We start from the raw sequence: 111,002 nt of genomic DNA, 5'->3' as shown, positions 1-111,002 counted from the left end.
GGTGAGGCTAAGTTATATGGTACTGATTTGGTAAGGGATGCCTTGGAAAAGGTAAAGTTGATTCAGGAGCGACTTCGTACAGTACAGTCCAGACAAAAGAGTTACGCGGATCAGAAAGCGCGTGATATATCATTTATGGTAGGTGAAAAAGTTCTCTTGAAGGTTTCGCCGATGAAGGGAATTTTGAGATTCGGGAAGAAGGGCAAGTTGAGCCCAAGATTTATAGGCCCATTTGAAGTGTTGAAACGAGTTGGGGAGGTTGCTTATAAGCTTGCATTGCCTCCCAGCCTATCGGGAGTTCATCCGGTTTTTCACGTATCTATGCTCCGGAAGTATCATGTCGACCTATCACATATGTTAGAATTCAGTACAGTTCAGCTAGATAATAGCTTGGGTTATGAAGAGGAGCCAATTACCATTGTTGATAAACAGGTTCGCCAGTTGAGGTCCAAGAGGATTTCTGCAGTAAAAGTCCAGTGGAGGGGCCAACCAGTCGAGGAAGCGACTTGGGAGGCCGAGGAAGATATGCGGAGCAGATATCCACACTTATTCAGCACTCCAAGTACAATTCTAAACCCGTTCGAGGACGAACGTTTGTTTAAGAGGTGGAGAATATAATGACCCAATCGGTCATTTTAACTTTTAGAACCCCGTTCCCTAAAATAAAACTTTTTGTAGGTGCTTGTAATGATTTATGACTTGCGGGGATGGTTGGTTCAGGATTTGGAAGTGTTTGGGGTGAAACCAGAACACTTGGTTTCTTAAGTTGACCTTAAAGTGCTAAGTTTGACTTCGGTCAACATTTTAAAAAAACGACCCCGGAATAGAATTTTGATAATTCCAACAGCTCTGTATGGTGATTTTGGACTTAGGAGCGTGTTCGAAATTTTATTTGGAAGTCCGTAGTTAAATTAGGCATGAAATGGCTAAAAACAAGAACTTAAATTTGGAAGTTTGACCGATGAGTTGACTTTTTGATACCGGAGTCGGAATCCAGTTCTGAAAATTTTCATAGCTCCGTTATGTAATCTATGACTTGTGTGTAAAATTTGAGGTCAATCGGAGTTGATTTGGTAGGTTCCGGCATTGAATGTAGAAGTTGAAAACTCTTAGTTTCATTAAGCTTGAATTGGGATATGATTCATGGTTTTAGCGTTGTTTGATGTGATTTAGAGGTTCGACTAAGTTCGTATGATGTTTTAGGACTTGTTGGTATATTTGGTTGAGGTCCCGAGGGCCTCGGGTGAGTTTCGGATGGTTAACGGATCAAATATTTGAGTTAAAAAGCTGCTGCAAATTTTCCTCTTCTGTTGGACATTCTGGGCTGTGATCGAGCCCAGATATCGAGCCAAATATCGAGCCCAGGGTTGACGAGGTACAGGCTTGAGCTAGTGTATCGAAGCCATGATCGAAGGTCCAGCTCGAGGGCCATGATCGAAGGCAAGGCTCGAGGGCCATGATCGAAGGCAAGGCTCGAGGGCCAGGATCGAGACCCAAGATCGAGGGTCACAATCGAAGGCTCAAGCTCGATGCCATGATTGAGGCTATGATCGAAGGCTCAACCTCGATACCCTGATCAAGGCCATGACCGAGGTCCAGGCTCGAGCCTGTGATCGAAGCCGCGATCGAAGGCAAGGCTCGAGGGCATGATCGAAGGTATGGCTCGAGGCCATGACCGAGGTCCATGCTTTAATAATTTATTTCAGCTTGTGAAGCTAATTAGTAAATTGAAAAATCTTCGGAATTTAATGAATTATTATTCTTGCTTGTTAAGAAATTAATTGTTACTCTTGTAAATGAGATTTAATTGATAAATTAGAATTTATTTGAATTGAAGGAATTTAATTAATATATTGAGAATTGTTACATTTGAAGGAATTTGATTATTTTCGCTGATTAAATAAATTATTGTAAATTCTGTAAATCATGCTGATTTAAATATCCTAATTTTATTTCAATTATTATTGACCTATAGTGAGTGTCAAAGTCGGTCATCTCGTCTCTACCACTTCGAGATTAGGCTTGATACTTACTGGGTACACGTTGTTTACGTACTCATACTACACTTGCTGCACTTTTTGTGCAGGATCTGAGACAGGTACTAGTGGAGGACCTATCATCACATACCCACGTCATCCCGAGGCATAGTGGTGAGCTGTCTTTCTGAGTCGTTCTGCAGCTATCAGTGTCTCTTCTGATATTTATATTCTGTCTATTTTATTTCAGACAGTATTTGGAGTTTTGTATAATCTACTAGATGCTCATGCACTTGTGACACCGGGTCTTGGCATACACATTGGTAGAAATTGGTATTTTATTATCTTCTTGGAATAAAAGTTTAACCAATGTATGTTTGACTTATTAGTTGGCTTGCCTAGCTGTAGTATTGGGCGTCATCACGACCTATAGGTGAAATTGGGTCGTGACACTATTTGGATGTTTTTATGCCCAAAATTGTTAAGTTTAATGGTTGGTATTGGTGGTTTAGGTTGTGTTAGTGGTTGGTATTGTTGGTTTAGACTGTGTTAGTGGTTGGTACTGTTGGTTTAGATTGTGTTAATGGTTGGTATTGTTGGTTTAGATTGTGTTAATAGTTGATTGGTTGTTAGCGTTATTGTATTGTAATAGTTTGACATGTGGTGTAGCTCAAAATTGGGCAGAATGCTGCCCCGTTTTACAGAAAATTCCGACTGATTTCCGACGGAAACAGTCGAACAGCTACCCAAATTTTGCCAAAAATTCCTAGATTTCCGACCGATTCGGTCGGAAATTTTTTAAAAAAATTAATATTTAAAGGTTTTCGACTGATTCCGTCAAAAATTAAATAAAATATATTTTTTAATTATTAATCTCCAACCAATTCGATCGGAAATTATATATTTATATTATTTAATTTTAAATAAATAATTATTTTTATTTATATTATTACGACTGATTCGGTCGGTAAATTTCGACCACTTTGGTCGGAAATTTGAAAATATTTGGTCGTCTGATCTTTTGAACGTTCCGATTACTTTGGTCGGAAATCACCGACGGATTCGGTCGGAAATTATTTTCCGACCGACCAATTTTGATCGGAAAGTAGTCGGAAATTCGTGATTTTCGACCGTTTTGGCAGTCGGAATTCTGCCATTTTCCAGTATTGTACCCTATAAAAAATAAATGTTAAATCCAACCCGTTATTCGTGTAAAGATCCCTAAACTAGACACTCGATTTCTAACACTATTCCATTGTTCGATTGGTGTTGGGTCATTAAATTGGAATAAACATATCTTGTTATAAGTGCTGAAATTAACCAAAGTCTTAAACAAAACTTTAGAAAGAGTATATATCTAATGTTCTTGGACGATCAAGAAAATTTACGAAAAAGACCTTATAGCAACCACTTTGTTTCCTTCTAATTTCCTTTTTTCTTCAAGAGACCTATTGCTAAAAATAAGACGAAAGAAACCTTATAGCAACCACTTATTTTCTTCTTAAAAAACTTTCTTCAAGAATAACTTGCGAAATCGGACAGATAATGAATTTTAGGCGGTTCTGTAGTGCTTTATATTGAAAAAAATCAGTGCACCCATTCATTGAAAATTTTCTTATTTATGAAATGAGTAGACTCCACATGTTCAAATTCTACGAGAAAAACCCAACTCCATTAGGGATCAAGGGCAAAGACGAGACTTTTTCCCAATAGCAGGGGTAATATTATCCCAAAACTCTAATGGATGGCAAAGTCGATCAGTATCGGATATTACAAGAGAAAATTTGACCTTTTTCTCTTGATAAAATACGTAAATCATTTGGATAATACGCAAATCATTTGTTAATTATCTAAATCATCAATATTTAATGGACTAACTATTTTCTAAAAGATAATATCCACGGTACTTGTCAATACAGACATGCATGCATATTTATAACCATCGACATCTTCTTACAAATAGATTCTACGGAATTCTATGCCTATATAAGACAAATGGCATTGCATAACAAACATTACTATGCCTAAGAAGCAAAAAGCTCCCCCCCCCAAATGAGAGAAGAAGAGATTTCACTGATTGAGAGAAGAAAAAGCTACTATTAAATATCAGTAAGTGTCCTATGTTACATGACTGATGCTTTGCAACAAAAAGAATCTAATGTCCAAGTAGCCTAATCCATTTTAGCATTGTTTTCCTGAGGTCATTTGATCAAAAGAAATTTCCAGTCGTTCTCTTGCAGCTAGAAGACAGTGTTGTTATGTTTTCCAGTCATGACTTGTGAGCCATTGTTTAATGGTCCCTTTCTGCTGGACCCTAATTATTTTTCTTTTGAGCAGTAAAAGTCTTGACATACTGTATTGCTGCAGATAATTACACACCTTTAGTTTGCCCTTCAAATTGTTTGCCATGCTCAGCAACTCCAATATTTTACTTGTTCACTTAAAAACCTCACAAAAAACATTCCTTTGGCAGCTGAAGATCAAACCTTCTTGAACCTCACTCACTAATTTTCATTTTAAATTTTAGTGCTTTACCTAGAGAATGAGATACAGATATTTCCGGACTCATCAACACTTTACTTGTTTAGTTTTGTAGATGCAGTGGGCCTGAACCATGTTAACAACTTTACACTAAGGTGAGCACAAAGCAAGACAGAATAAGGAAGTGAATTTTTTTTAAGAAAGATGAATTGCAAAATGTGGGGAGCCACCCCAAGAGCAAGGTGGGGAATTCTTGGAGGGAGGGAGCCGAGGGTCTATCGGAAACAGCCTCTCCACCCCAGGGTAGGGGTAAGGGTAAGGTCTGCGTACACACTACCCTCCCCAGACCCCACTAGTGGGATTATACTGGGTTGTTGTTGTTGAATTGCAAAATGTCAAAATTTATGAAACTTAAATGCAAGTATATCATCTCTATTACTTTAACTTAATTAAGACAAAGATAATACATTTCTAAATGACAGTGGAAGGGAAAGGTATACACAACGACAGTATAAGAACATCTAACATTATTCTGAAAAATATACTACTCACTGTTCGTCATTACTCCATCGTGTGCCTTCAGGTCTGCCTCTTTAGGACTCTCAACCACGGCTAAGTTTTTATCCTCGGCTTCTTTTATTGTCTTCATGATGTCCGCTTTTTTCTGCTGAAGAGCTTCCAGTTTGGCATTGATCTTCTCCAACTTGGATTTCAACTTACCGTTGCTTTTATACTTGTCCTCAAGTTTTCTCGTCTTCTCAGCTTTGTCCTTTTTTGCATCCTTTTGTTTCTCATCTTTACTGTCTTTTCCTTTCTCCTTCCTTTTACCTTTCTCGTCTGCTTCACCGTCCGATATTTTCTTGTCATCCTCAATTTTTATCTCTCTTGTGGCGACTTCAACCTCATTCACCTTGTCTTGCTTGTCTTCTTCATCTGACTCCTCTTTGCTCTTGACTTTCTTTTCTTTATCCTTTTTCTCTTTTTTATCCTTCTTGTTTTTCTTCTCTTTTTCCTTCTTCTGACCCTCTTCATCATCATCCTTCTCTTCCTCCGTTTCTTTCTTATCTTCTTCTTCTGACTCCTCTTTGCTCTTGTATTTCTTTTCTTTATCCTTTGTTTCTTTCTTATCCTTATTGTGTTTCTTTTTTTTATCCTTCTTCTCCCCTTCTTCGTCATCTTTCTCTTCCTCTTCATCCGACACCTCTTTGCTCTTGTCTTTCGTTTCTTTATCCTTTTTCTCTTTCTTATTCTTCTTGCATTTCTTCTCTTTATCCTTCTTCTCTCCTTTTTCATCATCCTTCTCTTCCTCCGTTTCCTCTTTGCTCTTATCTTTCTTTTCGTTGTCCTTTTTCTCTTTCTTTTCCTTGTTTTTCTTCTCCTTATCCTTCTTCACCCCTTTTTCATCATTCTCCTCTTCCTCTGTCTGTCTCTCGTCTTCTTCATCCGATTCCTTGTTTTTCCCTTTTTCATCATCCTTCTCTTCCTCGGTTTCTTCTTCTGATTCCCCTTTGCTCTTGCCTTTCTCTTCCTTGTTCTTTTTCTCCTTCTTGTCTTTCTGCTCTTTATCCTTCTTCTCCCCTTTATCATCATCCTTTTCTTCCTTCGACTCCTCTATGCTCTTGTCTTTCTTCTCTTTTTCCTTTCTGTCTTTCTTTCCCTTCTTGAGTTTCTTCTCTTTATCTTTCTTCTCCCCTTCTCCGTCATCCTTCTCTTCCTCTATTTCTTTGCTGTCTTCTTTTTCTGACTCATGTTTGCTCTTGTCTTTCATCTCTTTATCCTTTTTCTCTTTCATATCTGTCTTATGTTTCTTCTTTTTATCCTTCTTCCCTTTTCCATCATCCTTCTCTTCCTCGGTTTCTTCCTCCGACTCCTCCTCTTTACTCTTGTCTTTCTTTTCTTTATCCTTTTTCTCTTTCTTTTCCTTCTTGTATTTCTTTTCTTTTACATTTTTTGTTGCACCATCTTTCTCGTCCTCTGTTTCCTCCGACTCCTCTTCGCTCCCCGTATTTTTTACTTTATCCTTTTTCTCTTTCTCCTTCAATTCCTTTTCATGCTTTTCTTCCATGTCTATCTTCTTTTCCTTTTCCATCTTTACTTCTCCCCTGGCAACAACAACAGTTTTGCCTTCCTATCTAAAATTGTCCGCACGTCAATGTGCCTTTAATTTCTCCAAGGTATCTGAGAAGGAGATGAAAAAATTAAGAAAACAATTAGTCTATAATTCTCATGTGTAATGAAAGCACTAGGTAGACAAGAAAATAACAATAATGGTAAAAAGACTGGCAAACAACTTAAGATTTTTCTCAAACCAATGAAGGACAAATAATGTTTTCACAGGTTGCAAAGAACAAGGATAACTAAATGACTACGTATTTGGTCGACTGGCACTAGGCAGTTTTTTCTTTCTTTTTTAGACATCCGGTATCTAAACCACGCCCAACTAATCCGGATTAACGTCGAGTAGGCACTAGGCAATTAGAACCTAATGAACCACAAAGTTGTCTCTCACAAGGCAGTTTTGTTCAGCAGATTCATTGGCAGTTTTGTTCTGGTATTACCATATGAATCACATGGTAAGCAACAGAGTCATTATCAGTTGTAACACGATATAAATTAAAAGCTAAATATCAAAGGGAAGTCGACCATATGAAAATATGGTAAAGAGGCAATATGGATTAACTAGCTGTAACTTACACATACCCAGAGAAGAAAAGAACCATCAGTATTATGTAAACCTGATTCCAAAAATATCATTCAAAGAAACATTTTCTTATATCCTTTTCCTGCGCCTCTATATCCCATGCCACATTATTGTTTCAGCTTGTAACTGATTTTCAGCATTTCTTGTTCTTTATAAGCCTCACTTCACTACAGTTTTCTTCTCTTTCGTTCTTTTCGTATCACACTAGAGTGATTCACCACATAATATATCTGTTGACCAATCTAGCTCCTAATTCAGATGCAGAAAACTCATACTATCAACTATAAGGTTCCAAGAGATATCACACTGGTAATTGGAGATAACTGCAGAGTTGTCTCTAATCCAATTTTAATAGAGTCAATCACAACCTAGATTCCCTTATTATTCTAATCAACAGGACCACAACAACAAATTTGGAATGTGTGAGCTTGCTAACATTGCTGGCTGTATAAAGGAAGAGAGTTGCAGTAAGTCGATAGCAAGTGTAAAACTAGTCAATTTATGATAAATACATAATACAACCACAACTATCCAAATTTTCTCACGAAAAGAGAAAAAGGAAGTGGGATTTTATTGTTTTCAAATTTTATGATTGAGGCGCAGTTATTATTGTTATTAGTCAGACATGGTTAACAATACATAATCAAAAGTGAATCACAAACAAGATTGATATAGAGCATACAGAAACTTATTGGATGACCACAATCAATCAAATCGGTAATTCTTGCATGGAAATAGGAAAGTGATACTGATATAAAAATATAAACAATACAGAGATAAAAAGATTTTATGCTTTAATCGCATAGCGGGAGTTCTAGAGGGGTTCCAATAAAACTTATTAACCCCAAATTAACATCACATAAACTATAAAATGAATCCTCAAAATTGATTGATAAAGCAGCCCCAATATATATTTGCATATAGCGATCTCAATACCACATAACTAATCAATAATAAACGAGTTTACGAGAATGAGAGGAATAAGAAAGAAAATCAATTAAAAGAGCAAAAAAGATAAACTTTTGCACAATATTAGCAACACCCAGGTGAGATAATCAGAGGAAATAAAAAATAAGCAAGGAAATATAACTTACCCTTTTCAGTAAGAAACAAAAAACTCCAAGAAAACTCTGTGCTCTATATAAAGTATGAAAAAGAACAAATATGTTGTGGATATTAGAACAAATCCAGAAGTTGGGAATTTATAGCAAGAATTGAAGATAAAGGACAGAATATGTTTATATAACCGCGTGGCGAACGTAACACGGAGAATTGAATATTTGGTTTGTAAAGTGGAGTTGGACGCGTGGCACCCGTGTATCGATTCGAGTTAGAGGGGATTGCGAGCTACCACGAAGCTCCTTTCATTTTGCACTTTTTTTTTTAATCCATTTCATACTAAAATTTTAGTACTAAATTTTGAATTGTCTAAAGCTCATTAAAAGAAAAAATACTTTATCTTAAAAGATGGAAAATTCTCCCTCTCGTCAAGGTAATGTTACTAATAAATATAATATGTAAACATCCATATGATTAAATTTTTACCATCCTGTCACTCTCCTTATTGGTCGTATCATTTTATTTCTTTTATAATTTTTTCTCAAATATATTTTTATTTCTTTTACAAAATCATAAACAACTCATAAAAAAAGAAAGAAACTTATATTACTCCCTCTTTTTTCAAAATAAATGTTATACAAGCAACTAGAATGATAACATTTGATTTATTAAGCTATTATTAAAAATAGGCTTAAAAATACTTTCATGAGATATTCATCCAAAATAATGTGAAAAATCATTCATTTGGCTGGACTAAAAGTATCATGATAGTCTAGCTTTTACTTTACAGAAGGGAGGTTATGACTTATGAGGAACACATACAGTCCTGTTATTAGAAAAGGCATTCCTTTTTCATTGTATACTACACATTATTTATCCGAAAATCAATGGTTTCTAAGGGTGTATTTGGTATTACGGTAATGTATTTCAAATAATAAGTCACTTTTTTGGTATTTGGTTATTAGAAGGGGAGCCTTGGCGTAATGATAAAAGGAAAAATGTCCAAAAATGACCTTGTGGTATTAGAAATGGATCAATTATAACATTCGTTTAAACTTGAATCCAAAAATAACTTTGCTGTTATAGAATGGGTCTAATAATACCCTCGTATTATTCGAAATTGATCAATTATAACCCTTGTTTAAATTTGAGCCCACCAATGAGTCTCTCATTAAAGAATGAGTCTAATACTGCTATTTCTCTCGGTTAGTAATGATTAGGAGTGTAAAATGGATATTTAAAAACCGACAGAACTATGTCAACCAATTTTTAAGTTTCTTTTAATAAACCGTAGGTTTTATATAAATCTATAATCGTACCGATAATTAGGGTAGATTTTTTATTTTATAAAAATAAACCGAAAAAATATCGAATCGTACCGAATAAATTTACATGTGAAACATATATTTATATATTGAGTTTAAAAATAATAATGTATTAAAATTTGTACATTATTTATATTAATACATTATTATTTACAAATATAAATATTAGACTCATTCTTATTCGTCTCATTCTTTATAAATATTAAACCCATTATCATTTTAAAACTTAATATATAAATATCGAACCGTACCGAATAAATTTACATGTGAAACATATATTTATACTGGGTCTAATAATAGGTCCGATATATTTACATGTGAAACATATATTCACATGTAAATTTATTCGGTATGGTATAAATATATTTTTCACATGTAAATTTATTCGGTACGATTCGATATTTTTTCGGTTTATTTTTATAAAATAAAAAATCTACCCTAATTATCGGTACAATTATAGATTTATATAAAAACCTACGATTTTATTAAAAGAAACCTAAAAATTGGTTCGGCACAGTTTTGTCGGTTTTTAAATATCCATTTTACACACCTAATCATTACTAACTGAGAGAAATACCATTATTAGACCCATTTTTTAATGGGAGGGTCATTGGTGGGCCGAGAGAAATACCATTATTAGACCCATTCTTTAATGGGAGGGTCATTAGTGGGCTCAAGTTTAAACAAGGGTTATAATTGATCCATTTCGAATAACACAAGGGCATTATTAGACTAATTCTATAACGGCAATGTCATTTTTGGACTCAAGTTTAAACGGAGGTTATAATTGATCCATTTCTAATACCACAAGGTCATTTTGGGCCTTTTCCCGTGATAAAATTATTGTCATGTGACTAGGAGTTCACAGATTCAAGTTGTGAAAACAGTTTCTTACAGAAAATACAGGGTAAGGTTGCGTACAATAGCCCCTTGTGATCCGACCCTTTTCCAAACACCGCGCATAACGAGAGCTTAGTGCAACCAAATGACTTATTAAAAAATACTTTATGGAGACAGCATTTTTACTAAAAAGGGATAATGACTTTCTTCACTTTGAACGAAAATTAGTTTCTTCGCAATTATCTCTAACCCTTTAAAGACAATTTAGAAAATTTTCTCAAAGAATAGACGGATTTGGTTGGATTGGACATATGGTTATAACTTTTGAAAATTCTAAGGGGTAGTTTGGCAGAGTGTATAAGAATAGTACTGAATATAATGTATTAATAGTTTTGGAATTAATAATGATGTGATTAGTTATGTTGAAATTAAAAATGTTCACGTAATTTATCGATTATTTAGTTCGGTGCATTAAAAATAATATGCATTGCATACTTTTTTTAATAAAAAATTCTTTGTTTATAAAAATAACCTTAAAATTTGTGGAAAAGATTTTGAAAGAGTAATTATATCTTTATACATGCTTATCCATATTTAAAAATATGGCATTGGTAATATCATAGTTTGCTATGTATAAAAATAGTATTTAACAAGGTGTAGGTTGAAAAATACTAAGAGTGCCAAACAAGAGATTAATAGTACTAAAGCTAATACATGTATTATTTCCCCTAATACTTCTTACCAAACGACCCATAAGGGATGTTAATATTTCATCATTCACCTTATGTATTTAAGAGATTGTTTGGTTCGCGATTAAAGCTATGCAATGATTATATAATTTTAGGATTATAATACTAAGCTCCCGTTTGACCATATATTTTGGCTTATTTTTTTAAAAAAAAATTATTTGTTCATGGAATATGATCAGTTTTTTTTAAAAAATGTTGAAATTTTTTTTCAAGTTCCTAAAAACTTATTTAGGGTAGTTTTTTGGTGAAATATTTTCTTCCGCTCACAAAACTTCAATTTTCTTTCAAATAAAATATATGTCCAAACACAATTTCAACTTCTAAAAATTATTAATCTACACAACTTCAAAAACTCTTTTTTCAAATTTAAACCAAATCTATATCCAAACGCTAGCTTAGATTAATAATCCTCTAATTATTTAGTACTAGTGATTTGGTTCATATATAAAAAATTAGATATGCAGTGTATAATCTATACCTTGTATTAGATTGAAGCTAGATAAGTTAGGATAAAGTTTTGTTATCAAATTTTGACCTTATATATGAGTGACTTATAAAAGGTTTGGAGAGTACAGTTATCTTTTTGATACTTTTATACGTGGGACAAATAACACCAAAAATTTGATATAAAATTTATATCGATTTATCTATACAACCCCTGGGTAGAATCCCGGTAACCAAACACCCATAAGACTATTCTAAGAGAAACATCAAACGTAGTGGGCTATTGTTAGCTTTAGCTTTTAAAAGGGGAAAATCTAGCTTTATACCTATTAAGCCCAAATTATTTATCCTTTAATATTCAAGTTCAAAGATTTTACTTTTCTTACCTATACGGTCTAAACTATTTACCCACCTACCCAGTCCCCTTTACCTTTTCAATTTCTTTAAACAAGCGGAGTCCCACACCCCAAACGTTCATTTCCCCTTTCAAAAAACATCCATAATTTAGTCTTTTTAGTAAATGATGAAATTCCATTACGAACCCATCCATTCACCCCTTAAACAATACAATTTTCTATATAAATTCTAAAAGACAAGTTTTCATATTATTGTACATGAGTTTCACTCCAAAATCTTCTTTCTATATTAGTATATTCTTTTTTTGTGTATTTATTTATATTTCTGAACTCATGTGTTGTTGTAGTTATATATTAAGTTTCCCATATCATATTTTTGTGTGTGTGTGAAGACCCACCATTGTTGAGCTTGAAGCTCCTGAATTTGAAATTTTGTTTTGAAGATTTATTGTTTGATTCAATGTGGGTGCTATAAAATATAACTTGCAGTACATTCGAGTAAGCTTCCCGGATCTGAATTTTTACGTGTATTTGAATATCCATCATTGTTGGGCTTGAAGCTGTTGATTTTTTTTTTGAAGATTTTTTGTTTGAGTCAAAGTGGGTGTTATTAAATATTGTATTGTTTAAAGTACTTTATAGAAGCTCATACTTAAATTTGATCGCATTTGGAGCTGATTTGAGGTGATTGAGATATAATTTTTCAGCTGAAAATCGAAGAATGCAGTTACCCAACAGTATATCGCTACGGTATACAATATGTTGTAGGAGTATATAGCTATACTGCAACAATATACTATTATAGTTTGCAATATACTGCAATGGTATATTGTAATAATCGAAGAAGAACACAGTTACCTAATAGTATACCGCTACAGTATACAATATACTATAGGAGTATATAGTTATACTGCAACAGTATACTATTATAGTATACAATATATTGTTATAGTATATACTGTAATAATATGCATATACTGCAACACTATGTTGCAATAGTATACAATATACCGTAAATAGTATACTTCGAATCCTATTTGTTCTAGGTGCTATTGTGCAAAGTTAAAGTCATTGTTATAGTAATATTATATTGTTATAATATACAATATAATATAACAGTATACCGTAATAAATAAATCTTTTAAAAAAAAATATTTTTCAACTAGTTCCTTGCAAATATTTTCTTAAATGAATTTTTTGATGGAGTTCCATGAAAAATAATATTCACTATATACGAAGTAGGTGTCGGAAGACATAAAATATATTTGTTGTTGTTGTTGTTGTTTGGTATACTATTGAGACAAGTATTTTACAATGACATTAAATACTAATATGCCATTTTATTATACTAATACACCATTTTATTATAATGATATATAATTTTGGATCCTATGTGCTAGAAATATTTACACTAATACATACATTTTTAAAAATAAAGAAAAAAAGAATATACATGAAAAAAAGAGAAGAGAAAACAGGTATAGTTCTAATATTTGATTTAAAGAAGAAAAAAAAGAAAAAAAGAAAGACAAATAGTATATTATACTATCAGTTATATTAAGAAGGTGAATAAATGTTTACTATATAAATTATTTTTTATTATTGTATAAAAAAGAAGAATAAAGAAAAGGAGCAAAAAAGTGAATGTAATTAGATTATGTATAAAAAAAAAAGTAAAAGACAAAAAGAGCTAAATTAGTTTAAAGGAAGAAGAAATAAAGAAAATGAACAAAAGGAAAGAAAAAGAGAAAAAATAAAATAAAAGAAAGGAGCCAAAATTGAGTATGGAATCAGATTATTTGAAAATAATAAAATAAAAAATAGTATGATTTAAAAAAAGAACAGAAAGGAGAAAAAAGAAAAGGAAAAAATAGCCAATTACCCACAAAAGATACAATATATAAGAAAAATAATTAGTTTAATGAGCAAAAAAATAAATGAATACATCTTAATTAGTTTGGTAAACTCCCTTTTAAGTTCAAACTTCTAATTTGAAAGTGAGAAACAGAACTATAGAAGTCCTTGTTTGAAGAAAAGAAACGATAGAATTTATTACTACTATTAAAAATAGATACTGTAACAGAAGGTTTGAATTGAAGAAATGAAACCTTCCTTCACGCGCTGTCACTGAATATTCACACGCTGTTGCAACAGCAAAGCACATTCTTTCATATCGCTGTCTCTGTCTCTCTCCCCCCCTCTCTCTCTCTAAAATTCTCAAAGGGGTCGAAAGCAAAACTTATAGAGAAGAAAACTACGGAGGAGAGAGAGACAGAGAGAGAGAGCACCAAAAAGATCTCTCATTCTTCTCCACAATGAACGACCTTTTAAATGTAAGCTTTCTACATTTCCCCCTAACACCCCCTCTTTATTTGTTTTGTATCTACATTTTCTTGATCTATATGGCAGCTGAGAAATTTCAAGAATTGGGAAAAGAATGAAATCTTTTTCGACCCTTATTCGGTTTTCCCATTTTTCACTGCTTTCTTTGGTCAAAGGGTCTATTTTTTTTAGGACGATGCTGACCTCGACTTAGGGTCATATTTTAGTTGCCATGATAGCTACTTTACCATTTGTCTTTTGATCTATATGAGAGCTGAGAAATACAAAGAAATGAGAAAAAGAACAAAACTTGTCCACCCCTTTTGGATTTTTTCATGTTTTACTTCATTTATTGCTCAAAGGGTCAAATTTTAGTTGTCATGATAGCCACTTAACCTTTTTTAAAAAAAATCTGTATGGCAGCTGGGAAATACAAAGAAATAGGAAAAGAACGAAACTTGTTAAATCTTTTTGGTTTTTCCCATGTTTCACTGCTTTCAATTTCTCAAAGGGTTCATGTTTTATTGGTCATTTTTTGTTTATCCTTTTGGCAGCTGAGAATTGGGAAAAGAACAAAACTCGTTGACCTTTTTTTCGTTTTTTTTTGTGGGTATTTCAATGCTTTCATAGCTCAAAGGATCAGATTTTATTTGCCTGTGTACCCAATTTTTCCATTTTCTTAATGACAGCCGAGAATGACAAAGAAATGGAAAAAAGACAAAAACTTGTAGTGAACCTTTATGTGTTTTCCCTTGTTTCGCTTTTCATAGCTTAAATGGTCAAATATTTGTGTGTCATTACTCAACTTACCATGTTCTTCTTCTTGATTTGATTAAGGAAAAAAAGGTGTCTGTAGTAAATAATTGTTTATTATTGTGTATTCTTGACGGCTTCTAGCTGATGAGTAAGTTAGGAATGAAAAAGACAGTACAAAATGACATTTGGATCATGACAATTGTTAAAAAGCTGCATTCTTTGGCACCCAAGGGTATGACCTAGTGGTCAATGCAGTAGGTGAGAACCATGAGGTCTCAGGTTCAAATCCCAGCGGAGGCAAATACTAGGTGATTTCTTTCCATTTGGTGGATAGAGTTACCTGTTGCTGGTGGGAGGTGACAGGTATCCCGTGGAATTAGTCGAGGTGCGCGCAAGCTGGCCCGGACACCACGGTTATCAAAAAAAAAAGCTGCATTCTTTGGCCTTTCTTTGCCACTATGATGAAGTTGGCTTTTAAACTTACTGCTGTAAGGGGTAGAAGAAGTGAAGGAAAACCACTTCTTGGAATTTCCATCGCTTATAAGCATTTTTAATGCAAAATTTTATTATATAAGCTCTTTTATTATGCCGTTACAAAACACTACAGCAAGGAAGACAAGTGATTCTTAGGCTTCGTTGTCAATGGTTATGTCTGAATGTTGTCGTGTCCCTGTTATGGAGGGTGAAAAAGGCTCAAAATCTTCTCCTTCCAGGAGCACTATTCTCAATTGTTTCCCTGTTATGGAGGTGAAAAAAAGTGTCCATATTTTTTCCCTGCACATATTTGAACACATTTTTTTTGGTAAGATTATATATTAGGAGGCAAAGTTTCATGATCCTCTGTAGACTCCTCTCCGGGGCACATTTTCGACCCGAGAATTGTCAAACTATAAGATGTTTTTACACCTTTTAGCAATATTTGGGTTGGCATTTTGTTCTCTAATAAGTGCTCGGTCTAACGTCTTGCTGAAATAAGAAGGAACAAATGCTAATATGGTGTCATTATAACTATCTCAATCTCCATGATAATAGATGAAAGAGTGTCACTACTCACTAATCAGATCCATCTTTGTGCTGTAAGTTTGAATCAAAGAGCTGATAACTGGATATGTGAATTGTAGTTCAAAATTTCGCTCTATAAATTGTATATTCTTCATAACTTTTTGGTCTGATATGCTACTCGGACTCTTCAAAAATGTTGTTGGGTGCGTGTCGGATCCTCCAAACTTAGTACATTTTTGGAGGATCCGACACGGGTGCGGCAGCACTTTTGGAGAGTCCGAGCAACATAGTCTGACAACCTGAAAATCCTTATCCTTCTCAATGTAGCATGTAAAACTCTAATAGCTATGGGTATTGTTTGTCATTGGCCAACTGTCATTGAACCTGGATTTTCTTCATGTAGTATTAGATGTACGTAAAAATAAGGTACCTGGTGCAACAGTGAAGTGTGCAAGCTGGCCCAGATACCACTATTATTAAAAAAGATGTATGTAAATTAATGGCCTTTGTTTTGCCATTTTTACATAAAAAATGATTATCCTAGGACTACTTTTTTGTTTCTTTACTAATGATTTCGGAGGATATTCGATGTCTGTGTCAATAGACTTCTCCAAAAGTTTAGTATATTTAGTGCTATTTTAGTGGTCCTAGTCTTTTAACTTCATTCACTCATGTCGGCTTTGATATAATCCTTGAAGCATGTTGCTGCATGTAATACTCAATATAAAGATCTATATCCTTTTGGTAATGCACTTGTTGAAAAGCATATAATATTTCATTTTTCATATTATAACAGCTTGATTTCTCTTGTAGGATGATTTTGATACTTTGGAGGCCCCTAGGCATCAAAATGATAGAAATGGAGATATTGAAATGGGAACCCAAAGAGCAATGAATTCCGGGGAGCTAGGCCTCGACGATTTCTTTAAAAAGGTTTATAAATAATCTTGTTTCTTTTTTAATGGAAGAATAATAGCATGATTGTCCTATCCCTCTCCTTCCCCTTCTTCAATTACTTTCTCTGCGCATTTTGAAGTTGATCTCATGAAGCTTTCTCACTTCCTCCATTTCTTTCCCCACTTATCTTTGTGTGCTAGGTTCAACAAATTGAAAAACAATATGAAAAACTGAACGGACTACTCCAGAAACTTCAGGTATATGTCTTTCCTTTTTTTTCCTTTCTGAATCTTTTTCTTCAAAAGGTACAATTGCCATTAGAATCATGCAAAGGAGTGGCACCTAATTTCCTCGAAAGTGCATTTGAGTACTTCAAACGTTTTCCATTTTTCTTTTACTTTTCTGTCTCAGAGACATTGCTTCTATCTCTTACAACTTGTTCATTATTTGAGCAGGCTCATGCCTGTATTTCTTTTATTGAGTTTGGTTTCTTGTTGTGTGTTATAAGATATGCGTTCGAGGTCTTTGAAATTCTAATGTAACTTCTTGGTTTAATTGAACATCTTTTTGCTCCAAGGTTCAACTTTTACATACAGTGATTTTGTTTTAAAGTTCGCATTCCTCGATGCGCTAATCAAGCACACAAAGGTGCCACATTCTAAATTTCCTCTGGATTTGGATATTTATACTAAAACCAGTAAAACTCTAATGCGTTATATGATTAACTTCCTTTATATTGACCACCTAATTTATAAGCTTGTGTATCTCAATTTCTTAGTAAAATTACAACGAGCTTCCTTTTCCTTTTCTTTGATAAGTATTCTGACGAGCTTCTACAATTTGCAACAACAACAACAACAACCAAGTATAATCCGGGGTCTGGGGAGGGTAGTGTGTACGCAGACCTTATCCCTACCCTGGGGTAGAGAGGCTGTTTCCGATAGACCCTCGGCTCCCTTCCTCTAAGAATTACCCACCTTGCTCCTGGGGTGACTCGAACTCACAACCTCTTGGTTGGAAGTGGAGGGTGCTCACCACTAGAGCAACCCACTCCAAGGACATAAGCAAATATAAAAAAAAATACTCGTTTAATTTTATATGAGGGTATTGAACACACAGAGTTTAAGATGCTAACAGGAGTTGTTTAAGGAAGAAAATATTAAAGTAGTGGAAATAGTTAGTTTAATACAACAAAAAGTTTAGCGTACGGAGATCAAAAAATGTTGTCAAACTTTAAAACGTTCCAAAATGAAAAAGAAGTCATATAACAGATGAATTGGTGTTCTATTTACGGGCTCCCTCTAGATTAACAAAAACTCAATAGAGCTCCTCTCCTGTAATGTTTCATTATGCTGATCTTCCTTTATCTAGGACAAATAGAACCTCTGTTTAAGGTCGACATGTTCTACATTGCTAAATCAAGTTTAAACATTGTAAATACATTAAAAAAATGGTGTTATATTGCAGTCTCACAATTTTTTTATTTGTAGAGGGATTAGAAAGTAATATAAAATCTGCTCAGCCAGTACATCAGTACAATGTCAGAGGATTTATGTTAACCGACATTATCAAAAGTACATCACTCTAGCATCCCAACTATCCTAAAAGATTCATGAAGCTCCACTGGTTATCCTAAAAGTTATTTTGTTGCAAATTTGTAATAATTACATGTAATTACTCCTTTGGTTGATCAAGAGATAATAATTACACCATCAATAAGAGTTCAAGACTGTTTCCAACAGGGTCCTAAAGTAAATCTGAAATAAATAGGAAAAGTACGCTGATCGTATGGGAAACATGATGGCTTATCAACATAAATGAAGCAGGCTCAGAAATGAGCTTCGTATGGGCATACCATTTTTGCTTGAATAAATATGACCGGGAAGGAAACTAACAAATCGTTCACAGTCATCACTTAAGGCTTTCATCTCTGAAGAAAACCATACAGACCCATCAAGACCCCATCCCATATGAAGAAAACCATACAGACCCATCATTCTTCTACAATTTGAAGAATGAATATTTTGAGTATACATCTTGCCCGAGACGGTTTATTAGATATTAATTGTAATCTTTCGCAACTTCATTTTCCCCTAGTTCATTGATGTTTAGATTTATTAAGAGCACTGTGTCAAAAAGATAATTGGTTGACTGCCATTTTGACCTTTAGCTGTTTTGTAATATAACCTAGCTTCCAGAGACAAATCGTGTTCTTCTACATAACTAGAAGGCTCTTCTATATATCCCCTCTAGAATTAATAATTCTCTCTCAAATTGTAGGTCACTTAGCAGAAGATGTATGAGCTTAGAAGATCCGTGTAATTTCTTTGTTCTTGAAATACTAGGTAGATATGTAAATACTTAAAGATCCTTCCCAATGTTCTTAACAGGATGCTCATGAGGAATCAAAGGCTGTTACAAAAGCTGCTGCTATGAAAGGTAATAATCCATCTTTATGCAGTTGTAATACTTGAGCAAGTCATATAGCCATTGATTTGCATGATTATGGTATTTTGGACTCGTAGTATATATTATATACTCACTCTAACCCATTTTATGGAACTTAGTTTAACTTGATCGGAGTAGGAACTCCTAATGTGTTACCAAAGTTGAATCAAATATTTTCTTGGTATACCATACAATAGAAAGTAGAATGAATTAAGACATAAGATAATTAGACACTCCCTCTATTCCAATTTAGGTGTTTTATCTATAAGTATCTATCCCAATTTATGTAACACATAGACCATATTGTACACTTCTACAAATGATAAACACATTAGAAGTACAGATAAAATATGAGAGCATGCCCTAAAGCAATTTGAGAATGGATTAGTGCTCTGTCCTTAAATTTAGAATGTTGACAAAAAAAATTGAAGCATGTAGGTGCAGTTTATTGAATGTTTTTTTTTTGGTTTTGCAAATGTAGCAAATAAAAATAAAAATTGAAATGGGACTTTTGCACTGAGCAAGATCTTCCCTTTGCTTGGGAAAGTCCATTTTCCTTATGTGTTTGCTGTTGTTTTTAAGTAGGTAGTTGTTAATCGATAAAATTGTAACCTGCAGCAATTAAGCAGCGAATGGAAAAAGATGTCGATGAAGTCGGAAAAATAGCTCGATTAATCAAATTAAAAATTGAGGAACTTGATAAAGAAGTGAGTAACATCAAATTCTTACATGTCTTACTTTTGGTCCTTTTATTTTCTCTCTGTTTCAATCTATTGTTTATTCTCTTGCAGAATCTAGCCAATAGAAACAAGCCGGGATGTGGTAAAGGATCAGCTGTTGACAGATCAAGAACAGCTACAACAGTGTAATTTCGACTACTTTGTCTCCTTTGTTTCTCTGATAGTTATTTCATTGTCACACAGTTGTTATTTTGACATTGTTGAATGGGTATCACAAATTTATTATAAAGAGATGCTCAAATTGGTTGGCTATGACGTATGTAGACACTATGCTGGGGCAAGCAACAACAACTACTACTACGCCTCAGTCCCAAACACTATTGTTTTCACAGTAAATAGAGTTTGAATTCTTGAATTTGTTCTGATCAGGAGAGTAAATAATGGTTGTGCTAGGGGATGTACAGTCTGTTGAACTTGATTGTGGACAGCAGAATATTTTCAGTGTATTTCCTCCTCTTAGTAATTCATTTATTTGATGGGTGGTTCTAATCCCTGTTAAACAGAAACAGTGTGTTTCCTCCTTTTAGTTTGCACACATGTGGAAACACTTCAGCAAGTAGTTTCCAGTTTGTCAGTGCTTAATGCATCGGAAAATTTGTTAAAGTGAAGCCCTCATGGTTTTCCTTAGTCTTTCCCTCTTGCATTATTGCACATTCTCAATACTTATCTTGATATACCTATGGTATGCACTTAACTTGTTATATATGCTTGCAGTTCCTTGAAAAAGAAGTTCAAAGATAAGATGGCCGAGTTTCAGGTATGTAAGACGTTAGTTAAGAATGGCTTTTTCTCTAGGCTTTACTTGCTCTAAGGTTCAGTTGATTTGAAATATTTGCAGACTTTAAGGGAAAACATCCACCATGAATATCGTGAGGTTGTTGAAAGACGAGTATTTACAGGTGCAAAAAACTTCTGAGTTTGAATTTTCTGCATGGATTTTAAATGTTTTAAAACAAATTCTAATTGCTATTTCTTTTTCTTTTTTTGTATCTTTCTCTTTTTGTGGTCGACAGTGACTGGTAATCGAGCTGATGAAGAGGTAAAAGCTTGTAGTTCTTGTGACTCATTGAGAACGTAGATTCTTTTTCGTATATCTTCTTATTTGCCCCCTTTTCTTGTTTTCCCTCTATTTTCACTTCAGACTATTGATAGATTGATAGAGACTGGGGATAGTGAACAAATATTCCAGAAAGCTATTCAGCAACAAGGGCGAGGACAGGTCCTGCTCAATTGTTTTTGCAATCTCTTCCTTTTATTTACTTTGTATTGTTACCTTATGCCCTAGTGTTATTAGCATGTAACCTCTTCACATAGCACTTAGGATCAATATCTGAATGCTTGAAGCTATTATCTCTGGGATTTAGAAGTCCATGCTTTTAAGCAGCTTAAGTTTCTGTTGGCTTTTCCACTGGCTTTGTTAAACATGGAATTGGGCCATCCTATTCCATTTAGTGCTGTTTTATTTATCAATTCTTTAACATGCAATCAATGTTTAGGTATGTTTTTTGGACTCACATAAAGCCCGTGATGCCTTACTCCAGCAACATTCTTTTACCATCTCAGAAGCGGCTTTATTGACGACATTGGAATGATCCATCTTTCAACCCTCTTAAGATTTGATAGGGAGAGTTCATAGATCGTCAAATTCCTAGAAATGGATTGAACGGTAGGAAATGACTATTATGGATGATCTGATGCTAATACTTCAGGCTCCAGATACGGCAGAGGTTCTATGGGGACCATGTTAGGTGATTGTAGTATCTTGTGACCATCATAACATCTTGCAAACAGCTCTTGTTTAATGTTATGTTGTGTTTATTCCTTTATATATTCCCTTTCTGTTAAATGTCAATGCCACATCCCTTCCCCTAAAAACATAAGAGAAGAAAGTCTTAGCTGCTTTCCAACTCGCTGGAAACCACCATAAAGTTATTAACATTCATCTGAATCCTTACCCCCCACCCCACCCCCCAAAAAAAGGAGGGAAGGAGATTCATGATTTGACTTCTGTAGTATATGAAACCAAGTAATCTTATTCTTCCTGTCCTTTTGAAAAATTCCTGAGCTGGATAAGGCCAAGTTGACAAAGATCTTTTTAATCCTCAAGCTGCTAATGATTGATCAGTGGCTTTCCCTTGGAGTAGTGTAGCACTCAAAAAAGTGAATGACGCAACATACTGGAATTATGTTCAAAAGAGGGGAGATAGCAGGGGAACTAGCTCTGGCCGCTTGGTGATAGAGGCAGCAGATAATAGTGGGAAAGGGTTATTATTTTGGTGACTGAAATTGATAAGATTTTCTGGAGTTTTATGTTATTATTTCAGTGCATATCATTTTTTGGCCGCCAATCTTGATCTAATGACCAAGTATGATGAAACATAACAACTAGAGCCCGAAATATACAATGAAAGTTAACCACCCTGATCCATATTCCTTATTCTCTCTTCGTGTTCTATTAAATAAATAATATTACATGCAAACTTTTGGCCTTTTGTGTGATAAAGAAGCTTAGGTACGTTAATAATCTTGCTAGCGAGGCACTTGAAATTTTAGTGATTGGTGATATAATAGTATACTGGTTCTCATTGTTGGCGGCTTGCAGATAATGGGCACTCTAGCTGAAATTCAAGAGCGCCATGATGCAGTCAGAGAATTAGAGAGAAAGCTTCTTGAGTTGCAACAGGTATATACTTTCCTTAGTCACATCTAGTCTGGTGCCAATTTGGAAACATGACAAATTAAGGAATATATATATATATATATATATATATATATATATATATATATATATATATATATATATATATATGGTGCACATGATAAATGAGTAATACATATTGATGTCTGGTTGTCGTATACTGCAACACAGATATTCTTGGACATAGCAGTGTTGGTTGATGCTCAAGGAGACATGCTTGATAATATAGAATCACAGGTACTGAAATTCTTTATCCTTGTATTATCCCTCTTTAAAATAAGTATGGGAACTTTGGTATACTTTTATGTTTCCTCATTTCCAACAACCCGAATTTTCAGGTATCAACTGCTGTAGACCATGTGCAATCAGGGAATACTGCTTTACAAAAGGCAAAGAAACTACAAAGGAATTCCAGAAAATGGATGTGCTTTGCCATCATCCTCCTCCTCATAATTGTTGCAATCATCGTCGTTGGTGTGATTAAACCATGGAGCAGTAACAAGGGTGCTTAACTTATTCATCACCCAGTTAAGCAATGTATACATATATATAATGGATACTATCACTGGATATGCTATTGATATATACCATTTCTTGGTTTTGTACATGTGGACCCTGGGGCTTATCTCTATTTATAGAGTCTGACCTGTGATTGAAATATGTAATCTATTCTTTACAATCTTGATTTTTACCTGGTTGGGATTTGGGAGAATACTACTCTGTAGTCTGTACTGGAAGAATACTATTCATTCAAATTTTATTGAAATCGTGGTGTCTGGGCCAGCTTGCGTGCATTAAACTCCAATGTCTTTTGCGTGAACGAGGTTGTGTAGGAAGATTTTATTAACAAGTTGAATATTAGCTTGCAGATTATTGCAGCTAACCAAAAGAATGAGAATTTTTCTTAAATCCTTTTTGCAGTCTGATTCTGCTCAACTTTAATACTTTCCAAATATAGCATCATTTAATATAACTTAGCTTGAAATCAGCTTCTTTAACTTGTTCAGATTGATCTTAACAATTAATATAACTAAAAATTTTTATATACGTTGGATTAATTCTTCTTTGCTTACTATCTTTGCCATTGTCATTTTGACACAAGTCGTGTTGTAGAATGAACAATAAAATCTTTTTCCCCCAAAAAAATGTCAGAAGCTACTTAAATTCCATCAAAATTTCCAAGCTAAATTCAATTACCTCTTTTTATCTTCTTTTCAAAATCAAGAAACTCGTGGCTAGTTCCTAAAATTTGACAAATTGATCAATCCTAACATTATTGATTCATATTGATTTGAATGAGTGCAATTTTGCCTCCATCAGCCTTTTGCCTGGTCAAAATTATTAACCATAGCTAAACAAAAAGAAATTTATAAACTAGCCGGTAATTTGTCCGTTCCATTTTGTATGACACTATTAGTATTTGAGGAGTCAATAACTTTTTTCTTTGACTACAATTTTTTCAAACATTCTTTGAATACATTTTAATTATGAAAAATTGTATTATGCAATATTTTAATATTTTATTTCTAATTATGCAAATTTTGTTTTAAAAGAATAAAAAATTGATGTCTGAATTGAGACTGAAATTAGAAATTTTGACTTTTTTTTTACATAGAACCCCTTTATTCTTCTTGAAATGATGAGAAAGTACTACTATATATTTGCATAGGTCAGCAAATAACATGAACCTCCATTTTGAAGTTTGAACTATCAAACTCAAATATCTTATTTCAAACATCAGCTTCCATCTCTTTCTTCCTAAATAAATGGCTAAAGATTATGAGCTTCATTTTGCTAGCAGTGCATTTTTTTGTTTCTCAGCTCCCGTAGCTTTCGTCTCTCAGTGTCAGTGTCGGCCCAGCAGAGTGCTTTCGTCGTTGGTGTTCTTTTCGATCTCTACGCATTTCACCGCTCCACCTGAAATTCCTCTTTGATCAGTGATTCACCGGCTACTAGATCGATGAAGAATCTCTCTAAAATCTGCTCTTTGATCAATGATTCACCGGCCACTAGATCCAGGAATCCCACCTTATTCTCAAATCTGGTGGCTCGGTTTATTGGCACGCAACAAAGCCACCTTGCCCCCCACTGCCACTAAATCACCACCCCCAAGTTAAACTGGTACTTGCTGTTGCACCAGGAGTCGTTGCACCAGGTGCTAAAGCATGGCTGTTTTGTATCCATTGAGCAAAAATCTTACTTTAATCTGCGTTGGGGATGGGATTGCGTACCTGTCTAGTTAGCTTGAATGAAAGCGTAAGGCAAGCCCAAGGGCTAGTAGTAAGGCATTGGGGATCATAGACCACTAAGGAGAGAGGCCAGTCTTCCTACTCATCATAGGACTTAGCTGGGAAGAGACTTTTTTCTTCTTTCCCTGTCGATCTGGGAGCAGCCTTATCTTTTCCTTTGTACTATTTATAGTTGATAAAGAATAAGCTCGCCCTCTCAATATTTTGAAGGCTCATAACTCTGGTCGTGACAATAATGTCATTACTTTTGTTTGGAGTAATTAAGAATTCTAGTCCAAGCCGTGGGGTATTGTAATTTGCTTCAACTATTATAATTCACTTAATGAGAAAGCATTAACATGTATTTCTATGTTCAATTTGTTGTTTTTTTGGTGTACGGAAAAAATATCATGGTGCATAGACAATTGGACAAACTTAATAAAAGATTGTGGATGACTTAATTAGAGCCATATAAACACATTATAGATACTGTTATTTTCTCCCAAACCATAGTATTATTATTTAGTTAGATCATCGAATCCGTATTTGCTACTGAAATTTGTCAGATTTCTGAGACAAAAGAAAAAACTATTATCAACTGTTATGGAAGTTAATTTGACACAAAAAATGGTAAACGTACTTCACTTGAAGAATAATAGCCTGTTTGACCAAGCTTTTTTTTTGGTCAAAAGTGATTTTGGCTAAAAATTAATGTGTTTAGCCAAACTTTTAAAAGGAAAAAAATGCTTTGAGGAGAAGCAGAAACAGTTTTGAGAAGCAGAAAAATGTAGTTTCTCTCCAAAAATATTTTTCTCAGAAGCACTATTGAGAAAAATACACTTAGAAACAGTTTTCAAAAGCTTGGCCAAACACTAATTACTGCTCAAAAATATTTTTTAAATTAATTAGTCAAACACAAATCGATTATCACCAAAAATATTTTATTAAAAAATACTTTTAAAAAAAGTACTTCTCAAAATAATTAGATTTTAGAAGCTAGATCAAACAGGCTATAAGTCTCAATCAAAATTCAGGGAGGTTTAAAGTATATATGAGCCATACTTTGAGGGGTTATATGTAATTTTAACTTTTCTTTTAATTTCAAAATTGTAGAAAAGCTCCGAGCTCGCGAGGGTTTAGCAAAAATGGAGACTGCAAAAGACACCATACACCACGACGTCGGTTTGGAGGCCGACGGCGACGACGATACGCCGGCGCTAAGCTCTCATGCACTAGAAGCACTTAAAGAGTTCCTCGACGAACAGAATCGAGCACTAGCGGAAGCTTCGTCAGCTGCGGCGGTGGAGAAACAAGGGGAGGATGCGGTGGCTCTTGTGACGGAGGATTGGCGGCTCAGCCAGTTCTGGTACGATCGCGAAACAGCTGAAACCGTCGCCGCTGAAGTCCTCGCTCTTTGCCAGTCGATTGATTCGCCGGCGGTTGCTTGCATTGCTTGCCCCACGCTTTACGCTTACCTCAAGGTGAGGTATTTTAAGGTTTGATTATTTCAATTCTACTGTTACAGCGTAGAATGTCTTGCTTATAGTTTATTCTCACAGTAAGTGAAACCGATAAAGCACAGTAAATAATCTAAGAATATTGTTAATTTCATCTTTGACAAGAAAATTAGCTTTTGGAAAATTTCCTAAAATGCGAAGAATAATTCTTGGCCCTGGGGCTTTGATTCAATAGCAAAGGTATTCAGAGGCTGGGCCGTGAATTTTAACAAGTTTCTAACGAAGGTGATTTAATTGAACCCACTTCCTTGGTTGTGGCTCCGCCACTGAAGGTAGTACAGCACAATGTGTGGTAGGCGCAACTCACAAGTTCGAATCCTGCTAGTGAACTGGTGTTTAGATGGAGAAGGTAGAAGACAGGCTAATTAGCTGGAAACAACGATAATTCTGTTATAAAAAGAAAAAAGAATAACAACAACAACAAACACACTTTGATCCCATAAATGGGGTATGGGGAGGGTAGTGTGTACGCAGACCTTAACCCTACCTCATAGAGATAGAGAGGCTGTTTCCGATAGACCCTCGGCTCAAGAAACAATAAAAATAAAAAGAAAAAACAATAATACTTGAAATTCTGATTAAGGAACGTTGTTCATTTATCTAGCGGAGTTTACAATTATTTGATAATTGAGTGTATTTTAATTGTCAAACTTGTATAATGTATAACTATTTGTTCTTTTATGTTTAGACATTAAAACAAATTACTTTTTTTTTTTCTTTCAAAAGAGCTAGTAAAAATAGCAATCTTTTTGTCCTTGTAAAGATGATCAAAAATTAGTTATTGAAATAGAAGCACTTATATATGCTTGATTGATTGAATGAAGGAGCAAGTTTAGGAATTTAATAAGATTTAAGACAGATGAGCTGGATTTTCATTGTGAGAAAAATATGTTAACAGGGAATAAACTTGAGGAAAAGAGATTGTTCATTATTAATATATGTAGCATTAGATATATTTTGAAGAACAGGGACAGTTTATTAACATTTGTAGCATCAGAGCTAGTTCATAAGGAGTTAGCATGCAAAGCACCCAAGAGCTTGGCCTAGTAGTCAATGAAGTGGATTGAGAACCATGAGGTCTCAGGTTCAAATCCCAACGGAGGCAAAAAATACTGGGTGATTTCTTCCCATTTGTCCAAACCTTTGTGGATAGAGTTACCTGGTACTTGTTGCTGGGAGGTAGCAGGTCTCCCGTGGAAACACCATGGTTATTAAAAAAAATAAAAAAGTTAGCATGCAAAAGCAATACTCACATGAGAAAAGGAAATTCTTTTCAAAAACTTAAATCGAAGTATTCTGTGTACATTCTTCTATATTCCCTTTCTATTTGTATCTCTCTGACTATTTCATCTTCATATATGTATGTAAATTATTTGCATGCACAATTGCGGATTGTGGAAGAAATTTATAATTTGTGTCATATTGTTTCAACCATATCATTGCACTAGTAAAAGTGCTTGGGAAGCAATTCCCGACGTTTTTCTTACATTTGCCTGTTATTTGATCATTAGTTCTTCATGGTGAACTGATATATTTTCCAACTTCTAATGCTTTGTCTTATTTCTCGGTCTCAGAAAATTGACCCTAATGTGCCAGCACAACTTTTGGAGTATGACAAACGGTTTGAACAATATGGAAGCGAGTTCACATTCTACGACTACAACCAACCAGAAGATCTTCCTTCATCATTGAAACACTCATATCCAATAATTGTTGCAGATCCTCCTTACCTGGTGAGAGCTGATATGTGCTGTATGATGAAGTGGTTCTATGATTATTAAAGAATATATTTTTTTGTACTATATTTCATCTTTACCTATGACTAGTTTGATTTCTGAAATTCCCTGTATACTTAAGAGATATCTATAAATAAATTGTCTTCCTTATAGTCAGAATTGTCGAAGATCATTCATTGCTTAATTATGGGTTTCTCACCTTTGGATGGGATGGTATATAAAAAAGTGCATAGTTTGCATGAAAGTATCCCAAACTTGACTGTTTCATAGTGTGGCATGCAAGTGTTTATGTGAATCTTATTCTTGCCCTTTTCTTTTCTTCTCTAAATTTAGTCACCTTAATATCAAATGTTACTTTGTCTTCTATCAGAAAACTCACCTATTAACCTCATGCTTCTTTTCAGTTTCTACTGGTCTCCATTAATGAGAGAATTCTATGCTGCTTTGATTGTTCATTTTTCTGATTTGTTATTCTTGGGGCAACAGGCATTTATTAATATCTAGTTGGAAAATGCTCATAAACATTATTTATCAAAAATAATTGCTCATAAAACTATTTTTATCTTTGCCTCTGTTTCTTTTGCTTTTTTTATTTTATTTGCATTGTCTTTACTTTTTATTAATCTGCATTTCCAAGGTCCGCATGGATTACCTCTAAGCCTCAAGGTCAGCATGGATTACCTCTCTAAAAATGGGAGGATCCTACTTAAAAAGAACCTGAAGATAGGCTTGCCTGAAAATGACCTTTAGAGCATCTTCAGCTATATTAGAAGGCTGTTTGTAACCTAGAAAAGAATATATACTTCTCGTTCAATTAACCTCTTTTATCTATGTTAGAAAACTAACTGCTTTTATGCACTGTTGTGACGATGCAGATGAATTAATTCCATTATTGACGTTACTTGTCTTGTGCAAAGTACGATGATTCATTCACATTTGTTCTTCTACTTTTCTGAGTAGGGAATGCTATGAAAGTGAATTATTCACATCATTGTCATTAGTTGTGTGCAAGTTTGACATTTATGCAATGGCTTATTCAATAACTGTTTTTTAATTTTCAGAGTCGGGAATGCTTAGAGAAAGTTGCTCAAACAATTTCTTTTCTCATGAGACCAGGAGAACCTTACTTGCTTTTACTCACAGGTACCGAATTTTATGTGGTGTTTTGGGACCTGGCCTCCCGTTGTTCATCTTGTTAATAGGTATTGAATCTTGTTATTTTTTCTTAAGGATCATTAAACATTGAATGTAGTTATTTCTGCCTGTCTTCATTCTTCATGGTTGTCATGAAGCTGCTTACTAATTTTAATAGTAGTAGCAAATATTACAACAACAACAATAACAAAAAACCCAAGTGTAATTTCACAAGTTGGTTAGGGAGGGTAGTGTGTACGCAGAGTCACAGACCTTACCCCCTATCTTTTGTGGAGGTTAGTAGCAAATATTACGTTGATTAAAAAGTCAAAACCATCAAATGGTTTAGAGACAAGGTTTATCGACTTTCATCCGTCTCCAAAGTTTAGTGAGGAGGATTTTTTTTTGGAAGGACAGAGTGAGAATGCTACTGAAGTAAAGCAAAGAGAGAAGAACAAAAAGGAGAAAAGTGAAGAAGGATATCCTGTCTTGAAGATAACCAGTGTATGCCTTGAATGTGCTTTAACCTCTCGTTTCTTTTTTTGGACATGCAGGTGAAGTGCAAATTGATAGGGCTTCGGAGCTCTTGGGTTTACGTCCATGCGTTTTTAGGCCACATCACTCGAGCAAACTAGGCAATGAGTTTCGACTGTTTACAAACTATGACCCAGGGACGAGGCTAGGTGGCTGGGAGCAGGCGTAACAAACGCATGTTCAATCGGAAATCCTCTTCACCAAAAATGTTGTAGGTTGACAGTGGTTCGTGACAGAAGCTTTCTAAATCATATTTCAAGCTAGCAACATCCTTTCATGAAATATTGTTTGTACACCTTCTTCAGTTACCTAAACATACCTAAAAGAACAAAATATTAGAAATAACTATATAGCTCTATTCTGGTTTCACGCTATTTAAGGTGCTTGAAAACCCAGTATCCGTACAACTTGTCAAATTTTGTCGGCGTTTTACCCTCAGTTCTGCCTTATCCATCTTTACCTTGTGTTCATTTATAGGTTTTTTCATGGATTGTACTTTGTTATCTCCAAGTTGTGCCTTGTTACTTTTGTTTGGATATTTCTTTTTCGGCACAGTTAACTCTGACCTTCCTATCACCATGTGGTTTGTTTCGGTACAAATTCATCCACAACCGGGGTCGTTCAATAGTGGGATAGATAAGGATATCTCATGGGCTGAGTTATCCTACGGGATTAGCTATCTCACCTTCTATATGGGATAACTAATACTATCATTTTAATATAAAATTTATACCGATATTAGCTAATATTCATAACTAAATATGGGATAAATACAATCCCAAAATTTTATCCGGGGATTAGTATCTTTATCCCAATAACCAAACAACCCTTTAGTGTTTACACGAAATCGTATTAATTTATCATAATTAAGTTATAAATTAATGCGAAAATTTGTACTAATTAACATTGATTTAGTGATTGAAGTGTAGGTAAAGACATGTCTTATGTATGTATTAAGCTGATGTAAACATCAGGTGTGAGTAAAAAGTTCGAGTGCGAGTAAACTTTTACCGATCTTTACATCAGTACATGGTTGTCGCTTGGAACTCGCTGGCATTGCAATTGCAGAGGATGCAAATTTATTTGACCATACAAATCCTCATAGGAAATTAAATGATGATTGGGTGACACTGCATACTATTTGACCAACCAGTTTGAAGTAACAACAACAATTTCTACTAGTGGTTGATATGTCAGTTGAGATGAATGTTGTTGGCAGACCGTCACAATTCTAACCTTGCATTTACTTTCTTTTTAGTTCTACTCTGATCCCTTTATTCCAATTTGATTATATTACTAAAATTTTAAGTTAAATTGGAAGAAGATTGACTTTATTTTCCCAAAACTAATAAAACTATGTCTTAGAAATACATTATAAATTGTAACATCATACAAACTTTCCTATTTAAACCTCAATAAAAAAAAAAAGAAAAAAAAAAGGAGGAAAAGCGTCAATAATGAAAAACATCTTTGAATTAAAATATTCTAAACACTATATTCAAGCAGTCGTATGGAATAAATAAATAGATAAGAAAAAGAAGAAATTGACACGTCCTCACAGAAAACTTAGTAACGAAGAGATTACTATTCGAGTCCAAGCGGGTTGCTACAAATGGATTGAGCAAAATTCATTTATAGCTATTCGCACCAAACTTATAATATATGTAGCCCAAAATTACAATATACATTTTATAGCCCAAAAGTGATTTTAGTGGCTAGCCACCGAATTATACATCTGACCCACAAGCACAAATATAGGTTCACTGGAGAAATGATTTTCGGCCCAAAATGGTGCCGGAAAACTTCACCAGTCGAATCAGTGGCCGAAAAATTCACGGTCGCCGAAAAAGCTATATACCGGCCAGATCTGCCGAAATCCAAATAGCAATCAAACTATCTTTTAGATCTAGATTTTTATAATATCAAAAGCCCCAAAAACAGTAAATAAAACGAGAAGAAAGAGTCGCCGGATTTAATGGAGGGTCGCTGGTGTTTGAGTTTCAAAAATTCTTCCTCCTATTGTAAGAGGAAGTTGTATTCTCCTATTAGATCTTTTTCTAGATTTTGTAAAAATATACTAGTTGGGTACTTACAGTATCATGTGTTGCCAGAACAGCATATTGGGTAAAAGGGTATGACAGATTGAGGCGACAAAGTCCATTGTTTGTCGAACAAATACTCTTTGCTTTCTTTATGTTGTACATTGTTGATGAAATGTTCACATTCATGAGTAGTACGACACCTTTGGAGTTTTGATTTATGATGCCAATGTTGTACCTATCATCTTCCTCAATTCTGTATGTAGCTTCTATACCTTAACCAATGAGGTTCACATTAATTCAAGGTTGTAGGCAAATCTATTACAACCAACTAGAAACAAAAGAAAGCAAGAGGAATTGTATAGGACTGTCACTATACAATGTATATACAATAGACTGTCACTATATAAAATATATACAAAAATAGACTGTCATTATACAAAAAATATACTAAATAGACCGTCACCATACAAAATATATACAAAATAGACTGTCACTATACAAAATTATACTAAATAGACTGTCACTACACATTTTATATATAATAGACTGTCACTATACAAAATATATACAAAATAGACTGTCACTATACAAAAAATTATACAAAATAGACTGTCACTATACAAAAAATATACAAAATAGACTGTCACTATACAAAAAATATACAAAATAGACATTTCGGGCTATTAGATGTAATATGTTTGGGCCGGAGGGCCATTTCGTGTCAATGGGGAAAAAGTAGAAATGGCGTGGGATATCCACTTTTTAACATGTTATTTAGTTTTTATCCAGTATTTTTAATGATGAGCAAAAATAGCCATTACTCTATTAAAATTAATACGAAAAGATGTTTTTATCCTTTCTTCATGAGTGCTGTGTAAATATTAAGGCTATGGTGTCCTGAACATTTACACAACATTCATGAAGTTAAGGATACTATATCCTTAATATTTACACTGCACATATGAAGTTAAGGACAGGATGTCCTAAAGTTTAACAACGGAAGGTGCAAATACATGACAATTTATCCTTAATATTTACACAACACTCATAAATTTAAGGACACCAATCCTTAATATTTACACAACACTCATAAAGTTAAGGACATTATGTCCTTAACATTTACACTATACACATGAAGTTAAGGATATCATGTTCTTAACATTTACACTGTACATATGAAGTTAATGACATGAGGTCCTAAAGTTTAAAAACAGAAGGTGCAAATACAAGTTAAGGACATTATGTCCTTAATATTTATATTGCACATATGAAGTTAAGGACGCCATGTTCTTAACATTTATACTGCACATATGAAGTTAAGGACCTGATATCCTAAAGTTTAACAACGGAAGGTGCAAATACAAGACACGTTGTCCTTAATATTTACACAACATTCATGAAGTTAAGGACACCATGTCCTTAATATTTACATAGCATCCATGTCTAGCACAGGGATATTTTCGTTTGGGCGGGTAAAAATTTATTAACCATTAGCTAAACAGTAAATACATTTTAAACAGTGGCTAAAGAGTAACATCTCTAATTAGTGGCTAATTGTGCACTTTCCCTGGGAAAAACATGGGGGACCGTAGATGGTCATTTTCTCAAATGGATTCGGATCGGACTTTGAATTGATTCAGATTCATAGCCTGTTTGGCCAAGTTTCTCAAGAGGCCAAAAATATTTTTTTTTTCTCAAAAGTATTTTTTTCCCTAACTTAGGTGTTTGGCCAAGCCTTTTTGGAGGAAAAAAGTATTTTTGGGAAGAAACAAAGCAGTTTCTGAGAAGCAGAAAAAAGTAGCTTCTTCCCAAAAGTAAAATCAGAAACAGTTTTGACTTTCTTCTTGCCAAAAATACCCTTAACAAAATATAGTATATACCAAAATAACTGTTAAACCTAATACTTAGGATATTAATGTATAAATATTTCTTATTATTTTTAGGATAACTTTCTAATAAATAGTGACTTTAGGGGTGAATGTTTTTATATTTGTTGAATGATTTTTAATATATTTAACTTATATTAAAAGAATTAAGTACTTTTAAATTATATTTTCATATTTACTTAAATAAAATAAAAAGATTTAATTATGTCTGTAATAATAAAATTTTAAGATTATTTATTTACTTATAATATTAACTATTAAGTAAATCTATTCATGTCTTTATTCGTAATTTGATACTTAAAATTACTTTCTGAAATGCTTGGTCAAACATAAATTATTGTTCAAAAGTACTTTTCAGAGTGATTAGCAAAACATAAAGTAGATTCTCTCCGAAAGTACTTTTTTAAAAAATACTTTAAAAAAAAACAATTGTTAAAATTGTTGACTGTTGCTTCTCGGCCAATCACACTATCAGACCCGATCCCATACCAGGAGTATATATAAAGAGACGGTCTTGAGTTCTACACTCCACCTGAAAAAACAACGTTCGAATTGGAAATCTCGAAAGAAGAAAAAACTCAGTGAAAATGAGACCAAACATTGTTTCTGAGGTAATTTTCTCATCATTTTCATTTTCGATCTACAAGTTATTCACTTATCCTTTTTGTATGCTAGGGTTCTATTCTTATTGAAGTTAGAAAAGTAGTGGGATTATGAAAATGTAATGAAAATGCTTGATTTTTGAATTCTGAATCTCTGATCAAGTTAGTTATGGAGAATTACAGTAACTTAGGGTTATTTTTTTAGCATTATTGAAAATTATAAGGTATTTTCATAATCATGATGCGGAAGTTAGTTTTCTTTTTTGGTCATGTCATTTATTGAGGGACTATTTATGGGAAATGGGAGTATTTCTGTTGACTGTATGTAACTGTGACATGCACCACATATTTTGATGATACGATTGGAAATTATTGTGATTTTTTATTGAATATATATTAAAATCGAGTAGTGAAAATTTAGTGTAATGGTGGCAAAGCTAATGAGGAATTCACGGGCAATAATGCATTTGCATAAAGTTTTTTTTTTTTTTTTTGTAACCTTGCCTCAGCTAGTGCAGTCGATTTCAGATGTTGTTACTAAAGTTTATATTCAATAACTGTAATGTTCTTTATATTCTTGCAGTGATTATGTCACTGTATGGCTGCAAAGATAATGTGCTTTATATTGCTTTTGAAGAATGATTGTTCCTCTTGAATTCGTTAACATTTAAGCAATTCATTATTATAATGGATTGGCCAGTGATTTTTTTTATTTTAATCAGTTCTTTTCATTCCAAATTATGTGTTATCTTTTTTTTCTTTTTTTTTCAAAAGACTTCTATTAGCTCTTTATTTTTAAGTGTCACTGTGAAGCAAAAAGTGATATTAAGATCATGGACTACCGAGTTATCAGATCCACCATTTTACTCTATTATTCTGCCGATAAGAAGCAACTAGAGATATTATCTTCTTATCTTATCCATTTTATCTCGTGTTCTACATATTCCTACTTCAGACAATTAAAATGGAACATATTTCTTAGTACTGCATTATGATTTATGTCTAGCTTGGAATTGAAAGACGGGTTAGTGGGAATAAATAGCTTTTATGTTGACTCACTTGTTCCATTTGTTTGTAGGCGGGATTGCAGACAAGGATGGGACAGTGGTGGGAAGGAATTCCTGTACTTACATCTTCAGTGGTGGTTGTTTGTGGGGTAATTTACTTGGTTTGCCTTTTGGTTGGATATGACTCCTTTGCTGAAGTATGCTTCTGGCCCTCTGCTGTAATTTCTCGATTTCAAGGTACACGGTCACTTATAGTGCTGCTCATATATCAAAATGTGCCTGTTAAGAAGAAATCCTGTTAAGCTGCACTCAAATTACTCTTTCCATATCTGAAAGATAAATTTGATTTAATCTTTTCAATTGAATTTGAGGATGATTATACGTTGCTATTGTCTAGCATCCATTGATGAGTTTTGGGGGGGGGGGGAGGGGGGGGGCATGAAAGATTAGTGGTTATTTAGCTAGGAATTAGTTTCTGATGATCAATTGTTTTAATCGTTCACTTGCTCAAAAGCTGCTGGCACCCTTACTCTTTCATACTCTTCTCGTTCATTTGCCACACACATACTTAACTTTCAAAAAGATACCACTCGTATTTGTCATTCATTCGCAATGAATCACGCAATTTCAACTTTGATTTGCTTTCTCTACAGTGCATGTATGCCTTTTGTGGAACTATAATTTTGATATCCTTTCTTTCTTTGTCATTTCTAGCATAACTTTGTATCTTATTTATGTTGACAACCATTTTATTTTTGTGTTTCTCTGTCAGTTTACAGGATTTTCACCTCAATTCTGTTTCATGGTTCTCTACTGCACGTTCTGTTTAATATGTTAGCTTTGGTTCCTTTGGGTTCTGAGCTGGAGAGGATTATGGGATCTGTGCGCCTGTTATACATAATTGCTCTGTTGGCCATTAGCAGTGCCTTATTCCATCTTCTTATAGCATTGTTGGTTGCTCATAATCCCTTTCATCCTTCTCCATACTTTATGGACGAATGTGCTATAGGTTTCTCAGGCATCTTATTTTCAATGATTGTGATTGAGACGAGTCTAAGTGGGGCTCAAACTAGAAGGTTTGTTTGTTTCCTGTTTCTGGATACTGTATCTTCTTTTTAAATCAATTAAAGTATGGTTTTTCTTCGTTTCTTTCACAGATAGGTTTGGGAAAAAGACTGTCTGAAATTAGATATGACTGGTCACCTTAGATCAATTTTGAGTTGTTGGAATCATGTGTTTGTTAATGTCAGTTTGCTTCTTTTTGCAGTGTGTTTGGGCTTTTCAACGTGCCTGCTACATGGTAACAGTGTAACTTTCCGATAATTGTACTTTGTTGTACGTTTCACATCATAGAATCTTATGCTATAATATTGATTGTTTTTCCACTAGGTATGCATTGATATTATTGGTGGTGTTTCAGCTTGTTATGACTAATGTCTCCTTACTTGGACATCTGTGTGGTATTTTGTCTGGATTTGCATGTAAGTAACTTTCACCCTGCTGGTCCTTCTTCAAGTTTTCAAAATTCTATTCCCTGTCATTTGTGATATCATGATAATTACGTCCACAATCTTTACATCTTAATTTGTGTTCATATATCTTTTAAAACTTTTTCTTTTTTCCTTCCCTTTTCTTGATGGTACCAGGTACATATGGATTGTTCAATGTTTTGATACCGGGGACTTCTTTCTTCTCGGCTATTGAATCTTCCTCATATCTAGTAAGTTCTCTAAAGAAATGACAGTAAGATACTCCGATATTTCTTAACTTTTAAACCACTTGTGTGCTCAACTTTGAGGTATAAAGTGACATGGAGCATCACCCTTCTGATTGACTTGGCTTGCTTGTTTGCTTCATTTTCCCTTGATACTTAACTTCCCACCTTGGTTTTTTGGCATCTTGTAGATAATAAAACCTTAAATAGGACAAAGAACTATGGCATAAGAATAAGTTAAGCCTATTATCAAAACAAAAAAAAGAATAAGTTAAGCCTATGATCAGGGCATTTGCATGGTAAATTGTCACAGCCAGAGACACTACTAATAGCTGACAGGGGACGGATGATTTAATCCAAAATAGTCCTGTGGTTAACCAACCGAAAAGATAATGTGTTTGCATCTTAATTAGTACAAGACATTGTTGCCTCTCGTTTACTGCTGCCGTGGGTGGTTTGTCCTAGGCGATAACAATGTCGTTAAGTAGATGCTGCTTCAAGTCCTTGTACTGATTCTATATATTCCCTTCTCTGAAATCCCAAAGATAAGTGTTTCAGTAGGCCGTATTATATCTCTGGTTCATTCTTTTCTCAATTGGTAAATGTAAAATTTTACTAGAATGGCAAACTCCAGGGAGTGGACAAGAACCCAAAATTTTGATAAGAGAAGACCCAAAAGATCACAACCTGTGGGGGAAACACTTTTATAGCTGTCGAAAACTATCCAAAATTAAGGCACTCACATCTTTTTCCCTTTTGATTGTCAAACCGGTTAAGTCCCTTTAGGTTTTGTGTATTTAACTTGAACAGGAGAAAAATTGTTTGTTAATTATTGTTATATTGAAAGTTCAGTTCATTGTAACATTTTAGTGGTTGAAGCATGCTTTTTTCTAATGGCACATCTAAGCCCTCGCCCACCTCTCAATTTCGTTTTGGTTGATGCACTTCAATGACAAAGTGAAATTAGCAAAATACTTATATCTATCTTTTGGGCAGTCAACTTGCGTGAGGCGACCAAAGTTTATTATGTGCACTGGTGGTAATGGTGCAGGATACCTGCCCACACATTCAAATCAAACTGTAACCTCCAGGTAGATCCTGTTTTTAATTTCGTATAATCTTACTGATTTAATCTGAGCATGTGCAAAAATAGTGATGTTTCTTCCTTTCAGAAGTGGAGTGCTTTCTGGAAATATTTGGGAGAACCTTTCTTCATGGATGCCACAGAGAGAGAACTCTGCTCAGGTATCTTCCAGATTATCCAGACTGGCTTTTTTCTGAGTACACTAGAAGATAAACATATGGATATTGGATTAATCTGACCTTGCTTCTCTTTAGAAATAGTACATGCATGAAACTATGTTTGGTAGATTTTTTGGGTAAGGAATATATGAATAGCAGTGAGAGAGATGGTAGATAAATGACACAAAGGAACCCTATGTTTGTTTGATTTCAATGCTGGTGATGAGAAGCTTATTAGGGAGAACAACTTCTGTCTTGTTATCTTTGAGACTGTTGACCTTCGTACTCTATAAATTGCATTGCAACCCTGTAACTGTGAGAATAATTGCACAAACCTACCCAAGTTTCCTGTTGTCACATTTAAAGGTAATCACCAAAGTAGTGATTGAAATGAACGTAAGTAGAGACCATATTAGTTGGAATCAGGTAAGAAAAAGAAAATAGAAAACAACATCTCTTTCTTTTTTTATTTGGTTCCTATTAAGTAATTTTTGTATGTTCTTTTAACTCTTTCTGGTTTTGAATAAGATTTAAAACAGCACCACTATATGAAGTGGTATAATTTGTTTGTCAGTGTCTTGTAGAGTAATTTATTTATTTTTTCCTCTTATTCTTTTTCTTCTTTGTTTATTCTTATTTTCTTTTCTTGGGAGTGGGGATCCTAATTTAATTTTGCAAAACTTTAGTGAAGGTTTTCATAAATATGCGAACTACAAGGTTTGTTAAAATAGAATCTTCTCTATTATCTCACAAAAATGGATTTGAGTCCATTTCATAGAGCGAATAAGTTTTCAAAGCACGTGTTACCTCCTCTTAGAATTTTGGAAGAAAAATCACAGAAGTTGGAATGGAGAACTTTTGGTGATTGATAGAAAATATAAACAGTTGAGTGTGCATGAAATAGAGGGGATTTCTCGGACTTAATGTGGTACGAGCCCATATTTCTCTCTCAAATGTCCCATCGACTGATCTAGATTAGAAGGAGTTGAGAGGGTATGGATGTTATTTCCCTATCAAATTAGCTTGAGTGTAGTGTCTATCTTGTCCTCCTTTTCTTGTCAGTAGAAATTTCTTTTAACAAAGTAGGTAAAGCTGTAATTGAGCTTGGTCTGTAGTGGGCTGTGAATGAGAGAAAGTCAATGCCATCCTCTAACCTGTGTATTGATGAGTCTCGCAGATGTACTTATCAACCCTTCTCTTGCAGAATTCTCAACAAACTACACAACTGCTTAATAGTCGCTACTTACATAGCTCTCTTTTGTGTGTGTCCTAATGTATAGATAAGAATAAAAATCTTGAATTGAAGTCTATCAAGTTGTTAACTTGTTGAAAATGCAGCCGGTGGCAGATGATACCAGGTTTCCTGGGAGAGGAAGAACTCTGACTTCTCAAACCTCCACTGGAAATCAGGATTCAACATTACAGGCCAGGCTCCTGAGTGGTAGCGAGAGCCCTGAGCGTATTTCAGCTCCAGCGGCAATAGGTGGAGAGCGGAGCTTAACTGGAAGGTACTAGAAACAGACTGTTGTTACATGCTAAATTGACGGTAATCATATCGATTTTGAATTTATCTTAATCATTGGTTGTTGCACGAAGATCGATCTGTTTTTAATTGCATTTCACATTCTGCTGCCTACTTATACTGCTATCCGATTTAGTGATTAGCTGGCATACAGGTGTTGAAATTGGCATATCCAGTAACCAAGTTTAAGTTATATCACTACAGATAGGAAAAGCTGGTTTCGTTCAATGTGTTCACAAAACTACACTTCGACTTCGTTTACACAGTATAATTTCTTCCGGATTTTCTGATTTCTATCTATATCAAAGTAGAGTTATATCAAATAATCCATATCATAGTAGAGCCTCGAATTTCAATAATTGGCTGGCATTCAACTGCGGATAGAGATTGATAGCTCAACTTTTATTGTTAAAACCTAAGAGCTTGGTATCGTGATTTGCTCTAAACACATAGTTATATTTTGATTCTGTGTGACAACTCAGACAATCGGCAGTAGATACTACGGCCGGAGCTACCAGACCGCTAGGACAGCAGGTATATGATCTAGACGTTGGACCCTTGCTAACTGTTATCCTTACAATTGTCAATGCTAAAAGTATCTCTTTGTATATAGGGCTCTATTCCCTCAGATGAAAAGGTTCAGAAGCTAGTTGCAATGGGTTTTGAGAAGGTACATTTATGGTTCAGATTCGCTTAATGGTGGTGGTTTTAGTTTAAATGCATCATGAATGCGCTAACTTCTGGCTCATGAATGTGCTAACGATCTTGACTTTCTCAGACACAAGTAGAAGTTGCACTGGCAGCAGCTGAAGGGGACTTAAATGTTGCTGTGGAAATTTTAAGCCAGCAGGTACTTCTTTTCGTCTGTTTCTTATCCCCGACATGGGGGGCTAATTATTCTTAACGGTTTCAAACGTCTCATATGCAGGGTTAATAATATGAAATGCAATCATCAGATTAACATCACTACATGATTCAAAATGCCAAGGCTCTGCAAAACCAGTTATCTTACCACTTGCCCTGGGTTCTTCCTCTTTTTTGTATATATTTTCTGACATCAAATTTACCCAATAGGCAATAGTTTCCGGGAGAAAGCCTTTATGTGTGTGATTTACGTCTGACCCACATAAAGCAGATCTTAATTGTATACAGTATCTACTTTTGTGGTTTTAAATGCTGCAATATCAATGAATTATCTTTTCCTGTCTTTCCATCTAATGTGGTAATCAATTCCTTTTTCTTTCTTTTAATTGCAATTCTAACTGCAACTATCTTTCTTTTTCCTCCTTTTTTCCATTAAGTTTCTGGTCTAACACAGGAATTTCGGCTCTGATAGTTGTTATACATGATGAGCAATTTTATCTGTGTTAAAGAATGCATGATGGAACTACATCACGATTTCGAATCCTCCTAGCACACAAAGCTCATTTGCCTCATTTGTTTATTTAATATTATTTAAGATTATGACGTCTGAATCTGAATATATCTGAATGTTGTATTAAGATTTATCTTTATTTAAAAATTAATAAATATAAAATTCAAATAAAATACTATATATATATATATATATATATATATATATATATATATATATATGGTAATTGGTGGTGGTGATGGCTACGGAGGTGCTTGTGAATGCCAACTAGAGACGGTGATGGGTGGTGATTTTGGTTGATGGTGGTAGTTATGGATAGTAGCTTGTGGTGATTGGTATCCATGGCAATTATGGTTAAGGATGGTGGGTGGTGGTAGTTTATAATGGTGGGCGGTGCCGGCTATGATTGTTGATGGTGATGAGATGGTTGGTTGTAGTAGTTGAAGTGGGTGAGTGTGTAATTGTGGTTGGGGGTGATGGGGGTGGGGTGGTGGTAGTGGTGGCGGTTATGATTGAGTATGGTGGTGGTAGTAGTTGATAATAGTAGGTGGTGGCAGCAGTTAGTAATAAATGGGGATGCTAGTATTTTAATGAAATTAAGTCTATTTATAAACTTTAATTATACAGACCTATTCAGTCATCAAGTGGTTGTGATATAAAAACACTTAATGATTAAGATTTAGATTTTAAAAACAAATCCACTTATCTGAGATCTGAATAATTAAAATTCTACAAGTAAACTTGTTGCCAATTATTTAACCTTAATTAGTAGATTACGGACTAAATAAAATTACCAATTTAGGTGTGTTGGAGAAAACTATTGAAGATGTTTCAGAGAATTGAATATCTAAGCTTAATCAACAAGAGAAAGAACTAGTGTTATCTTGAACTCTCTCTCTCTCTAACCGTAGATGTCATTAGTTGATTCTGAAAAATTGACTTGCTATCACAATTAAATTGTTAAAAGATTTTACTGTGAAACATCTCAATCCAGTGATGGGCTAATAAATCATCATTGTCTGTCATCAAGAAAGATGAGGGGGAAAAACGCATCATCAGTTTTAAGCAATAATTGTTTCCACATAAATAACTCGATAAAATAAATGCAGAGAATTAACACTTCTCCCAGTCCAGCGGGCCTTCATTAACAAAAGAAACAAAAATATAGCCGACAAATGAATAATTCACATACTTGAGAGCGCGGTTTTCTCAGTTTCGGCCAAACTAAACCAACAGCAAAAACAAAGACAGAGATATGAAGCAAAGAAACATATATCAATACTATAGGGAGATTTTACAAACCCATCCCTCACAAGTATGACATTACATACATACAACCAAACTGAGGAATGGGAAAATTCTGTAAAATAAAATGCAGATAATGCAAGTCCAGAATGCACCCAACTATATCAACTATACATCCCTTCAACCAAAATCTTATATGCAGAAGATAATGTCAAAAAGACCCAACCCTCAGCAGAGTAATAGCTGAAGGTGAGGGCAGAAACTGCAGCGCACATCCTAACTAAACTAAAGAGCAAAATACAAACCTCCCTTACCCAAACCAAACTAAAAGGAAGAACAATAGCCTGCAGTCTGACCAAATTACCAGGAGGAAAATAATATTCATGCTAATCTCTTCTCTTCATTCTACTTATCATCCTGCCATAGCTCACAACTCTTTTACAAATCCCTTCTAGCTTTTGAGGGGTGTACGCTGTACAACCAAAGCCCCCCGCTGGAGTATCACAGACCCTTTTCAATTGTATATCTTGACTGGCTTTTCAAAGGTGTGGCGGTTCTGCAAAATTCAGAGTGAAATATTAAAGCATAATAAACTAATAGAGGTCCTTTTAACATAAAATGACCACATTATAAGGCAACAAGCCGCTCAAAGGGAAGGTCCAGCACACAAGTAATATTAAACTGATGTTTTTTGGTACTATACATGCAAACCACTAATTGAATTAATATCATTGTGAAAAATGGCAACATCAGTCATATCTAATATCTGACTGCACCCCACAAAAGAGAAGGTCCAGCACAAGAGAAATTAAACCATGTCTGCAACTATTAATTGAATTTATTATTATTATTTTAATAATCGATCTACGACCTGAATACCTTATCACATAGCAAGATCTAGGTCACAATCTAGTCGCTAAAACTACAGTAAAGACAGTAAATCTTAACTTGGCCCTAACAGTTCGTCAAAAGCTAAAAGCATGCAATAATGAAAGTAAATTAATATGAATCAGGTTTTGTAGATTATAAAAGCATAAACCTGTTTCATGTAACTGACACTATGTACTTTTTGGCATTGTTAAGAGTGATTAGTCCCTTTGTATTGACTGATCAAGACAAACTAATTCTTGTCAAAAGTGATTAGTCCCTCTGTACTAATTTTTGTTTTTTCTGAGAAGTCCTTTGTACTGATTTAATAGCCTAATTCGTTCAGTTGTTTATAGCCGAGCTTTCCCTTTGAAAATTTTAAACTACTATATTAGTACATTTTAGATTATTGTAACCCTGACATGACAATTGCCCATTAAAGTCCTCAAACTTTCCATAATTTCAATTACAATTTAAATCCTACTATACCAAGCTCAAACATAAAAACATATCCTTAATCCTAATTGAAATAAGAGTAGAGATCTGAGCATCCACAAAACCTTAAAGCAATCTGTAGAGTGGCTCAGGACATGATAAAATCCATTGGAAACCCTTAAACAACAAATGAGGGAAAAGTATATTTACTAACACCTTCCTGCACGTATAACCTAGTTCTAGGGTTTACACGTTGACTGAAGATAAATTTTTACCCCATTTTTGTTATTTTTGTTTTCTTAAAATAAAGACAGGAGGCTCAATAGTTGCTATAATTGTTTTTCCCACTTCAAAAATCCTCATTCTCTTTTTCTATTGCCATTCCATATTTCCCATATAAATCGGAACGATGAACTTATCCAGAAGAAGAAAAAATCAGAACAAGAAAGGCATGTCAATGATTTCCATTCAGCTTCCTTGCATATATAATTTATTAAATGTGCTACAATGGGAGACTTAAATTGTTTCAACCAGAACATTCACAAAAAAAAAAAAAAAAAAAAAAATGTTTCAACCAGTAACTTTTTACAGGCTATTTTCAAAGAGATTTGTGATATTTGCCAAACTGTATGTGCCTGTTTCATTAGCACCAAGTAAAATATTTGTAAGAGACGGTCGACCGAATTCATGCAGATGGCGTGTACTATAGCACAAAAAATACTCCTCTAAGCATCGAACGCCCTTTGGTTGATATCTATCGGTTAACAGCCCTTTAAGAGGAGCCAAAATTTAGATTGTACAATTGAGTTACTCGCATGTTTAATCCGGTAACCAAAAGGTAACTCCTAGTATCTTGGGGTTATGCAGAAGCCATAAGACCTAGAGAATTTACCTGACTAACATATGGCCTCTTAGATGTATTATCTGCATGCTCCAATCCAAGGTACTGCTCCCAAGCACCATAAACATCTCTCCTCTGCAACAGGAATATAAGCATCTTCAGCATGGACAGAATTTGGAAACAAAGAAAACACAACTAAAGCTGACCCAAACACTTATACGGAAGTTGACAATGAAATTCAAGGGGGGGAAGAAAATACAAGATAACATCAATACACTACCTGAAAGCGGCTGGATACAATGTCCGAATCCTGAAGGTATTCCGGGCGCCCCAATGATAAAAATGCAAATTTCCACTAGCCATCAAAAGAGTACAGAGTCAACCCCCAAGTCAGTCATAGGGCTTTCAAAAATTAAACCACCATGCTATAAGTATGCAAGCATATTCCATCTGCAGCAAAAGCTTTGTGCTCGCGCACTGTACCTTAGAAAACTCCTCATCTGGAACCTGCAATTTCTTTTGAATGCGCACTTTAATCTCCGCTAAAGTTTCCCCTTCATGGATGACCAGAAAGAAAGGTTCTCCAAAATTCTGCACTTGCTGTAGAAAACCAATCCAGTTACTAATTTCAACATCAGATGCAGCAGTGTATCAGTAACATCAATCAAGCCAATATGTAATACCATTTGATTTTGTGGAGTCTCTTTCGTGAAATGGTAAACATGAATTAGACGATCATGGGGACCAAGATTTTTCTCCTCCTCTGGTATCTGCAAAAAAATTAAAATAAAATAGATGCAGTAGTAACTAGTAAGCAAGTAAACAAGACTAACTTATGCCATAAATGTCATCATTAATTGCCCAGATTGAACTGTCTAAAGCAGAGAGGTCAGTGGAACAGAAGGCCTAACAATTAAAGCTGACACAGAAAAGCATATCAAATTAAAACCCAGACCCTAGATTCTCCATTTTGAAAGAGGGTGGGGGAGGAATGAAATATTTATTCAAATCTCTGCTTAAACTTTCAAAACCTCACCAGTTTTTTTTATTTTGTTGTTGAAAAAAAGAGGTAAAAAGACCAACAGGAGATGAGGAAGAGAGAAGAAAGAAGAAACCAGCCAGAAAACACCTAGAGAACTAACCTCCTCTGCCCGCAATGTCCAATACTGGTCATTTATATTCTCAATCTTTTCAGTGAGCGGAAAGATCTGGCAGATTAGCAATAATGAAAGCATGCATTAGATAGACAGACAAAAAGAACATATAAGCTAGCAGTGCAAGTCTTGAAAGGCCATTTAGCTATCAAACTAAAATGTCAGCACAAACATAATAAAAGATAAAAGTACTGAACTTATATTAGGACTACTCACCTTATAAATCTTGTGATAGAAGACTTCGAGTAATCTAAGCTCTGCATTTGGATGGGACAACTCTACCTGTTGCAGCAACCATATGCCAGTTGTTATATTCTCATACCAGAAACAGAAGCCATCATTAAACAGAGACATTAGACATATAATATTGGTTGCAAAATATACATGACAGATCTAAATCTCGTATTGCCAGTCACGCTCCGCGTGATCTTTTCCTTTTTCCTTTGTAGATAGGAGGCAGGGAGAAGACACGGAGGCAAATGTCCTCAAAAAAATGCATGTAGAATGATTTCTTCATAATATACACCGATAAAAAACATTAGGGTGCACATTCACTACAAATCCTTTATTAATGGTTTTAAATAAGATAATCTGATGGAAAAGAGAGTACTCCCCTCGCCTAAAAAAGAAAGATTGCCATCTTCCAAAGTAAAACAAATTCACAAAAAAAATGACAACCCCCACATGTCAAAAATAGTGAACTTTCACATACTCAATTATGGTAACAAATTGAAAAGCAACAGTTGCTAACTTGTACTTCTCATGTCACTTCTAAATCTCTAAATGTTATTTTCAAAAGACAACTTGATCATTGCCAATCTAGCATTAAAAAACTGTCAAACAAGTTGCAGAAAAGGGTATTAACCAAAGTAGCAGAAAAACACACACTGGCGTAGTGTAGGAAATGAATGCAAATACCAACTCTTCAATTATTACTAATACTATGCCTCGATCCCAAACAAGTTGGGGTAGGTTGACTGTTCAACTCTTCAATTATTAAGGTAAATAAATAACACGAGTTAGACAAGACTATCCTTTTCCTACATGTTCTCCACAGAGCCAGAATCCATCAAACGACATTCAGTAATGCATTAAGTACTGTGAGAAGGCACGGGAGAAAATATGTTATTGATATTAGATGAACAATACAATACAAGAGGTCCTTATTTATAGCTATACTATGCAAGGACATACTACTCCTCTACCAATGTGGGACAATACTACACTATATACATGCTGTAAACTAGCACTCCCCCTCAAGCCGGTGCATACAAATCATATGTACCGAGCTTGTTACATATATAACCAATACGAGAACCAGTGAAAGACTTGGTGAAAATATCTGCAGGTTGATCATTCGACCTCACAAACTTTGTAGCAATCTCTCCTGAAAGTATCTTTTCTCTGACGAAATGACAATCAATCTCAATGTGTTTAGTTCTCTCATGGAACACCGGATTTGATGCAATATGAAGGGCAGCTTGATTATCGCACACAAGTTCCATCCGACTGATTTCACCAAATTTCAACTCCTTGAACAATTGTTTGGTCCAGACTAGCTCACATGTTGCCATAGCCATTGCTCGATATTCTGCTTCTGCACTAGACCGAGCAACTACATTCTGTTTCTTACTCTTCCAGGACACCAAATTTCCTCCTACTAAAATACAATATCCAGACGTAGAACGTCTATCAGAAGGTGATCCTGCCCAATCAGCATCTGAGTATCCAATGATCTGCTCATGACCTCGATCCTCAAAGAGTAACCCTTTGCCTGGAGCCGATTTTATATATCGAATAATGCAGACAACTGCATCCCATTGACTATCACAGGGAGAATTCATAAACTGACTTACAATACTCACAGGATAAGAAATGTCGGGTCTAGTCACTGTGAGATAATTTAATTTTCCAACCAGTCGCCTATAGCTTGCAGGATCGCTAAGCGGCTCCCCCTGTCCTGGCATAAGTTTAGAATTCGGATCCATCGGAGTGTCAGCAGGTCTGCAACCTATCATCCCCGTCTCCTCAAGAATGTCTAAAGCATATTTTCTTTGAGAAATAACAATACCTGAGCTAGACTGGGCAACCTCAATACCTAGAAAGTACTTCAATCTGCCTAGATCCTTAGTTTGGAAGTGCTGGAAGAGATGCTGCTTCAGATTGGTAATACCATCCTGATCATTGCCAGTAATAACAATATCATCAACATAGACTACCAGATAAATACAGAGACTTGAAGCAGAGTGCCGATAAAACACAGAGTGATCAGCTTCACTACGAGTCATGCCAAACTCCTGGATAACCGTGCTGAACTTACCAAACCAGGCTCGAGGAGACTGCTTTAGACCATAAAGTGACCGACGCAAGCGACATACAAGGCCACGAGACTCCCCATGAGCAACAAAACCAGGTGGTTGCTCCATATAAACCTCATCCTCAAGATCACCGTGAAGAAAGGCATTTTTAATGTCCAGCTGATAGAGGGGCCAATGACGAACCACAGCCATGGATAGAAAAAGGCGGACTGAAGCCACTTTAGCCACGGGAGAGAAGGTATCACTGTAATCGAGCCCAAATATCTGAGTATATCCTTTGGCAACAAGACGGGCCTTAAGTCGATCAATCTGTCCATCGGGACCAACTTTGACTGCATAAACCCAACGACAACCAATAGTAGATTTACCTGAGGGAATGAAGAGGAACAAGCTCCCAAGTACCACTTGTATGTAAAGCAGACATCTCGTCACTCATAGCCTGTCGCCATCCTGGATGAGACAACGCTTCACCTGTAGACTTAGGGATGGAAACCGAGGACAAAGATGATATAAAAGCATAATGGGGAGATGACAGACGATGATAGCTCAAACCGACATAATGAGGATTAGGGTTAAGTGTGGTCCGTATACCTTTCCGAAGTGCAATCGGTGTACTAGGAGCAGGGTCCGCAGCAGGAGCAGGGTCAAGTGTAGGACGAGAACCAGTTGGGCCTGATGGAGGACGCAAACGACGATGATAAGTCAAGAGTGGTGTTCCTGTGGCTGGGGAACTAGGGGGAACAACACTAGACTCCTCAACAGTTGGTATGGATGAAACCTCTGTGGTCGAAGGTGGAGGAGGAGCTATAGTAAACTCCTCAAAGGTCGGTATAGGTAAGACCTCAGATATATCATGGTGGTCAGCAGAGGTAAAGAAAGGTTTAGACTCAAAAAATGTGACGTCAGCTGACATAAGGTACCTACGAAGATCTGGAGAATAACAACGATATCCCTTTTGAACACGAGAATAACCAAGGAAGATACACTTGAGAGCACGAGGAGCTAACTTATCTTTCTCAGGGGCTAAGTTATGAACAAAACACGTGCTCCCAAAAATACGAGGTGGAAGAGAATATAAGGGTAACTGGGGAAACAATACTGAATGCAGAATCTGATTCTTGATGGGAGATGAAGGCATCCGATTAATCAAATAACAAGCTGTGAGAACTGCATCGCCCAAAAAACGCAACGGAACACGAGATTCAATTAGAAGTGTGCGAGCAATCTCAATAAGGTGCCTATTCTTTCTCTCAGCAACCCCATTTTGCTGAAGGGTATAAGGACAAAATATCTGATGAATAATTCTTTGAGAAGTCATAAACTGCTGAAATTGAGAAAATAAATATTCTAAGGCATTATCACTGCGAAAAATGCGAATAGACACCAAATTGGTTTTTGATTTCAGCACAGAAACTCTGGAATATAGAAAATAACTCAGAACGATCTTTCATTAAGAAAAGCCAAGTACATCTTGAATAATCATCAATGAAACTGACAAAATAACGAAATCCCAAGGATGAACTGACTCTACTAGGACCACATATATCAGAATGAACTAAGGAGAAGACAGACTCTGCATGACTCTCAACACTACGCGAAGAAGAGGCTCGGGTATGTTTCCCAAGTTGACACGACTCGCAATCTAATGTAGACAAACTAGATAAACTAGGCACCATCTTCTAAAGTTTGGATAAACTCGGATGTCCTAAACGTCTGTGGATTAGATCTGGAGGATCTGTAACTAGACATGTTGTGGAAGGACTGAGTGAGTTAAGGTAGTAAAGGCCTTCTGATTCACGTCCTGTACCAATTGTCTGTTCCGTACTGCGGTCCTGCATAATAAAAGAATCGTCAATAAAATATATACCACAATGGAGGGCACGAGTCAAACGACTAACAGATGCAAGACTAAAAGGACAGCCAGGGACATAAAGAACGGAATCTAGGGTGATAGAAGACAAGGGATTAGCTTGTCCAACTCCTTTTGCCTTAGTTTGACATCCATTGGCTAAAGTAACAGTGAGAAGAGACTGTGAATATACAATATTTGACAAAAGTGATATATTACCAGAGATGTGATCAGAAGCGCCGGAGTCCATGACCCATGGGCCAAGAGTGCTAGACTGGGAAACACAAGCAAAAGAATTACCAGTAACAGAAGTATCAGTCTGAGCAACTGAGGCTACTTGTGGAGATGTCTGCTTACTTGCTCGATACTGAAGGAGCTCATTATATTCTTCTTTAGATAAAGAAAATCCTTGGTTACCTAGAGTCTCGGTCTGAGCAATGTAAGCATTTTTGGGTGGACGACAATGCAAGGAATAGCACATTTCACGAGTGTGTCCAAGTTTGTGACAATAAGAACACTTAGGTCTAGATCTTCCAAAACGACCTCTTCCTCGTCTATGATCCATAGTTTGAGATGCCCGAACATCCATTGTCTAGGATGCAAGAACAGAGGAATCAAGTATCTGTGATGAGATCACTGGTGGACTTGGTGCTGCAGCAAGGCGGAGTAGTCGAGAAAATAATTCATCAACTGTCAGGACAGACGGACTAGCCAAAATCTGGTCGCGCACTGAATCAAGATCATTAGGAAGTCCAGCGAGGGTAAGAACGAGAAACATCTTCCGTCGCTGCTCTTGTTGTTTTTACACACTAGCAGAAACTAGCATCAACTTCTCAAATTCTTCCATGACTGCCTGTACTTGACCCAAGTAAGTAGACATATCCAATTCCTGCTTCTTTAAGTTTGTCATCCGCGATATCACATCATAGAAGCGAGATATGTCATTAGTGTATAAGGTGCGTGCCTTTGCCCAAACCAAATAACATGTCTGGAATGGACGAAACAAGGGCATCAACTTGGAATCAATAGATCGCCACAAGATGCTACATAACCGAGCATCGATTTTTGCCCAAAGTGCTATTGCCTTTTCATCTCCATCGCTAGACTGTTTGATTAGATAATCTTGAACACCTTGATCTCTACACCATAACTCGACAGATGAAGCCCAAGCTAAGTAGTTTGAACCTCCCATTAAAGGTTCTGAGGTAATAATAGCACTAGCGCTTCCAGAACTCATGTTTCTAGACCCAAAAGCATCAAATCCCAAAGACATTGTTGCAAATTATTACCAAATAAGAGAAAGAATCAACTGTAATCCACTGAAACAGTGTACGGAAACACAGAAACAGAATACTGAAATACTGTAGCTGCCGGAATCTACTGTAGCTGCCGGAATAGTACTGTAGCTGCCGGAAAATAACTCAAAGTTGTCGAAATGAAAACAGTAGGGGTATGATCGGAATTACCAGGCGACCCAACTGTTCTTAAGGAAGATTTTCAAAAAATGGCCGGAAGTGGTCGTACGCGCCGGCGCGTGAGCTCACGCGCGTGAGCTTCTGGTGGCGCGTGAGGAGACTGCTGCCGGAGCTTTTCACTGGGGTTTGGTCGCCGGACAGTGACGACTCTTGTGGTAGTGTTGGATTTTGCACAACACTGGCAGAAATGAAGCAGATAGAAAACAGTCTTAAAAAATACTGATTTCTCTTTCCCGGAATAGCTGGAATTTATGCACAGCGATAAGTCTCTCACAATTGCTCTGATACCATGTGAGAAAGCACGGGAGAAAATATGTTATTGATATTAGACGAACAATACAATACAAGAGGTCCTTATTTATAGCTATACTATACAAGGACATACTACTCCTCTACCAATGTGGGACAATACTACACTATATACATGCTGTAAACTAACAAGTACCTAAAATACATAATCATCTAGACATAAGAAATCTACCACATTAGGAAACTGTTTTTTTCCTGCTGGGTACAGAAATTGCGTTCTTCCTTTCATAGACTCAATATTGCAATTCAAGTTGCTACACCTATCTATACCTTTGATTTGATTTCATTAAGAACATCCCCCACGGTACTCTGCTTAGGCAATCTTACATTCAAAATTTCAACCTGAAAGCAATGAAAAAAAAATGTAATGAGGAAAAGTAATAATTTGATTTGATTCAAATGATTTTGCCATACTAGACACACCTCATCCTTCGTAGAATGATGAAAAGCAACTTTGAGCGTCTTCAGACATTGTAATTCTGGCAGAGGAATGTCCAGAACTTCGTAATAAAGAATATCAGAAATCTATCACCCACCCAAAAAAATGAGATGTGGTTATTAGTCCATTAGCACATCAGATCCTACCAAAATAGTATACCACTGTCCACAGCTATGATGAGTAAAGCGTTAAACGTCACCATGTGCTCCCAAGATAAAGTCAGTTCATGTTAACAAACCTGATTGTAATGGATTAGCATGTCTACCAAATGATCCACGGACCGATATTTGATGGGGTTAGGCTTGGGTTGCTGAGAGTAGCAGTTGTGTGGAGTAAGCCTAATTTTGGAGGGATCATCCACACCAAGCCGCTGCGCCACTCTCTCCACTACATCATCATATGTATCACTTTTTGCTCTGTAAATTTACAAAACCAAATAGTTATAGATGTAAGCAAATGCTTTGCAATAAATTGAAAGATAAGATACCAAATAAACTTACAACTCCAGACAGAAATCATCCTCCTTTGGTTTCTCCAGTGCTCGAAAGTGGACAATCTGTAAACAACGAACTCAGATTTAAGGAATCAAAAATGGAGAAAGTAAAACATAAAGAGCCAATTGTACGGTGTACGCAAGCATAAAACATAAATTAAGGCGAGAAAGATGTCACATATACAGTAACAACAATGATAGTCAAGGCAAAAACCCAGGGGAGTTTTGAAACTTATTTCCTTTGGCACCACCATAGAGGACCATAAACCCAAAAAATAAAGGATAAGAATTAACATCAACATAAAGAGCATCAACAGCTTAGCGAAAACTGGAGCAGTATCGGGATTCACCTGGCGATTTTTTACATATTCCAGATATGAAGGAACATCCGGAAATCGGACTTGTTCTTCAACTTCAGGAGAAGCTTTCTTTTGAAAGCATATAATGTCACCATCTTCAATCTATTAAAATTAAGTCAGTCAGCAAAGAAAATCTAAATCCGAGAAGATATGAGCTTTCAGCAACTGGGAAGGGAAAACAGAAGACAAAAACCTGGCTAAATCGAAATGAAGCCTTTTTGTCTAGTCTTTCACACATGACAGAAGGTTCAAATTTTATTTCCTGTAAAGGAAAAAGACAAATTCTCATGTCACGTCAATAAGATCGATAACTGTATCAATAACAGAGAGAAGGCAACAGTAACACACCTCAAAAAGGTCAATTTCTTGGTCAGGAGCAAATCCAGCCAATTCATTCAGTTTTGGAAGTATTTCAATTGGCTTACTAGTACTCTTCACAAAAAGCCTACCAACATATCTGGAAATGCAAAAAGGGAATAAATCTTGCTATTAGACCTTGTCACAAAAATCTTCATAAAAAAATAAAAAATAAAAAAGACCTTGTCGCATGCCAATATATTTCTAACATGAGGCTCCTTTAAGAGGAAATGACTTACTGAAGCTCTTCTTTCTCAGGATCATAAAGCTTAAAGAAAAGGAGTATATCATCTTTACTTTTGTCAGGTGGAGGACTAGGAACGAGATCCTGAAATATTCCACGAGTTAAAAGGTAAAGTACAGTAGAATCTAAGGCAAAAAAACACTTGTCAATAAAGGAAAGTAATTCAAGTCAATTTAAAGGTACCAGGCCAAGGTCCACTTCCAAAAATAATTTTAACTCGGCATTGTTGGTCTTGTTAGAAACTTCCCTTAACTGACCAACCTGCACATATAGATGGTTGTCTTCAAACAACAGTATACATCGTTTAAGAAAAGCTAAAAGCGTGGATTATGTAAATTATTATGAAGAGTCATAGAAGCAAAACAAGGCAAAGTCTTTTTGTTGGATAGGCAGAAGAGAATGTATGCAGTAGAACAACATGTAAAGGTACAACAATACAATTCAAGAATCATAAAGCTAAGACATTCAGCTGTTGGCAATCAAAACTTTGTAAAGATGATAAATACATTAGTTAGTGCAAACATTTTAAGAAACCAACATTTGCATGTCCATGATTTCTTAATTAGTTTGACAGGATAAGAGATAACTACACAACAAATGAAATGCCATTGTATAACCTACTAAGTTGCTCGGACACGAGTGCGGGTGTCCGACACGGGTGCGAATTTATGCTGTCCACGCTCCAGTTTGCAGGCCTGGGCGTGAGGGGGGTGTTGAGTTGTCCCACATCGGTGGGATTTGAGGTCCTTGGTCTCCTTATATGATCTTGGGCAATCCTCACCTCATAAGCTAGCTTTTGGGGTTTGAGTTAGGCCCAAGGTCTATTTATCAAAAAATAATTCAAAAAAATAAAAATATGAAAATATCTCTAAATTATGAGAAATTTTGTGAAATACTTACGTAGAACTTGTAAAGTGTAGATTTCTTTTTTATTCTCAAGTTGCAAATAAGTAAAGGATTGATTTCCTAGATAAGATATGTTATTTTCTCCAAATTTACCCTAGTTTTGGTTCTGATTTCGGGAATCAAATTGTATCTCATCTCGAATTGTTTTGTCCGTTGTGGTCAAAGTACTCAAAATTGTTTGACCAGATCTGGTACGGATCCCACACTCATACTAGTGTCGTGTCATCACGGGTGCGGCACCTAAACTACCGTGTCGGAGCAACTTAGATAACCTAAACTAAGAATAATTTTACTTGGATGAATAAACTTGGAAAAACAATATTCCAACACCTACCGTATCAATTCTTCGCAAGGATCAGAAACGAATCAAACAAGAAGCGCTGCGTAGGAAATTTGGAGAAACTGAATACTAAAGCAAGTTGCCTTATGAATCCTCCACCATTTGATTTCCCAGCAATAGAATTGAATATTTCTCCTTCATTTATATTTTTAATAGCGTGAATGGTAGTGGTGTTCTCAGAGGAGGACTCACATGTTTTTCTTTAAGACGATGGAGAATAACGGCCAGTGTTGAATCTTGCTTATAATTTATTCAGTCAGCCCACTCTTCCCCTACTTCTTTACAACGAGGAGAGGGATTACCAAGAAAGAAGAAGCATAAGCTTTCCGTAGTCATTATATGGCCTTAGAATTTGATAACGATCACCATGGTTTAAAATTTGATAACGATCACTATGGCCTTACTTCTAAGCTAACTCTGACAATCAAGTTCGTTTTTTTCTTGGTACACTAGATCTAATTTTCTTCAACCGCAAGATCGAATCCTTTTGTTTCTAGGAAGTTGTGTTATGTTCTTTTTCTAGACCAATTTTTTAAAAAGTTTGAAATTCAAAAACATGAAAACCCTACACCGCCCAAGAAGAGATAATAGATATCCACAAATTTATTCTAATTAACTATCTTTTCCAAAGAATGAAACACAAGACTGCAACAAATTATCATATCCTTACGGTGCACACTGATTCTACAAAAGAAAAAACCCACCTTCTAGCTTAGATGAAGTTAAAAAAAAAAGTTCTCCATGCCCTCAACAGCAGAGGCTTGAATCCAACACTCAGAAATTAAGCACAAACATTACCAATGCAAAAACATGATTGAAACTATGAACATGTATTATTTCCCGGAACAGGTAAATACTGTCATAACAAATTGCAAAAAACTCAGAATGGATATGAGAAAGGTAAAAGGACTCACGGTTTGTAGTTCCTCCTGCGGAGTTAATGGGCGATTGGGCCGATAAGTGTGATTTTGCCGCTTTGCCCAAATCCAGAAACGCTGGAACTGAACTGGGATACCCAATTCTTTTGCAACTTCCTCCTGTAGCAACAGGTAGTTTGGTCAAACACAAGCGAGAATATCCATGAAATAGGACTACCACATAAACATGCCAAAGATATGAACAGGCACAACATATAGAAATTAGTAACTCATTGATTGTATAGACCGGAGAAGGCCAAAAAGGTCATCCTTAAGAAAAATAACTCTGCCTCCTGATTCAATTCCACAGATAATATTTCCATCCTTGTTTTATTGAACAAAGGTTATTAACAAGGATCAAACAACAAAAACAAAGAGGTCCACACGACTAAAGTTATTGGGAAGTGATGTGCTACTTGAGTCCAAACCTATTTTACTGGGATCCTCCAAAGATCTCACCGCACTCGTGTCGAATCGTCAAATATACATAGCTTTTGGAGGATCCAACACACACTAGACGGCATTTTAAAAGTATCGAACAACATAGGTCCAAACTAAGCAACAATACTTAGGGAAAGTGAATAGTACCTTGAAAAGGTTAAAAGGCATCTGTTTCTGAATTCGAAAGCTACGAACTTTGTCATGATCAACAAGATCAAAATATATCTCCTTTCCTATCTGCTCCCTAAGATCCTCATCACGTGCAACCTACATACACGAGTCGATCAACACAACATATTCAAGGAGAGAAAACCTATTATCTTACACATCCATTTGAAAATTACCTTGATAATTGTATAAAGGTGGGCCTGCGCTTTGTATCTTCTCTTGTCCTCCTTCTCTTCTTGTTCTTTCTTCAACCTTATCTGAAATGAAACAAAAAAATAGAATTTATCACAGGCAAACTGAGTAACAGGTGCACAAAATCTATTTCTTGCCTGGAGAATTTTTGAAAACATACCCTTAGGTGTTCCGCAATGTCTTTCTCACCGACATCACAAATTATTTTATCCTTGTCACTCTCACGTATATAAACAAGCATGTACGCGTTGGAGTATTTTGTAAACTTAAAGGGGGTGTTATTGAAGCCAGGATTTGTCTGTGGCAACTGTAAAAGCAAAAGTAAGTCCAAATCAAAGCATGTCACAACAAGACACAATTTAGATCTGCTATTAGCGACATATACCTCCTCCTCTCCACCATATTGTTCCTCTAGAGCCCTCTTCAAGTCTTCTTTTGTCACCCGTTCATCATCAAACTTATACCTACCATAGAACCAAATAATCACATCCAATCAGAGCCCAAATCACAAAGATTAACTTTTCAGTTTATCTGAATGACATAAGATAGATAGATACAGAATTTTTTTGTTACCGCTCTGTGATCCTCCGGGAGAATTATATATGTAGATACAAGCAGCGCCCACCCCCCACCCCCCACCCCCACCCAAAAAAAAGAAAAAGAAAAAGAAAAAACAACAAAGAGAAAGATGACAACAGAGACCTGAACCTGACGTAGAACATTACGAAGAGAATTCCAAAAATTGAAGCTAACAAAATCCAAGTATATTTAGATTCTTTGCCAGTCTCAACATGCTTGAAGTACATGTTTATATACATCACACATACAAGCATGTGTGAACACGACGTGTAGGAGATAGGTACATCAGAGGGTGTTCGGTGTTCGGGTGCGTGTTCGTGAGCATATTGGATTAATAGAAGAAAGAGACAGAGGAAGAAAATATTTTACAGAGACAGTGCGTACCATTGATCTGATAGTGTTGGCCTGATGAAAGCATAATAGTGTCCACCATGCACACCACCACTATGAACCAACACACTGCATTAAGAAAAGGGGAAGGTGATACTCTTAGCATAAAGATAAAAGATAATGCTAAGCATCTAGGTTAGCCAATGGTTCGGAATATCATATCACTAATGAACAAAAAGAAACAGCACACAGAACAGTGACCAATTCATTGTAAAATCTTAAGCAAATACAACATAAGAGAATGAAAGCGAGTATATAAGAGTATAAAACTAAAAAAGTGTGAAAAAAGTCTCAGTAACTACAAAATGTTTTCATGAAAAAAGTCTGAGATTATACTGGGTTGTTGTTGTTGTTGTTGTTGTTGTTGTATGGTACATATGGTTTATAAAGAGCAAAAGAAACACATCAGAAAAAATAGATGTGTATAAAGCATAGTTGAGCTAAGCCGAATACTTCGCACCACAGTCCTAGCCAACTAGATTATGGGAGCAAAGTCATAGTTGGGATTGAGGACTGGGAATTAGCAGTAGTAAGTAAGCTTTGCTCCGTGTAACAAGGGTATTTTGGACCAGGATACCGAGTAGGGGGGAAATGCAGCAGCTTCACAGTAAAGTTTCCTACACCTTGCTTATGTCAAGTAATGGAAGTGAGGTAAGCTATAAATGCTTCAAGCTTGCAAAAGGTAAAAAGTTGGTGAATAACCTTATGCAAAGTGAGGCAGCAAAAGAGGTGTCGAATGTGTTCTCTGTTCTTTTTGGAATAGAATGATTAAAGGCCGACATCAATCATGAATGTCTTTCCCCATTGAGAGGTTGAAAGTCCATAAAGAAGTAAGGAAGTTTTGGGATATCGCTTACCTATGCATCGTGTGGTATATATAGACAGAAAGAAATAGGAGATGCTTTGAGGGAGGTAAGAGCAGTGCATAGCTTAAAGCACAGATATTTGACAAACTTGTTCTGTTTTCGTATAATTAAAAGGATGCAGATTAATCAGAAAGCAATGATGATTTGTCCTGTATCTTAGATATGTAATCGAAAGGCTTACGTTGCACCAACTTACCTTTTGATTTAATGTGAACAAAATACCTTTACTTATCAAAAAAAAAGACACCTTATTTCATACCCAAACTGATTAGGCAAAGAAGTCAAACAAGAAGCCTTTGCAATTGCGTGCTAGTGTGTTGTCCGCACATACACATAGAAAAGAGAGTTAAACTTACCTATGAAGTGTGTAGAGATTCCGGACGCTCCTATCTGCATCAGGAGACAAATATTTGCCATTCTCCCTATCAAGGTCAAGTTCTAGAGGAAATTCATAACGGTCATTTATCTGCAACATAGAAGCAAAGATTGTAACACGTGAGCATCTGGACAATAATATGGGATTGAATACTATCAATAATATATTAGAACATGTAAACTACATTTCAAGGAATATATTTCTTGTAAGAGAACGTTAAACGATTAAAACTACAGTTAATCATTTTCTGATGTTCAGATTAAATAGACAAACATTTGCAGCATCTGATAGTAGGACAACGGAAGATTTGGGGGTCATGATGGTTGTGGTTGGTAACAAAGTTAATAATCAGTAACAGGACCATTTTTTAGGAGACAATTCGGCCGTATTATCAGATAGTGGCAGAGGAGTCGCAGTGCAGAATAAATCATGCCCCACTGTTTCCTTTTTCTGATGGAAAAGCTTCTGTTAAAAAAGACAAAAACTCTGCCCACAATTCAACAAACAAGTTCATAAAAATTGGAAAACCTTCCACTGAAAATATTCCAACTACCAAATAGCGCCTTTAAAGAAAATGCTATATGGGCTTACACTTCTAGAAAATGATGATCACAAATTTTCAACCTTGGGCTTTTCCTTTATTCTAGTTTGCTTTAACAGGTTCATTTTCAAGTTTCTTTTCATTGCCCCATTATTTCGGATAAGGTAGTAGGATATTGAAGTAATACACTTCTTTTGCCGAACATAAATGTTCAGACCCGCAAACAGCAAATAACACTCACTCTAGGGAGGGAACCATGGAACAATCCAAAAAGCTATGTGAGCCAGCAGTGACAAAAGGTATGCTCTATTTCATTTGCCAGACGTATTTACTTGAACCAAATATGGGAAATAACGCCATTTTAGAAAGAGAAATTATGAATCAACCCAAAACCTAATACTACAGATCAAATCATATAGCAAGGCAAGCTGAGAAAGAAGAAACTAGTACTAACCTTAACCATTGTATCTCGCATGAAATCATATTCAAATCTTTTTAACTGAAGCTGGAGAACTGGAGGGAAGTCAATAAATAGTACACCTTTTTTTGCATCCTGAAATCAACACAGCAATCCATATTCACAACAGAAGAAAAAAAGGCAACAAATAAGAGTCAGTTGCTGGCTTAAGGAAGTCCTTTGTGACATTCTCTATTATTTAGCTTTATGAGTTCAAGTAGCAAGTTCTTTAAATTCAACATGCTGGTAGGGTATTTCATGTGTCTTCCGACTTCCTGCATAATGGCATTCTTAGCACCAATCTAGCCCCAAGACCCGCAAAATACAAATCCAAATAAGATGTTTGATTCCATTATGTCCCCCTTAGTGGTACCTGCTACTATCCCTCATCTATTTGGAATTTTTAATTTACATCGGGGAACTACCAACACCGTCCGCCCCGAAAAACATAGGAAGCGGAAAAAACAGAAAGGCTGAATTAGGCTCCAAATTCTATGCCTATTCAGTTAAGAAGATACTCCTCCATCATGTGGATAGGCCTTCTGAGAGAAAAAAATATTCATTTATGAAGATTAATATTCTTGTTGCATTTTCACAAGAATATGGATGGTCTAATGTTTTAGAGAGATGCTAGTGAATCCCAAGCTCTGATTCTAACCAATTCGGACTCGCACTATCCAATTTCAAGCTTCTTATTTCCATTGTTGTGGAAACACTACAAATGATCAGCAGAGACAAAAAAACTAGGTGATTTTTTTCCATTTGTCTAAGCCTTGGTGGACAGAGTTACCCGGTACCTATGCTGGTGTGAGATAGCAGGTACCCAGGAATGAGTCAAGGTGCGTGCAACCTAGTCCGGACACGACGGTTATAAAAAAAAATGATTTGTGATAAGTAGATCTTTTTTCAGTTTCTATACGGGGCATAAAAATAATTGAAAACTTTTTGATTCTTTATTGTTATAAATGAGGACATGTAACCACAACAAAGGCCCATCAATTTATTGTTCATTGATAAGAGTCTTGAACCTGCAAACCATGTTCTTCAGCATGGTACTTATTATCGCCTTCTAGACGTTCAACTTCAACATATTTGTCAAAAGAGGCATAAACATCGCGACAGCCTTTGACGTCGAGTTGAAGATCTGCAGAAGTTTATTAAAAAAATAAGTCCATGAGCAGGCATTAAGGATTCAAGGGCCAAACCTGAGGATAAGCAGATACCATAAAATGACTCTTTTCTCGTTGATTTGAAGTCCACGTTGATACATTCTATGTAATTCATATGGTGCCCCTCAAATAACTTTTGAATTGTCCCTTCCACAACGGTACCCTGGACAAAAACATAATTAGAAGATCCAATAAGATCTTCAAAATTAGCAATTAGTCATTTTGTAATCATACCTTCATCTTGTCTTCAAGCTTTTCACACAACACTCTGTTTAATTCTTGCACATCATGCTGCATGAATGAATCATAAGTGTCCCATCCAAAAGATTTTGTCAATTCTTTCGTCGCCACACTGGTATCACTATATTGGAGCTTATAAAATAAACTTTGCAGAGCCAGCGGGATGCTCCCCGATGGCATGTCATTCTCTGTAGTTGGCATGTGATACACAGCCTGGGGGACCAACAACCCAAAATGAGGATATTGCATTCTAGAACCAATAAAACAAATATACTTAGTAAAAAACTTGCATCATAAAAAACTCGAACATATGCTAACCTTTCTAAAGTAGGGGATATGGTACAAGGTTTGTAGGAGAGAGTTCATGTAACAGGTAGCTCCCTGATTCTTAAGCCCAACATATCCTGTCTCCTTCTTTGAGTCATATGTCCAGTAATCAATGACCTTTCGTACAGCAACATCGGCTTCAATAACAACTTTATCATTTACAAGATATCCCTTATTGGGGTCATAAAGATCACTTAGAAGCATGAAAGATGTGAAGCCCCAGTCACTCTCTCTTTGGTTAAACTGGTGCTGCGTCTCTGCAACAAAAAAACAATTCAAATCCATGCCACGATGAGACAAACACATATTGTTGTTATTGGCATCTCAGGCTCCCTGAGAGCCATTCAGTTCCGTATCTCATTATCAAGTCAATTTTCTAACAAACTTGCAGATCACTAATCCAATTCACTGGGTATGTTGTTGTTATTGTTGTATTTGGTTTTTCCTTTTCGCCGACCCTAACTTGTTTGGGACTGAGGTGTAGTTGTTGTTATGATTTGTCTTTCAGGGATAAGTTTCCTAATTCCTAGACTATTAACAGCAAGCGTAAAAACAGTTTAGGAAGCCTTATTCAGGAATTTGGAGCAGCCTGGAGTAATGAAGTTGCCCATTTTTCTCCTATTCAATAGGTTCAAATAAATTTTCCATATGTTTATTGCAATAAATAGGTAAAGATTTACCATACCTTTCAATTAATGTCTCTCTTCCATCTTATCTCAGTATCCAACTTATCTCAGTATACAATTCTTTTGCTTGGCTGCTTGACCTTCCTTTTTCGAATAAATTAAACTTCATTTATTATTATCAAACCAAGATGGTGCTGAGAAATATACAAGAATCCTTTTCCAATTGTAGTTAAGCATTAATTCAGCAAATGAAGATGATATCGTCAACCCTATAAAAAAGAAACTTGCCGCACTGGTTTAGTGCAAGCATTTTTTTTTTAAATGATTACTTATCCCCCTCCCCCATCTTACCTCAGTATACGATTCTTTTGCTTGGCTGTTTGACCTTCCTTTTTCGAATAAATTAAACTTCATTTATTATTATCAAACCAAGATGGTGCTGAGAGATATACAAGAATCCTTTTCCAATTGTAGTTAAGCATTAATTCAGCGAATGAAGATGATATCGACAACCCTATAAAAAAGAAACTTGCCGCACTGGTTTAGTGCAAGCATTTTTTTTTTAAATGATTACTTATCCCCCTCCCCCATCTTACCTCAGTATACGATTCTTTTGCTTGGCTGTTTGACCTTCCTTTTTCGAATAAATTAAACTTCATTTATTATTATCAAACCAAGATGGTGCTGAGAGATATACAAGAATCCTTTTCCAATTGTAGTTAAACATTAATTCAGCGAATGAAGATGATATCGTCAACCCTATAAAAAAGAAACTTGCCGCACTGGTTTAGTGCAAGCATTTTTTTTTTAAATGATTACTTATCCCCCTCCCCCCAAACCCAAAATAAAAGGACAGACATATGGTTGTACTCCTATCCTTGTGTGGCAGGAAAAGGTTCAAATAGACTTCCATTTCTTTTTACATCTTGCGTCCATTATTAGTCTGAAGCTTTTTTAGCGTTTTATTATTACAGCAAGGGTTCACCCACTCCACACAAAAAGTGCAACGTAAACAGAAGAAGAAAACTAAAATTCACGAAATGCAGGACTTCAGATTCTGCTCAGCGTGTGTTTCTTTATGAACTGCTTTTGACAAGAAAAAAGAACAAACTCCAAAAGTGGAGATGACCTGATAATATTTAATGATCTGATTACGCAAATTCTGATGAGATAATTTGTACGGCTGATTGGCTGTTTCTGATTTTGTAGGTTTTTGACTCGTAGGTTAAAAGATTGAAACGAAGGAGGACACACCTTCGGTGTGACAATAAATAAAGTCTCTAACTTTACTTATTCAATCAAACTCCGCTCAATTCCAAGTTAGCTGCGGTGGGTGATATAAATCCTCTATATTCATTCGGCTGTAAGATTGAGCCAAGGTGCAACCACAGTGTATGCATTCTTGAAATGACACATTTCAAGAAGAAATGGTTACTACCATACGGTGGAATTTAAAATGTAAAAGATCAAAAGGGCGAAATAAATGTTCGCATGATAGATTTGTATGAAACCCTTAACAGACAAAAAAGATGGTGAAGCTATTATTATGCGCCATAAGTTTGCAAGTTCTTAAGCAAAAACTTTAAAATGAAAAGACACTGATTTTTACGACACTAAGAAAGGTAAGGTATGGAAACGAAAAAATCAAAATAGGCATACAGTTTACAAACAAAAAGACATGCAAAGGATGGTCAACGTCAGGAAAGGTAAGACGCTACTTTTTCTTTTTTCCCTAAAGGAAGTTTCATTAAGTGTACTTCGACTGAGGGAGAAATGAGAATATTCCAAGACACGTGAAAAGGCAATGAAGGAAAAAATAAAATCTGACATCCAAATCATGCGGATGAAATTTGGATTCAAGCTTTAGGTGCACCGAAACAGGAGAAGAAAGTACCTTTTTTCACTGAATATTTGGGGTTTATTTGATTTACAACAGCTAAGCTGAACTGGGCATATCTGTTCCACCCATATGGCAATGTAGATGAATCTGCCACATCTAAATACATTGACAAACAATCCACGTTGTTTCCTTTTGGAAATATAAGCACTCGCCTACAAACCAATGCCAGCCATAGGCCAATTATAACCCACTCTAAAAAAGTTATTAAAGTTAACCACCAAGTTAAGCAATAAATGCCACTTACCATTTATAACTACCAACAACAAAAGCCTCAGAATATAGCTTCTTCACAGATAACCGAGAGAAATTGTCAATTGTCCAAGTAAACCGGGATGCCTGTGGCTCGTCCGCGGCTTGGCTCTCCCCCGTACTAGCATTCTCAGCAGGTGCCACTATTAATCAAATTTACCATATGATCACATCAAAACGTTACAACAAGATCCAAGACAAGCATAAGACTGATCAATTACCAACCTAAACTCCTCTAAAACAGAAAAGGAACTCAAATAGCAACAGTTAAAAGAGGAACAACCTTCCATGGGCTGAGGCCCTTCAACTAAGGGCTGAGGACCTTCAACTAAGTCAGAATGTGGCACAAGCATCTCCTCTTCTTCCTGCTGCTAAATTATTCCCAAAAAAAGAGTAATTTCAGAGATTGCTAAAACAAAGACACTTGCACCCATGTGAGCCCATCCGTACCAACCTTGTCGGACAGGTTCACCTGACACATATGCTTGTAGGTGCTATCAGGTTGCCAGTGGATTATTCAAGACATGGGAAAACTTGCCACAACAACAACATTATCAAATAAAATAAAATAAAAAAACAGATGCAACACAGTGAGCTCATCTGCCCCAATCTAGGCAGGGCAGGTCTACCAGAGACCTACTTGTGGGCTATAGCAGATTCCCAAGTGATTAATTGAGGTGCGCGCAAAATGCGCTACGCACCTTTATTAAAACTAAAATAACAGAGACATGCACCAGTGTGAACCTATCTGCCCCAACAGAGGCGGATCCAGGATTTAAACTCTATGGGTTCAACTTTTAAGGTTTTAACATATAACCCATTATATTTTTAAAGTTATGGGTTCATATCTACTCTTTTTGCAATTTTAACAAGTTTTTACATATAAATTTTTACTCCGCATCGAAAGTTATGGGTTCGATTGAACCCGTCATTACCACCATACATCCGCCCATGTGCCCCAATCCAAGTAAGCATTTATTGAGGATTACCTAGTGAATTAGTCAATGACTAAATGTGGTAACTCTATTTCTTTTTTAATAACCGTAGTGTCCGGGCCAGCTTGCACGCACCTCGACTAATTCCAAGTTGTACCTATTACCTCCCACCAGCATAGGTACCAGGTAACTCTAACTCTATTTAATAAACATTTATTAATAACCTAGAATAAATAGTAAGTTACCTGCTATAACAGGTTAAACTACACTGATAGCGTAAGAAAAATTTACATTGCCAGTACATATTAACTAATCCAAAAATAAAATAAAGACGCATGCATCGTAAATGCAAAACAAATAAACATAGAATCAAGTCAGGAGCATGATCAGGTAAAACCCTAACCCAGTCCTTTGAATCAAAAACACTACTTTTTTTTCTCCATTCACAATAACGCAACTCAATTTACGAACCAATTAAAGACAATTTAGTCCCTAAACCCTACCTTACCATAACAAAAACCCTAGCTGATCACAAACCTATTCAATGCGAGACAACTTTTGGCATCACTTGAACATGCGAATAATTAACAAATTTGACCAAGAAAAAAACATATAAATAGACATTTCTATCGATAGTAACAGTTAATTCAACGAAGTAATGTAGGGAAGACTCACATCCAACGGTTGAGGATTCAGCATGGTCATGCTTGAGGATAACGACTGACCGTCCGATCAACTATGGGAAAAAAAAGTTGCCCTAGTAGGGGTGGGTAGGGGTGAAGGGGTGGGTGGGGCTAAATGAAGAACTGAGTTTAGAAAGAAGGATGAGTTCTGATCGAGAGTGTTGTTTGGTTGGGTTTTCGATGGGAGTGGGGAAGGGATACGGTTGGAAATTAGGGAAAATAAAAGGGTAAATTAGGGGAAGGGGAAATAGTCATGTTTATGCTGTTATAGAGAAGCTTTTCTATTGTGAAATGTTTGTACAAAAAATGGGTATGAGGTGACATATGAAAAGCTGACACGTTGCAGGGAGACACGTGGCGGCGGGTTGGGGATGACCGACAATTGCACTATTTTGTGATTTTCGTGGAAAATAAGGTGGCGTTTTTAAGAAAATTAAAAAAGAAGTCTGTGCATATTTCTTACCTTTTAGAAATTTTATCTTAGTTTCTAGAGGTTTCTTTTAAAGTGTCTCAAGGGTTTGCTAAGACTTGATGGAAAAAAAAAAGGGTTTACTAAGACTAAAAAGCTTCTAAGAACAATGGTGCTTGGCTTAAAAAGCAACTTGTTTTTGTTTTGTCTTTGTTAAGTATATTAGCGGAGGAAATGAATTATTATTTTCTTATTGTGCCTGGAGCAATCTTAACATCACGTACGAGCTATATTTTGGATAGAGTTAGCTTCAAGGTCCAGGTGAATTGGAGCACTCTGAGAGTCACCGAGATTTTAGTTACTGAAGGTGCATTAAGGTCGAAGAGGTCGTGGGGCTATGCGTAATATAAGCAGGGGTAGAGCAACCGGGCCAGATAAAATTCCGGTAAAAATTTGGAGGTATGTGGTTAGAGTGGGATTGGAGTGGCTGACAATGTTATTTAATATTATTTTCAGGACGGACAAGATGCTAGAAAAATGGAGGTGGAGTACGATATTACCTCTATACAAGAACAAATGTGATATCCATAATTGTAATAACTATAGGGGTATCAAGTTACTAAGTCATACCATGAAAGTTTGGGAGAGGGTAGTGGAAGTGAGGGTGAGTAGGTCGGTGTTGATATCAGGCAACCAGTTTGGGTCCATGCCTGGTCGTTCTACTATGAAAACTATCCATCTTATTAGAAGGTTGGTTGAACTGTATAGGGATAGGAAGAAGGATTTGCACATAGTGTTTATTGACCTAGAGAAAGCATATGACAAGGTCCCTAGGGAAGTTATGTGGAGATGCCTAGAGGTAAAAGGTGTTCTGGTAGCTTAAATTAGGGTGATTAAGGACATATATGATGGAGCTAAAACTCGGGTTAGGACAGTGTGGGTGACACAGAGCATTTTCCGTTTGTTATGGGATTAAACCAAGGATCTGCGCTCAGCCCGTTTTTATTTGATATGGCGATGGACGCACTAACACACTATATTCAAGAGGAGGTGTCATGGTGTATGTTATTCGCGGATTATATAGTTCTGATTGATAAGACGCGAGGAGGAGTTAACGAGAGGTTGGAGGTGTGGAGACAGACCCTTGAGTCTAAAGGCTTCAAGTTGAGCATGACTAAGACAGAATACGTGGAGTGCAAGTCCAGCGGCGTGTCGGGAGAGTCGGACATGGACGTGAGGCTTGCCTCACAAGTCATCCCAAAGAAAGGGAGCTTCAAGTACCTGGGGTCGGTTATCCAAGGGGTGGGGGAGATAGACGAGGATCTCCCGCACCATAGAGGGGGATGGTGGATAAAATGGAGGTTAGCGTCTGGATTCTTGTGTGACAAAAATATGCCTACGGAACTTAAAGGTAAGTTCTATAGAGCGGTGGTTGGATCGGCCATGTTGTATGGTACAGAGTGTTGGCCGGTCAAGAATTATCATATCCAGAAGATGAATGTAACATAAATGAGGATGTTGAGATGAATGTGCGGGCTCACTAGGCGGATAAGATTAGGAATGAAGATATCAGGGTGAAGGGAGGTATGGCTCTCATGGAAGACAAGATGTGGGAAGCTAGACTTAGATGGTTCGGGCATTTGCAGATGAGAAGCCTGGATGCCCCGGTAAGGAGGTGTGAATGGCTGGCCTTGACAGGTATGAGAAAATGTAGAAGGCGGCTTAAGAAGTATTAGGGAGAGGTGATAAGGTAGGACATGGCGCGGCTTCAGATTTTCGAGGACATGGCCCTTGCTAGGAAGTTGTGGAGGCCGAACATCGGGGTTGCAGGTTAGGTGGTAGGAGGCTAGACTGATAGTGTTTTGTCTAAGGTTGCTAATGGTTCTAGTTGTGTCCATACTACTTCGTTAGGGTTGCAGGTTAGGTGGTAGGAGGCTAGTCTGATAATGTTTTTGTCCTAGGCTACCGGTGGTCTATGTTGTGTCATTATGTCTCCATTGTGTCTGTAGTACTGTGCCATTATTATTGCTTATTGTTATTATTTTTTTCTCTATTTCTGGTTATTACGTTGCTGGTATTATCTTTCTGGCTTCCGTTGCTGATACCGCACCACTGTTTCTTTTCATCTTCTTGAGCCGATGGTCTATCGGAAACAACCTCTCTACTCCTCTGGAGTAGGGGTAAGGTCTGCGTACACACTACCCTCCACATACCCCACTTGTGGGATTTTACTGTGTTGTTGTTGTTGTTAGCTTCAATGTCTAACTTTACCATGATATTAGAATAAGACCTATTTATATTTTTGGTTTAATCAATATTCGGCCCATGTTATGTTGTTTGTGTCGTAGATATTCTGTCATGGGCGTTTGAAGGAGTATTAAGTGTGAGCACCTAATTTTGGGTGTGACATTAAGTGTTCTACATTAGTGGAGGAAATGAGCTATCGTCTCCTTATAAGGCCTTGAACAAATATTCACTTTACGAGTTAGTTTTTATTGAGCTAGATCCAAAAACTATTTTTTATATGCTTTATTCTAAAAAAAAATTATTTGTTTTTGGTCTTGTGGTAAATGTTCAAATTTGAGTTTGGGTGTATTATTGTAATAGAGTTTGTTTTTCTTCTATGACTTTTCTGATAAGTATTTGGGTAACTAAGTTTTTAAATGTAATCAAACCTTTATTCTATTGCCATAAAGGGCTTCTTGGAAAAGCATGAATGAAAGTAATGGCATATTTCGTACCAAGTATGTCTATGACATTGTTTACCCTAAAAAGGGATAATAATTAAACGGTCGATCGCAGATATTACGGCCTTCCGTTAATCGTGCTCGATTGCCCAATGATGCTCTCCGAAGTCTCCTGGGATTGGGACAGATCCCGCGGTCATGGCCTCAATATACTCGAGGGCGGGCGTCGTGCCCCCGGTGCCTGACTCAATGAGTCCCCTACCTCGATTTCGGTTCCTTGTCATCACGTCCCTTACTCGATTTATTTTATCAGGTCGGCTTATGGGTTCGGTTTTACCCGTATACAGATAGTCTCCCCGTTTCTCGGAGAGTAAGTTTTACGAAAATGACAAGGAACGACATGAGTTCTTCGATCTCTTCTTCAATATGCTACGGCACAAAATGACAGAGAAATCGAAACGTCCCATCAGTCATGTCATTATGACCTCAAATGCATGTCAGCCGTCGTTTGGCTACCCCTGGACGCAAAGCGTCGTGGAAACCCTATAAATATTCCCTTCTTCGTTTATTTTTTACTTTTCGTCCAAACTTCTACCCTCGTATCTTCAGAATTTCATTACCCTTTTTTATACTCTAGCATTTTTACCTCTGTTACTCAAGATTTCTCTGTCACGCCCCAAACCTGGGGCGAGATCGGCACCTGGTGACTCACCTATCCTCGCGTACCAACTTGGGACTAAGGAACTCTGAACATATAGTGTCATACTTTGGCCATGGGCCACATTGCAAGATAATTGCGAATGTTGACTAAACATCAATATAAAACTGGGCCGACAAAGCTGTCATAACTACTACAGCTGGCAAATCAACAAAATATACATAAAAGGCCTATAAACCCAACATACTGCACTAACTGGCAGGATACGTCTACAAGCCTCTACTGATGGATATATTGTGATCGGAACAGGGCCCCGACCTACTTATAGCATATATACATATATACACAAGATGTACATAAAGCTCTAGACCCGGCAACTCCGAAGGGTATGGAGCTTACCGATCAAGCTGAACTCGGGCAACACCTAATGAGGAGGTCTACCCGTCTGTCTGTCTGAACCTGCACATATGAAATGCAGCGCCCCCAAAAAATGGACGTCAGTACGAAATAATGTACCGAGTATGTAAGGTAATATACTGAAAGCTGAAACTGAACTAATAATATAATAACTGAAAGTAACTGGGAGTCAAAGATAATTTGAAGATATACTCACCTGCTGACTCAACTCTCTCAATATAATAAGTAAAATAGTTGTCCGGCCTTATAAGGCTCGGTATATATATAACTGCTCTGTCGTAGTAGGCTCGCTCATAGGCGCTCGGCCATACTAGGCTCTGTATCTCGGCCAACTAGGCTCGCTCATAGGCGCTCGACCACAGTAGGCTCGGTATATAACTTACCATCTGATAAGAAGTTGCCCAATAGAGGCCTGCCCATCGATTATAGCTCGATGGTAATGAAAATACTGTAATACTATATATATATATATATATATATATATATATATATATATGTATATAGGATCTCTGCTCTCTTGACTGGAAGAAGACAATACTCAATTGAATATGAAGTCCTGATAAGGAGAATACTGTAATTTATGAGACTAGGATAATGTATATAAATTCGGGAGTATGAACTTCTCTTTATGCCTCGTTATCAAACACATATAATTATGAGATCATGCCAAAATGAAGGAAGGGCTTAGTCTTAATATACCTGAGTCGGTTCTCTTGACAATCCCTTTAATGCACGTCAATTGTGACAAATCACATAACGACGGATCGAAGTAGGAGAAAATCCGTATGATATTCTTTTAGAAAGATTGCATCGTACTCCCTTAGAATCACAAAATCTCATTGCTATAACATTACACAGTTTTTGTATGAAAGATTGAGGTCGCTTAACGTTGCTAAGATGATAAGGTATTTTTCTTGAATTCTTGAATTCTTGTCCGTTGCCTACTTTGATATAAGACCCTTCTTGTGGAGGATCGTAATCCTCCTTTGATTTTTTGTGAACAAGATCGACTCCCGTCGGCTCACCGTGGATGATCTACTCCGCTTGTACAGTCCCTGAATCTTACGAGGGGGATTGATAAAGCTCGTGCGCTGGGCTAGTAAAGCCTTATTATCAAGTATCGATAAAGACCAAGATCGAGGCTGGCAGGGACGCTTTGTCCGGGTGAGGACCTCGAACTTGATTCCGGCCAAATTTAGGCGATTCCCCGAGAAGTCGAATGCATCACGTAAGTACAACTTTTCTTTGAATTTTGATTTCACGCTCATCTCATTTTTCCTCATTGGTATTCGTGGTGGTGCAACTGTTGCTCGAGTCCCAAATATTGTCCCTCGATTAAAAGAGTGGATCGAAGGCATTATCTCACAGATGCTCTATTCATAGCGCTCGTGGCGCAAACTCTCGAAGGGCCGTTAGGAAACCCGTTCCCATAGTAAGATCTCTTTCCCGAATAAGTTGTGTTAGGCTTCTTCTTCTAGCATAACGTTCTTATTTCCTTTATTTCCTTTTTGCAGGTTTGCCTAAAATCGTGGAGCTTAGGCCTCCGGTCGGGGACGAGGACTTGCCCGCTGATTCTTCTGCTTCGGTGTAGCCCGCGACCACAGTAGGAGAGAAGAAAAGGAAGAGGGATCCAAGTTCCCCAATCTCGGAGAAAAAGAAACCAAGGAGAAGGTTGGTTCATAAGTCAAAGAAAAGCTCTAGCTCCCGAGTGCCTGACTCGAACTCACTCTACCGGCTCAGGGACGAGCCCGGGGAAGATAAAATTTTGGTGGCCCACAAACCGTTTGTCCTTGAGGAGCAGGTGGAAGCCGAGGGGTAAACGACGAAGGCTAATCCCCTCGAGTGCACGAAGCTGGTGTAGGGGCAAGGGTCGAGACTTCTCGAGATGCCGGCTCTGCCCCACCCGGTGTCATAGAAATTTTAGAATTGCCTTCGTTCACGGAGTCTATGTTTGACGAAGCCCGAGCGGCGAAGGAGAGATCCAACGAAGGGGTCCATGGAGCGGACGATCCCCTCTGATGCTTCTTTGATGGTATGGACTCAAACGCCCTGGAATATTTCATCGGGTTGGGCGATTTAGAGGTGCCGAGAAAAAGTCCATCCTCGGAGGTCGACGGATCGAACTTGAGCCCGAGGTTGATCAATCGGTTCCCTGCCTCGAGCGTGAATCCTGGTCGGAGGCGGTCAGTTGTAATCACCATTTCAGAGGATGCCCGGGTTCTTTCCACCTTGTAGGGATAGTTAGTTACTTCCGGTGCCTGGTAACCGAAGAAGACCAAGCAAAAATGAACGAGGTGGATGCGCCATGCTTGTTCAACGAAGCACAACATGCGCTGAACCGGGTAAGGTGTTATCATACTCTTTTATCTTCGGGTTCAGTTTCTGATGGCTCTAATGCCTTTTCCTCTCCTTATTTTGCATGCCTCGGTGCTTCATCATGAAACCTTCCTTCGGTACCGGGATGAGCTTAGTCAACCCGAGGCCAAAGTCAAAGGGATAGCTAAGAAGAGGGACATGTATAAGCTTCTCAGCGAGCGATGCAAAGGAAAAGTCAAGAACCTTCGAGCCGAGTTGGACGCAGCTCATAAAGAACATGCCAACCTAGTGGAATAGGTAAAGATCTTTGAAGTTAGTGATGACGAGTTAGACATAGTGAGTAACGGTCAGAACCCGCATGTCCAACAGAAGGTTCATCGGGTCGACCAGCTCCGAGCCGAGATAGACGAAGTCAAGGCCATGGCCGAAGAGTGTAAGCAAAATGGATCGATTGGCTTCGTAAAAGGAGACTGCTCGGGAGTAGCTGGCAGCGGCGGAGTCCCAACTTCGAGCAGCGAGGGATAAAGTTGAGGCTCGATCCTAAGAAATTGATGACCTCCAGTCTCAACTGGGCTCGGCCGCTGCCGAATGGGATACTTTTGCCAAGGAGCTTAAAGCAGCCAAGTCAGTGGCGAAAATAACCAGGGCCGACGCCGACGAGTTGGTGGCCCAGTACAAAGCTGACGCTGAGGCAGCCCAGGGCCGCCTGAAAGTTATTGCCGAATATGTGAAGTGGCAGTCCCGAAGAGAGGCTCTCGAGGAAGTTCATGCCCGGGGTTTTGACTTAACGGTCAAGATCAAAAACGTTAAGAAGCTCGAGGTATATCCCGAGGACGAGGAAGGCTATGAGGGCTCCGACAGATACGAGGGCGGAGAAAACCCTGATGGTGACGAGGTGGGCTCCGACGAAGATCAGGCTTAGGCGCCTTGTAGAATTTTCTTTATTTTTGTATTTTTATGTATTTTGTTGAGGCCGTTTGGCCTTTGTAAAGATCTTTATATATATACAAGACTTTTATTTTTTCCCTTTGGCAATTTGCAAGTTTGTTTCTTTTGGTTTTTCTTTACGATTGCAAAGATTTCAAATGCCTTAGCACATAGTAATAAGGTCTTGTTCGGAGGTTCGAACAAGGGTTGCTCTAGAAGTGATTTTGTTTATAACTCGTGGGGTCTTGGTATGACTGGAAGCTTTCCCCAAAGTGCTTATTTGGAAGTTTTTAGATTATAATTTTGCCAAGGGTAGCCTTTGGACCGGTTTGAAAATTTTGAAGGCCTTATGTTTTGGTTACAGGTTTCGGACGTCTCTGAGCCGTTTCTAAGATGGACGTAGCCTTTTAAGTTCGGGTATTGCCCAATAGGCTTATTACCCCAGGCTTCGATGTCCGAGCCATCCGGGCTTGCCTAGGATGACAGTCCCCGAATGGGAGTGACAATAGCCTTTAAAGTTCGGGAACTGCTTAATAGGTTTTTGTGCCCCCGGGCTTCGATAGCCCGAGCCATCCAAGTTTGCCTTGGACGATAGTCCCTGAGTGGTGTGATCCCTTGGATCTGGATAGAGGTGGCCCTTGGGCCCGATGTCCTTAAGGAGCAAAATGTAGTAGTTTTTAAGAGACAAAATATGTATATGTAAGGTAGAAACTTTCTTTCATTTCTGTGCGTAACATACAAGATGGAAAATATGTACAAGCTTCGTGTTATGGCTTAGGTGATCTATGTGGGAATGGTTTATTTGGTCGTTTTGCCCTTACAATAAATCCTATCCACCAAGCCCAGATTGTTCGAGCACAAAGTTTCCTTCCTCGCTAAAATCATTATCAAGGGTGATGGCCTCCAGTATTCAAGGCCGATTATAGAGAGGGTTCGGATACTGTTGATGCGACCCTTGACCCCGATTCATAGTCGGTCGTCAATTCTAAGTTAGCACGATCCATTATTACCTCGTTAAAAACCTTACCGGAAAACCCATTTGGAACAAAACCGATTTAAGGAAAAAAGAATGCAATGCGTGCTTTCAGGCCTAATAACTACATCATTCTTTGGATGTTGTCTGCAAGTATTAGTTCAATTCGTAATATAGGTAACGAAAAGAATGAATGGGGTTGTACCTTAGCAGTTGTACCGTTTTAAGTGGGTCACGTTCCAGTTGGTCGGTAGTCGCTCATTGTTCCCCGCTTCGAGTTTGTATGACCCTTTGCCAGTGATTTTGATAATTCGATATGGACCTTCCCAATTCGATCCCAGCTTGCCTTCGTTCGGGTTCTGAGTATTTAGTGTCACTTTTCTTAACACTAAGTCCCCGATATTGAAATGTCAAAGGTTGGCTCTCCGATTGTAATACCTTTCAATCCGTTGTTTTTGGGCGGGATGGGGGTGGTCTCGCGCCTCTCGTCCAATAGTTCTAGACTCGTGCTCATAGCCTCATTGTTTGACTCTACAGTCACATATCGGAACCTGAGACTCGGTTCCCCTACTTTGTCCGGTATTAGAGCTTCGGCACCGTAGACCAACGAGAACGAGGTAGCCCCGGTACTAGATTTTGAGGCCGTTCAATATGCCCACAGGACTTCAGGCAAAATTTTCTTCCATTTCCCTTTGGCGTCGGCCAACCTTTTCTTAAGATTCTGGAGTATAGTTTTATTCGTAGATTCTGCCTGCCCATTCCCACTAAGGTGGTAGGGTATCGATAGGATTCTTTTGATCCTATGATCCTCGAAAATTTTACTCACTTTACTGCCGATGAACTGCTTCCCATTGTCATAAACGATTTTGGTCGGCATTCTAAACTGGCATATTATGTGGTCCCAAATGAAGTCAATAACTTCTTTCTCCCTGACTTTTTCGAATGTATGGGCTTCCACCCATTCAGAAAAATAGTCAGTCATAAATAACATAAATTGAGCCTTACCGGGTGCCCATGGGGGGGCCAACGATGTCCATTCCCCATTTTATGAATGGCCAGGGCAACAAGATCGAATGTAGCAATTGCCCGGGTTGATGAATCATCGATGCATGTCTCTGACATCCGTCGCATTTTCGTACGAACTCCTTTGCGTCTTTTTCCATGTCGATCTAGTAGTATCTGGCTCTGATTATCTTACGAACCAACGATTTGGCACCATAATGATTCCCGCATGTGCCTTCATGAACTTCCCTCAAAACATACTCGGTATCTCCCAGTCCAAGACATATGGCGAGTGGGCTATCGAACGTTCTCCTAAATAGGTTGTTATCTTCGGACAAGCTGAACCTGGCCATCTTCTGCGTAGAGCTCTCGATTCTTTAGGGTCCGAGGGCAGTTTTTCGGTCTTTAGATAATCTATATACTTCTTTCTCCAGTCCCATGTTAAGCTTGCCGATTTATCTCGGTGTGGCCTTCCTCCACTACCGATTTCATGAGTTGTACGACCGTTCTCGAGTTGAATTTATCGTCACAACCGACGATCCTAAGTTTGTAAGAGCATCGGCTTCGCTATTTTGATCTCGAGGTACATGTTGCAAAGTCCATTCCTTGAACCGAAGTAACGTCACTTGTAGTTTATCCAGGTGCCTTCACATTCGCTCCTCTTTGACTTCGAATGTTCCATTGACTTGGTTCACCACAAGGAGGGAATCACACTTAGCTGCAATCACCTCGTCCCCCAGGCATTTAGCTAGTTCGAGACCTGCAATCATGGCCTCGTACTCGGTCTCGTTGTTCCCCGGTTATTTTGACCTCGATCGCTTCGCCTTTCACTTCTCACAGTATTTCATCCAGACCCATTGCCTCTTCGGTCCCCATTGTATGGTTGATATTGATCCCTATTTGATCTCGGTTCACGATCAATGTCTTTCTTGGGTCTGTCGAAAGTTCTGACGGGGGTAAACGGACCTGGAAGGGGCCCCAAACTAATCATCTTTGACCCTAATTTTTGATTCATACAGGTTATGTACGTCGGCCTAAGTTACAGTTGGATACTCTACCAGATTTTGCTTAACTGTTGTGAAGCCAATGAGCTTTGAGCATTGAGTCCTTGGGTGAAGGCCTGAACGGCCCAATCATTTGCGACCGGAGGCAGGTCTATTCGTTCCATTTGAAACCGGGACACAAATTCCCTGAGCATCTCATTATCCCTATGTTTCACTTTGAAAAGGTCTGACTTCCTGGTCTCGACCTTGATGGCCTCAGCGTGTGCTTTAACGAAGAAGTTTGCAAGCATAGCAAACGAGTCAATAGAATTAGGGGGTAAGTTGTGATACCATATCATAGCTTCCTTCGACAAAGTTTCCCCGACTTTTTTCAGTAGGACGGACTGGATCTCATTATCCTCCAAGTCATTCCCTTTTAATGGCGCATGTGTAGTAGGTCACATGCTCATTTAGGTCAGTTGTTCCGTTGTACTTAGGAATTTTAGGCATGCAGAACTTCTTTGGAATTGACTTCAGAGCCGCGCTCGGAGGGAAGGGTTTCTGAACAAACTTCTTGGAATCCAGACCCTTCAATATCGATGGTGCTCCTGGGATTTGTTCGACTCTCGAATTATAGGTTTCCACCTTTTTGTCATTAGCCTCAATTTTCTTTTCTCTCGATTCTACCCGTTTTGTCAGTTCCTCGAGCATTTTTATGATCTCGGAGTTAGTCTCGGGTTTAGCTTCACTCGACCTCTTCGTAATTGGTTCGCTTCTACGAGTGATTTCCCGGGATGACTCGGGTTCAATTCTACTGGGGGCGCGACTTTGGTTTTGCAGCTGGGCTATCGCTGTCTGTTGGGCCTGTAACATTTCAAAGATCACTCACAAGTTGATCTCACCTCCTTCACCGTTGTGTGTATTTTGGACTGTCCATCGGACCCCCCGGACGTTATTCTTAGGATCGGTAGGCAGATTCATATTGATGGCCACATGTGAGTTAGCGTCGATCGGGTCCGCGATCAGAACTGTGCTGGGATCGACAGGGGGTACCTCGTTACTGGGTACCATATTGTTGTTCTCTCCGTGGTGGCTGAACTCAACATCCACGTTTAAAGGTGTAAATTGGGAGTTCGACATTTTGAACCTTGACCTGAAATTGAAGACACTTCAATGAACAAGTGTAAAATAGGGTGTGTTATGGATATTTGTATCAAATTGCCACTATTATCCTTAGTCCCATGGTAGGCGCCAAACTACATACCCTAAAAATGGATAACAATTAAATTTGTAGGTGGTTTTAAGGATACCTGGATTAATTAGATACAAACGATGAATTGGATTAGATTAAACAAATAAAGATATAGTAAATTCAAACCACGTGAGGAGGAGGATTCCAGCCTTGATGAAATAACCACCCTCGATCCGGATTCTCAATGGCTAGCACCGATGAGCGAGAATAAGAGCTATGAATGACAGTGAAAATAATAGTATATTGCTTTGGGATGTGTGTTACAATGTGTTCAATGAACAATCTGGCTTCCTTTTATATAGTAAGGGAGTTATACCCTAAGTATAATTCCATTAAAGGTAAAAATCTCCCATTTAACTGATTATTGGATTCCCGTAGGTACGTACCGAGATCTGTGCAGTGATACCCGGCTGGTCGCGGATATTACGGCCTTCCGTTAATCGTGTTCGATTGCCCAATGATGCTCTCTGTAGTCTCTTGGGATTTGGACCGATCCCGGGGTCATGGCCCCGATTTACTCGAGGGCGGGCATCGTACCCCCTGTGCCTGACTTGATGAGTCCCCTACCTCGATTTCGGTTCCTTGTCACCGCGTCTCTTACTGCTCGATTTATTTTATCAGGAACCGGACCGGCTTATGTGTTCGGCTTCACCCCTATACAGACATTATTAATGTTGATACAACTTTTACTATTGATTTTAAATGGATATGGAAACTATCCGTGCCAAATAAATAAAATAAATTCTTTAGCAATGCTCCCTACTATATATTATCTCAATAATATAGACATCAATATTGATTCTACTTGCATGTCAGGTAGAAATAATCATGAAACTATCCAACATATCTTTATAGATTGCACTATTGACCATTTGGCGTATTTGCAGAAAACATTCAGGATTTTAAAGAAATATAACATGAAGCTCAACCCCGAGAAATGTGCTTTCGGGGTCAGTTCGACAAGTTTCTTGGCTTCATGGTATCGAATCGGGGGATCTAGATTAACTCCAATAAAATCAAGGCCATCGAAGACATCACCGTCGTGGACAACGTAAAAGTCGTGCAGAAGCTGACGGGACGGATTGCTGCCTTAGGCCGATTCATTTCAAGGTCGTCAGATCGAAGTCATAGATTTTTCTCTCTACTCAAAAAGAAGAACGATTTTGCCTGGACCCCGAAATGCCAATAGGCATTAGAGGAATTTAAACGATACCTATCGAGCCCACCACTGCTGCACACTCCAAAGGAAGATGAGAAACTTTGCTTGTACTTGGCAGTATCGGAAATCGCGGTAAGTGGTTTCCTAGTTCAAGAAGAGCAAGGTACACAATTCCACGTTTATTATGTAAGTCGAACCTTAGAGGAAGCAGAAACTAGATATCCACACTTAGAGAAATTGGCACTAGCACTGCTAAACGCCTCTAGAAAGTTAAGACCATGCTTTCAATGTCACCCAATATGCGTATTAACCACTTACACACTTCGTAATATTTTACACAAGCCCGAACTATCATGCCGATTGGCCAAATGGAACATCAAACTCAGTGGGTACGATATCGAATATTAACCCTGTAAGGCCATCAAGTCTCAAATTTTAGCGGACTTTGTGGACGATTTCACGCCAATCCTCGTACCCGAAGTCAAAAAAGAACTCTTGTTGAAATCGGGTACATCATTGGGGGTATTGACCCTTTTCACATACGGGGCTCCGAACCTAAAAGGGTCCAGGCTATGCATCGTTTTAAAGCCGCCTACGAGTAGCACTATTAGGCAATCTATCAAAACTACTAGGTTGACTAACAACGAGGTCGGGTATGAGGCCATGATTATAGGTCTCGAGTTAGCTAAAAGCTTGGGAGCAGTACCATTGAAGCCATGTGTGACTCTTTACTGGTGGTAAATCAAGTAAACAAAACTTTCAAAGTTCGAGAGGATAGAATGCAAAGGTACTTGGACAAACTACAGGTAACTTTGCATCGTTTCAAAAAATGGACTTTACAGCATATACCTCGAGAACAAAACAGTGAGGTCGATGCACTTGCAAATTTGGGATCATCGGTCGAAGAAGATGAGATCAGCTCGGGGACTGTCGTTCAACTCTCAAGGTCTGTGATCGAAGAAGGTCATGCCGAGATAAATTCTACAAACTTAACCTGGTATTGGAGGAATAAGTATATTGAATACTTGGAGAACGGAAAACTCCCATCGGGCCCTAAAAATTCGAGGGCCCTGCGAACCAAAGCTACTCGATTTACATTGACTGTGGATGGAACATTATACCGAAGGAAATTTGATGGACCATTGGCAGTATGTTTAGGTCCAGGAGACACCAACTACATCCTACGTGAGATTCACGAGGGTACTTGTGGAAATCATTCTGGTGCCGATTCATTAGTCCGAAAAATAATCAGAGCAGGATATTATTGGATCGATATGGACAAAGATGCAAAGGAGTTTGTTCGAAAATATGACAAATGTCAAAGGTTTGCACCGATGATCCATCAGCTCGGAGAGCAACTTCACTCAGTCCTATCCCCATGACCATTCATGAAATGGGGAATGGATATCATCGACCCCAGGTAAAGCTAAGTTCATTTTATTTATGACTGACTATTTCTCTAAATGAATTAAAGCATATGCGTTCGAGAAAGTAAGAGAGAAAGAGGTTATATACTTCATCTCGGATCATATCATATGTCGATTTGGGATACCCGCCGAAATAGTGTGTGACAACGGGAAATAATTTATCGGTAACAAAGTGATGAAATTCCTCGAATACCACAAAATAAAAAGGATATTATCGACACCGTATCACCCTAGTGGGAACAGACATGCCGAATCGACGAACAAGACTATCTTTCAAAACCTAAAGAAAAGGTTGAACGGCGCTAAGGGAAAATGGAGAGAAATCCTCCCCGAAGTTCTTTGTGCATATCGAACAACATCAAAATCCAGTACGGGGGCAACCCCATTCTCCTTAGTATATGGCTTTGAAGCCTTGATTCCAGTCGAAGTTGGGGAACCCAGTGCTAGGTATCGATATACAATAGAAGAGTCAAATCATAAGGCTATGAATACTAGCCTCGAACTATTGGATGAAAAACGAGAAGCAGCTCTCGTCCGATTGGCCGCCCAAAAGCAGCAGATAGAAATATACTATAATCGAATAACTAATCTTCACCATCTTAAAATCGGGGACTTAGTGCTAAGGAAAGTCACCCTCAGCACCCGAAATCCAGATGAAGGAAAACTAGGTCCGAACTGGGAAGGACCATATTAAGTACTCGAAAAGGTCGGTAATGGATCCTACAAACTCGATATTATAAATGGCAAACAGCTACCAAGCAATTGGAACGTGTCACACCTAAAATGATACTACTGCTAAGGTACGACCCTCCCATATTCTTTTATATTTCGAAACTAACCCTTGCAGGAGTTCAATCAAGAACAAGGATGGATCATTCAACACGAAGCCTTAGGTCTGAAAGCACACATTGCACTCTTTTTCCTTAGACCGGTTTTATCCCAAATGAGTTTTTCGGCAAGGTTTTTAATGAGGCAACCATTGATCGTGCTAGCTTAGAATAATTCAACAGTATCTGAGGCCTCTTTACAATCAAACTCGAATACTAGTGGGGCATTACCCTCAAATATATCAAGTTCGATGCAAGAAAGTTACTTCATAATAGCAGGGTTTCGATAGGAAAAATTGTAAGAGCCAAATGGTCAAAACGAACCAGGCTCGTATAGATTACTCGATACATGGTACGAAATATAAACACATGTATAACGACATGAAAAGAAACTTCTCTGACCATATCTCATGTCTCACAACCCATCCTTTATTTCATGATTTGTGACGCAAACAGGCTCAAGGGCCGATCATTACTTCGAGTTCTAGCAAACACTCACTTGACTATCAAGCCTACGAGCTACATTACTTCGAGTTTGAAACTCACTCGACTACTAAGCCTACGGGCTACTCTTACTTCGAGTTCGAGCAATCACTCACTCGACCATTAAGCATACGGGCTACTCTTATTTCGAGTTCGAGCAATCACTCACTCGACCATTAAGCCTACGAGCTATATTACCTCGAGTTCGAATCACTCACTCGACCATTAAGCGTACGGGCTACATCACTTCGAGTTCGAGCAAGCACTCACTCGACTACTAAGCCTACGAGATACTCTTATTTCGAGTTCGAGCAATCACTCACTTGACCATTAAGCTTACGGGCTACATCACTTCGAGTTCGAGCAAGCACTCACTCAACTACTAAGCCTACATGCTACTCTTATTTCAAGTTCGAACAATCACTCACTCGACTAATAAGCCTACGGGCTACATTACTTCAAGTTCGGAGCAATCACTCAACTCGACTACTAAGCCTATGGGCTACCTTATTTCGAGTTTGAGCGAGCACTCACTCGGTTATAAAGGCTACAAGGTCCAAGTTCGATCAAATTTGCCTAAAGCCTTATGAAAACCTTCATAAGGCATGGATGGAACAAAATATTCACGAGGCAGAGAATAAAATAGAGGAAAGTAGGGAAAAGAAAAGATCTTTATATATATATATATATATATATACAAGAATGTTTACAATGTCCAAATAGGACCCTACACAAAAAACCAAAATGAAAACTAAGGGCTAAGTTTCTTGGTTATCTACGGGGGCAATCTCTTCTCCATCGGGCTCCTCCCCGCTCTCGGACCCACTCTTGCTCCTATCATCACAATCATCATCAGTATCACTATCATCATCTTCGGAAGCCAAGGCTTTAGCATCGGCTTCGAGCTCTTTAGCCCTTTTTATCTCTTCGGTGAGATCGAAACCTCGAGCATGGATCTCATCGGGGATCTCCCTACGAGATCGACACTTAGCAAGTTCAGCAACCCAATTAGCTCGAATGTTGGCGGTCTCGCCTACCTCTCTTGCTTGTACTTGAGCAGCTTCAGCATCGGCCCGATAGACGGCCACGAATGCATCTGCATCTGCCTTTGCCTTTTCGGCATCAGATTTGGCCTTGGCAAGTTCGGAGGCCAACCGAGCCTCGAGCTCCTCTATTCTTCTTGATTGAACCGAGCTTTTCTCCTTCATGCTTTGAAGTTGGTTTTCGGCTAATGATAATTGGGCTCGAACAACCTCTTTCTCTGTAGCAAAGTGGTCCATACTTTCTTTCCACTTCAAGGACTCCGCCTTTATCACATCGACCTCCTCACGGAGTTTGCCGATCAAAGACCTCTTTCTCTGTAGCAAAGCGGTCCATACTTTCTGTTGCAGCTGTGAGACCGAAAAATTAGCCATCGTTTCGATATCGAGCCCATAGGCTTTTAATAATATCATTACCTGCTCAAACAAATCGGTCTGATCTTGGTGAGCCTTGGCCAACTCAACTCGGAGGTCTTTGATTTCCTCTCCCATTTGCCCTAAGAGGAGTTTAAGGGCGTTTCTCTCCTCCATGAACTATTGCAGGTCGGCCTCATATCGACGCAGCTCGGCTCAAGACCGAGAACATGCTTCTCGATGAACTGTTGTGGCCTATTAAGAAAAAAGAAAAGAAGTTAGAAAAGAATAACAAACATGAAAATGGTATCAACGAAGGGAGTTAGAGTTTACCCGATTTAGAGCTTGTTGCACTTCACAGAAAAAGCTCGACACATCACTGGGGCCAGCAACATCCTCGACACCAGTAAACAAATCACAGAAGGGGTCCTCCCCTTCATGAGATCGGTTTATCTCGAGGGGCCCCAAAGCTTGGGCTTCCCGAATCGCCCCTTAGGAAAAGGCAGGGAGATTGGGCGAGTCTCTGATTACTATTTCCCCAAGCGACTCGCTTGGGACATTCTCCTCAGTTCGGAAAGCTTCAAGATCGGCCTTTTTTGATATACCCACTGTTTGTTAACTTCGGTGGGAAGCATCCTCGATCTCTAACGGTTCGGGGACTCTGCCCGAACCTTCCTTTGATATCTCCTAAGTCCGAGGCGGATCTTTATAAATCACCATTGATGCAGTTGCCTTTGAGGCATCAATGGTTTTCTTCATTCGGTCCACCAGCACTGACCCATCATTTTCTTTTTCTTCCTCGTCTTCATCACTTAGACGCAAAACTTATTCCATGGTTAAAGGGATGGTATTCTTCCTCGGCTTACGAGCCATCCTCGTCTTCGGTTTTGGATCTTCGAAAGCAGAGGCCCTTTTTCTCTTATTATCCTTCAGGGGTTTTGGAATAGAGATCGAAGCCTCTCTCTCGCCGAGCGGGGGCCTCAGAACAGCATCTTTGCCCAAACCTACATACAAGAAAATTGATTTTAAGTACATGGAAAGCATCTCGTTTGAATTACCAAACATACGAGAAAGAGGCTTCTCATGATTTTCAGCCTCCCATCGGCCCTTTGACAAATCGCGCCATGAGCGCTCGGCATATGTGGAGGTCGAAGCTAGATCCCGTACCCACTTCTTGAGGTCGGAAACTGCACCGGGCATCCAAGGAACTGTTGCATCATAAAAAGGGGATATTAGTGAGAAAAGAAATAAATAGGGCAAAATAGTAGGAGATAACAGTAGAATTACACTCACGCTTCATGTTCCACTCATCGAGAAATGGCATCTTTTCAGACGGAATCAGGTCTGAAGTCTTCACTCGAACGAACTTGCCCATCCAGCCTCGATCCCTGTCCTCGTCTATGCTCGAGAATAGAACTTTGGTAGCCCGGCGCTGAAGTTAAGTTTTATTAACTCGCCTCGAAAAAGGCGAGGGCAGTACAATCGAATAAGATGGTCGAGGGCGAAAGGCATCCCCTTGATTTTGTTCACGAAGTAACGGATAAAAAAAATAATCCACCAAAAAGAAGGATGGATCTAGCCTAGGGTTATTTGGTATTAACGGCAGAAATCAATAATAACAGGGTCGAGGGGACCTAACGTGAAATGGTAAGTATACACACTTAAAAACCATTTCACGTAAGTGGTGATATCTTCTTCAGAAGACGGGATTACTATTTCTTTGTTCTCCCAATTCCAATCTTTCTTTAGCTGCTCAAGGTGCCCCTCGGTTATCGAACACATATACCTCGATACTGGCTCACATCGGCCGGGAATCAATGAGCCTTTATCGATCTTAAAATCGAAGGTAAGAACGCACGCTCCAGGAACACACTCCTCAGGCCGTGGCTCCACCGGTGTTTTGTCGGCGGCAGGTTGTGAAGAAGAAGCTTTTTCTTTATGAGGAATGGTTTTTGATGTTTTCGCCATTTTTGGATTTAAAGATTGAAAATAGAAGGAGGTAACAGAGATGTGGTGTTTTTGAAGAAAGATTTTGCAGTAAAAAATCACGAATTTACAGATGAACTCATAAGAAGAACTTGGAAAATTTGGAGATGTAAAAGTGATAAATGGTAAAATGAGGGGCTATTTATAGATTGAGCAATGACAGTTCAACATCAGCGGTGACCGGCCACCGTCTGACACGCATTAAATGCCTTGAAAAACTAAATCGACGGGACAACTATCACGTGCGTCATGATCGAGCCCAATGTAAACGTCAGCTTATATCTGATCGAGCCGTTGGAAAATCATGTCGTTTCTCGCTACATCCTTTCCGAGAAACGAGGGGACTATCTGTATACGGTCAAAATCAGTTAGTCCTTCATACGAACTGGTCGAAATGGTAATGCATTGGATCGAAAAACGTGTTCATAATATCAGTTTAAGGTTCGAAGTCAAGTCATCAAGCTTCGAGATCTAGGGACTGATCAATGTAGAGCTCGAATCCAAATCGAACTATGATGCAAAGTGAAGTTATCGAGCTTACGAGGCAAAGACCGACCAACACTGACCCCGAATCAATACAAGGATCCGAGTCAGAATCGAGCTCGAGAACTCGAGTCGATATCGAGCTCATAGACAAGAACCGTTGCAATCGCACTAGAGGAGAGAATCCTGGCAGGAGTTATGAAAAATTTGATTTATCAAGGGTCTCCCACTATGTATTTTTAATTATATTTAAAGTTGAATCCCTTCACTATAAAGGGGATGATTATTATTTCTGTAAGGACTAAATTTTGACATACATTGTAACTGTGATGTCATACACTCCTATATTGAAGAGTTATCCCTTTTTAGTTTCATAGATTGATTCATCTTGCTTAATCTATAAATCATCTTCTTTCCAACTTTGCTTATTTTTCATTTTCTACAGTTAACACTCGATATTTCTATTCATTCTTACAATTTGTGTCAAGTTATACTACATACCCTTAAAATTACGTACAAATTTAACTCTATATGTTTTTCGGGTAAACAAAAGGTTCATAGCATAATTCAAGATTGTTAGAGGCTAATTCTCTACTTTTCCCCTCATACTATGTCATTTCTCATATTTCAAAATAACGAGGAAAGTGTATTTCCATACCCATTGCCCGTGGAATAATAAATTAACCTATGTGTCACAAAGAGGGTAACGACCAATATATATCTATTGACAATGTATATTCAAAATTTATTAATCATAGGATCTTAATGCCAATGTCTTTTAAGGAGCATGGAGAGACTGTGACTTTGATCATAAGTTCAAGGTCTGCCAATAGATCTTAGACATAATATAAATTGATCTTAGACAAATCTAATCTATATATTTATATTTATATTTATATTTATATCTATATCTATATCTATATGTATATCTATATATTGACCCACTCCCAGACTTTCTTCTATATTAGCTAGAAATATGGAGGTAAACAATTAATTTAAAAACTATAATAGAAAAAAATAAAAAATATAGAAAGATGTAAATTGAGATAACCTATGACTATTTATACTTTGGAGTAAGTTAAAATATAAAATAAAACTAACATTTACTTAAGATATTAAAGACTTATTGTCTTTAAAAAATAAAAAATCAAGCAGCAAAATCATAAAATATACAAATTATTTATAAGGTAAGAAAAAAATTAAATAACCAATAAAAATATTTTAATAACAAAAATAATAAAGTCATATTAATATTGATAAATCGGGCAAATAGATATTTTATACACAAATATTACTACAACATTTAGATATTACATGTTCAAACAACTAAGAAAATATTTTTTTATGATTAATATGTGAATTGAGTGCAGTTAATTTCAGTTTGAACGCATAACATAATATTTTGAAAATGCGGTCTAATTTAGAAAATACAAATAATTATTTGAATTTGAGAGGAGATCTATTTTTTGAAATATGATAAGAAAAATCATATTTTGGAATATGAACAATAAAGTCAAAATTACTCTTAAAATATTTTTTTTAATTTTTACCTAAATTATGTTAGAACGAGTGTGGTAGAAATAGATATTAAATTCAAACAAGCTAATGAAAAGCCACGTTAAAATGTAATAATATTATATATTAAATAATATAATAGCAAAAATAATGAATAAATAGAGAAAAAAAAATATTCATATTTTTTATCATAGAGAAAAAAGGGTAAAACTTATTTATATTTGAGATGAGAAAGTTTTATATATTATGATAAGAAATGTCATAATATGGATAAGTCCACGTCACTCAAGTCTAATAGATAAAATAAAAAATTAAAAATATTTAATAAAAAAATAAATTAGAAATAATGTGAGGATACTTATAAATCATAAGTTTAGAAAATAAAATAAAGTAAATATACGATACTTAAAAATATTATTAACAAATTTAAATAATTTAAAATTCTCGAGCAATATTTTTAAAACAAAACAACTATTTATTTTATGATTAAACAATTATATATTTATCTATATTATACTAGAGAATAGTAGTTAATAATGATATAAAATAAAGTTACAAGTTAATGAAAATCCACATAAAACATAATAAGACTACATATTAGATTAGAAAAATAGTAAAATTAAAGAAAATTATTAGAAATTTACTATTTGAAATGAAAGGGAAAGACTATTTGAATTTGATATTAGAAATTTCTTAAAATTATGATGAGAATGCTCAAACTATGGATAATACCACGAAATTGAAGGCTTATTAATGAAAAATAAAATTTTATAAATACAAAATAAATTTTTAATATAGGTAATTTTATTAATGAAAATTAAAAATTAAATTTGTATCTTAAAACTAAAAATGAAAGAAAATTTACATAAAGAAATAAAATGAGAGTGAAAATACTAGTACAACATTTAGATATAATGTGTTCAAACAATTAAGAAAATATTCTTTTATGATTAATATCAGAATTAAGTGCAGTTAGTTTAAGTTTGAAAGCATAACATAATTTTTGAAACTATGGTCCACTTTAGAAAATAGAATGATAATAACTATTTGAATTTGAGATGAGATTTTTTTATTTCATAATTTTTTTATTTTTTCTGAAAATATTACGTAAAGAAATAAAATGACAGTGAAAATACTAGTACAACATTTAGATATAATATGTTCAAACAATTAAGAAAATATTCTTTTATGATTAATATCAGAATTAAGTGCAGTTAGTTTAAGTTTGAAAGCATAACATAATTTTTGAAACTACGGTCCACTTTAGAAAATAGAATGATAATAACTATTTGAATTTGAGATGAGATTTTTTTATTTCATAATTTTTTTATTTTTTCTAAAAATATTACGTAAAGAAATAAAATGACAGTGAAAATATTAATATAATATTCAGATATAATGTGTTCAAACAATTAAGAAAATATTTTTTTATGATTAAAATAAAAATTTAAAATCTAAATAAATTTTTAATGTAGGTAATTTTATTAATAAAAATTATAAATTAAATTTGTATCTTAAAACTAAAAAGGAAAGAAAATTTAAGTGCATCTAATACAAAAATAATTATAAAAAAACTCAATACATTTGGAACATAATAAAATGTATTAATATTTTAGACTAATTCAAAGTTACAATTTAAAATAAAATATGATATTATTTTGGTTATAGGTAAAACATTAATATAAAAATTAATTAAAATCGCGCGCAAGCTCGCCCCCTTATGTTATGGAAGAATTGAGCTTATTGTTGGGCTGGTTATTCAGAGCCAGCAATTGGCTATCGGATTTCGTCCCTCGACTAGAAGAAAATCGCTTCGCGGTTATAAAAACTAACTAAAATATTGTAGTAGGGAAGAGAATGTATAAAAAATAAAGGTAGTGTGAGGATATTTATAGTTTAAATTAATTTAAAATAAATAAATTAAATAATTAAATTATATTTAAAAATATTACTGATAGATTTAAATGATTAAAAAATTCTGAATAAGAGGATACAAACATAAAAATATATTAAATTTTAAGAATAAAAAATGTGTATTTATTAAAGACAATTAAAAGGATAATAAGCAAGACATTAAGTTAATTATTAAGCTAATAAAAGATTATATGATAGTATAATAATGTTAAATAATAAATAATACAATAAATGTAAGTAAAGAACAAAAAGAAAAAGAATTTGCATAAAAATGATGTGATGAATAAGACATATTTTGCTTTCGGATAAAAAGAGAGTGATAGTAAGAATTTTGATAAAATAATATGATCTAATATGCTTAAACAAGACAGATCACGACATGACATGTTTAGTATTCTATAATATTGCCAGTGAAACGAAATATAAGTACTAAAGTCAAGGGGTTGGGTTGCTACAAATAAAATAAAAATAGGTTGCTACAAATGAAATAAAAATAGGTTGTCCACTACGAGATTTGAATAATAATTTCATATCTTGCTTTTTAATTAATATCTAATAATTTTTTTAAACCTCTCCCAAATTAGGAGGATCTATAGTATTTTCACACTTTCCCTCCAGCGTGACTCGAACCCAGGAGCAAGCCTCACTTGTCATCTAATGATTATATAATTTTTATATGAAAGGTTTATATTTTAAGGTTATTTACACATGATTCAATTGACCTACATCATAATTTGATATGATTTGTGTCCGCGCATCGCACAGCATGAAGAGATCAATGACTTTGATCATAAGTTCAAGGTCTGCCAAATAACCATATAAAGTAACATTAGTTACCATTCTCATCATTTGGAAATTTAATAAACTCACCCAACTTGTATTCAACTTAAATAGTATTCGAGAAAGAATGCAAGTTCACCATCTTGTTTTCCAAAAAGCGAAAGATTGGACGTCTCAATTATGTAATTAAATGCTTTTAAAAGGCGTGTGGCGAGAAGAAATGTTTTACCCGATATGGGGCAAGATGTAAGTCTCGAGGTGATGGGCATAAGTCAGATAGATCATTAATTTTTAAATTTTATAAATTAATATGATAGAAATAAATATAAAAAGAAGGTAAAATTATATAGAAATTATAAAAAATGTAAAAAAATAAAATAAAAATTAATGGAAGTATATATAGAACAATTTTCTTTTTGTGGGATTTCACTAGGGTTGTTGTTGTTGTTGTTGTTGTATATTAGCAATTGACTAAAAGCTAATTAGAAATGCTTTATCTAATAAAAACTAATCACACTTTAAAAAATATTTAAGTAACAATTTATAAACTAATTTGAAAGAGTAAAAGAACTTGAAAAGAAAGAAAAGTGAAGAAGGAATATACAATCAGAAGCGTAGAATGATGGGTTTTTGCTTTATATTTTGCAAATTGATACTTTTTTTCTTTACTCGGTAGAAGATGAAGAGAAGAATAAAATCATGGCTAAGAACAAATAATCTATTGACTTTTAAGTTTTTAATATTTTTAATATAACTAGTCTTAGGGTACGCGCATTGCGCGTGTAATTATATTAATAAGAATAAACTTTTTGATAACAACATAAATAATATTCAAAAAATATTTTTGAATTGTAAAATAAAAAATTAACAAAAAATATTTCTTAAATATAAATATTGGTCGTATTTATATTTAGGGCTTTGCATCAACTACAAACTTCGACTTTAAACAGATTTTTTTAAAAAAAGTCTATTAAATAGTCACTCTATTAAAAGAAATTCTTATTATATTCTTTCAAATAAAGCCTTGCGAGGTATTTCAAAATTTTTGGTTATCTCAAAGAAAATGAAACAGTAAGGAAAATAAACATGTAATAGGCCTATCACGCACTACAACTATTTGGATGAGAACTTTTTAACCAATAGGCATTGTCACGACCCAATTTCACCTATAGGTTGTGATGGTGCCCAAACCAATAGCTAGGCAAGTCAACTAATAAATTAAACATATATCGATAAAATTTCAATCCAAGGAAATAATAAGACACTAAATTCTTCCAACGTGTGTATCAAGACCTGGTGTCACAAGTGTATGAGCATCTAGTAGATTATACAAAACTCCAAGTACTGTCTGAAATGAAAATAGACAGAATAAAAATAATACAAGAAGAGGCACTGGTAGCTGCAGGACAGCTCAGAAAGGCAACTCACCAATACGCCCTTGGATAACGAGGATGCGCGATGATAGGTCATCCACTAGTATCTGTCTCAGATCCTGCACAAAAGTGCAACAAGTGTAGCATGAGTACGTAAACAACGTGTAGATAGTAAGTATCAAGCCTAATATCGAAGTGGTAGAGACGAGATAGCCGACTTTGACACTCACTAAGGGTCAACAATAATAAATGGAATAAATTATAATTATTCAAAGTAGCATGATTCACAGAGTTAACAATAATTTTATTCAATTAGCAGAAATAATAAAAATCTTTCAAATGCAGCAATTTTCAATCTATTAATTAAATCCTTCACTCTCAATAAATTTTTCATTTATCAAATAGCTTTACAAGCTGCAATAAACTATCCAAGTATCGTATAATTTTTTTTATTATTAAGCACGATTTCTTTTCGAGGTCGTACGACCTGATCCAGAGTTTCGTGTACACTGCCGAGGGACGTACGGCACGATCCATAGATGCATCTATCCTGCCGAGGCGTTCGGCCCGATCCACAAGAAAGGAGGACATTTTCTTATGTACCTCCGGAATAAGAGTATTTATTATTTTATTCGAGAAGATAACAATTTATTTCAATAATTAATTAATCTAAACAAAAATTTAGCATATGAGAATTTCATCTTTTAATATCCTTATCTAACAATTCACAATATATATATCATATATATATCAAATAATTTAATTAATAAAGAATACAATTTACACAAGTAATTCATGCTCTGAGTCCTAAACTACCCGGACTTTAGCATTTATAGTAGCTACGCACGGACTCTCGTCACCTCGTGCGTACGTAGCCCCCGCAAATAGCAAAAAATATTTAATTTAATTCCTATGGAAAAATTTTCCCCTCACAATATTAGACAAGAGGCTTACCTTGTCTCAAAATCCACTTTTCGATTACCGCGTCGCGTAAAATTCTCGATTCGGCGTCGAAAAATCCGAAACTATCCAAATATTATACAAAATAATTAATATATGCTCAATAATTTGAAATTCATCTATTAAATAAATTACCCTATCCAAAATGGTAAAATCCCTAAAATTCATCCCGGGCCCACATGCCCGGATTCTGGAAATTTTTAGATGAAAACGTTACCCATAATCTCAAGAACTCAAATATATAACTTCTATCCAATTCCATAACCATTTTTGTGGTCAAAATCTCATTTTTATAAAAATCTAGTTTTTTTACCTAAACCCTTGATTTCTATGATTTACTAGTTATAATCTACCCATAATTTATGTATTTAACTCAAGGGGTGTAGAATTAACTTACCTCCAAATTGCTAGTTGAAATCTCCTCTCAAAGAGCTCTGAAATCGCCCAAACATAGAAGAAAAATGAATAAAAATGGACTGAGCTTCGTCCATTTTAAGGTTCTGCCTAACAGTGATTTTCGCATCTGCGACTCCGCATCTGCGGAAATGCCCTCGCAGATGCGGTTTTCCCTTAACCGGCTTCGCTCGCACCTGCGGTCAGTGGCTCGCTTGTGCGAGTCTGCTTCTGCAAGTCTCACGTCGCACCTGCACCGTTACCGCATATGCGCCCCTCTTCTTTGCACCTGCGCCTTCGCAGGTGCGGTCCTACTTCCGCTCCTGCTATTCTGACAGAACTGGGGAGCTTCAGCTTGGCTCTAAATTTTCAACCTAGTCCGAGCCTTGTCTGATTAATGCTCGGGGCCCCGCCCGAACATACCAACAAGTTTGAAATCATAAAACGGACTCGCTCGAACTCTCGGAACGTGTAAAACATCATCAAATCTAAAAATCATACCCCAAACCAAATTGATTCAAACTTAATGACATCAAGTTCTTCAATTTACTACCAACGCTCCGAAATATACTTAAACTACTCGGAATGACACGAAACTTTGCGTGCAAGTCTTAAATTACTATACAGAACTATTCCCAAAATCGAAATTCCAAACGGACTTCAATTACTCAAAAACCTACTCCAAACCAAATTTAAAGAACTTTAAATCTTCAAATAGTTGATGTTTCACTATTAAGCGCCAAAACGCTCCCGGATTATCCAAAACCCGATTCGAACATACGCCTAAGTCATACAAACCTATTGGAACCGTCAAATCTCGATTCCGGATCGTTTTCTCAAAATGTTGACCGAAGTCAAACTTGGCCTTTTAAGGTTAACTTAAGGAACCAAGTATTCTGATTTCAATCCAAACACTTCCAAATCCCGAACCAACCATCCCCGCAAGTCATAAATCAATAAAAGCACATACGAAAAGTTTTATTTTAGGGAACGGAGTTCTAAAAGTTAAAATGACTGGTTGGGTCATTACATTCTCCACCTCTTAAACAAACATTCGTCCTCGAACGAGTTTAGAATTGTACCTGGAATACCAAATAAGTGTGGATATCTGCTCAGCATATTTTCCTCGGCCTCCCAAGTCGCTTCCTCGACTGGTTGGCCCCTTTACTGGACTTTTACTGCAGAAATCCTCTTGGACCTCAACTTGCGAACCTGTTTATCAACAATGGCAACTGGCTCCTCTTTATAACCCAAACTCTTATCTAGCTGAACTGTGCTGGAGTCCAACACATGTGACATGCCGGCATGATACTTTCGGAGCATAGATACATGGAAAACCGGATGAACTCCTGATAGATTGGGAGGCAATGCAAGCTCATAAGCAACCTCCCCAACTCGTCCCAACACCTCAAATGGACCTATAAATCTTGGGCTCAACTTGCCCTTCTTCCCAAATCTCATAATTCCCTTCATCGACGAAACTTTCAAGCGAACCTTTTCACCTACCATAAATGATAAATCACACGCTTTCTGATCCACATAACTCTTCTGTCTGGACTGTGCTGTACAAAGTCGCTCCCGAATCAACTTTACTTTTTCCAAGACATCCTTCACTAAATCAGTACCATATAACTTAGCCTCACCGGGCTCAAACCACCCGATGGGTGAACGATATCGCCGACCATATAAAGCCTCAAATGGAGCCATCTCGATGCTGGATTGGTCACTATTATTATAAGCAAACTCGGCTAAAGGCAAGAAACGATCCCACTGACCTCCAAAGTCAATCACACATGCACTGAGCATATCCTCCAAAATCTAAACTGTCCGCTCTGACTTCCCGTCGGTCTGCGGATGAAAGGCTGTACTGAGCTCTACACGGGTCCCCAATTCACTCTGTACTGATCTCCAAAAATATGAAGTAAACTGAGGGCCTCTATCTGATATAATGGAAATTGGCACACCGTGCAACCGAACTATCTCCTGAATATAAATCTGGGCCAACCTCTCTGAAGTCTATGTAGTCACAACAGGAATAAAGTGTGCCAACTTGGTCAACCTGTCAATAATCACCCAAACTGCATCAAACTTCCGCAAGGTCCGCGGTAACCCAACTACAAAGTCCATAGTAATGTGTTCCCATTTCTACTCCGGTATAGTCATCTACTGAAGTAGGCCACCTGGCCTCTGGTGCTCATATTTAACTTGCTGGTAATTTAGACACCTAGCTACATACTCAACTTTGTCCTTTTTCATTCGCCGCCACCAATAATGCTGCCTCAAGTCACGATACATCTTCGTAGCATCTGGATGAATAGAATACCGAGAACTGTGTGCCTCCTCCAGGATCTTTTTCCTCAGTTCATCCACATTAGGAACACATAGACGATCTTGGAGTCGTAGAACACTATTCGCACCAATAGTAACTTCCTTGGCACCACCTCATAGTACCGTTTCTCTAAGAATCATTAAGTGTGGATCATCATACTGGTGAGCCTTGATCTGTTCAAATAGTGAAGAGTGAGCCACAACACATGCAAGTACTCGACTGAGCTCTGAAATATCCAGCCTCACAAGTCTGTTAGCCAAGGACTGAATATCCGAAGCTAATGGCCTTTCCTCTACTGAAATGAAAGCCAAACTACCCATACTCTCCGCCTTTCTACTCAAGGCATCTGCAACCATATTTGCTTTACCCGGATGATATAGGATAGTAATATCATAATCTTTCAGTAATTCCAGCCATCTGCGCTGCCTCAAATTTAGGTCCCTCTGCTTGAACAAATATTGCAAACTGCGATGATCAGTATAAACTTCACATGACACCCCATAAAGGTAATGCCTCCAAATCTTAAGAGCGTGAACAATCACAGCTAACTCCATATCATGTACCGGATAATTCTTCTCATGGGGCTTCGGCTGGCGTAAAATATATGCAATAACTCACCCTTACTACATCAGTACACAACCCAAGCCAACGCGTGAAGCATCACAATACACTGTATACATCCCTAAACCGGAAGGCAACACTAACACTGGTGTTGTAGTCAATGCTGTCTTGAGCTTCTGAAAGCTCACCCACAATCATCGGACCATCGGAATGGAGCACCCTTCTGGGTTAATTTGGTCAAAGGTGTTGCAATAGATGAAAAACCTTCCACGAACCGACGATAATAACCTGCTAAACCTAGAAAACTCCTGATTTCAGTCGCCAAAGTGGGACGATGCCAATTCTGAACTATCTTAATCTTTTTGGGATCAACCTTAATACCATCACCTGATACAATATGCCCCAGAAATGCTACAGACTCTAGACAAAACTCACATTTAGAGAACTTAGCATATATCCTTTATTCCCGCAATGTCTGAAGCACTACTCTCATATGCTGCTCATGCTCCTCCTTACTACGCGAGTAGATCAAGATGTCATCAATGAAGACAATGACAAACGAATCAATATATAGCCTGAATACCCTATTCATCAGATCCATAAATGTTGTTGGGGCGTTAGTTAAACCGAAGGACATCACCAGAAATTCATAATGACCATATCTAGTCCGAAAAGCAGTCTTCCGAACATCCGAATCCTGAATCTTCAACCGATGGTACCCTGACCTCAAGTCAATCTTAGAGAATACCCTAGCATCCTGCAACTGGTCAAATAGATCATCAATACGCAACAACGGGTACTTGTTCTTAATAGTGATTTTGTTCAGTTGGCGATAATCAATACACATCCGCATTGTTCCATCCTTCTTATTCACAAATAATACCGGTGCACCCCAAGGCGATACACTCAGTCTGACGAACCCTTTGGCTAGTAACTCCTCAAGCTGTTCTTTCAATTCTTTCGGAGCCATGCGATACGGTGGGATAGATATAGGCTGGGTATCTGGAGCCAAGTCAATACAAAAATCAATATCACGATCAGGTGGCATACCTGGAAGATCTGAAGGAAATACATCGGAGAACTCCCGAACTACAGGCACTGAATCAATAGCCGGAGTCTCTGCAGTAGTATCCTGAACATAAGCTAGATAAGCTAAACAACCTTTCTCAACCATGTGTTGAGCCCTCATAAAAGAAATAACCCGATTAAATAAATTAACAGGTGAACCCTTCCACTCCAACCTAGGCAAAGATGGAATAGCCAAGGTAACAGTTTTGGCATGACAATCTAGAATAACATGATATGGAGATAACCAGTCTATACTCAGAATAATTTCAAAATCGGTTATCTCGAGCAATAAGAGATCTGCTCTAGTTTCATAACCACAGAATATAATAATATAAGACCTGTAGATCTGGTTCACAATAACAGAATCGCCCACAAGAGTGGACACATAAACAGGAGTACTCAAGGACTCACGAGAAACACCAGGAATGGAGCGAATAGAGATGACACATATGAGTACGTTGATCCTGGATCAAATAATACTGAGGCGTCTTTGCCGCATACAGAAATAATACCTATAATCACGGCATCTGAGGCCTCTGCATCTGGTCTGGCCGGAAAAGCATAGAATCGGGCTGGAGCGCCAACTGGCTGGCCTCCACTTCTAGGACAGCCCCTACCCACTTGTCCTCCACCTCTTGGTGGTCGGACTACTGGTGGGGAAACTGATGCGGTAATCATAGGCTGCTGACCCTGCTGCACTGGTCTACCCCGCAGCTTGGGGCAGAATATTCGTATGTGATTGGGATCCCCGCACTCGTAACAACTTTGCGGTGCAATAAGCCGCTGACTAGAAATCTGGCCCTAGGGACCTGAATAACCACTGGAAGAACCCTAAATAGCCGTGGGCGTTAAGAACTCTCTGGTATAGCACTGAAATAAGGTCATACTGGAGCACCTCGAGGAGGTGGTGGTGCTGGATATGGGGGCCTGCTGGACTGCCCTCTCACAAACTGACCTCTGCCCCCAGACGGAGCACCTCTGAACTCTCCAGAATACCTCAACCACTTATCTCTCATAACCTGCTCTTGACTCCGCTAATGTACGCCCTCAATCCTATGGGCTATCTCCACGACTAGCTCAGAAGAAGTTCCCATCTCAACCTCTCAAGCCATAGTGGCATGAATGCCGGTATGTAAACCCGCAACAAACCTTTGCACTCTCTCTGCCTCAGTAGGGAGTATCATAAGTGCATGGTGAGATAACTCATAAAACCTCGCCTCATAATCGGTCACTGACATCTGACCTTGCTGGAGCTGCTCAAACTGAAACATCAACTCTTCCCTCTGAGAGGGTGGAATATACCTATCCAGGAAGATACGGGTCAACCTGTCCCAAGTTATAGGAGGAGAATCTGCTGGTCTGCCAAGAACATAAGACTGCCACCATTTACGGGCTCTGCCCTCTAGCTGAAAAGTAGCAAAGTCTACCCCACCCCATGAGACTCCAATATCCTCATGTTGTACAGTCTATCCTTGTACCGATCAATGAAATCCTGGGGATCCTCATGTCGCTCACCCCCAAAGACAGGAGGATGTAGTCTAGTCCATCTATCAAATAGTTTCTGAGGATCAGCGGCTGCAACTGGCCTGGGCTCAGGTGTAGCTGTTGCCACTGGCTAGGCTCCACCCACGAGTAGTGGACCCTGGGTCTGATATACATTAGCTGTTTGTCCACGAGCCTGCGCGGTAGGGGTATGTGCTCCCCCGCCCGCCTGGGATGTGTCTGAGTCTACCGAAAATAAATCGGCCTGAGTCATATTGTCCATGAATCGCAGCATACGACCCATAACATCCTGAAATTCCGGTGCAAATATGAAATCCACCAGAGCTGGCTCTGCCACAGGCACTTCACCCTGCTCCTCAATAATGGGATCCTTTGCTGGGCCCACTGGTGGAATAACCGGAACATTCCTGGGATGTCCTCGCCCTCTACCACGGGCTGGAGCCCTCCCTCGGCCTCGGCCTCTAGCAACTGGGGAGTAGCTCTTCCCTGGTATGAAACCTCATTAGAGTGTGTTCTCACCATCTGTGAGAGAATAAGAGAAAGATATTTAGTACTACATCAATTGCACGATTAAATATGAAGAAAGGTAGTTTCCTAACACCATATAGCCTCTCGAAGATAAGTACAGACGTCTCCGTACCGATCCGCAAGACTCTATTAGGCATGCTCATAACTTGTGAGACCTACATGAACCTAGTGCTATGATACCATGTTGTCACGATCAAATTTCACCTATAGGTTGTGATGGCGCCAAACACTATAGCTAGGCAAGCCAACTAATAAATTAAACATATATCGATGAAATTTCAATCCAAGGAAATAATAAGACACCAAATTCTACCAACGTGTGTGCCAAGACTTGGTGTCACAAGTGTATGAGTATCTAGTAGATTATACAAAACTTCAAATACTGTCTCAAATGAATATAGACAGAATAAAAATAATACAAGAAGAGGCACTGGTAGCTGCAGGACGGCTCAGAAAGGCAGCTCACTATTACTCCCCTGGATAACGAGGATGCACGATGATAGGCCCTCCACTAGTATCTGTCTCAGATCCTGCACAAAAGTGCAGCTAGTGTAGCATGAGTACGTAAACAACGTGTAGCCAGTAAGTATCAAGCCTAATATCGAAGTGGTAGAGACGAGATGGCCGACTTTGATACTCACTAAGGGTCAACAATAATAAATGGAATAAATTATAATTATTCAAATCAGCATAATTCACAAAGTTAACAATAATTTTATTCAATTAGCAGAAATAATAAAAATCTTTCAAATGCAACAATTTCCAATCTATTAATTAAATCTTTCACTCTCAATAAATTTTCCATTTATCAAATAGCTTTACAAGCTGCAATAAACTGTCCAAGTATCGTGTAATTTTTATTATTATTAAGCACGATTTCTGCCGAGGTCATACGGCCCGATCCAGAGTTTCGTGTTCACTGCTGAGGGACGTGCGACACGATCCATAGATGCATCTATCCTGCCGAGGCGTTCGGCCCGATCCACAAGAAAGGAGGACATTTTCTTATGTACCTCCGGAATAAGAGTATTTATTATTTTATTCGAGAAGATAACAATTTATTTCAATAATTAATTAATCTAAACAAAACTTTAGCATATGATAATTTCATCTTTTAATATCCTTATCTAACAATTCACAATATATACATCAAATAATTTAATTATTAAAGAATATAATTTATACAAGTAATTCATGCTCTGAGTCCTAAACTACTCGAACTTTAGCATATATAGTAGCTACGCACGGACTCTCGTCACCTCGTGCGTACGTAGCCCCCGCAATTAGCAATACTTATTTAATTTAATCCTTATGGGGAAATTTTCCCCTCACAAGATTAGACAAGAGACTTACCTTGTCTCAAAGTCCACTTTCTGAATATCGCGTCGCGTAAAATTCCCGATTCGGCGCCGAAAATCCGAAACTATCCAAATATTATACAAAATAATTAATATATGCTCAATAATTTGAAATTCATCTATTAAATAAATTACCCTATCCAAAATGGTAAAATTCCTAAAATTCATCCCGGGCCCACGTGCTCGGATTCCGAAAATTGTTGGATGAAAACGTTACCCATAATCTCAAGAACTCAAATATATAACTTCTATCCAATTCCATAACCATTTTCGTGGTTAAAATCTCATTTTTATAAAAATCTAGTTTTTTTCACCTAAACCCTTGATTTCTATGATTTACTAGTTATAATCTACCCATAATTTATGTATTTAACTCAAGGGGTGTAGAATTAACTTACCTCCAAATTGCTAGTTGAAATCTCCTCTCAAAGAGCTCTGAAATCGCCTAAACATAGAAAAAAAATGAATAAAAATGGACTGAGCTTCGTCCATTTTAAGGTTCTGCCCAATAGTAATTTTCGCATGTGCGGCTCATAAGCCGCTTCTGCGGCTCCGCATCTGCGGAAATGCCCTCGCAGATGCGGTTTTCCCTTAGCCGGCTTCGCTCGCACCTACGGTCAGCGGCTCGCTTCTGCAAGTCTCATGTCGCACCTGCACCGTTACCGCACTTGTGCCCCTCTTCTTTGCACCTGCGCCTTCGCAGGTGCGGTCCTATTTCCGCTCCTACGATTTTGACAGAACTGGGGAGCTTCAGCTTGGCTCTAAATTTCCAACCCAGTCCGAGCCTCGTCCGATTAATGCTCGGCCCCCCGGGCCCCGTTCGAACATACCAACAAGTTTGAAATCATAAAACGGACTCGCTCGAACTCTCGGAACGTGTAAAACATCATCAAATCTAAAAATTATAACCCAAACAAAATTGATTCAAACTTAATGACATCAAGTTCTTCAATTTATTACCAACGCGCCGAAACATACTTAGACTACTCGGAATGACACGAAACTTTGCGTGCAAGTCTTAAATTACTATACGGAACTATTCCCACACTCGAAATTCCAAACAGACTCAATTACTCAAAAACCTACTCTCTAAAGAATTTTAAATCTTCAAATAGTTGATTTTTTACTATTAAGCGCCAAAACGTTCCCGGGTTATCCAAAACCCTATTCGAACATACGCCCAAGTCCGAAATCATCATACAAATCTATTGGAAACGGTAAATCACGATTCTGGGGTCGTTTTCTCAAAATGTTGACCGAAGTCAAACTTAGCCTTTTAAGGCTAACTTAAGGAACCAAGTATTTTGATTTCAACCCAAACACTTCCAAATCCCGAACCAACCATCTCCGCAAGTCATAAATCAATAAAAGCAAATATGAGAAGTTTTATTTTAGAGAACGGGGTTCTAAAAATTAAAATAACCGGTTGGGTCATTACAGGCATACTGCTTGATTCTTAGCATAATTTATTCATTTTTTTGTGATTTAGCCAATGTAATATAGGTAGAAAATATTAATAAAAATTTCTAAATATATTTACTTTTTCGAAAAATAAAGGAAAAAAGGACGTAAAGTCATAAAAAATTCAGTTTATAGGCATATGGTATATATGCTACTTCCTCTCTTCCGCAATGTCATGCATGGAATTTCTACCATATCTTTCTTAAGTCTCCTAGCCAGCTCGTTAATACTTCATTGGTCTTCCATAAGTTATGCACAAATAATATAAAGTTGCTAGAGAATACATTTTTTTTTGTTGTCAGAATTAAATTCTGTATCATTAATGAAAATCATCTTTGCCCTCTTCCCCCGTTCCTTCCTCATCATTGTCAACGTCTGATTTGCTTATGAGTTGAAGAACTGTTAAATATATTTGTATAAACCATGCAATCCACTTCTCAAATTTATTTAGTAAAGAGATTCCTTTGCAAACATGATTTTTAAGTGATATTCTATTACAAAATAAGCTATATAATTTTAGTTAATTTTAAAGTCCTAAATCTTGGGCAAGTGATTTTTTTATTTATAAAATCTTGATTTAAAATCCAAAAATATTAAAACTTCCCAATATCCTTAATATTACAGCATATGGTTCATGCCTTTGTCACTGGAAGTTAGAAACCAATTCCAACTAACTTAGCTGAAGGCAAATAACTATGCTCCAAAAGAATAAACCCAATAATTAAAATTTTGTGAAATTTAACCTTGCAAGTAGGGGTTGGACTCCTTAATGATAAAAGTGCTTATCAGCGTAGATAAGTGTTTAAAACTAATAAGATCGTGAGACAGATAATTAGAAACTTACAACAAATATTATGTCTTCGTAATTTGTGTAGTCAATCAAACCAAAGTTTCTGATATGAATAATAAAATTTTGAATTATACACATAAGCACAGTCAAAGACAAGTGACTGCGTTCCTTGCATATTAGTTTTTGTGGAAATAATAGGGTGAAGTTATTTGTGTTGCTAGAATTAATCGGTTAGAATTTATAATAAAGAACAAAGACTCCTAAACTAAAAGGAATTTTAAGTTCGAACTTTTCCTACTTTTATTTTTCTTTTATTGTTGATTTTCTTTACAAATATGGTATATCACATAGTGCAAAATAGATAAAATTTAATATATTAAATCTAATTAATTTCAAACGCCTAAATATTAGAAAAATAATTAAAAGACTATTTCTAAATATTAAAAAAATAATAAAACGACTATTTTATCCAATGTGAACTCTTATTTAAAAGGATAAAAAGGGCGAACGATATTTTGCTAAGGGCCTTCGTTCATACGCGTAAAGATTTGGTGTTATTTAATCATACTTTAATTATTAAATTTATATAAGGTAAAACTTTAATGATTTTAAAGTCCTAGTTATAAGGACTTCTTACTTAATTCAAATAAGGAAAATTTAATAAGTAATAAATCTGATTTAATTTAAAACTCCTAAATATTAGATAGAAGAATAATCAAATGACTATTTTGTCTAGTATGATATATATTTTTAAAGGGTAAAAAAGGCGAACGATATTTCGTTAAAGGCCTTCGTGCTTTTAATATAGTATAGATAATAAGTTGCTTTTATGCTATGGGGTATTAAATTATGGACTTGCAATTTTAATTCTAATTTTGAGAGGTTTTCTGGACTGACACCCCAAAGAAAAAACTCGCCCAGGCGTACACCCAAAACAATGGAGCTAACGCTTCACGATACGAGTCTTGGAGCAACGGTAAAGTTATTTCTGTGTGACCTATAGATCACGAGTTTGAGTCGTGTAAACAACCCTTAATGCTTGCACTAAGGTACGCTATTTACATCACACCTCTTAGGATACAGTCTTTTCCTATACCCTGCGTAAATATGAAATGTTTTATGCATCCTTTTAAGTGTGGCATTGTATAAGGTCAAAACTGGTTTCGACCTTCGTACGATTGGTGAAGATGGATCGAAGAGCGTCTTCATAATATCGAGGTGAGATTTGAAGAAGGCACGAACTAGCTTCGAGTTTCGGGGTCAGATTAAATACCGAGCTCGAGTCCAAATCGAGCTATGATGAGAAGCGATGGTATCAAGGTTCAGAGACAGAGACCAACCGACACCGAGCCTGATTCAATACCGGGCCCCAAGTCAGCATCGAGCTCAAGCCCGCATCGAGCTCTAAACCTATAAACCGACCAATATCGATCAATACCGAGTCCAATCAAGATCGAACCAAGAGACAAGAGCCGTTAAAGCCGCAATAAGAGAGAGAATATCAGCAGAAATTAGAGAAAAACTGATTTATCATGGGTTCTCCACTATGTATTTTTTATTATATCTAAAGTAGGATCTCTCACTATAAGAGGGGTGACTATTATTTTTGTAGGGAAAAAGTCATTAATACACTGTAACTCAAATACTATTGATATATTCCCATATTAAGAGATCATCCTTTTTAGCTTCATACATAATTCTATTTTACTTGTTTATAAATCATCTTCCTTTCAACTCGGTTTGTATCTTTTCTCTATAGTCAATATTCGATATTTCTACTTACTCTTATGATTTGTGTCAAATTATATCACATACCCTTAGAACTACGTACAAATTTAACTCATCAGTTTTTCGGGTAAACAGTTTGGCGTCCGCCATGGGGCTAAGGCTAACAGTGGTTATTTGATACGAATCGGAAAAACACACCATTTTACGCTTATTTTTGAAAGTGTCTTTGATTTTGTATTAGCAACGACGAGCTCTTAATTAAATGGCCTTACCTATCGACAACGAAGCTGGCCTTCAAGGTGAGAACAACAACTTGACGCCAAGGGCCGAAAGGCCGCTTATCGACACCGTTGGAGCTCGAGTCGAAGTGCCATTAGACGTTAATTCACATGTGGCCATTGAGGCAAACTTACGTTCTAAACCTGAAAATAGCATTCATTGTGGTACTCGGCCTGCAGCTCGAGATACCCATAGCATTGAGGAAAACGGAATCAGCTTGCGTATGATTTTTGAAATGTTGCAAGCTCAACAGGCAGCAAAGGCTCAGTTGTAGAGTCAAACCCAAATATCGAGCAGGACGGAGCCCAGTCCACCCCAAGAAGTCACCCACAGAACGAAATCAGCTATAGTCAGGTCAAATGAGCAAGAGTCGAGGACTAATCCCAAAATTTCTAAGATGTTCGAAGAACTTACCAAACGTATAGAATCAGGAGAAAGGAGGATCGAGGCAAATGACAAAAAGGTGAAAACATATAACTCCAGGGTTGATCAGATCCCGGGGGCACCACCGATATTGAAGGACTTAGATTCCAAAAAATTCGTATAAAAGCCTTTTCCCCCAAGCGCGGCTCCTAAACCGATCCCAAAGAAGTTCCGCATGCCCGAGATTCCTAAATATAACGGAACTACTGACCCCAACGAACATGTCACCTCTTACACATGTGCCATTAAAGGGAACTATCTAGAGGACGATGAAATCGAATACGTATTATTGAAAAATTTCGGTGAAACCCTATGAAAGGAAGCAATGATATGGTATCATAATTTACCATCTAATTCTATCTTTTTTTTGTTATGCTTGCAGATTCTTTCGTAAAAGCACACGCTGGGGCCATAAAGGTCGAGACCAAGAATTCGGACCTGTTCAAGGTAAGACAAAATGATAACGAGATGCTAAGGGAGTTCGTATCTCGTTTCCAAATGGATCTACCACCAGTCAAAGACGATTGGGTTGTTCAGGCTTTCACTCAAGGTTTGGACGAACGAAGTTCGATGGCTTCACGACGATTAAAGCATAACCTGATCGAGTACCCAGCTATTACTTGGACCAACGTGCATAATCGGTATCAATAGAAAATTAGAGGCGAAGACGATCAGTTGGGTTCGGACCCGCTGTTAGAAGGTACATCAATCGAGAATAAGGGCCGATCAGGGACCAATACCGACCATATAGTAGAGACCATAAGGGGAATGAATCGAGACGTAACCCCGAAAAAGGCAATAAAAGAAGTGATCGAAGTCAAGGTTCTCGGGGGATAATGAACATAAATAGGTTCGATAGGCATACCGCACCTAAGGAAGTACCACGGTTATCGGAGTATAACTTCAGCATCGATGCATCCGCTATCGTATCGGTTATCGGATGCATCAAAGACACTAAATGGCCTCGACCCATGCAAACTGATCCTGCCCAAAGGAACCCCAATCAAATGTGCAAATATCATGGCACCCATGGCCACAAAACGAAATATTGTAGGCAACTAAGAGAGGAGGTAGCCCGGTTATTCAATAAAGGGCACCTTCGAGAATTTTTAAGCGACATGGCCAAAAACCATTTCAAAAACAGGGATTTCGGTACGCAAAACGAACAGGAAGAGCCACATCACATCATCCACATGATCATCGGTGGCGTCGATACCCCTCAAGGACCGGTGCTTAAACGCACTAGGACATCGGTTATCAGAGAGAAGCGACCTCGAACTCAGGATTACGCACCCATAAGAACCTTATCCTTTAATGATGAAGATGTAGAAGGAGTCATGCAACCTCACAACGATGCATTGGTAATATCTATACTTATGAATAAAACTAAAGTTAAGCATGTGTTAATTGATCCATGTAGCTCGACCAACATTATTAGATCGAAGGTCATAGAATAGCTCGGTCAACAGGACCATGTCATACCCGCAACCCTGGTTCTAAACAGATTCAATATGGCATGTGAAACTACCAAATGTGAGATAATTATGTCGATAAACGTGGCCGGGACCATCCACGAAACACAGTTCCAAGTAATCGAAGGCGATATGAGGTACAACGCCCTTTTTGGAAGGCCATGGATCTACAATATGAGAGCTGTACCTTCGCCCCTCCACTAGGTTCTTAAATTCTCAACATCGGATAGAGTCAAAATAGTGTACGGAGAACAACCGACCGTAAGGGAAATATTTGCCGTTGAAGAAGCAATTCTGATATCCTCGCCTTCATCAACAAAGGGGTCAGAATCGAAGAGGGAACGTGATGCCAATTAGCAATCACAAACATCAGCTTCGACCCAACTAGAAAATCAGAAGATTGACGAAGATGATGAGCGAGGGATCCTTCGGTCCTTCGTAGTCCTCGATGATTTCGACGCTACCCAATCAATTGTTGATAAACTAGAGCAAGTCATACTAATCGAATATCTGCATGAACGAAAGGTATACCTGGGAACGGGATTAACCCCCGAACACAGGAAAAAGCTTATTCAATTTCTTATTGATAACATAGATTATTTTGCTTGGTCCCATTTAGACATAACAGGGATCTCACCTGAGATAACGACGCATCGGCTAAGCCCAGACCCTAGGTTCAAACTGGTGAAGCAAAAGATAAGACCCCAGTCCGAGGTAAAGCACGCATTCATAAAGGATGAGGTAACTAAACTTCTCAAAATAGGATCCATTCGGGAGGTAAAATATCTCGAATGGTTAGTCAATGTAGTTATAGTCCCTAAAAAGGGAACAAACTTAGAATGTGTGTAGATTATAAGGATTTAAACAAGGTGTGCCCCAAAGATTCTTTTCAGCTGCCTAACATCGATCGCATGATCGATGCCACTGCCAGCCACGAGATCCTTACTTTTCTCGATGCCTATTCCTGGTATAATCAAATCCAAATGAACCCGAAGGACCGAGAAAAAACTTCATTTATCACCAAGTATGGAACATATTGTTAGAATGTAAAGCCTTTCGGGCTAAAAAATACAGGAGCTACTTACCAACGCCTAGTAAATAAATTTTTTGAGGAACAAATAGGTAAATCAATGGAAGTTTATATTGATAACATGCTAGTTAAGTCCTTGAGCACAGAGGAACATTTGGCTCATTTGCAGGAAATGTTCGAGATTTTAAGAAAATACAACATGAAGCTCAATCCTGAGAAATGTACTTTCGGGGTCGATTCGGGCAAGTTCCTTAATTTCATGGTATCGAATAGGGGGATCGAGATCAACCCCGATAAAATCAAAGCCAATGAAGCCATCACCATCGTGGATAGTGTAAAAGCCGTGCAAAAGCTAACTGGACGGATAGCTGCCTTAGGCCGATTCATTTCGAGGTCGTCGGATCGAAGCCACAGATTTTTCTCTCTACGAAAAAAGAATAACTATTTTGCCTGGACCCCGGAATGCCAACAGGCGTTAGAGGAATTGAAACGATACCTATCGAGCCCACCACTGCTCCACACTCCAAAGGCAGACGAGAAACTTTACTTGTACTTGGTAGTATCGGAAATCGCGGTAAGTAGTGTCCTAATTCGAGAAGAGCAAAGTACGCAATTTTCTCGTTTATTATGTAAGTCGAACCTTAGGAGAAGCAGAAACCATATATCCGCACTTAGAGAAATTGGCACTTGCTCTAATAAGTGCCTCTAGAAAGTTAAGACCATACTTTCAATGTCACCCCATATGCGTATTAACCACTTACCCACTTCGTAATATTTTGCACAAGCCCGAACTATCGGGCCGATTGGCCAAATGGGCCGTCGAACTCAGTGGGTACGATATCGAATATCAACCACGGACGGCAATCAAGTCTCAAATTTAGCGGACTTCGTGGCCGATTTCACGCGCAACCCTCGTACCCGAAGTTGAAAAGGAACTCTTGTTAAAATCGGGTACACCATCGGGGGTATGGACCCTCTTCACAGACGGTGCTTCGAATGTGAAGGGGTCCGGGCTAGGCATCATTTTGAAACCGCCCACGGGTAGTACTATTAGGCAATCTATCAATACTTCTACGCTAACTAACAATGAGGCCGAGTAGGAGGCCATGATTGCAGGTCTCGAGCTAGCTAAAAGCTTGGGGGCGGAAGTCATTGAAACCAAGTGTGACTCTTTACTGGTGGTGAACCAAGTAAACGAAACCTTCGAAGTTCGAGAGGATAGAAAGCAAAGGTATTTGGACAAACTGCAGGTAACTTTGCACCGTTTCAAGGAATGGACTTTACAACATGTACCTTGAGAACAAAATAGTGAGGCTGATGCACTTGCAAATTTGGGGTCATCGGTCGAGGAAGATGAGATCAACCGGGGGGCTATCGTTCAACTCTCGAGATCCATAATCGAGGAAGGTCACACTGAGATAAACTCCACAAGTCTAATCTGGGATTGGAGAAACAAATATATAGAATACTTCAAGAACGGGAAACTTCCATCGGACCCAAAGGAGTCAAGAGCTCTACGCACAAAAGCTACACGGTTCACCTTATCCAATGATGGAACGCTGTTTAGAAGGATGTTCGATGGTCCACTGGCAATATGTTTGGGACCGGGAGATACCGACTACATCCTACGTGAGATTCACGAGGGCACTTGTGGAAATCATTCTGGTGCCGATTCACTAGCCCAAAAAATAATCAGAGCAGGATATTATTGGATCGATATGGACAAAGATGCAAGGGAGTTCGTTCGAAAATGCGATAAATGTCAAAGACATGCACCCATGATTCATCAACCCGGGGAACTTCTCCACTCGGTCATATCTCCTTGGACTTTCATGAAATAGGGAATGGACATCGTTGGCCCCCTCCCATCGGCCCTAGGTAAGGCTCAGTTTATTTTGTTTATGACTGATTATTTCTCCAAATGGGTTGAAACATATGCTTTCGAGAAAGTTAGAGAAAAGGAGGTGATAGACTTCATTTGGGACCATATCATATGTCGGTTCGGGATGCCATCCGTAATTGTATGCAATAATGGAAAGCAATTCATCGGAAGCAAAGTGACCAAATTTCTCGAAGACCACAAAATCAAAAGGATCCTTTCGACACCTTATCATCCCAGCGGAAACAGATAGGCTGAATCGACAAACAAAACCATCATCCAAAATCTTAAGAAAAGATTAACCAACGCTAAAGGTAAATGGAGAGAGATACTACCCGAGGTCCTATGGGCATACCGAACAACATCAAAATCCAGTACCGGAGCAACACCATTCTTATTGGTTTATGGCGTCGAAGCTCTTACCCCGGTTGAGGTCGGAGAACCTAGCGTTAGATTTTTGGTATGCGACAAATGAGTCGAATAACGAAATAATGAACATGAGCCTAGAATTATTAGATGAAAAATGAGAAGCAGTTCTTGTCCGATTAGCCGCCCAAAAATAGCGGATCGAAAGATAGTATAATCGAAGAACCAATCTTCGCCATTTTAAGATCGAGGACTTAGTACTGAGGAAAGTTATCCTCAACACCCGAAATCCGAACGAAGGAAAACTGGGTCCGAACTTGGAAGGACCGTATCAGGTCCTCGAAATCGTCGGTAAAGGATCCTACAAGCTCGGTATAATAAACGGCAAGTAACTACCAAGCAATTGAAACGTGTCGCACCTAAAACGATACTACTGTTAAGGTACAACCTCCTATGTTCATTTATATTTCGAAATTAACCCTTGCAGGTGTTCGATCACAAACAAGAATGGATTATTTGTCTCGAAGCCTTTAAGCACGCATTGCATTCTTTTTTCCTTTGACCGATTTTTGTCCCAAATGGGTTTTTCGGCAAGGTTTTTCATGAGGCAACTATTGATCGTGCTAACTTAGTACAATTCAACAGTATCCGAGGCCTCTTTATAATCAACCTCGAATACTGGGGGTCATTACCCTTAGATATATCAAGTAAGTTCGATTATCAAGTTCGACAGAAATATCAAGTAAGTTCGATTATCAAGTTCGATGCAAGGAAACGACAGGGTTTTGATAGGAAAAATTATAAGAGCCAAATGGGCAAAACGAACCATGCTCGTGTAGTTTACTCGTCCCCTGGTACAAAACATAAACACATGTATAATGACATAAAGAGAAATTTCTTCTTTGCCGATATCTCACGTCTCAAAATCCATCCTCTATATTATGATCTATTATGCAAACAGGCTTAAGGGCCGACCATTACCCCATAAATCGGAGACTGCCAGCCCAAAAATAACAAGACCAAGCCCCACACAAGCCTACGGGCTAACATCACTTCGAGTTCGAGCAATCACTCACTCAGCTACTAAAGCCTAAGGGTTACTCTTACTTCAAGTTCGAGCAATCACTCACTCGACTACTAAGCCTACAGGCTAACATTATTTCGAGTTCGAGTAATCACTCACTCGACCAATCAAAGCCTAAGGGCTACTCTTACTTCGAGTTCGAGCAATCACTCACTTGACTATTACTAAGCCTAAGGGCTACTCTTACTTCGAGTTCGAGCAATCACTCACTCGACTACTAAAGCCTAAGGGCTACTCTTACTTCGAGTTCGAGCAATCACTCACTCGACTATTAAGCCTATGGGCTAACACTACTTTGAGTTCGAGCAATCACTCACTCGACCAATCAAAGCCTACGGGCTAACATTACTTCAAGCAATCACTCACTCGACTAGTAAGCCTACGGGCTAACACTACTTTGAGTTCGAGCAATCACTCACTCGACCAATCAAAGCCTACGGGCTAACATTACTTCGAGCAATCACTCACTCGACTACTAAAGCCTAAGGGCTACTCTTACTTCGAGTTCGAGCAATCACTCACTCGACTATTAAGCCTATGGGCTAACATTACTTTGAGTTTGAGTAATCACTCACTCGACCAATCAAAGCCTGAGGACTACTCTTACTTTGAGTTCGAGCAATCACTCACTCGACTACTAAAGCCTAAGGGCTACTCTTACTTCGAGTTCGATCAATCACTCACTCGGCTATTAAGCCTACGAGCTACCTTACTTCGAGTACGAGCAATCACTCACTCGACTACTAAGCCTACAGGCTAACATTACTTCGAGTTCGAACAATCACTCACTCGACCAATCAAAGCC

The 111,002-nt window shown here is 37.4% G+C and overlaps 5 protein-coding genes across 14 annotated transcripts; 3 read left to right on the top strand and 2 right to left on the bottom strand.

Annotated features, from left to right (window-relative positions):
• Window positions 1–4,868: 4,868 nt before the first annotated feature.
• LOC107827770 (DNA ligase 1-like) lies at window positions 4,869–8,393 on the bottom strand. Of its 2 annotated transcripts, none has more exons than XM_016654970.2 (2): window positions 8,253–8,393; window positions 4,869–6,635 (listed from the first exon to the last, which is right to left on the bottom strand). In XM_016654970.2, exon 2 carries the CDS (start codon window positions 6,544–6,546, stop codon window positions 5,002–5,004), a length of 1,545 nt encoding a protein of 514 aa, XP_016510456.2. In that variant the 5' UTR covers window positions 6,547–6,635; window positions 8,253–8,393; the 3' UTR covers window positions 4,869–5,001.
• A 5,691-nt stretch (window positions 8,394–14,084) lies between these two features.
• On the top strand, window positions 14,085–23,574 carry LOC107827771 (syntaxin-132). 2 transcript variants are annotated; one of them, XM_016654972.2, is made up of 13 exons: window positions 14,085–14,264; window positions 16,825–16,944; window positions 17,109–17,165; window positions 19,299–19,347; window positions 19,975–20,063; window positions 20,148–20,221; window positions 20,811–20,853; window positions 20,935–20,995; window positions 21,110–21,135; window positions 21,238–21,315; window positions 22,699–22,779; window positions 22,966–23,031; window positions 23,133–23,574. In XM_016654972.2, exons 1-13 carry the CDS (start codon window positions 14,247–14,249, stop codon window positions 23,304–23,306), a joined length of 936 nt encoding a protein of 311 aa, XP_016510458.1. In that variant the 5' UTR covers window positions 14,085–14,246; the 3' UTR covers window positions 23,307–23,574. The 2 variants fall into 2 exon arrangements, with proteins under 2 accessions (XP_016510458.1, XP_016510457.1); XM_016654971.2 differs by lacking the exon at window positions 14,085–14,264 and adding an exon at window positions 14,518–15,756.
• Window positions 23,575–26,129: 2,555 nt separating this feature from the next.
• On the top strand, window positions 26,130–30,461 carry LOC107827772 (uncharacterized). 2 transcript variants are annotated; one of them, XM_016654974.2, is made up of 4 exons: window positions 26,130–26,503; window positions 28,114–28,272; window positions 29,337–29,477; window positions 29,964–30,047. In XM_016654974.2, the coding sequence occupies exons 1-3, from the start codon at window positions 26,168–26,170 to the stop codon at window positions 29,472–29,474; spliced, it is 633 nt and encodes a 210-aa protein (XP_016510460.1). In that variant the 5' UTR covers window positions 26,130–26,167; the 3' UTR covers window positions 29,475–29,477; window positions 29,964–30,047. The 2 variants fall into 2 exon arrangements, with proteins under 2 accessions (XP_016510460.1, XP_016510459.1); XM_016654973.2 differs by having other exon boundaries at window positions 26,132–26,503; window positions 29,337–29,418; window positions 29,964–30,461.
• A 3,875-nt stretch (window positions 30,462–34,336) lies between these two features.
• LOC107827773 (rhomboid-like protein 15) lies at window positions 34,337–41,173 on the top strand. 2 transcript variants are annotated; one of them, XM_016654976.2, is made up of 13 exons: window positions 34,337–34,482; window positions 35,552–35,717; window positions 36,253–36,556; window positions 36,748–36,780; window positions 36,870–36,961; window positions 37,127–37,200; window positions 38,191–38,285; window positions 38,370–38,439; window positions 39,775–39,944; window positions 40,441–40,492; window positions 40,572–40,628; window positions 40,737–40,808; window positions 40,887–41,173. In XM_016654976.2, the coding sequence occupies exons 1-13, from the start codon at window positions 34,459–34,461 to the stop codon at window positions 40,890–40,892; spliced, it is 1,215 nt and encodes a 404-aa protein (XP_016510462.1). In that variant the 5' UTR covers window positions 34,337–34,458; the 3' UTR covers window positions 40,893–41,173. The 2 variants fall into 2 exon arrangements, with proteins under 2 accessions (XP_016510462.1, XP_016510461.1); XM_016654975.2 differs by having other exon boundaries at window positions 38,367–38,439.
• A 1,416-nt stretch (window positions 41,174–42,589) lies between these two features.
• Window positions 42,590–66,317, bottom strand: LOC107830540 (ubiquitin C-terminal hydrolase 12-like). 6 transcript variants are annotated; one of them, XM_075248137.1, is made up of 32 exons: window positions 66,013–66,317; window positions 64,686–64,773; window positions 64,398–64,545; window positions 64,148–64,305; window positions 61,619–61,884; window positions 61,295–61,513; window positions 61,115–61,223; window positions 60,920–61,035; window positions 59,889–59,987; window positions 58,874–58,983; window positions 57,646–57,720; window positions 57,068–57,146; window positions 56,843–56,989; window positions 56,667–56,747; window positions 56,470–56,589; window positions 55,879–56,001; window positions 53,902–53,979; window positions 53,714–53,802; window positions 53,466–53,574; window positions 53,311–53,379; window positions 53,109–53,219; window positions 52,766–52,821; window positions 52,504–52,681; window positions 52,250–52,351; window positions 52,097–52,168; window positions 46,092–46,157; window positions 45,864–45,929; window positions 45,405–45,491; window positions 45,205–45,321; window positions 45,002–45,076; window positions 44,773–44,856; window positions 42,590–43,134 (listed from the first exon to the last, which is right to left on the bottom strand). In XM_075248137.1, the coding sequence occupies exons 1-32, from the start codon at window positions 66,040–66,042 to the stop codon at window positions 43,093–43,095; spliced, it is 3,369 nt and encodes a 1,122-aa protein (XP_075104238.1). In that variant the 5' UTR covers window positions 66,043–66,317; the 3' UTR covers window positions 42,590–43,092. The 6 variants fall into 6 exon arrangements, with proteins under 6 accessions (XP_075104238.1, XP_075104239.1, XP_075104240.1 ...); XM_075248138.1 differs by having other exon boundaries at window positions 64,686–64,770; window positions 66,013–66,312; XM_075248139.1 differs by lacking the exon at window positions 66,013–66,317 and adding an exon at window positions 64,857–64,930 and having other exon boundaries at window positions 64,686–64,770.
• Window positions 66,318–111,002: the final 44,685 nt, after the last annotated feature.

Source organism: Nicotiana tabacum, chromosome 24 (assembly GCF_000715075.1).
Source record: "Nicotiana tabacum cultivar K326 chromosome 24, ASM71507v2, whole genome shotgun sequence".
NCBI classification, from domain to species: domain Eukaryota; kingdom Viridiplantae; phylum Streptophyta; class Magnoliopsida; order Solanales; family Solanaceae; genus Nicotiana; species Nicotiana tabacum.
The sequence above is the reverse complement of the archived record's forward strand: the minus strand, read 5'-3'. Positions and strand labels throughout refer to the sequence as shown.

Bases quoted from the DNA above. Each gene is read 5' to 3' on its own strand.
- LOC107827770 (XM_016654970.2), bottom strand. From the start codon at position 6,546: ATGGAAAAGGAAAAGAAGATAGACATGGAAGAAAAGCATGAAAAGGAA.
- LOC107827771 (XM_016654971.2), top strand. From the start codon at position 15,652: ATGGTTATGTCTGAATGTTGTCGTGTCCCTGTTATGGAGGGTGAAAAA. The intron at 20,222-20,810 runs GTAATTTCGACT...ATATGCTTGCAG, and splicing joins TCAAGAACAGCTACAACAGT to TTCCTTGAAAAAGAAGTTCA. The intron at 23,032-23,132 runs GTACTGAAATTC...CCGAATTTTCAG, and splicing joins TTGATAATATAGAATCACAG to GTATCAACTGCTGTAGACCA.
- LOC107827772 (XM_016654973.2), top strand. From the start codon at position 26,168: ATGGAGACTGCAAAAGACACCATACACCACGACGTCGGTTTGGAGGCC. The intron at 28,273-29,336 runs GTGAGAGCTGAT...TTTAATTTTCAG, and splicing joins TTGCAGATCCTCCTTACCTG to AGTCGGGAATGCTTAGAGAA. The intron at 29,419-29,963 runs GTACCGAATTTT...TTGGACATGCAG, and splicing joins TTACTTGCTTTTACTCACAG to GTGAAGTGCAAATTGATAGG.
- LOC107827773 (XM_016654975.2), top strand. From the start codon at position 34,459: ATGAGACCAAACATTGTTTCTGAG. The intron at 38,440-39,774 runs GTATCTTCCAGA...TTGAAAATGCAG, and splicing joins AGAGAGAGAACTCTGCTCAG to CCGGTGGCAGATGATACCAG. The intron at 40,629-40,736 runs GTACATTTATGG...TGACTTTCTCAG, and splicing joins TTGCAATGGGTTTTGAGAAG to ACACAAGTAGAAGTTGCACT.
- LOC107830540 (XM_075248134.1), bottom strand. From the start codon at position 66,042: ATGACCATGCTGAATCCTCAACCGTTGGAT. The intron at 61,514-61,618 runs GTTAGCATATGT...TTGGTCCCCCAG, and splicing joins ATATCCCCTACTTTAGAAAG to GCTGTGTATCACATGCCAAC. The intron at 61,224-61,294 runs GTATGATTACAA...GTTTTTGTCCAG, and splicing joins AGCTTGAAGACAAGATGAAG to GGTACCGTTGTGGAAGGGAC.